Raw genomic sequence first — 120079 nt, 5'->3', positions numbered from 1 at the left:
CTTAAGTGATTACATGATGTTGTGCCGCCCCCTCTCATTGAGTTATCTTTACACTGCTTTTGTCTCCTCTAATTGGAGCTGATGAGGTGCTAATTGGTTGCTTTTTTAAAAAAGCACTACTTAAGCCGGGGCAGACAGAGTGAGACAGCGTGAGTGGAGTTAATGAGGGTTTGCAACAACAACAACAAAAAAATAAAATAAAAAAAAATCAAGAAGTATGGGGTGTTTTTAGGCTTGGGGGTAAGTTTTACATAAATGGCTTTGGGCAGTTGAATTTTGTAAAGGATAGGACACAACCTGCAATAAATGTGAACAAATAGCCAGCCACCCTTTAAATGCCACAAACATGCAGTAAGCTCATTATTATCTTGATAGGCTTACATAAAAGCACCCTCCAAAGCAAACCACTCAAAGCAGATAGACCCCTCTCATCTACCTGAATTAGGGCTGTTGCCACTTCCACTCAGTTAGGCCTCCTTCATTTTCCTGTATGCCACCATGGCTTTGGTAGATGCTGCTGTTGTGTTACACATCTGTTGTAAACCTTAGCTGCCTTTGTGTTCTTGAACACACATGTAGTCTGTATTTATTTATTTAGACTGTAAAATCCTGGGGGTAGGGACTGTTGTCTATGTGTTTTGTACAGAGCCTAGCACAGGCCCCAATTCTGATGGGGACCTCTGGGAGCTACCACGGTACAAATTATAATAGAGAACCACCAGTGTGTTTGGAGCTGTATTAATGTATAAAATTCACAGTATCTTCCCCAAGAACCATATAATCTTAAAGGTGAAGCCCACAGCATTTACATCTGGGAGTCTCTACTAGTTCTCTGGGACCGCTTGTCAGGGGAGGCTGGGTGCTCAGAGGCAAGACAATTAAAACACACAGACATGTCTGATTTGAATTGGAATTGCTATCTTGGAGAAATCATTGTTAGAAGATGTGAGTTTTAAGAAGGTATTTTTACCTGGTAATAAAGAGAGAGAGAACCTTCAGCCAACATGACTAGTGCTCCGCCACATGAGTAAGCGTCACTGGGGCTATTTGCATGAGCTATTTGCTGCAAGACTGGGCCCAAAATATGCATAGGTCATAATTGTTTGTGGGGGTTTTGCTTATAAGTGAGATATTGGTGGGAAGACTGGAAGCATGTCAGTGAGAAGTAAACGTAAACATTTGGAGGATTTTATGATTGCATACTCACAACTTTTTCCCTTTAGAGAATAGGATGCTCTTAGTATCAGAGGGGTAGCCGTGTTAGTCTGGATCTGTAAAAGCAGCAAAGAATCCTGTGGCACCAACAGACGTTTTGCAGCATGAGCTTTCGTGGGTGAATACCCACTTCATCGGATGCTCTTAGTTATTCTAAGTCTGCAACTGACATAAAAAAATATTGAGCAGGCATGTTATCAGTGAATCCGTGTCATTTGCTTGCTATGAAATATATTCATGATCACAGAAAAACCAACAACCAGAGCTGTTGAAATTTTTTGAATGAAAAGATTTTAATCAAAAAGTGGTTTGTGTGCCTTTCTTTTTTAAAATATTTTTTATCTTTTTAAAAAATCTGATATTTTGTATTGAAATTTTATCATTTTAATATTTTTCATCTTTACAAAGCCATTTTTGAAATGACTTGGATTAAATTTGGATCAAATTTTGGATTAAAAGATTCATTAATCATGTTGATAACATTTTCAATAAAAATTTGGATTAAAAAAAAATCCCTGAAAATTGTTTGAAAAAAAACTAAAAAAAAAAAATCTTTATCCCTGTGAAAAGAACCAATTTTGAAATTTTTGGTGGATATTTTATTTTTAACTACCTATATGCAAAATATTATTATCAGTATTATTATACAAGTACAAGGTATCTTAAAAAAATTAATATATCTTGCATTAGAGCAAAAGATTAGTGGGTCGTCTGGGTTCTAGTACTACTGTGTTCTTGGGAAATTCATTTAGAACCTGATCCAAAATGAGGTGTCTTTCTATGGATTCCAATTAACTTTGGATCGGGCTTTTGCTCTTTTTCTCTCTGCTTTATTAATCCAGCCTGCAAAATGGATATAAACAATACTTACTGCACTTCAGAGATGTGTCTTGAAGTTTAACTAATGTTTCTAAAGTGCTCTGAACTCCCCAGATGGAAAGCGTCAGAGCATATGCTTAAAGCTTAGCCATAGACCAATATTTATGAAGAATTTTCAAAGAAAGTTCACAAAAGTGTCATTGCAAAAGTTTGTGCTAAATGAAATCATCAGCAGTGTTTAGTATTGTTTTTACACTGAGCATACATACTATGAAAGAAATTTCTGCTAGTTGCAGGGAGTGTTGCATATTACAATCAAATGACCTTTTGCAAGTTGCATGGAAATAGATGTTTGAGAGGGTAAGTGTCTTCATGTTGTTATAGAACCTCCAGGTGATGCTCTAATTCCTTTAAAGCGTCTCTTTTAAGTATTCCCACATTAGACAAAAATGACACAAAATTTAAAAACTATAAATATAAAGTACATCTAATGAACATATTGAGTCAACTGAGCATCCATTTTTAAAACAATTCCAAAATATTTCATTTATGCTGAAGTGAAACTAACATTAAAGACTCATTTTTTTGACTTTCATGTAAGTGCACTTGGCAAAATCAATTAGTCTGCAAGCAGTCGAACACTGGCTAAATGTTTATCCCAGGTAATTTGTGACCTCTATTCATATTCTAAATTGGGAGTTAGTTTCCTATAGATGCTTTTGAATCTTGTACTGGGCACTTGCTTTTCTTTCCATTGTCATGAAAATTAAGGATTTCCTACTAGCTCAGAAAAAGAAACCTCCTGATGAACAAGTTACAATTAACTCCTCTAAATGTGGGTTTATTTGGTTGCTGCAGTTACAGGGTAACTAGCAAACACTGTACGAAATCCATTACTTGGTACAGCCACAAAACATACACAGCTGAGAAACCTGCTGTCTGCCTCTTGCTCTAATACCTGTCCAAATCTAAGCTCATTGCACTTTTATGTGTTATGCAGCTACACATTTTAAAGTGCTTTCCAGACATGTTTGTTCTGTAGATCACAGTTGCAGTGATCTCTGTTCTCCTCATTGTTTTTGGCTAATCTGCTTGGGTTCTCCCAAGATCCTTCTGTTTTCCTTTGTTTCCCATAGCAATAATAGTGTCTGGTTACTGCAAGTCAATGAATCATGGGGTGTAAAATCACACACTGTACAGCACTGGGCTGCCGCTGTACTTTTCCCACATCTGAGCTGTAATCTTTAGACCTGTGCTGTACTCCCCAGTTTACCTCAGTCAGTGTCAGTACATGTGCTTCATATCCCCTAAGGGCTAATGACCGTGGTGGATTATGTGCCACTTTAGCCTGGAATGAGCGTCATTTTCTGAAGGGGAATGTTGATCTTGTGGTTAAGGCACAGGGATGGGGAGGAAGGCAGGAGATCTGGGTTCTGCCGTGAATTTGCTGGGTGACCTTGGCCAAGCTGCTTCATCTCTCTGGGCCACAGTATCATTAGCTGTAAATTGGGGATACTGATACATGCCCTACTTCGCCGAGTGTTTGTACAGTGCATGGAGGTCCTGGAATGAAAGTCACCATATAAAGGCAAAGTGCTATTTATTAGTAGGACTGCACTTGCCACGACAAGAGCATTTTTCAGTTCCCACAATCACAGCAGTTTCAGGTACCCTCTCTCTATGGACCTGACTCAAACAAAGTCCATTGAAATCCATGGGAGTCTTTTGAATCGGGCCCTGTGTAAATGATTGGGCCCTGTCCCACCGAAGCATATGTGAGATGTATTAGCAGGTGAAAACTTGTGCATACAAGTCATTTATTAACCATCAGCGAGGTCCTCAGGGGAAGACAGCAACCTTGGAAAGATGGAGGTGAACACACATCTCTGTTCCTTTCCTCTTCTGTCTTCTTTCTTTCCCCCTCCTGCTGCTCCATCCACTGAAGTACGACACTGGCACTTCCTCATGTTGATCACTGTGGAAGTGCTAGCTCAGCACAAATTCACTTGGGCTAATGTTAAATAATTAAGCCTTCTCGAAGGGCAGTAAAGCCTATTTACAAAGCTCATGTACAAGGGAAAGGTACAAGGGATGATGTAAAGAGAAAGTGACAAAGGAGTATTGTAACACAAGCCAGGCAATTATTGAAAGAGAAAATCTCTGTTGCCAAAGAAAATAATTCAAAGGTATTGGGGGAGGCTTAGAAAACATAGTGAGTGCAAGAAAGATTATTTTCTAATGAAAGGCTGGCAGGTTCCTTGTACCTTCCTCCTGGCTCCCCCTTTTGTGCAGTTGTACAAAACTGAGGTCACTATTGGAGCTAGGAGGAATGAACTTTGAACGTAAAGATGTAGTTGGTTATAATCAGGGTGCGTACCGTGTCCTGGGATCCAGGAATGGTTATTGAACGTAAAATCTAAATCATGGCAGACATGGTGCCTTCTGCCAAGTCCTCTGGCCTTATTTTTCCCTTTTAAAAAAAGTTTTGAATAGAATAAGTTGAATGATGGCACATAAGCAGACAATGGAAAACACAAAAGAAATGATACAACATTCATAAAAATCATGCAGCAAAGAGCATAAAGGGCCTGATAGTTCAGACCCCAGCCTCTCTCCATCTCTCTGTGCACAGAAATCTGCGTGTACATATTAGTGCCCCAAACAGGCATAACCAGTGGTAGAATTTTCCCATATTACAACACATTGCCTGCTTTTGAGAATTTTAGTGTCAGGAAAGTGCTCACACAGAGGCTAGCTTGAGACTCCAATGATAATTGGGCCTAAGCTGTGTCTGGCTTGCTGTGCTCGTCATTGTAACTATCCAAGAGGCAAGGTTGGCAAGGTAATATCTTTAACTGGACCGACTTCTGTTGGTGAGAGAGACATGCTTCTGAGCCACACAGAGCTCTTCAGCTCCATGTGACTCAAAAGCTTGTCTCTCTCACCAACAAAAGTTGGTCCAATAAAAGATATTACCTCACCCACCTTGTCTCTCAAATATCCAGGGACTGACACAGCTAAAACAACAATGTAACTATCAGTAATTAGTAAAGATCTCAACAATGTCATTGGTGAGGATTTTAATATTCTCTGGGGAGTGTATTAGCATAGGCATAACTCAGAATTCTTACTTCCTCGCGGGTGGATGTGGCATCTCAAATACACAATACAGTATATGCTACTCCATAGGTTTCATTTTTTGTGGCTGGAAACAAGCTGTGCTAGCTCTGATAAGGATGCCCCAGAGCATGATCCTGTGAGATGCTAAGTGCTGTCTTGCAAAAAGAGCACCAGCAATTGAGAGCTGAGCACCTTGGAAAAGGCACTCCGCATCTTGCTGGATTGAACAGGCTCTAAGAAAGGATCAAATGACCCAGTGTCTGATACTGACATGAAGATGACCTTGGCTAATAAAGGTTAAAAGATTATAATGTAGCTGTGGAATTTGAACATGGCTTTTTTAGCTTTAATGGGCTAACTAATCTATCTATCATCTAGGTAATAATATATTTTATATCTTATGAAATAAACAAAACTACACTGAAATAGCTGATAATTCATTTTACCTTCTTATGCATAAACAAATCAGAAATGAAAGGATAAACTATCTGAAGAATATTATTGATATATGTGGAATAACATCTGCCATTTTCCTCAAGGACAAGTGCTTTTGCTCTTTCCCTTGGTGTCCAAGTGTCAAATTACGACACCAAACTTCTAAATCTTATGTTCTAGCAAATACTTTTCAATATGCCATATTCTGTGTCTGACCTCAGTGAATGGAAACTGGGTGAAATTAACTTACTAGTATTTGGCCTTGTAAAATGCGAGGGCCAGATCCTCAATCTGTGTAAATTATTGTCGCTCATCTGAAGTCCCTGGAGTTAAAACAATTGACACCAGCTGAAGATCTGGCTCCAAAATTACACCTATTTTACAGAAAGTTAATATTTGTAATGTGATTTGAAAATGGAAAAAACCCAACCATGGAACTTAATAATTATAAATATGTTTCTTATTTCTCAAACTCCCACATTAGCAAAGGCACGTTTCATGATATTCAAAAGTCAGCACTGTTTATAATAGTCAGGAACAAGCCATAATAGAGGGTCAGTCAGACTTCACTGGCTACACCTCTGGTAATTTAAAATGGTTATAAGTTAAGCTTTAGGAAGTTTTCTGTTCAAAGCAGAATGGTTTCTCATTGTGATGGTTTGTCAAGTTAAAAAGCATACTTCTCACAGGTTATCTGTACTGCAGGGGAGATGACAATTACTCTGAAAAAGATCTACCAAATCTCTCAGTTCTTTTCACTAGTCACAAATGAACCTGTTTTATTTGTGGCAAAAGAATCTTGGCTCTAGGGTCAGTTTTTGAAATAATTGAAGTACAGTTAGTCTTTGCATAAAGCATCAGCCACAGCTTTTCGGTAATGCAGATTGAATAACAATGTCAGCAGGACACACAACCATTGACTCTGCTCTAAGGTGAAAGGGATTGTCTTTCTTTAATTCTTCAAACACTCTGTTTTCCCTGCTATGTTTGTAGGTGTGTCGTGGAGTGATGAATTCTCACAGCTAAAAAAATTAGTCTGTGCAAAAAGACAGCTATTGCTTTGTAATCTGGTACAATAATCTCGCTACACCCACACCTACTCCCATATATCCCTCACCCATACATTAAAGTAACATTACAGCAAGGTTGAGTAAGACTGAGGAAACTCACAAAAAGCGAAACTGGAAGGAATGTATGCTTGAATGACTTCAGTTATACTGAGCTGTCCAGCTATTTGGCAGCTGCCATGACAACATCTTGCAGCAAAGTCAGAGGATGACTTTTTGGATCAAATTTTGAAAACAAAACAAGGGGGGCCTGACCTGCACCCAGTTTGCATGTTCAAATGGTAATTACACCTGCACATACACAATTTGCCTGTGAGCACACACATTTCACAGGTGCAGTGTAGGTGCCTGCTTGTTTGTTGTTGTTTTTTAAATAAGTCTTCATATTTATTGTATTAAACCCTTTGTTGGGTAAGAGAGACCTCACATAACATGTATCTATTGTAGGTACTTTTGTAGCCCCCATGACCATAGTATCTGAGCGCCTGGGAGTCTTTGATGCATTTATTTTCACAGCACCCCTGTAAGGTAGGGAAGTTCTGTTTTCATCATTTTACATATGGGGAGCTGAGGCACAGAGACAAAGTGTTACAGTGGAGACTCTGATGAAGCAGGAAATTGAACATAGGTCACTTGAGTCCCAGGCTAGCATGCTAACCACTAGACTATCCCTTCTGTAAGAACCCCAAAGAGACAACAGTCATCCTATGTTACTCCTTCATGTTTCCCTGTCATGCAAACAATACAAGGACAAATTCTGCAGCCTTCTCTGTAGCCATGAAGGGCCCAGCCCAACATAACTGGCAAGGGGAGGGCAGGATTTGGGACCCATGCAGACCTCTGTCCTGCAGTCTCCCTGTGCCCCCGTCTGCAGGGTGGGTTGGATGGTGGGCTAAGAGCAAGCTGTGGGGAGGGGAGATAGCTGGGCTGGCAGCTCCATAACTAGGCCATGCATCAGCTTTTTCATCTCCTGGCTGAGGACCACAGTGGTAGTGGGGATCTATTGCAATCCTGACATTGCATCAACAGCCTTTTTGTAGCTCTGCTGCTGTTTCTTGGTAAATTTGGAGGCAGGATTCCTTCCCTCCTATGTGCATCCCAGAACTTCTCAGTGCGCAACCTGGCCAAGGACTTCCAGGGTTTAGCCCAGCCAGACAATAGAATACGCTCAAGGTGAAATATTTGCTGAGATAGGAACAAGACTAATGTAACCCCCTAAAGTGGCCTGGGACATAATCTCACCATTTGCTTTCTCTCTAATCCTTTAGGTTTTGGAGGAAGCCACAGCCTCAGGTCACCCTCTGGCATGGGAGACCAGAAGAGCAAGTATTTGGGCAGAGGGGCTAAAAGGCAGCAGCTGCTCTGCCTGAAGAGAGTGTCTCATCTCCTCTCCAACTGTGTCAGGAAATACACCCTTCTCTCCTCCCAGCTAGCAAATTCTGTGTTCCCCGCTGACGTTAGGATTACTACAGACACAGGTAAGACCATACACACAAGCACTGGAGAAGCTTTTTTTTTTTTTTAAACAAATTTAAAATACAGTAGCTATTCATTTAAACATGTTCAGTTTAAAGCCTTTTCTTCTCCCCCTCTCGCTCCTACACGTTTCCTTCCTGGACTCTGGCATCCAGATTCCAGTCTAATTTACATTAATGTAAATCAGGGGGTGACTGGATTTACTGGGAGCAGAATCTGGGCCCCAATGGACATTTCCTCCTTGTTTCTCTCTTCCCAGGATCCTAATTGGTACCTAGTTCCTTATGTGCATTCCCTATTCCTCCCCAGTTTCCACTCGGGTATGCTTATTGGATCAAGCTTTGAACTAGTTGTTAACATCAGTCCAATGCTGAGAGGACAACTTGCTTCATGTGTCCTCTCAGGGGAAGTGGGTTCAGCTTAGCATTCTGTGTGGTTTGATGTTTTGGAACATGCAGTACAATACAGTACACACCTTGGGGTTCTATGAAGCTCATTGGCAAGATTCTGCTGCTACATTCTTCTCCATTTTCTTTGTTTTTCCTTCCTCACCTTTGCTTAACCATTCCTTCTCTCCTCACCCAGTGTATCCTCCTCTTCCATCTTCACTCTTGCTCCCTCTTTCTCTCACAGACCCAATTGTTCATTCTCCCCGCCTCCTTCTTGGCTAGGAAGTCCCCAACAGGCCATTCCCAGTTTGGGAGAGGAAAATTCACTGCAGCAGAAGGTGGAGAGTGCAGATTCAGTGACTTTCACCAGCAGCAAGATAGAGCCAAGGAGTGGAGGGGTCAAATTCCTGCTGGCATCCAAAGCGGGTTCTCTTGTCCACAGATGAACACCTGAAGTGGATAGGAGGCAGCTGTCTGGCCAGCCATGAGCCTGCAAGGAAGTAACCCCACAGCCCAGAAGAAAGACTAACCTGCCAACAAATGCTCTGTTGTCCAGTGTGTGTCTAGTTCTACTTGTAGACCTACAACAGGAAATTGGCAAGCCTGAAATTTCCCTCTTGGCAGATCATTCCCTCTCCCACCCACTAGGCCCCACAGGTTTCTCTCTGCATTCAAGAAAAAAGTAGCAAAATAATTGATGTTACTCCAACTGGAAGTGAATTTGCAGAATGACAGGACTCAAGAACTGTGTTCTTTGCAGCTTGACTGGATGTGGCCCCTTTTCCTATTCCTCCTGTAGTCTATTCAGTGTCACCTTGATGGCTGCAGTGCCTGTGGCTGCCACACCCATGGCCCAGAGCCCTGGAAATTTGGAGGAATTATATATGAGGGCTTGAGAAATATCCTGAATGCCTAGTATGCAGTGCTATTATGTATCTCCAACTTCCCCCAGAGTAGAAGGATTTCTTATTGTTTTGGTACTTTTATTTCCTGGTTTCATTAATTAGTACTTCCAGGTTCACTTTAATCACAATCCATGTTGAAGAAGATCACTGTGTTGTTTGAAGCAAGACCATTGGAAAGCAGCAGCATTGTATCGTTAGTATTTTCATCTTCCTCTGAGCATTAGTCACTGGCCATTTCCTGGGACAATATAGACTAATGGCCTGATCCCATGTAGCAGATCCCATTAGAGAGGGGAGCTCCTACAGTGAATCACAGGAAATCTGCACTATGGATTTCTGCACTGCTCCTTCCATTATCCGGTGTTGTGGTGCTGGCAGTTGTGCTGTACCACGGAAGAGATAAAGCATCTGAAAGAGAGTGTGTAGCAGCTGAGACAGGACCTGGCAAAAGGAAGAAAATGAATGTCATTGAGAGAATGGAAAGAAAGTGAAAGAGAGCTTGGGATGGAAGGGGTGGGGGAAGGGTTTGCAAGCAAAACAAAAGAGGAGTATCAGTTGTGGAAGGCAAGGAAGGGAGAAAGCAAGCTGTTAGGTAGATCAGGGTACACATCTGGCAACTGAGAATGAGAAGGAATCCTTGGTAACTGAAAAGGAAAGAGACTGTAGCAATGAGAGAGAAGAAAATCTGGTGGGTCAAATGAGGGAGTGGTGTGGATCACATGAGTTCCTCCAAGGGAGTAACTCATGCTTCTCATGGGTGCATTTTAGAAGTCAAAGTTCAAAGCCTAGGATGCTTCCATGTTTTTCATGGTTCACTTCCAGGTCATTTACTTTAAACGAGTCTAAACTCTCCAACCTCTAACGTTCAAAGGTTTCAGATGTTTTCAAATCAGTTCAGCTCATCCCTGCTTGAAGTAAACAAGAACAGGTCAGTTGCTCATTTTAATAAAATTTGACTTGAATATGGTTGTCCAAAGCTGCAAAAGATAGTGAAATCTCTTACAAAATAGCAGTCCTTTAGCTCTAAATGTATTATAATCAGCCAAAAAAGAAAAAAGGAGAGAAAGAAATAAGGAAATGTAATTGATGGTGAGTATCGCTGTGACCTACAGGTCCCAATAAGATGCAGTGTCTGCTCTGCTCACATTTTAAAAATATTATTTTAGATGTTGAACAAAATGACTAGATTTGTTGACCTATTATTTTAGAAAGAGTATAGATGATCTGGTGTACTTTCTAAATAATAATTATTAATGGCTAGGCAATCTCTATGACTTTGTCCCTGCTTTGTGAGTAATAATTAGTATGTTGTGTTTCCCATCAGAATTTAGGTATTATATCACTCCTGCATTGATAGCTGAAAAGGCTACATCTTGCCTTCATTTCACAGTCAGGCTGGTTTGTTAACTGTGGCCAGCTGTTATAGGAAGGCGTGTAAACAAGGAAATAAGTTTATCTTCCTCTCCATAAAGACTTTTGCACAGTAAAGGGCTTTTGCTTCCTTTTCTATGGAAACATTAGGCATTGGTAGAGTTTTCTTAAGGAAAATGTTGAGAAGAAAAAGACTGAAGTTGATTGGGAAGTCAAGTGTTTGTTTACTGAATATTACTGACTGTACAGTACTTGTGTGAAAGCTATAAAGAATGTCCATAATGATGTTTGCTAGTTTGCCACTGCTTAATACTTGAAGTACTCGGATTAATCCCGTTGTTAAGTTGTTATCCTTGGTAAAATTTTGGCAGATACACCTCCCAAATCAAATGTTGAATTAAGACGTACCAGGAATCGCAATAAATTAAATGCCTCCATTGACTGTTCAGGCAGTATTGCGGTTTTGAAATTGTATAAATAGACAAATAAACCTAATGAGTAATTACTTTGCAGCCTGGAGTCTAACAGTTAAGCAGTCAACAGTTTGATTATATTTGTTCAACCTCTAGATAAATTCGTCTTACAGAACCTCAAAACAATTTGGCACAATTTCTAGATTTGCTTAGTGGATGTCTGTGGCAGACTAATACTCAACCCAAACAATTCACACTGCATGGATGTGTCACAGCACCATTTTTTGACAACAAAATAATTTCATTGTACTATCGGAACCAGAATGCATTATTTTGAGAAACTTGGCCTTAGTCCAATTTTGATGAGCTACTTGAATCCATTGTACAATGACTCCTGGTTTTCCAAGCTTCTGTATTGATTCATTTATTTCTTTTAAATGTACTTTTAATCCTTTTGCAATCAGAATGCTAGAGTTAAGATTTCTCCTTGCCTATAAATCTGTGCAGCATTGGGGAACTTCTGAACTGACCGGTTGTTTGTAACCTCTTGTACATCCTGTAGCTTATTGTGAAATCTACTTAAGCATGAGGCAAAATTAGTTACTTACAGTGACATTTTTATCCTGTTCATTGTGAAATGTGAAGAATAAAACTAAATGAAGACTATGTTACAGACACAGAGTGGCACGTATTGCCAGCTGCACTTTTGTTTTTTGCATGTCCTTTTTATATATTAAAGTAAATATATTGAGGGGAAAGTGTATTTATTTATACAGTGCAGTATGTGTACCAAGTAACGGGGCCTGCCTCAGTATGCCATAGTCCCCCAAATGAATGCAGATATACTAGAAGCTGCAAAACTATGCACATGTTCAGGGGGCTGCATGGAGAAACCATTGTGGAGTCAGATGGCATCCAAAAATCAATTGCCCTATATGAGACATCCCTAATCAGTCACATTTTCAAACAATTTGGCCCAAACTAAGTTAAATGTTTCCTAGTTTAACAACTGTTAAAACACATTCTAGGGCACTGATTTCATTTGCGTATTGCAAATGGTAGGAAATTCATTTTTAAAAATACCTGCAGAGTTTTTCCTTTCAACAGATCACAGGAGAGAACCTGTGATACAGAATGGTTAAGAAAACATTAAAAACCTAATAGATCATTCATACTCTCCATGTTCCGTAATTTGTAAAATTACTATTGTGCTGTTTTATGAGACAATAATCTCATTTGCAACTGGATAAACTGAAAGAGCAAACTGTTTATCTCAACAAGAGAACAGGATTATTACAGAGAAAAATAGAATGTATCTTCTAATATTGCTATTAAACTGCAAATGAAAACAATGGGAAGAAAGAAACAATAGTTCTGAATGCTTATTGAGAACAATTAGAATAGTAATAGGAAATGTTTGCTTAAAAATGTTATATTTTAAAAATCACAACTTTCCTTCCTATTGGTACTAATACTGCTTTACAGGACCAGCGCTTCCATTTAGGCGACCTAGGCGGTCGCCTAGGGCACCAGGATTTGGGAGGGTGGCATTTTGCCGCCCTTGGCGGCAATTTGGCGGCGGGGGGGTCCTTCCGTGCTCCAGGTCTTCAGCGGCAATTCTGCGGCAGGTCCTTCACTCGCTCCGGGACCCGCCGCCGAAGTGCCCCGAAGACCGGGAGCGCGGAAGGACCCCCCCCCCCGCCGCAGAATTGCCACCAACAACCGGGAGCGTGGAAGGACCCCCACCTAGGGCGCCAAAAACCCTGGCGCTGCTCCTGCCGCTTTAGATTAATAAGTCTGGAAGAATTTTAAAAATGAAACTTACTTTTTATAATGGATGCTCTTTGTTTATTTTTTTATTTTTGTGTCAGTTTGGGCAATGAAAATAGATTGTCACTTTCATTTTGTTTAGTTAGCTTAATTTTAAGATTCACATGCACTAACACAATGCTGCAATGCTTGAATTACAAACACTACAGGTGGCTAATTAATTACTTTTTTAAAAGCCTGCTCCATCAGAATTTTAAAAATATTTCATGGAAACCAGAGCTGATCAGAAACCAAAATTTCTGTTCCGCAGGCAATTCTGGAAAAAAAAAGTGGTTCTGAATCAGAACAAAAAGCTGGAATTTCCTGTGCAACAAAAATTCTGAAAAAATTCAGTTTGGAGCCACTGAATTTTTTAATTTCAGTAATGTTAAAATGTTTCATTTTGATAAGGCTAAACGTGTTTTGTTTCAATGTCAGTTTTGTTTAGACTTTTACAATATATTTATTCAAAGATTAAATATAATATAGTATTAAAATTAATTATTGATATATGTCCAAACAAAATGAATTTTAATGATAAAGTTGAAGTGAAACATATGGACATTAGCAAAATGGAACAAGAAAGTCAAAATTAACATTTTCCCACTGAAAGTTTAGTCTAAATTGAAGCATCCTCACAAAACATTTTGGCTCAGACAAAACTACATTTTTTAACAGAAAACTGTTCCACTGAAAAATTTTCAACCAGCTCCAATGGAAACCTTTTGCAGATATACAACTTATTTAGCATATGGGCATAGATGCTGGTGCTGTGGTTGCTGCTGCACTCCTTCCCCCTCCTCCCCACAGCTTGAAGTGGTTTCCATCATATAGAGGGTTTACAGTTGGTTCAATGGCTCTCAGCACCCTCACTGCAACAGTGTACTACTTTAAGCAGTGATACTCAGACTGAGTCTCATGAGCTTTAATGTGTCTTCTGCGGCTCTTTGCAGCACAGGATATTAAAACACTGTGATTTAATTATTAGCCAGTCAGGATGCTTTTACTATGCTATTAACCAATTGTAGTTGATAATATACTATTACTTAGTCAGTCATTTTGCTGTGAGGAAACAAAATTATATATATAATAAACGGTAAATGAAACAATGAATTCACACTACTGTGACTCTTTTGTGTAATGTTGATCACTAATTTGGCTCCTGAACCACTGATGTCTGAGTATCACCGACTAAAAGGTAAAGTAGTTCTGCTTTAGCAGCTTTGTAGAGGGGCCTACGCTTTGGGGCATTGAAACAGCAAAGGCCACCTCTATTCATCAGTACAAATAAGCATGTGCTTAACTTTGAGTATAGGCTTCAAGTCCCATTGAGGTCAAACATATGCTTTAGTGCTTTGCTGAACATGGATGGATGTAAAATTAAGTATGTGCTTAAGTGCTTTGCTGAATCAGGGTCTTAGTGCTGAAGGGCCTGCGTTTGATCCGTGCTGATAACTGGTGTTTGTATGTGTGGCACCAAGGTTTTATAAAAGCTTGTTTTTGCAAAATCAACATTTTGGGGGTGAGATTTTTATCTGATTGTGTCTATATAATTAGAATCAGGATGATGTGTGATGGGTACGCTAGCCAGGAATGTGCCATATCTCAGTGGCCTATTGACATGTAAAGTACAACGTTGAAGGTTACCCTTCACACATGGGGCATTGCAGGCATGATTGAAACATTCAGAGGTACTCATGAGGCATGGCACATGATTTCATAAGCAGGGATCTGCAGAGGCAATTCCATGGTGGAACAAGTGCCCACTAAGTCTGAAAAACTCAACACAAATTAATAAATAATATTTCCTCTTGAAAGCTGGCCTCTCTCACCAACAAAAGTTGGTCCAATAAAATATATTAACTCACTCACCTTTCCTCTCTAACATCCTGGGACCAACATGGCTACATACAATACAACACTGCATACAATATTTCTGAGCTGCTATCAGGTTTGTGCATGAAAACACAGGATTTTGTGGCCAGATTTTAACAAGTTGGTCCCAAACGTTGAATAATGAAGGAATTCTTACCACCGGCTCTGCAAAATGCACCAGCTCATTGGCATCTCGGGGTTACATACAGCCCCTGGAATAAGCAGACATGACTTCTATCTAAATCAACGGGAGTGATGCCTCCGTTTGTTAGCACTGAATTTGGCTCATGATGTGGATCTGTCCACCTTGTGAGGGGGTAGTATGAAAGGGTTTAAATAGAAGCAGAAATATGGGATGCAGTGAAGATGTTCCCACTAAACCATGTGAACATAGTCTTCTGTTCACCAAGGCAGCCTGATTATAAAAGAATAATTGGATTAGTAGCAAGCATTTAGAATGGTCATAAGTGTCCACCTGGTAATATAACTCAAATTACAATCTCTTATGAGTAGTCTCCTCTGCATTAGATTCCATTTTTTTAAAATATTATCATTGTTTTAATGTTTTGATTGAATTTTGGTTAACCTTTACCCTGTGCCCTTTGAGCTTCTTGTACCCATCAGCCTTGTCCAGAATGTTTAGCTGTACGCTTGCCTCGTGAGATTTTTTTGTAAGATTAGTCCTGGAGGCCTAGAACTCTGTCAGATAATGCTACCTCCTTAATACGTAGAAGCTGTGTGTCCTGCTCCCAGTGTCATAAACCCATCAGGCTGATATCGCTCCAACAAAGTCCCACAGGTAGTCACCGCTGTCGAGACTAACCCTAGGAAGAAATGAATGTCTAGCATTCAGTGCCAATGAAAACAACGTCAGCTTACGCAAACACTGACAGTTTCATACTGAGACGGCAATGAAATCCATGAATGACAACTGAAGTGATTTGAACTCAAAAATATGAAGCTGGTCAAGCGTCACTGTTTTCGATTTCGCTTGACCTTACCCAGCAGAACGTTCCCACTGACTGCAACCTTTGTCTCCCCTATTTTCTGTGCTAACCAGCTTTGTAAGCATTTGTTTTCTATTACTGAATCATTAAATGGTAATATAATTGTGATTTCCATTTCCCTGGCCCTAGCATGTTTTGCAGCCAGTAACCATTCCCAGTTCATTAACTGACTGACCTCGGCATTAACACCCCCTCCACTGGGGTTGCCTTGGAAACAAAGCTTCCTGTGCGTAATCCAAGATTATCTAGCTCTTTATCCTACATGTGACCCTTAATTACTTGCTAAATTAGAATGGTTTTTTGAAAATCACAAGAGGAGGTTAATATGTTCTTCCAGAGCTGGTCAAGCTAAGATGACACTAAATTCACAGGGAATTCAAATTACATGATCCCTGAAGGCGTCTCTTTCAGAAGAAAGAAGAACTCTCCCAATGGGAGGCAGTGTGCCATGATAATGCTTCTGTCACTCACTTTCCTTGTCCTGCTTCCCTAGCTACAGCTTAATCTGGTCTGAGCAATTTACTAAGTAAATATGGGGTAGATTAATTACGGTGTGAGATCCAGTATCCATTTGTCTTCTATAATTAACATTGTAATTGAAATTAAGCAGTATACTTCATTTATTGATTTCTGGACTAGAAAGAGCAACTGAGTAGGACCAGAACTGACCACTGCCTGGAAAGTAAGAAAAGTTGTGAAATGTTCTTTTCCTGTCTAAAATTGTAGTGGATTTTGAGATCCTCTTGGGCCGCAGCTACAGGGGGAAAATCCTAACATTAAATTATTGCTGGACATCACCTATTGGGGCATAGAGTGGGTTGTAGAAGGGTGTTGCTTAGGACTTTTGAAAATCTGGCAAACACCTTCCTTCCACCCATATGCAGGGGTGCTGGAACGATTTGTATAGTGGGGATCCTGGTAGCCACTGAACCAAACTGTAAACCCTGTATATGCTGGAAACCACTTCACGGCAGCACTCCTAGTTCCAGTACCTAAGCCCATATGCTAAATAAGATTCATAAGAATCAGTTCATTTATGATTCAGAAGCATCTTAGCTACAGTTGTGTGTATCTAAGTATGCTTGTTAGTATGGCGTTCTAGCATGATTTCTTTCACTGACGTGGATAGAGCTTTTTGTTTGTATGAGAACTGTGTTATCAAACTGTGCTATAGATTACCTAGGAGGAGAGTCAAGGGTGCATGGGTTGGATTACATGGTTCTCATGAAAAAATAACACTGTACATACCAGTCAGGGAACCTGTGCTAGAAGCAAGATCTCAACAGGGAGAAAGGATAGGCTTGTGGAGAACACCCTGGCTTAGGTATCACCACAGACTAGTTCTACCACAGACTGCCAGGGTGACCTGGGCAAATCACTTAATCTCTTTGCCTCAGTTCCCTATGTGTAACACGGGGTGATACTGCTTTCCTATCTCAGGGAGTAGTTACAAAGGGTTTGTTTATCCCAACACATAATTCACAGCAAGCGGGGGTGTAAATCTACCTCACACTAGCCTGTTGTGCACTGGGTTTCAATGTGGACCCTGTTGCCACGCACTAAAAATTTGCTATTATGCTTTAATCTATTCCTGTTTCAAAGTGGGGTACATGAAAGAGCACTTGGGAAATTTTAGTGTGCGGCAGCAGGGTCCACATGGACACTTAGTGTGCAGCAGGCTAGGCCACAAACATTATTTGTGTAGACATGCCCCAAAATAAATGCACTAATGGTTGTGAGGTTCTCAGTGATTATACAGATGGGGGATAGAAGGACATATATGAGCCTAGATGGGCTAGGGATCATCACTGAGTACTCTCAGCTAATGTTCATCATTTAAGTTACTCATATCTGTTTTTCTTCTTGTGCCTTTTTTTTTTTTTGGTCATTTCACTTTTTAGTACATTTCCAGTTGGTGTTCTGTTTATTACCCCTTATCTTCTCTACTATCTTGAACATGAACAACATAATGTTCCCAGAAATAAATCATTTTATGTTTCCACCCACTCCCCAGGTGTGGATTCCTCAAAGGGCTCTCATTGGGGTTGCGGCTGGGGAATAGTGCCATGTAGGTGGCAGTTTATATTCCTTGCTCATGTAGATCTCTGGGGTATACCATCTATGGCCATTAAAAACTATTTGAATACTTCTAGATAGACTAGATTAGATTAAATAGGGATGTAATTGTAATTAATTGTAAATTGTAATGAACTGGTTAATTGTTGCTCCTCATTCTAACATGTGTCCCATTGAGACACCAACTTCAGTCCTCTTACCAGCGATAGCAGATGTCCAGGTTTTTGCAGGTCTGCTTCTCAGTAGAGTTGAAATAAGTGATGTAAGTGAAGTCTGGGTCTATTCTGTAACTTCTTGTATTTACACACATACATTAATCCTGAAACAGTGATGGTCAAACTGCATACAACACCATCTCTTCTTTCAGAAAACTCAGACCAACACCAGTATCCAATTCCCAATGAGCAACTCTGCTTTAAGAATTTACTCCAACCAGAGACTATATTCACCAGCTGATTGCTCAGTTTCCTCCCCGAGAACCACTGTCTCTATGCAGAACTTTGCATAACAAAAACTAACAATACAGCATGTCTCCCCAAGACTGAATATTTGCTTGAACTTGGAAGACTATGAATAGACTAAGCACCACTTGGTGACGCCTGCCATAACATAATATTTACATGTACCACTACCTACGACCCCAAAGCACCTATAGTTTCTTGTTGCAACCTAGTCAAATTCCTGGGGCTTGGTAAGAAACTTCAAGGAAACCTCTGAGCTGCATCACTGAGATCTGATTCAACAACAACACAGGTACAGTGCTACATCATCCCCTGAGGCTACTCCATACATCATTATATCAGAGCAATGGAGAAGGCCAGAGGCAAAGCTGACATTCTGTCGAAGGCTACATCAAGCCAGAAAAAGCTCCATCAGGACTACCCTAATTTTTAAGTGATCAGCCTACTCTAGCCAACAGTCAAAGTCCAAATGCCAAAAACAAAGCTAACATTTAACAAATTTTAGTCTATAGGTTTTCAAAAAGTTCAGGCTTCCCAGCAGAGCTAACAGAGATGATGTCAGACACCTCTAGACTCATTGTTTTGGGAGACTTCTGCACCCATGTTGGCATTGCTCAGAGTCATCATGTCTAGATTAACAACCATAGGGTTCTCTTAGGCAGTCACAGGCTCTATCCACACAGTGTGCCATTCACTAGACCTTATCTTCTGTCTGAATGTGGATGTAGATAACACATGAAGCATATCCTATCATACATGGACCACCACATTCTCCTTGCTGATGTCAAAGATCTACCTGATAAGAAGGTATAACAAGACACTATTGCAATAGAAGGCTATATCACAGTTGTCTACCCCAGAAAACCTCTGGATCCAGAAAGTTCCCAGAACTTCCTTAGGAAAATTGCTACATACCCAGAAAGATGTTACAATCACATACTATTCATTGCAATCAACATGTAGCATGTAAATCACTCTTCCCCACCAACATCACCCACACAATACTTTAGGGTTCTCTGACAATTTGTGTCAGAGGGAACACAAAGGTAGTTGACTCTAACACTGTGAGCAAAAAAACACCATGACACAGAGGCTATGAGCTAAGGAATTCCTTCAGACCTTTACCAAGACCATGGAAATGGAGAGACCCTTCTTCTCGTCAGCCATAAGTCCTGGAAAGTCTTAGGTGGCAAAACTAGGCTGGATGACCAGTCGGCTTCAAGAGTCAGCACAGACTGCTGTGAAAAATGATCAACCTTCTCAAAATGATCTGTGTGGAATCCCGAATTGGATAGTAACCCATGGACTAGACAACGCTCCAAACTTCATTACAGGCTTTGGCCTTTTCATTCAACAGAAAATGCTGGATGTGCTAAAGGATGTTTGAGCCACCACCTGAGATACTTGCCAAGGCCCCTTCTGGCTGTTGAAGGACAGTGAACATTGCGACTCTCTACTAATATAGACAATATTGTAAGCTCTTAGGGGCAAGGCCTCTCTTTTTTTTTCTGTGTTTGTACAGCACCTAGCACAATGGGGTCCTGGACCATGACTGAAATACTAGGCACTACTGTAATGCAAATAATAATATAATAACAATAATAATTAATAATAAGTTGTCAACATAGAAAGAACTTCACAACCATATGGCTGGGATTCAAGAAATCAAAACCCAGTCCCACCAACTCGTCCAACTACCAGTGAGTGTTCAAACCCCACCTTTTCAGAGAAAATTAATTGAGAATAAGTTACCACAACCAGTCAGCTGTCAGAATGAGGGAGAGAAGAATAAGATTAGAAAGAATTTCCTAAAAATACTACTTTTTCCTGATAAGAGGCAAGAAAACTCAGGTCTATTTGTAGATTGCTCACCTGGATTTAAATAAGACACTCAGATACCATGGTGATGTTAGGGGAGTATATAGATAATTAGCTGAGGAAGCATAACCCACTGGTCAGTGGGTATTGCAGGTTCCTCCCTGTGCTTGCTGCATAGAGAACATGAGTCTCTTAGTGCCCCAGCTAGAGAATCTTCATGAAGTAGCAGCCCATGGTTCGGTATTCAGTGTATCATCCAAATGGTGGCCACCACAGAAGCACATCTTCAGGTCCACAATACTAGGAACATTCTCAGCGCCATCCTGTCAGCTAAAGCTCAGTGAACACAACTGTGTGTTAAAGTACTCTGGTTCAGTTGTGCCATGGTTTTATAATGTACAGTTAGCTAGAGCAGGTGAGAAAATAACATTTTCCACAGAAAACTCTGGGAAAAAATAGTTTTATGTTAAAAATAAGCAAAATCTTTTTAATGAAACGAAGTTTCCTGAGAATTTTTTTTAAAAGTCATTTTCTGTCCAAAAAACTGTTTCAATGGGATTTTTGATTAGTTCTAATTATAACTATTTATTGTACAACATTCTTTTTAGCACTAACATAAGGACTTTGAAGATTATTGTTTATATGAATATTTTTGCAAGGAATATTGATTATTCTTTATTTAATTTATTAATTAATTCTTTCTGAGCACACTCTCAGAAGAAATTTGGCCTTCTGTTGGTCAGCTGACTCTGCAATAATTAGGTCCCTGCGATTGTTGGGGTTATACAAGCTTGTACCACACCACTCTGCCAAAGAGCCTCAGCCCCAGTAGGTGAGAGACTATGGGTACGTCTTCACTACCCGCCGTATCGGCGAGTAGCAATCGATTTCTTGGGGATCGATATATCGCGTCTCATCTAGACGTGATATATTGATCCCCGAATGAGCTCCTGTCGACTCTGGAACTCCACCAACCCGAACGGCGGTAGCGGAGTCGACATGGGGAGCCGTGGACATCGATCCTGCGCCGTGAGGATGGTAGGTAATTCGATCTAAGATACTTCGACTTCAGCTACGTTATTCACGTAGCTGAAGTTGCGTATCTTAGATCGATTTCCCCCTGTAGTGTAGACCAGCCCTATGTTAGTACTTATGTTTATTTGGTCCTTGGCCACTCTGCTGAGACATCCAGACCATATGATGGTGTTTTCTGAGTGCACATCTCTTCTCCAGGAACTGGACTGATAAAGCCCAGCTCTTTTCTTGGATGGCAACAACTGTCAGTCCCTACTGACCCCAGCTGAATGCAGGGCAATGAACCAGTTCTGCAGCCCCTACCGTCAACCATTCTGTCCTCTTCCCCTTAAATATATTTGGAAACAAATTTAATTATCTGGACAAAGTGAAAGAGTTCTGACAAATGAGCAACATTATTATGTATACAGTACAATGAAGACACTCACTTATGCATAACACCTTCAAGGGATGTTTCCATTTCTTGGTGCTAATTTGCATAGCGGGGGATTGGATGGGTGGTCTTCATTTCAGGATGGTCTAATTTTTTGTCAGGGGAGAGGGCATTTTTTCAAACTTGTGCATGTCTTTGAAAAAATTCAAAAAGCAGCTCGTGACTGACTGGGAAATGGCAAACATTCCTAACAATGAGCTTAGTTTTAAATAGAGAATCTCCTTACTGTGGCAGCTTCCAATATTTTTCTACATTTGGAAGGTGGGGGTTTAAAGGTGTGAATTCCCATTTTTTAAATTAGTTTTAAAAAAAATCCTTGTGCATGATAGTTCATGGGGGTAGCTGCTTAATGGCCATAGTAAAATCTTTGGATGACAATTGGGTTCTTTTAAACCACCTAGAAACACGCACAGTCTCTCAGAATGCTTTATATATTTTATATGTTTTAGCATATTTGGAGGGGTTAAAGTACTCTCTTATTTCTAGGAATGAGTGAGCTACCTGGAATTTAGGGCTTTTCAAGCCTCTTGAACCCTCTTTCACAAATTCTGGGTCTCACAAGGGCTTGCATCACTTTTTAGAAACAGATGGAGTGGATTTCAACCCCTCCCTTTGGCCCAATAAGGAAACAGAGATCCCTGTGGGGTGGAGAGATTTCAGGGTGGGGGAGTGAAATTGCTCAAATCCTGCCTCTTGTTCCTCCACCTCCCTAATCTTCCTTCTCTTACTCTTAATGTGTTTTGGGGGGCCAGCAACCTACCCTCTCCCCTTTTTCTAAAGGAGTAGCAGGCTGTCCCCTCTCCTATATTTGTTGTTTCAGGAAGAAAACTTGCTGCCTTCACAGGCCAAGGAGTAGTTAAGCTCTGGAGTAGGTCTCCAAGGGAGATTGTGGAATCCTCATCATTAGAAGTTTTAAGAAGAGGTTGGACAAACACCTGTCAGAGATGGTCTAGGTTTACTTGATCCTGCCTCAGTGCAGAGGGCTGGACCAGATGACCTCTCAAGGTCCCTTCCAGCCCTATATTTCTATGATTTTATGCCACATTTAGTTGAAGGAGGAACAAGGAAACAAACCTCCTGATACAGCTGTACTGTCTCTTTAAGTGTTATGGGGCTGGGAGAAAAAAAACCTTGAGGTGTAAGTCCCATTCTGGCTCAGAGGTCACCCTTATTCAAGCCTTGCTCAGAGGCTGCTGGCAGGTGAGGCATGGGAAGGCCTTTTGCTCTCAGAAAAGTCTCCCTTTGGTTGAGCGCCAATAGAACTCTTTGCCAGTCCCTCTCAATTCAGAAGATGGGGGAAAGTCAGAGGCATGTAGAGGAAGCAACAGGAGTAATGTGTCTTCTCTCTGTGTGTCCCTTTGTATAGGGGAGAGAAGAAAGAGAATTTTATGGTCATTAAAAAACAAATTCAAACTGCTGGGCTCCTAGGTTGTAGCAACTTCAAGTTGAAGGTCCTCAGCATCTCTGAAAGTCAGACCCCAGGGAGACCTATTTTGGAACCACAAAAACTGGAGCACCAAGAATTAGTGGATGGTTCTGGAACATGTTGCCTTTGCTTCTTTTTTAAATTGACATTGGAATTCTGAGCGTCAGTTTGAAAACAAATCCAAAATACCCTCAAACACTTTTGTATTTTGAATATTGAATAAGGTATAATCAAGAATTCGCTCACCTCACCTATGCTCCCCCAAATACTACACTAATTCAATTTTAAACAAACACCTTGTTCCCTCCTTTTGCCATGTCCTTGTCCCATAGTACAAGAATAACAATACTTTGTACAATAATGCTTTGCACTTCTACTGTATTTTTCATCCTAGGATCTCAATATACTCTGCAAATAAATTAATTTCACAGCTAGTCAGTGAGATAAGTAATGGATACATAGGAATCACTTATTCCACCACAGTTGTGTAGCTGTCTCTGGGTAGCAAGATGAAAGCTTTTTAATAGCTTATAGCAACACTAAACAAAATAGTTTAGGTCAAGAAATGAAGAATAACACAGTAAATTGAAACTAGAGGGGTAGGCAGTGTGTAATAACCTTAGTTGGAATTTGGCTAGGATGGCATGGTTAGCAACATGAGTCTTACAAAAAGTGCTATGGATCTTTAATGAGCACAAACCTTTAATGAGACCCTCTACCAGCATAGTGCCTCTAGACCAGGGGTCTCAAACTCAAATGACCCCGAGGGCCGCATGAGGACTAGTGCATTGGCCCGAGGGCCGCATCACTGACACGCCCCCTTGCTGCCCCTGGCCCCACCCCCAATCCACCCCTTCCATGAGGCCCCGCCCCTGCCCGGGGTCTTCGGCGGCGGGGGGCCCCTTCCGTTCCGGGACCCGCCGCCTAAGTGCCCCAAAGACCCCCCCCCGCCGCAGGTCTTCAGGGCACTTTGGCGGCGGGTCCGGGAACGGAAGGGGCCCCCCGCTGCCGAAGACCGGGCTGCGCTTCGGCGGGTCCCTCTTTTCCCCACCCCGGCCGGGCCCGCTTCCCACCCCGGCCCCGGCGGGTCTCGCTTCCCTCCCCCACCCCCCGGCCCGGCCCGGCAGGTCTCGCTTCCCTTCCCCGGCCCGGCCCGGCGGTCTCGCTTCCCTCCCGGCCCGGCCCGGCCCGGGCCCCGGTGGGTCCCGCTTCCCTTCCCCAGCCCGGCCCGGCAGGTCCCGCTTCCCTCCCCACCCCGGCCCGGCCCGGCCCGGCGGGTCTCACTTCCTTCCCGGCCCGGCGGGTCTCGCTTCCTTCCCCGGCCTGGCCCGGCGGTCCGCTTCCCTTCCCCGGCCCGGCCCGGCGGGTCCCGCTTCCCACCCAGGCCCGGCCCGGCGGCTCCCGCTCCCTTACCCGAGCACGTCTCGGCGAGGCCTGAGCCGCCCGATCCGAGCCGCGTGAGGGGCGGGCTGTGAGCTCCACGCCGAGCGCAGCGCTCAGCCCAGAGCTCCCAGCCCCGCCCCCTCCCCACGCGGCTCGGATCGGGGCGGGGCTCAGGCGCTCGGACGGAGACTCGGCGCTCTATGCGCCGAGGCTCCAGGAGAGGGGCGGAGGCAGGAGCCTCCGCTTTTCTCTTGGGGGCCCCTGCGGAGCCCGGGGCAAATTGCCCCCTTTGCCCCCCCCTCTGGGCGGCCCTGGGGAGCTCCGCGGGCCGCAGGGAAGAGCTCCGCGGGACCCCTGCTCTAGACTATATTTGGCTATATTTCAGGGCATAACTGTATCATGTACAGGGCCATGGAGAACTATTACCCTACATAAAGCATTGCTTAACTATCTAGTTGCATGTTGTGTGTGTGCTTCTCTTCTTCTGAAGCATCAGGTTATTGGCTACTGCAGAATCCTGGAGTAGATTGTCTAATGTTCTGATCCGGCATGGCATCTCTTTTTGTTGTGGTTTCATCCTGTGCTTTGGGTATCCACATGACTTTAAGGCAAATATACTAGTGTGGGTCCTGGTCCATGGTAATGCCTTGACTGCTTCCTTTAAATCAATGGCACAATTCCCATTGACTTCATTGGAAACATGATCAGTCCCACTGTAATTTTTTATGCTGCTGCTGCTAAATATTATTGTTGGAAAGGTATTAGGAGCTTTCCAATCAAAAGTAAGTAGGTTAATCCTGCAATTAATGTTAAGAGTTAAGGTTTGCCAGCTTTTAATCACAAGAGCTATTTTTCCTTTGAATGTTAAGGTGCCTGCTAATGATCTAACAATTGCAATGAAAGGATCTGCAACCAGTAGCTGTAACTGCATTGCACTATCAAATCTAGGAAGAGGGCATGTAAATAATCACCATTCAATTAAACAAAAACTTTGCTATACAAATAAGAGTGACCTGCAGAATTATATGAGAAAGGTACAATGAGCATATGGAGTAATGGTAACAGGACTGTTCATACAGGACCAGCTTCCAATCTCAGTTACTCTGATGCCAATTCATTAAAGTCACTCCAGCATTACACTGGTGTGATGGAGATCAGAATTTGGCCCAAACACCCTTCTTTTTTTTCAGTCAGCACAGAGCAGTCGGTCTGCACCAGTCCCACTTCCCAACATTAGCACTATGCCAGAAATGCTGTGCACGGCATTCCTTAACTCCTTGGCCACTTACCTTTTTCTTGTATCAGCCACTTGCCCCTTTCTGCTAGCACGTGCCGGTGCTTGGTTGTGGGCTGCTTGCCTATCACTTCTTTCTGTCTGGGTTCCCTTCCATCCTTAATTGATTGTTACTTTTTTGATTAACAGTTTGATGGACAGGAGAGTAGAGAAGTGGCGCAACTCTTACTTAGGCTATGTCTATACTGCATACCTCACAGTGGCAAGCTGTGCCACTACAGCTTTGTCACTGTAAGGTCTCCCATGTAACTGTTCTTTGCCAGCAGGAGAGAGCTCTCCTGCCGGCAAAATAAAACCACCCCCAATGAGTGACAATAGGTTTGTGGGTGGGAGAGCGTCTCCTGACAACAAAGCACTGTCCACACCTGCGGTTTTCGTCAGTAAAACTTTTGTCAGTCGGGGTGTGTTTTTTAACACCCTGACCAACAAAAATGCAGAGTAGACACAGTCTTAGATTTCCTGTGCAGGCCAGAGTGTTTGTATAGGTTGGTTCTCTTTGCAAATGTTAGATACTCATAGCTGATGGATGGTGTTTGGAGAAATAATATTTAACAATGTATGAGAATTAGAAAAATAATGTCTAAGTGAATGCTTCACCTACTGACATCCGAGGCTACTTGTCTTATCTCTAGAATGAAATGCAGTCAACATTCACCCTTCAGATTTTTCTACATTAACTCTGAATTCTCACCACCTCCCACGCTCTTAGAGAATACCTGAAGCATGGTGAATTAAGACAAGGGGACTACACGATATGAGCCACTTCTAAATGGGCTTTCATGCTTTTATACCTTCCATCCCCTTAGGAAAACTGAGCTAAGCACTCTACTACTCGTATAGGACCTAAGTTATGGGGAGTCATTCCACTGACTTCTATGGGCTTTGGCTCAGGCACGTAGTGCCTAGTCCTGTAGGCCACTCATCACCTTATAGGGACGATTCAGCATCTCATGAAGTCAGGCCTATAATGAAGAGTGGAGTGTCCCATTTGCAGGTTATCCCTCCTCAGATGATATGGTGATGACAAGTAGCTGCTCTGGATAGCTGAGGCTGACTGTCTATTATAACACATTTTCACCCATTTCATAAATCCTTTCCAGTTCCAAATTTCTGTAGAACTGCATACAAGTTTTCCCATGAAATGGTACGGGAAGCTTTCTTAGTGGAATTGGCAAAGAGCTGCAAAGGGCCTGACAAATTGTATTTTAGGCTACTTTCTGTTGCCTGTCAGCAGACAGCCCTTGATTAAACCTACTTGATCAGGATTAAACAATGCCTGAAGGAAAGTCTATGATTTATTTTCTGGTATCTCACTCAGCAATCTGAGTGAGGCAGGTCAAGGATGGGGGTTTGGGGGAAGGAGGGGAATGAGCGGGCTGAGGGTTGAGCCCCACCCCGGTGCTTGCAGAGTAGGGGAAGCTGCTGCTGCTGTGCAACCTGCTTCTCCTAGCCTACAGCACCTTCAGCCTCCTTGCCTGCCTCATCTGCAGTGCCAGTGGGCTGTGCCTGTGTAGGGTAAGGCAGGGGCACCTCCCAACTCTAGTACTGTACAGTATGTTTGTAAACACACAGCACGTGCACACTACTCCCTCCCCCCCCAGCGTAGTATTAAATTGCTTGTTTAAAATTGTTTACAATGTATATAATGCCTTTTGTTTAGCAAAAAAAAATAATTCCCTCGAACCTAACCCCCCCATTTACATTAATTCTTATGGGGAAATTGGATTCGCTTAACATCGTTTCACTTAAAGTCGCATTTTTCAGGAACAAAACTACAACGTTAAGTGAGGAGTTACTGTATTAGAAAATTTTAAACCTTTTTCCTTTCCAGACAACATAGGTCTTGTCTGAGGCATCATTCCTAGAACAATTAGGCTACTGTAAGACTTGGGTAATTTTTTGAAGGCACACAAAGTTCCATTTTCAAAAGCACAGAAATCACCTAGTACCCTAAGTTCTGGTTGACTTTTAGTGGGATTTGGGGTACTACATGATTTAGACACTTTTGAAAATTTTATACTTTTTGACTAGGGGCAGAGTTTAAATTTAATTTTCTGCTGTAAAATTCACACAAAGAATGCAATCAGATCTCTGTCTCGTTCATTTAATTGCCTGTTTCCCGTGTGTGTGGTACATGGTTTTGGGAACCCTGTTCTTCTGTTTATGAAGCAGTGTCCCACTTCACATAAAACATACCAAGGACATAGGTCTGTAATTTTTTGTCATCCCCACAGCCCTTAATACAAAGTAACTGCAATGTGTGTGCATGTTCTGTCTGCAAAGTCTGCAGATATTTGCACTTACAAACTAAAATCCACTTCCTGCAAGCTGTCATGTGAGCAAAAGTTGGCTGTTTGAGTGTTCTTGGCTGCTTGAAAGTGAATACAAAAAAGGCAAGATAAGGGCAAGAGCAAATTCATTTTTACATTTAAGTAAATGTAAATGTTTCCCCAGCTCTATTGGGCAATATATAGAGAGGCAAAATGATCTAGCTGTGCCAAGACAAGGAATGGCAGAATCTGTCCCCAACTCATTCAGTGGCCTGTAACCACTCCTCCTTTAGTTTCACTCTCTGGATAATAATATTTACTTTCCTCACAGAGGTGTTATGATGATTAACCAGCTAATGTTTATAGAGTGTTTTGAAAGTGTTAAGTGCTAAGTGTTGTTATTAATCTTGAAATTAAACTGCTGAGAGATTTTTTTTGACTGGGTACAGGGTTCGACGTTTCTGTTTATGAGGTAAAAGCAGATACTCGGCTCAGTGAACTCTGAGATGTTTATAACAAACTGACCTTGGGGTTTTTTTAGCTCAGGATATAGTTATTGCCAAATTGACAGGAGTTATAATTATTATATTGACATTTTAAACTAAATATTCCAATTTACAATTAAAGAGAATGGGGGAAAACCCTACAAAGAATAAAATGCGCTGACAAACAGCTGAAAGGTAAAACTTTTTTTACATAAGTTAAAAAGCCCTTTTGGCCACTTCTCTTCCGTGTCATATCATTTATTCTTTCTTATGCTTAAAATTCCCTTCTCCACCCCCTTGTTCTCCCTAGAGAGCCCCAATCCAGGAGAGCACCTAAGCACATGTTAACAAGGACTATTCATGTGCTTAACATCACACACGGCTCCTCTTCCCAGAATAAATATAAGACAGTTGTGTTTACACTGCACTCCAAAACTGCATGGCAATGAAGGGGCTGAGAGTCAAACAGTGTAAACACAAATATGACAGGTATTCTGGCCTCCCGGTGTCCCAGAGCCCAAATGTCTACATTGCAATTTTATAGCCTTGCAGCCCAAGCCCCATGAGCCCAAGTCAGCTGACATGGGCCAGTCACAGGTGATTTACTGAAGTGTAGACATATCCACAGAGTGACAACCCTGGAATTGTATTATAGCTGAAATTAGGCTGTAATACAGAGCAACACACAATATTTTAAAAGGGAGAGACGTGTTTCTGTGAGTGAAGTTGTATGTTGGTTCAGTCACAAGTTTAAAATAAACAAATAAACAAACTGACATTTTCTGGTAAAATTGGCTGCACCTGGAAGTCACCATAATGAGACAGACAAAACAACCAACACAGGTGGACTGCAAAAAAAAAAAAGACACAAGCACATTGGAAGAATGAAGGTAGGCAAACAGAACACCACACACCATAGTGGAAAGCTTTGCTTTCTGCATACCTCACATTCAGTCCCTCCCCTCCCCCCCCACGTTTTTGTCTTTATGGGCCTGATCCTTCTAGGTGCTCATGGGCCTCATTTCCTATTGACTCTAGCACTCAGCATCTTTTACCATCAGTCCATAAACATTAACTAACCCACAACCAAATTCACCTCTAGGGAAACTCTATTGACTTCCATGGTGTTACATAAAGAATGATTTTGGCCAAGTTTGTTGCAAGAAAGTCTGTTATGAAAGCATGCTGGATGTCAGACCATTTTAAGTATACAATGGGCCAGTGTAGGCCCCTATAGATGGAGATTACATTAGTCAGGGAGGAGCTACCCTCTCTGAACAGAAGTATGAAGGCCAAGGGAAGGCATAATGCCTGCACAGTCATTGGGGGGAAGCATGGTCCCCAGAGGCACCTGATATATCTGTTAATATGATACAGACCTCCAGATGCTGTCTGCTGTGTAGAAGCCACAGGGCCATAGACAATCCCACACGTTGCCCTGCCACATCTCAATTTGCTGCTTTCCCCACTCCCCGCCCCCCCATATTCCCCATAATAAACAGCCAATATTTGAAAGCTAACACCAAGAAAGGCACTTTCTGAAAACAGGGATTTTCCTCTTCCAGGTAGGTAAAAATGTTGCCCGTCATTTCAAAATGGAACAGTGCATGCCATAGGCCCTGGCATTCTGTGAGATGCCTTTCTACATTAAAGCTAAGAGGTGCTTCCAGCAAGGGGGTGCACCTGTACTGTGGGGCATGGCAGCTTGCAGCACCATGCATTCTTGTGCATTTAGACCGAGGGGAAGGAGTGACACTGGCCGCAATCTACTGTCCCTTCCTTCTCCCCATGGGGGACTCCCCTCCCCCGCAAGACTCTCCTCTCTCCATAGGAAGCTCTTTCCCCTCCCTTTGGACCTTCTCCACCCCACCTATCTATGATGTCCCTTTCTGTCTCCCCTCTGACTGTTGTGATAACTGGGCCTACACATTTCCCCTTAATTGTGAGCTCAACTGTAAAAACTGAGTGACAGTATATAAAAGGTCACAATAGCATATAACAACAAGTGTTGATGGGAAAAGGTACAAAAGGGAGTCAGAAAGCCTGAATTAGTCCAAACCAAAAGACCTCCTGACGTAACTCAATGACTGTGTTAAGATCATGACTGGTGAACAAGAAAAGGAGGGAACCAGAAATCAGTGAATTAAAATTGGTGTGTCAGAGACTAGGCCTAATTGGTGGACAAAATAATGAGAGGATAGGCTATTCTAACCAGCACTCTTTTTTGCGGGTCCTTAAAGAAACTTTGGGGGAAAAATTGACTACTGGCATGAGTTTCATCATCATGATTGCTACCCCACCATTTCCTGGAACCTTGGACCTTCTACATCCTAATTCTGACAGATGTCCTGAGCAGACCAGGCCAGAAAGAGGGAGACAGATGACATCACCACCTTCATCCATTGCAACTGACTGCTGAACACCAGGTGAGACTTTATCTCTTCCCCCAACCCCATATGTCCTTTTCTTTCTCTACCTTACTTCTTCTCTTTCCTCTCTCTCTCTCTCTTTTTTCCTTCTGTCTAATAAGAGTGTGCCTTAGCCAGTCAAGACTGTATATTTTGCAACACTGCTTTAAGGCTGTGACACAAAATAGACAACTAAAAGAAATTCCCTAAACAGCTCCCAGCTGGTACAAGTCTGCCAGGTCTAGGAGTGCCTGATAAGACTGTGTTGCTGGGCCTGTGTTTGTCCAGCAGTGAGGTTGCAAGTGAGAGTCAACGTCAGAGATGGAAGCTGCATTTTTTTATCTTTGCTGTTCTTTTCTTTCTCTCTTCTTTTGTATGCGTTTTGTCTTGTTATGGCTTTTAGGTTGCCTTTATCAAAATAGCAGCTGCCCAGCTCAACTAACTTTTTCCCTCTCCCCCCAAAAGGCCAGTTATTACCATCTTTAATACCACCTACAAGACCATCAAACGGGGGGAGGCTCCTTCTAAAGCCTCTTTACAGGGAAAGGGCACAAGGGATATTGTTCAGATTTAAGCCTCATTTAATGCTTTAAATGTTTTTTCTTTCTTTTCTGCATCTTTCATGAAAAGTTGAAAGGATTTTTCACGGGGTGTTTGCCCTGGAACTGAGCAGGCAAACCCCGCACCTCGTTGAACGCGGTTTGGTGCCGGACAGCCCACATACTCCATCTAAACTTATATAACAGGACCGCCTCTCCATGGGCCCCCCCGCCCCGCATGGGACTCCACCTCCCACCCGACTCCGCCCCCTCCCGAGGATCCCGCCGCCTCCCGTTGTGGCGCCCCCGCCTCTGTGCCGCCCACTCCCGGCCGGGGGGGAGGGGGGATACAGCGAAGAGAGGAGAGGCGGGGCGGGGAGTCCTGGGGGGCGGGGACAGGGACGGAAAGGCCCCGCCCCCGAGCGGCGCTGACATGTAGCCACGCGCCCGACTTTGCCCCTTTGGCCGGCAGTCCCCGCCCCCTGCCCCCGCAGCCAATCAGGCAGCGCCCTGTTGGCCGTGCCTGGCTCCCCGTGGCAGAGTCCAAGATGGCGGTCTCCATGCAGCGGGGCTGCCCGGTTGGGGGGAACGGCCTTTGGGCCGCGTTGCTTTGCCTAGGCTGCCGCCTGCTCCTCCCCGCCGGGGCCAGCAGCCTGGGGGCCGCGGGAGATGCCGCCGCCCAGCCGCACCGCCGCTTCGAGTACAAGTACAGCTTCAAGGGGCCGCACCTGGTGCAGGCGGACGGGTCGGTGCCGTTCTGGGTCCACACGGGCAGTAAGTACCCGCCGTTCCGCGGCCAGCCGTGACCTATGACCCCCGCGACCCCGGGAGCGACTCCCTCCAGTGGGGGAGGGGGGCGCCTGCCTCCTTGGCCCCGCCCTCCGCCCCCCAGTACGGCCCCCTCCGGCCCCGGGGGGCGCCTGGCTCCATGGACATATCCCCGCTCCGCTCGTATTGGTCCCCTATGACCCTGGGGGGCGCCTGGCTCTATGGGCATGATTCCCGGACTACTGGGATACCGCACACAAACGTAGATGCAGCTTGAGGCTCTATAGTCAGAGTTATCCACAGTACCTAAGCTCGCTCCCACCAACAGAGACCCCGGTGCAGAGCGTTGGGGGAGGGGGTGTTTCTATAATCCTAAACCCCCCAAATCATCCCCCCTGTGCTGTGTCTGGTAACACAACTGGCTTTGGGGATCACAGTAAAAGTTGAGGCATTCAGGGTGACTATTAACAAAAAAAAAAGTTTTTCATCACTGTACTAAGGCTGCAGCTCTGTGTCATTACAACCAGGTATGTAATGTATTTGTAGCCTTGTTGGTCCCAGGATATTAGCGAGACAAGGTGGGTGAGGTAATATCTTTTATTGGCCCAACTTCTGTTGGTGAGAGAGACAAGCTTTCAAGCCACCCAGAGATGGTCTTCAGATCTTTGAAAGGTACTCTGAGCATCGCAGCTAAATGCAAGGTGGAACAGATTGTGTAGCATATGTAATTAACACACATTTTGAGGGAGCTTAAATTCATAACTGTACTACGATGCTTGGAATATATTTCCCTGATCTGAAGAAGAGCTCTGGTGGCTCAGAAGCTTGTCTCTCACCAACAGAAGTTGGGCCAATAAAAGATATTACCTCACCCACCTTGTCGCTCTGATAAATATGGTGTCATTTGTGGTAGGGCGAATGTCAAGTCACTCTAAAAAAAATTTTTTTGGGAGAAAGACTGATGCACATGTAGCCAAATTCTTGGAACTAGTCAAGTGACACTATGGCATCTGGTCTGTATAGCTATAAACAAATTAGGGTAGCTGGCAACTTTGGTCATGTCCTTGGCATATGCTTTCATCACATTTATTGCATAAAAGAAACTTGGTGCTGATGGAATATCTTTCCATGATCTCCAAGCACTGTATTATTGTTAATGAATTAAGCCTCACAATGCACCTTTTAGACAGGCAAGTAGAATCTTGCATCACAATTGTGTCTGGTGGCACCTTAAAGACTAACAGATTTATTTGGGCATAAGCTAACAAATCCATTAGTCTTTAAGGTGCCACCAGACTCCTTGTTGTTCTTGTGGATACAGACTAACACGGCTACCCCCTGATACTTGGCATCATAATTGTGGTATAGATAGATTTGGCCTTTACCTCACTATCTGTAATTAGATACCTAAATAAGTGGTTTGACTCTTAAAAGGTGTGCTGAAAATGAAGCTACTAGTTCAGGTTCCTCAGCCAGTTATTTTGAATTGACTTGCTCAAGGTCATGCAGGCAGTCAATAGCAAGCCTGATAATAAAGCCAAGAGTAAATAATCACTTGATAACGCTTCCATTTGCTGTTTATCTTCTACAGTAAATGTATGTGTATATCGGCTCTTTGGCTACAAAGCAGGATTGGGAGTTTCAGGTTGTTTTTGGCCTCTTGTATGGATTTGGACAAATCACTTAACCTCTCTATGCCTTAGCTGTAAAATTAGGACAACATGAATCTGAGGGAGATGTTAAGAGGCTTTGTTAATATTCATAAAGCAATCTGAGATTTTTGAATGTTAAGTATTATATGAATATAAAGTGCATATTGAAATATGAAAACCAAATCTTCATTATGGTTTAAACAAGATAATATAATAGGCAACAATTTCCTTTAAAATCCATGTGCCTCCTTTCAAATATTATGCTTCAGTCTGCACTTTTTATTTTGTTTTTATTAGTAACATTACTTAATTGTCAAAACAGGTTTACTTACTATGTAACATGAAGCCCTTTCTTGATATCAGGAAAGTGTCCTTTTGTACTGACTGTTCTGTCACTGATACAGAAGCACTTGAAACAAATCGTGGTTACTTTACAAAAGAATGGCCATACTGGATCAGACCAGTGATCCATGTGGCCCAGTATACTGTCTCTGTCAATAGCCAGTACCAGATGCTTCAGAAGGAATGAACGGAACGGGGCATTTTCCAGTGATCTATCCCCTGTTGTCCAGTCCCAGTTTCTGGTAGTTGGAGGTTTAGGGGCACCCAGAGCATGGGGTTGCGTCCCTGACCATCTTGGCTAGTAGCCATTCATGCACCTATCCTCCTTGAGCTTATTCAATTCTTTTTTGAACTCAGTTCTACTTTTGGCCTTCGCGACATCCTGAAGCAACAAGTTCCACAAGTTATCTATGCTTGTGTGATGTTCCTTTTGTTTGTTTTAAACCTGCTGCCTATTAATTTAATCAGATGACCCCTGGTTCTTGTGTTACATGAAGGAGTAAATAACACTTCCTTATTCATTTTCTCCGTATCATTCATGATTTTATAGACCTCTATTGTCCCCTGAGTAGTCTCTTTTCCAAATTGAACAATCTTTTAATCTCTCATACTGTGGAAGCTGTTCCATCCCCCAGTCATTTTCATTGTCCTTTTCTGCATCTTTCCAATTCTAATACATCTTTTTTTGAAAAGAAGCGACCAGAACAGCATTCAAGGTGGGGGTTACTGTGGATTTATATACAGGCATTATGATATTTTCTGTTTTATTATCTAGCCCTTTCCTAATGGCGCCTAACATTGTTAGCTTTTTTTGACTGCTGCTGCATATTGAGCAGATGTTTTCATTGCATTATCCATGGTGACTGCCAAGATCTCTCTTGAGTGGTAACAGCTAATTTAGGCCCATCATTTCATGTGTATAGTTGGGATTATATGCTCAGTGTTGATAAGTGCAAAGTAATGCACATTGGAACTTTGTCTGCTGTTTTGTAGCCCAGTCTCCCAGTTTTGTGAGATCCCTTTGTAACTCCTCGTAGTCACCTTTTATGTTCCATTCTATGCATCAGATGAAGTGGGTTGTAGCCCACGAAAGCTTAATACATTTGTTAGTCTCTAAGGTGCCACAAGTACTCCTGCTCTTTTTGAGTAATTTTATATCTTCTCCAAACTGTGCTTCCTTACTGTTCATGCCTTTTTCCAGATCATTTATGAATATATTGATCCTTGGGGATCCTGATATTTTCCTCTCTCCATTCTGAAAATTGACCATTCATTTCTACCCTTTGTTTCTTGTCTTTTAACCAGTTACTGATCAATGAGAGGACCTTCCCTCTTATCTCATGATTGTATACTTTACTTTGGTGTGGGACCTTGTCAAAGGCATTCTGAAAGTCCAGGTATACTATATACACATGCATCCGACGAAGTGGGTATTCACCCACGAAAGCTCATGCTCCAATACGTCTGTTAGTCTATAAGGTGCCACAGGACTCTTTGTTGCTTTTACAGATCCAGACTAAGGGCTTGGCTACACTGGAGATTTGCAGTGCTGGTGGTGGCTTTACAGCGCTGCAACTCACTCACGGTCCACACTGGCAAGGCACATACAGCGCTGTATCTCCCTGGCTACAGCCCTGGCTGTACTCCACCTCTGCCTGGGGAATAACAGCACTGGAGTGCCAGTGTAAACAGTGATTAATCTTACTACGCTGTAACTGACCTCCAGAATTTTCCCATAATGCTTTTAACTAAAGAACTCTTTGTTTTGTTATGATGCCTCTCTTTGTTTTGTTGTGAACTCGGGCTCCCGGAGCTGCTTATCTAAAAAAACAAACACAGCTACTGTTTGCTGTGAATGAGGCAGGCAGGGGGATGAATGTCCACAGCTAGTGTTTGCTTGAGGAGAGAAACAGCACGGCGGGGGTGGGGGGGAGGGGGAAGGGAGTCGGTCGGAGCAGCTGCTTATCTGGTCTGAAGGCTATTTGCATTTAAGAGTGGATGAGGGGTCGGGGAAGTGGTCGGAATTTGCAAGGCAGGGAGCTGACAGTGTTGGCTCCAAAAATCCACTCTCTCTCTCTCTCTCTCTCTCTCCCCCACGCTCCCTGTCACAGTCCACCCCACCCCCCTCTTTTGAAAAGCACGTTGCAGCCACTTGAACGCTGGGATAGCTGCCCATAATGCACCACTCCCAACACCGCTGCGAATGTGGCCACACTGCAGTGCTGGTAGCTGTCAGTGTGGCCACACTCCAGCGCTTTCCCTACACAGCTGTATGAAGACAGCTTTAACTCCCAGTGCTGCACAGCTGCAAGTGTAGCCAAGCCCTAACACAGCTTCCCCTCTGATGCTATATACACTGGATCACCTTTATCCATGTGCTTATTGCCACTGTCAAAGAATTATAATAGATTGGCATAATTTCCCTTTCCAAAATCATGTTGACTCTTCCCCCAACAAATTGTGTTCATCTATGCTCCTGATAATTCTGTGATTTACTAACTACACAGTAGTTTCAACCAGTTTGCCTGGTACAGAGTTTAGGCTTACTGGCCTGTAATTGCCAGGATTTTCTTTGGAGCCTTTTTTTAAAAACAGCTGTTAATTGGCTACCCTGTACTGTTAATTGGCTACCCTGTAGCTGGTACAATGGTTGATTTAAGCATTAGATTAACTACTACAGTTAGTTCTGCAGTTTCATATTTGAGTTGGTTCAGAACTCTTGGGTGAATACCATCTGATCCTGGTGAGTTATTACTGTATAATTTTATCAATTTGTTTGAAAACCTCCTCTATTGAGACCTCAATCTTGAACAGTTCCTCAGAGTTGTCGTGTAAAAAGAATGGTTCGGGTATGGGGAATCTCGCCCATATCCTGTGCAGTGCAGGCTGATGCAAAGAATTAATATAGCTTTGTCTTCCCAGAGTGCTCCTTTAGCACCTCAGTCATCTAGTGGCCACACTGACTGTTTGGCAGCCTTCCTGCTTCTGGTGTACGTATAAGGTGTTTTAGTTTTTGTGTCCTTAGCTAGTTGCTCTTCAAACTCTTTCTTGGCTTGCCTTATAATGTTTCACTTGCCAGAGTTTAGGCTTCTTTGTATTTTTCTCAGTAGGTCTTAATTTCCAATTTTTAAAGGATGTCTTTTGGTCTCTAACCACTTTTTACTCTGCTGTCTAGCCACAGTGGCATCTTTTTGGTCCTCTTACAGTTTGGTTGGTTGTACAGTAGGACCCTGTTTATCCAACCTAATTGGGACCGGCGCGAGATCGGATAAGCTGGAGAATGGGGAAAGTCTGAGGCTGCACCCGCAATCTAGCTACCGCAGGAGTGATCGCCTTCTTCTGGACCTGTATGTGCTAGTTCTTTGGTTAATATGGAGAGACGGATAATGGAGTGTCAGATGAATGAAGTTTTACTGTATACATTTAGTTTGAGCCTCTATTCTGGTGTTTTTAAACAGTCTCCATGCTGTTTGCAGGCATTTCACCCTTGTGAGTGTTCCTTTTAATTTCTGTTCAATGCCTACTTCCTCATTTTTGTGTAGCTCCCCTTTTTGAAGTTCAGTTCTATTATGGCTCTTTTCCCCCTGTAAGGATATTAAATTTTATGGTCACTACTACTGAGCGGTTCCGCTATATTCACCTCCTGGACCACATCCTTTGTTCCACTTGGGACTAAGGCCATGTCTACACTAGCACTTATGTTGCAAAACTTTTGTCACTGAAGGGTATGAAAACACCCACCCCCCAAAGCGATATAAGTTTTGCCAGCATAAGCACTTGTGTCAACAGGAGATGCTTTCCCGCCAATATAGATACTGCCGCTCATTGAGCTGGGTGTATTACATTGAGGGGAGAGCTCTCTCCTCTCAGCATAAGGTGGCTACATGAGTGCCCTTACAGTGGCACAGCTGTATCAGTACAATTATGCTACTGTAAGCTTTCAAATGTAGACATGGCCTTAATCAAGAATTGCCTTTCCCCTTGTGAGTTCCAGGACAAACTTCTCCAAGAAGCAGTCATTTAATGTGTCTGCAGATTTTATTTCTGCATCTCTTCCAGTTGGAAATCAAATTGTTTAGTGACATGTCGAAACTATACTTTAACAAAGTAGATAGAAGTTTTGGCTTGAACAGTAGATTTATTGTACACTGTTTAGTTAATTTCGACATTTTCAGTGATGGTTTAAAGACTTGACTGTGCTTCCAGGAGGCAGAGTGCTGCTCCAACCATTAGCAGATTACTATAAAATGTACTGCTTGCATCCGAAGAAGTGGGTGTTCACCCACGAAAGCTCATGCTACAAAACATCTGTTAGTCTATAAGGTGCCACAGGATTCTTTGCTGCTTCTATAAAATGTACAAACAGTCTTTAGCTAGTAAGCAAGTATCATTCTGAGTTAGTGTATAGAAACTATATAGAATTTCTGTGATGGAGTTAAATATAGGATATCTGGTTAACTCATGGGAATGTTTGCTTATTGCAAGCATCCATGGATAGATGCAGATGTTAGCTTGTCTTTCTTGAAGTGTATCTTCATTACATTTTATAAAGGATACTCAGATTATCTGTTACTGTGGCTTGCTAAGTTTTCTTTAGAACTACAAAGAGAAACTATTTAAACTACCTGTAGAGTAACTCCTCACTTAACGTTGTAATTATGTTCCTGAAAAATACAACTTTAAGCGAAACAGTGTTAAGCAAATCCAATTTCCCCATAAGAATTAATGTAAATAGGGGGGGTTAGGTTCCAGGGAAAAAATTTTCACCAGACAAAAAACTATATATTATATAGATATATGCACACAATATACGTTTTAAACAAAGAATTTAATACTGTTCACAGCTATGATGATTGTGAAGCTTGGTTGAGGTGGTGAAGTTAGAGGGTGGAAGATGGAGGGATATTTCCCAGGGAATGCCTTACTGCTAAATGATGAACTAACACTCAGCTGAGCGCCCAAGGGTTAACATGTTGTTAATGTAGCCTCTCATCAAGGCAGCACGAACAGGAGGGAGGGGAGACAGCATAGCAGACAGACAGACACCCACCTGGTGTGTGGGAGAGATGCACACTACCCCTTTAAATAAGCTGACCCACTCTTAAGTGCATTGTCTTTTTAAGTGGATCAGAAAGTTGAGATAGCCGCTGCTGCCCCAGGCTCTCTCTGTCTCTCTCCATCCGTGTCCCCTCCCTGCTCTATATGGAGAAGGGGTAAGCGGGGTGCAGGGGGGAGAGGGACACCCTGACATTACTCCCCCCCCCCTCCTCTCCTGCACAGCAAGCAGGAGTCTCTGGGAGCAGCTCCAAGGCAGAGGGCATGAGCAGCAGCACATGGCAGTGGGGGAAGGGACAGCTGACCCACCGATTGATAGCGTGCTGGGTGGCTGCAGCACAGGGAACTTAGGGGAGCAGAGAGCTGATGGGGGGCTGCTGGTCCACCCTGGTTACAATCCCCCACCAGCTAGCTGCAATGGGCTGCCCTTCCTGCAATTAGTAGACAAAGCAGGCAGCTGCCAAACAACGTTAGAAGGGAGCATTGCACAACTTTAAATGAGCATGTTCCCTAATTGATCAGCAACATAACAGCAAAACGTTAACTGGGATGACTTTAAGTGAGGAGTTACTGTATTACCGTAGCACCTGAAGGGCCCAACTGAGCTCAGGTTCCCATTGTGTGAAATACAGTACTGTGTAAACATAGAAAGAGAGAGCCTCTGCTCCAAAGCGTTGCACTCTAAATAGGCAAGACAGCCAAAAGGTCTGAAAACAGAAATAGTTTTATACCCGTTTTATAGATGGACACAGAAAAATTAATTGACTCACCCAGGAAGGCTGTGGCAGAAGGAGAAAACTGAATCTTGATCTCCTGAATTCAACTCCAGTTCCTTAACCATAAGACCAACCTTCCCCACAGGTTGTCCGTTGCTATCCCAGATGAACTTGGAGTGAGGCACTGTAAAACAAAATTTTGAATTATGAGATAATAAACAATGAAATGTTAAATTTAAGCATGTTACTACTTTACTTGCCCCATAACTGTTCAAATGTTAAGTTCTTAAAAACACAATCTGAAAACAGTTGGCCCTTCAATTAGAGGGACCATCTATCTGCAAAATTATAAGGTAAAGTGTGCTTAGCAAATCCTTATAATTGCAGAATGTGCTCTTCATGTTCTCTCATATGTTCACTGTTGATTTTTTTTTCTTTTTTCTTTTTCAGATGCCATACCTAGTGCAGATCAGATTCGAATAACTCCATCTTTAAAAAGCCAGAGAGGATCAGTGTGGACAAAAACCAAGTCTATATTTGAATACTGGGAGGTTGAGGTGACATTTCGAGTGACAGGGAGAGGCCGGATTGGAGCTGATGGACTAGTAAATGAACTTGATTTTAATTTTGAAAACAAATTTGTTTTATAAATGTAAATCTTTATTTATGACTTTATTTAATTTCTGTGCACAGGCAATCTGGTTTACTGAAGGTCAAGGCTTAGAAGGTCCGGTTTTTGGGGCAGCTGATACTTGGAATGGTGTTGGCATTTTCTTTGACTCTTTTGACAATGATGGAAAGGTTAGTTGGAAGCAAACTCTTATAATAAAGGTTCCAGAATGGTTTCACTTTTACCATTTTATGTTCACACATGCTTATACTTTTTGTGAAAAATGAGCTGTTTTATATCGGGGTTTTTTGGTTTTCAGCTAGATGGAGGTTTTTTAAAGAAGAGAAAATGAAGCTTACAACTTTTCTGTTGTGCAGTTTCCTAAAAGACTCCTTTTTGATCAGGTTATGTTTATTTATTTAAAAAAAAAAGCTGAAGCTTGAAAGATTAATCTTGCTGTAGTTTAGGATCAATGAGGACCAGTTCCTTTGCTAGATTTGAAGAGAAAATGGTTTTGATAGTTATACACTTTTAAACCCCTTGTACTTTATTAGGTCCTAATGTTTATGCATTAGGAGAGGGATACTGGCATATGTATGCAGATCAGGAAATACACGTTTTTGAAGCTTCTTTATTTTTGATTCTTCTGCATCCACCTGCCCTGTACTCTACCTACCATATATACTCGTTCATTAGCCCATTCGTTTATAAGCCAACCCCACAAGATGGCTAGGTAAAAATAGCAAAAACTGTATGACCCTTTCATAAACTAACCCTATATTTCAGGGGTTGGCAAACTTTGCCTCCTGGCCTGTCAGGGTAAGCCGCTAGTGGGTCGGGATGTTTTGTTTACTTGGAGCGTCTGCAGGCATGGAGCCCCTCAGCTCCCTGTGGCCCTGGTTCTCCATTCCCAGGCAATGGGAGCTGCGGGAAGTGGCGCAGGCAGTTTTAGTTCTGTCTCCCTAGCTGGAGAAATGGGTAGTGAGGTGTTATCTAAATTCCTTGCCCCTGTCTACTCTTCGGTACCTTTCCACTATCTGGAAAGTGGTTTCTTAAGTCCTAAGTGCTTACTACTTTTATAGACACTGTTATGGTACTACCAAGAAGTATACCTGTGCTCCTGGTATTTTCTGGGTTTAAAAAAAAAAGTAACAGTGGGAAACTAAATGTGTATAAAAATTATATTGGGGCAAAGGCCTCATTAAGGTTGACTAGTTAAAATGAGTAATGGAATACAGTAGCTAATGTTCCAACAGCAGTGTTAACTTTGCATGTGTATCCCTGTGTCTTTTCTCATCTAAATATTAAGGCATTTTTGACATCCTAAAATATACAGAATTTGCAGTGTGACAGAGTTGCTTTAGAGATCCAAACTTTTGTATCATTTGTTGAAGATTTTTTGTAATAATGTCAAACTATGTAAACTTAATTCCTTTTTTGGGGAGAGGCCGGGGGGGGGGGTAATTCTAATAAGAAGGTCATTCTTATGGATTCTGATAGTCAAACTTTACACCGTAGACAGACTAGAATAAATTCTTCAGTTTTGAAATACTGTAAAGATAGTTCTGACATATGCTAACCATACCTATTTAGACTTCTGTGCTTTGTATTATGACATTGGTGAGATTTTATGTTGTGCCTCTAAAGGGTATAGCACAGAACTCCCAGCCCAGGGACAAGGGGTAAAGATGCCTTTAAGTCACCATTATGTTCCCTCAGTTTTGGGAAGGTCTAGGAACCAGAGTGGACCCTGGAATCTAATTTAATAATCCTGGAGGACTGAGTTGTGGCATCCTGTCACTGCTTATGGACAGCAGTGCTGCTCAGAATCGCCACAGCATTATGTCTCGGAATGTATTCTACACTGAGTTTTTGAGAGGGTCCTCAAAAGACAACCTGTGGCTGACTTTCTCAGTTCCTGTGCCAGAGGAGTCCTCTCTCTGGCTGGATCCAAGTCTATTTGATTGTCTTTACATAGCTTTCGCTCCTTAACTCTGCATATGTGGAGTGGAGCTGAGGTAAGAATTGAACCAACCCAAAGTCTCATGAATCATGCCCTCAAAGTCATGAAATTGATTTAAAAATAACAAGGTTTTTTAAAATTCTCTATCTCGGTCTTCTGCTTTTTGAGCCTTAAGTTTCACTTGTGTCTTGTTTTCCATATTTTCTTTGCAACCATGGTGGCAAGAATCTTCTTTCTTTTTTTAAATGACAACTAAGATACTCATGATTTCAGGAGCTGGAGCGTTGGAAAAAACACCAAATATCACAAGACTTGTGATAATATTGTGGGATAATATTGAAACTCCAGCATCTGATGTTAAGATCTTTTTAAGGAGCAAAAACTGTCTTTTTATACTCTTTGATTTTGATTTTTTTTTTTAGGTCTTTTCAAGGCGTTATATTGCCTTTCACTATTTGTCTACATCTTATTTTCAGACATGACCTTTTACAGAAATCAGCTTGCTAGTTAAGTGTTAGCGCAGAATGCTTCAAGTTAGGAGCTCATGTAATCTCTTCTAAAATACTTAAAATATTAATTGAGTGTTCATTGGCATTTGTAAACTTAGTCTGAACTATGTGCAAATATTTAAAAAACTCATTAGTTTCAGTTGAATAGTGCCACTTTTAAACTTAAATGAACAATTAAATGGTACTAATAAAGTACTTTAACTGAACTAAAACATTTAGGCCTTGTCTACACTGCACACCTTACAACAGCCCAGCTGCGCTGCTGCAGCCACACCGTTGTAAGGTGCGCACTGTAGCTGCTGTGACAAAGTTCCTCCTCTGCCTTGGTGGGTCCTGTGCTTATTGGCAGATTTTGCTAGCCTCAGAGATCTTCCTGTGTTGGATCAGGAGTTGGAAGGTTTTTGGGGGAACCCAGGCTCGCCCTCTACCCCGAGTTCCAGCCCATGGCCCTGTGGTGCAGCTGGAACAGGTACACGACAGCTACAATTCCCTGGGCTACTTCCCCATGGCCTCCTCCCAACACCTTCTTTGTCCTCCCCACAGGACCTTCTTCCTGATGTCTGTTAACGCTTGTACTTCTCAGTCCTCCAGTAGCACGTCCTCTCACTCCCTGCTCCTTACGCACACCTCACTAACTGCAGTGAGAGCCTTTTTATACCAGGTGTCCTGATTAGCCTTCCTGCCTTAATTAGTTGTAGAAAGTTCCTGAGTGTTCTGGAACAGTCCCTGTTACCTTACCCAGGGAAAAGGGACCTGCTTAACCTGGAGCTAACGTAGCTACCTTCAACCACTCTCTTGTAGCCATCTGACCTTACCCTGTCACACACCGCTCTTTGTCGCTGGGAGAGAGCTCTCTCAGTGACAAAATAAAACCACCCCAAATGAGCGGCAGTAGCTTAGTTGACAGGAGAGCGGCTTACATCTGCCTTCCCATGTTGGCAGCAGAACGTTACCCTCCAAAGTCTTCATCTCACCCATCCTTTTTGTAGGCTTTAGTTTGAATCCAGAGTCTATAGGTCTTGCTGTGTCACGCTGCCTCTGGGTTTGGTGTGATTGATTACCCATCAATTGCAGACATGAGTTTCAGCCTGGCTTTGATTTTCCTTCTATTGTACCTTTGTTTTCTTTTTAGGGTGGACTCTTCTTACTTTGTTAGGGCTGTTGTCTGCATCTTCAGCCTTTGGTGTTTGAACTCTATTTCATCAAGACAGGCTGCTGTTGCAGGTTGATTTCATCATACATACATACATACCTTATTTACACATCTAAACTAAACTAATAAGATTACAGCAGGGTTTTGCAAAAATGAAGGTTGCAGCAGGATTTTACAAAATGGAGTGAGTGTTTTAAAATGGAGTTTGAGTTACAATATGGCCAAGTGTAAGGAATGACAGAGTGAACAGAAGCTACAATGTAGACAAATATAATGAATGGCAAACAGTGAGCAGAAGTTACAATGTTGAAACAGTGCAAGTTTCAGTGATTTAAGCAGCGTACAAGGGCAGCTGGCGAAAGGCTGGCTCTTAACAAGCATCTTAATTGTCAATTAGCCAGTTATTGGGGTAACTGGTTTATGAATGAATGTTGTTTCATTCAAACAACTTTACTTATGAAGTTACATTAATAAAGTGAACAATTAAAAACAATTTCATTAATCAGTTCTACAGTTTTAATCCATTTGTGTACCATATTCGTTTTATATTATTCTAGTTTTTGAACCAAAATGTCATGTTGTACCAAGTTAAATGCCTTACAGAAATCTGAGTATATTATGTCAACACTATGACCTTATCAACCAAACTTACACTCTCATCGAAAAAGATGAGTTACTTTAACAGAACCTATTTTCCATAAACCCATGTTAATTGGCATTAATTACAATACCCTAATTTAATTATTAATCAAGTCTTTTATCAGCCACTCCATTATGTTGCCCAGGATTGATATCAGGCCTACAGGCCTATAATTACTCAGGTCATCCCATTACCGTTTAAAAAATTGGCAGATATAGCTTTCTCCCAGTCTTCTGGAATTTTTCCAGTGCTCCAAGACGTATTGCAAATCAACATTAATGATCCAGCGAGCTTCTCAGCCAGCTCTTTTAAAGCTCTTGGATGCTTATCATCTGAACCTGCTACTTTAAAAATGTCTAACTTAGTAGCTTTTGTTTAACATCCTCCAAAGATGCTAGTGGAATGGAAGGTCAGTCCTTCACCTACTGCTCCTGTTATAGTGTTTAGGCGTGAAATGCTGTATCTTTATTGGATTTTATCATCTTTCAACTAATACCTTCAGTTTTTATTCTTGCAATTTGATAATTTAAAAATAAATAGTAAACATGAAAATAGTATGCCCATAACTGAACTCCCATACTTTTTTTCCATCACCAGATCTTTTATAGAACAAAATATATGTCTCCATAGCCTACTACTATGCTGTTGGAAGGCTGCTAATGATATTGTATATTGAATCTGTTTCTAATTCGTAAAATTACTTCATTTAAAATTTTTAAACCCTGTTTGTTCATGTGGTTTGTCTTTCAGAAAAACAATCCATCAATAATTGTTGTAGGCAACAATGGAAAACTCTTTTATGACCATCAGAAGTAAGTCTATTAATTTTATTTGAATGTGATAGACCTGTGGTATTGATTGCTGAAATGTTTGGAGGCTTTTTAAACAAGGTTGAAGACACTTAATTTTTATTGGTAAGAGAATGTCAAATAGTTTTTGTTGTGTTCCATGTAGGTGCACATGCCAGACAGCGTGTGTGTGTTATAATATAACTGCATTGACTGAAATCACCTAGAAGCATACACTTTTTCTACAGATTGTCTTCTTCCATGGGGGTTTGAATCTGAGTAGAACTATAAAATGCTTTTTTTGTTATTGGAGAATCAGTATAATTTAATAGCTTTGATTTTTTTTTTAAAGCCTCTGTTGTGAATTTAGCAGAAGCTGCACAGGAGTGCCAAAATTTGTTTTAAAATAGCATGGTGAATGTTGTGGTAATATAATACCAAGTGTACTGGGACAAGGTGGCTCAGATAAACTGGTGAGGTACAGAATTTTTCATCTGTAGCTCATCCAGTTATGCCACAAATGCTCAGTGATCACAAGTAGCTACCAGTTGACAACCGACATACCTCTGTGAAATGAATTGGTGGTCTCATTCAGATTCCTGATGGACAAATGTCTACATCACATTTGACACCCTTGTTAGCTGTCTGCGTAGAGAGTCTCCGGGAGTGGTCCCTCTGGGGCAGTACTGAAGCACATTGGAAAGGTAGCATTGGGAAGCTTGTACTGCCTCTGCCCATGTTTGTGTCCTGTGCTAAAGGACCTCACTTCACTCCCAGTGCTGTCAATCCTAAACCTTTTGTAAATGCAAAACTTAATTTAACTATCCAGAGGGCTTTTGTTCTTGCATGTCATTTGTAATTCACTAAAATAATGAAATTTTCATGCCTTTTTTTCTAGCTAGTACATAGTAAAGATGTAGTTCAGTAAGCAGATTCTCTTCTTTCATAGTGATGGTTCCACACAAGCATTGGCATCTTGTCAGAGAGATTTTCGTAACAAGCCCTATCCTGTCCGAGCAAAGATTACATATTACCAAAAAACACTAACTGTAAGTACTCTGGTAGTCTTGAGATAACACAGTACATGATTCAACTTCTGGAGCTTTTAAGTATGAAATTTTCTTGGCTTTTTTTTTTTTTAAATGAGTTCAAGTGAACTGTAAAACTTATGAAAATGAGGGACTGATAGAAATCAGATAAAAGTATAGTGTTGACAGCCACTCTGCAAGCTTCCCTAACTCTGCTATGCACCTGCAACATTCTTGCTTCTACATTCCAAGGCTGCTTTTGGCAAGTATGCCCAGTTTTGTGGTGTTTTTATGATGTAAGGAAATGTCCAAGAAACTTTTTTAAGTTTGTGATGGAATGAACCCACTCCAGATGGAGAAATGGCACTAGGATGAGGCAGCTATGAAATAAATGTGTGTTCTATTTTTAACCTTAATTCTGGGCTTCCATAAAATGTGCCCAATTACCAAGTTCTAGAGTAGTTACATGAGCTAATTAATATGTTCAACTCTTTTGTTCAACTCCAAAAAGCAAACACCAGGAAGCCTCAGAAAAGATGCATCTTTCCTGGAGCCCTAAACTGAGTGGGCCCTGACACTTGCTAGTACATTAGCTCTCAGGGCTGTTAGCCCAAGCACCTCGGTGCATTTTGTGGTGAAGGAGGCGGTCTCTAAGCTAACATCCAAATCCTTGGCTGTACATTGAAGGCAACCCTTTGAGTGGCACCAAAAAGCATACAGGAAATTATTACATTTGTCAGAACTTGTGTAATACTCTTGCATGCTGGATAATAGAACTACTTCTGTTACCCCAGTGATGCTTAGACTGAGGCTCAGAAGCTGCAAGTGGCTCTTTGCAGCATGATATCAAAACACTGTGTGATTGGTTAATAATTTAGAATAGTTAATAATCAGGATGCTTTTACTATGCTATTACCCAATTGTAGTTGATAAAATAATAATACTTGGTAAGTCATTTTGCTGTGAGAATAACACATAAATTAACATATATAATTTCCCCCTGTCATACTGTTTAAATATGAATATATAGTACTATGGTAAATGAAGCCATGAATTCTCCCCATTGTGGCTCTTTTGGGTAATGTTGATCGCTAATTTGGCTCCTGAACCACTGACCTCTGAATATCACTGAACTGGGGAGCTACCTTTGAATTAGAATTTTAGTTTTTTTCTTCCATTGCTACACTTTGGAAAATTAAGTTCTAACTGCTTTCTTTCACTGTTGGTGTCCTTTGGTATAAAAGATCTGTATTTCATACCATGTATGTCTAATGTATAATCTTTTATAGATTTATAGAATAAAGTAGTAATGCATTTGTTGCATACTCCCTAACTAGAACTTTAATAGCTAAAATTCTGAGGGGTTTTACTAATGCCTTATTTCTAGAGCCTCTTTCTAACTTACCTAATGCACTTTTTACTTTGCTTTATGCACGTTCCGTGCTAATTAAACTGGCATGTTTTGAGCATCAAATTCAAATTTGTAGGTGTAATCTAGGTGTCTTTCTTTCTAGGTAATGATTAACAATGGCTTTACTCCAGATAAAGAAGACTATGAATTTTGTGCTAAAGTGGAAAATATGGTACTACCATCCCAAGGGTACTTTGGAATATCTGCAGCCACAGGGGGGCTTGCAGGTAATATTTTTCACTGTATTTAAGTTTGAGGTTCATGTTGATGAGCTGTGACGTATAGGGCTTCAGTAAATCATTACTTGGCAACTGATATTTTAAGATAGAATGAGGCTAGTTGTAAATGACGGGATGTCGAAGGGGGTTGGTATGGAATGATGGTGACTAGCTGAAAGTAAGAGTCTAGGCTGTGCTGGCCATGATAGCTGTTTGGCCTGTGTGAACTGACTTGCTGATCACTCTCTAGTGTCTATTAAACAACTAGCTAAGCTGCAAAGCCATCACCCTAATTAGCAGTACTTGGAACCCTTGTTGGTGATCCTTATCTGTAGGGACAGTGGACTGCATATTAGCAGGATAGTCTGAAAAAGCATGCACAACTGCTGTCTGTGCTGCATATGTTTTATGGATGTGAAATCAAGAAGCCAGCACTGCCCAATGCCTGAGTAATTGGTCCTTGTGTAAGGATCAGTTCTGGGTTTGTATGAGTAATGGAGTGAATGTTGTCAACCAGTGGACGGCACAGTTACTATTGCAGTCTTCCTTTACTGTGGTTTCTGGCCCCATAATATAGATACAGTGGTCATGACCTCCCCCCAAACCACCTTTTATGCTTTGGCCTATTTGTGGCTAGAGCAGAGACTCCTTTAACTGTATGGAGAAAGACAACACCCTGTGCACCTGCTCTGCCTGTGCCACCTCCACTCCTTGCTCCCTGTGCAGTCCCACTGCCCGCTCTCTGCATCTGGGTGAATTTTAGAGGACGTCAGTCTCCAACAGTATTAACTGAACACCATTCATGAGTACTAAGCTCACGGGGGGGGAAAAATCTTTAGGGGATATATGAAAGGAATTGTTGAAAAGATAAACTTTTTTAAAAACAAACGCCATCTATTTGTTTAGGTTTGAGATTTGCAACTTGGTAGTTTCATCCCAAATAAAACAAAGGAGTATTAGAACACTTTAAAGCCAGACTGACTGTACTTCCCAACTTCTTTCTTTGTGTGTGTGTGTGTGTGTGTGTGTGTGTGTGTACACACATAAATAAGTGTTTTGTTTTTATTATATATGTGTATGTTTTGTTTTTTGCGCGGTTGGGTGGGCAGGCAGGGGACAGACAGGTGGAAGGGAAATTATCTAATACACTAGTGTGTCCTTGTAACTTTTTAAAGTACTATATTAGAAGACTTTCTCGCTTTTGTCTTTGGTATGCCATTCCTCTGGGCTACAAATCCAAGTGACCAACTAATGAGAACTGAGATGGCATACCACAAAACCCCAACAGTCAAAAGAAGGCTAAAATTTTATTGTAGTAAATCAGAAACATCAATAATAAATGTATAATGCGTTAGAAAAAAATATTTCATAACTAATATTGGTAATTTAAATACTAGTATATTCAGACTAATTTGATGTATTTGCTTTTTATCCAGATGACCATGATGTACTGTCTTTCCTAACTTTCCAGTTGACTGAGCCTGGGAAAGAAGCAGTAAGCATCTTTATGCACTAGAATATATAAATTTTACAGATGTGCGTATGTTCAGCATGTGGCTGGGAGTCTATTAAAATGTCAGCATTGAAGCACCTTATTTCATGTTTTTCTTTTCTCTTTCAAAATGTTGATGTGGGTATACAATCTATCATCTTGGGAAAATGAAACTAATACAATATAACGTCTGAATAGTAAAATGTGGAAAAATCTTAAACTAGACACTTTGAAAGGGCACTGAATTAAATTGCATAGTTTAAAAAACAAAATATACCTGTTTTGACATATTTATATTAATAGTGAAAATTTTAAAAATTTACTTTTCACTATTTCTCTTTCCTGGAAAATGCTTGGCCAGTTTCACTTTCTACTTTGCATGGCTCTTGTTTAGTGCTGTAGTATTTGTTCACAATGTCTGTCTGTCTCTCACAGTAGAAAGTTCTGATGTTTCTAAGTGCAAAAAAAATTTCCACAAATACAGTAGGAAAAATTAAAATGGTAGGAATCATAATAGGGATGTGTAGTGTCTTATAATATCAACTTTACACTCTGAAGTATGTGTTTCCATAAGTGTAGATCTTATAGCAAGTAGCATGAGTGTTGAAGCATGTTTGATTGCCTCCGAATGTGAACAAATCTTGACAAGAGAGCCCCTGGGAGATGAGATTTGTTGGAAAGAGGACTGAAAATGTTGAGGATTTCTAGTAAATATATAAATACCTTGTTTTTAAAAATTGTTTTAAAGCCTATTCCAGAAGCAGAAATTCCTGAGAAGGATAAAGAGAAATATCAAGAGGAGTTTGAGCATTTTCAGCAAGAACTGGATAAAAAGAAGGAAGAATTTCAGAAGGATCATCCTGACATGCAAGGGCAGCCAGGCAAGTTAAATAAACAAATTATTAATTGTCAGGGGAAACACATTATTAAACCTGAAGATGATGATATCCATGCTCACGATTACATTAGCTGTGCTAGTGTATTTAGAACTGGGGCCCAGTCCCATAAATCCTGAGCTCCCCCAACTCCCTTTATGTCAATTATTTTATCCAGAAGTTCTTTGGACTTCTCTATGCCAAGGGATTGCTGAAATATTAACAGACATGTATGATGTTCCTTTGTAACTGAAGGAGTGAATAGAAGTCTGTGTGCCTGTGGGGTGATGGGTGGACAGGTGGCTTTTTAATGGGCTGGGAAAAAAGTTTGACAGTTTCTTGTAAATTTATTGAGAAAACTAATCTCTTCTGCTGATCTGAAAGTAAGGAGCCAGGCAAATGTTTTCTGTGGATCCTCTTTCTGTCTGTGATGTGTTGGTTGTTAAGGCCCTAATTCAACAGTCTATCCTTGTTCAGTAAAGCCTTTGAGCATATGTTTAACTTCAAGCAGATATTTGAGTCCCATTAATTTCAACTCTGCAGAAATAACTAGCATTGAAATATTAAAAATACCAGTAACTCTTGTTAATTCAGGGTTAGATTTGAAAGTTATGGCCTAAGTGTATTATATACCATACCTCTAAGAAATAGTACTCCCAAATTATTAACATAATGGTATTTAAAATATATGTACCTATCAGTAGGCTCCAAAACCCATATTTAGGATCTTACACCTGTAGCGCCCAGTGACTTAAATGAGAATTGTGAGTGAGCTGGTCTTAAATTCAGGTCATTTATATTTAGATGCCTAAATATGGATTTAGGGACCCAGTTTAGAAAATTTTAGCTATACCAGGTCTCCTGCTAGGATCATCTGTTTTGTCCAGTCATATGACCACCCTGCCCTCCACTTTGCATTCCTCCACTGACTCCCCCTTGCCAACTGTATCACGCTCAAGCTTCTTGTCTTCACTTTATAACCCTCTACCATTTTAGCCCCACCTTGCCTTTCAAATCAGATTTTTTTTTTTTATTGCGCAGTTGACTTCAGCTTTTTCTTGGCTACTGAATGCTGGTTTTGATCGACTGCTTTTCTCCCATTCCCACATTGCCTGAGAAGAACTCCTGTCAAAATTTGGAAAGAGACCTCTTTATCTCAAAATTCTCCTTAAAATGTACTTTTACGATTATTCCTTCAAATTGCTCCTGATTGACAATGGTTAGGCTGGTGACTACCGAGACCACTATGACTACTAATTTACGTGAACTTGTCTGTCTATATTATGACCTTGTCTTTCTTGCACGTTGTCTGAATCACAGCTTGAGCTTTCTGAAGCAGGGACTGCCTTTGGTTTGGGGTTTGGTTTGTGTGTTTTGGTTTTTTTTATTGTGACTAATACAGAAGAGGCTCTAATCCTAGGCTGGGGTTTTGAGGTGCTGCAGGTATTAATATAAATACAAAAATGAGTGTACTCATAACCTCTGGGTGTTTTTTGGGTCTGAGGTGAACTAAAACTCTATGGCATATGATTATGCGTGCACATATTTGACTGTCTGAAAATGCAGAATTATAATGTCACTTTTTTGTTTTGTTTTAGCGGATGATTTCTATGAAACTGTAAGTGATCGTGAATTGAGACAAATCTTTGAAGGGCAGAATCGAATTCATCTTGAAATCAAGCAGCTTAATAGGCAGTTGGACATGATTCTTGATGAGCAGAGGAGGTATGTCTCTGCAGTAACAGAAGAGATTACCAAAAGAGGAGCTGGTATTCCAGGCCAACAAGGACAGGTGAACTCAAAATGTGTATCATTGTTAATATGTTGACATGAATTCAAACATAATCAGTTTACTACTTTTTTACATGCATAGCTCTGTACTCTGGCATTGACCATTTTGGGGGGGTTGTTTTTTCAGGTCTCCCAACAAGAGCTTGACACTATTGTGAAAACTCAAGAGGAGGTCCTCAGACAAGTGAATGAAATGAAGTAAGCGTGTGTCCTTAGTATCTTGTTGAAGACCTGATTCAGATTTCTCTTGCATTGGTTTTACAAAGGTCTAACTCCATTTTGTACTTCATTGTAATTCTTCCTGATTTAAACCAGTTTAGGACAGGTCAAACTCAAATCTGAAAAATTTCTACATGAGTGTAGAGGGACATTCATGTACAGACAGTAGTTAAGTGAGCCTCTTTAAATTTCTCTTACATAGGTACATGAAGGATTAAGATTTCAGACGTTACTCTGACAATATGAGGTTAAAGGGACATCATCAGCTGGCAGGCTAGTCAATTTTTAAGAGGTTTCAGGTTACTGCACTTGCCTCTGAGTCCACGTGTCAATTTTTCTGTTTTTACAATCTCATTTTCCTGGGTTTTTTGTTCTTAAAAGAGTAAACTTCTTCCCTATTTCATTGTGGAAAAGGAGCCGCACAAACTGGGAAACTGACTGTGGAGGGGAAACAGTGAAAGTGACTTTTGAGGAGTGTTATAGAAAATATTTTCATAGCATTTGTGCTTCCCAGGCAAATTACCTTGGCCATAGCAAGATCCTTTGTGGACTTATGAATCATCTCATTTCTTTGATTATACAAAGCTCTTCTTCCCTGCATATAAAATGCACACAGTAAACAAACTGAAAGACATTCTCTTTTCTCTAATCTTTCTGTCACCACCTAAAATGGCTGTGTTTGTACCATAATAGCTTAAAATCCAAACTAATTTTGTTTATTGAAAAGTAGACAACTTTTTAATTTGGCTGATATTTCTCAGTCTTATAGCCTCTTGAATTTGGCTCTGGACATAGTAAAAATAGATTTTTTGTTTGTTTGTTCATGTTATTAATATTGTATCACTTTTGGTTACTGCTCTCCCCATGACATAACACTATCTATATGGGGGATTAGTTTGGTATAACTGCATCGCTCATGGATGTGGATTTTTCACGAGCAACGTAGAGGTGTATAGTGTCGACCAGATCTTGGGGGGACACATGCTCCATCACGGCTAATCGCCATTGATGGTCTTATCCTTCCTGAGCTTATCTAATCCTTTTTTTGAACTCAGGTTTGTACTTCATCATGAGAAGATATTTTAGCAATGTAACTATCTCAAAAGACTGTAACATTAGTGCAGTGACTTTCAACCTGTGGTCCACGGACCCCTAGGGGTATGCAGACTGTTTAAGATTTCCAAAGGGGTCCACACCTGTATTTGAAATTTGTTAGGGGCCCACAAATGAAAAAAGATTGAAAACCACTGCATTAGTGAATTCTGGCTTCTGAAAAAAGTGTTTTCTGCCAGGCATAGGTGTTTTTCATGCCAGGAGCAAACACATGAAATTAAATATTTCCAGTATCTGTGTTAGTGTCAAACAAGTTTATGTTAAGGAAGTTAGCTTTCCAGGGACATCGACTAGCACTGTTCAAAAGTTCATACATTTTAATATTTTTTGTATGTAAAAGTTCAGAAGTTACCATTCAGATAAAAGTATTTTTTCTTCAGTATGTACATCAAAAATTATTATGATTAGATCGGTTGGATGTATCTAAGTGTATCTAATCTTTATTGCTCTGGTTTACCATTCCTCTTGCTTAAAGATATCTAGCTGGATGTTATACCTACTAACTTTATTAGTTGGGGATTGGTCCTGTTTTGAGCAAGGGATTGGACTAGATGACCTCCGGAGATCCCTTCCAACCCTGATATTCTACGGTTCTGTGATTCTAACTTCATGGTCTTTTTTGCCATATAACTTCATTTGATCACTTGTTTTGAGTGAAGCAGCTCTGCTTGAATTACTTTTAGGGTGTGTGTGTGTGTGTGTGTGTGTGAAAGAGAGAAACATGTTTTAGATGAAGTGAAGAAGCATAGCTCCTTACCACAGTGGTAGTTGAGATGATCCCTTTCCTAGTCACTATGTTGTCTAAATGGCTCCACGTTGATCTGTAGCCTGTCTTTTAGTTTGCATCCCACAGAATTTTTTTTTTACGGTTGTTTGCATTTTTAGTCACATAGACTACTCAAATCTCTGTAAGTCTTGTATCATTGACCTTTGTTGTTTAGACACTCCCCAAACCTCTATATTTAAAACAAATATTTAGTATCCCAGTGAGGGGCCCAGTCCTGCTCCTGCTGAAGTCAGTTTCCCATTGAATTTAGTGGAATGAGAGTTCAAGGACCAGACTTGAAAAAGTACTGAGCGCAAGGTTCCCTCTAATTTTTTCCATCCATGTGCAGAATGAATGTTGTTATATGCACCAGTATGCGTGGCAGGGGTGGGGCCGAGACGTTCGGTGTGTGGGAGGGGGCTCAGGGCTGGGGCAGAGGTTTGGGGTATTGGGGGGGGGGGGAAAGAGCGGCTCTGGCTGGAGGTGTGGACTCTGGGATGGGGCCGGGGATGAGGGGTTTGGGGTATGTGCCGCAGGGCTGTGGCAGGGAGGAGGACTCCCCTCCCCAGCCCTCTCGCCGCTGCAGCAGTCCCCGGACCAGGGCCACGGGAGAGGCGCCTCAAACTCCCCCTATTCTCCCCCCCACACACATACCTCTCACCTCTCCAGGCCCCTGTGGCTACATGGCTCTCCTCATCAGGTGCGCAGTCTTTGATAGGCTCCTGTGTGGCCGCACAGGCGTGCGCATTAGAGGGAACACAGACTGAGCACTCTCAGCTGGGGCTGGATTTTCAAAATAGTCCAGTGCCTCTTGTGAGTCAGAGCTTCTGGGTGTTGAGCACTTCTGGGAAAATTTGTCTTAACTCTTGAAAACCTGGCTCCAGTTCTATGCACTGGGGCCTTCTGAAAAATTCCGACCTAATCTACAAAGAAATCCTATACAAGAAAACTAAACTGTGTACTGTGTTTATAATGCAAAAAGTTAAGAAAATATCAACCGTAATTACCTCTAATCATAGTGTTCTCGTACAATATCTGATGCCAAGCTGCACATTAAATACAGAAATGTTAACTGTAACTTCAGATTTCCTGAGTTCTTCATGTGTCATGTCATTGTAAGAAACATGTTAATACAATCTCCTGGATTTTTGGCGGGAGAAACATTTAACAATCTCGCAGTCAGAAAATCATTTGCCTTTCAGTAACCGCACTTCAAAATAGATACATTGTGCATCTTAGCATGTATGTGTTTGTATTCATTTAACTTGTTCAGATATTTATCGTTTTAGAAATGAATGTGGCAAGTCATTGTAAAAAATGGATCTATCAATTAATACACCAAAGTGTCTTTTGTGTAGCACAATTAATGACATTGGAGGTAGAGCAGGGCAAAAATATTTTGGCAAATAGTTTATTTTCTGAAAAATACGGTTTTGATCAACTCAAAACTATTTGCCTTGAGTTTGACTAATAGTTTCGACCGAACCCAAAAAATCAAAACCCAAAAATTTCAAAACAAAATATCAAAAGCAAAGGAGGACAAGATCCAGAAAATGGCGGAGGAGGACAACCACCTTCTTTATAACCTTTATCCCAGTTGGTAAGGTACTCACCTGGGTTTTGGGAGGCCGAGGTTCTATTTCTTCCCCTCCGCCTGATGTGGCAAAGGGATTTAAAACTTGGTTTCCCTCACCGGGGTGGGGGCAGTCATCCTAGCCATTGGGCTATGGGATATTCTGATATGGATCTTTCTCAGTCTGTTCTGTTGAAGATATTCTTTTTTTTTTTAAAACGCTCATTGGGGTAGGGACTTGAACTTAGGGCACTCACCTAGGATGTAGGAGACTTAACTCCTGCGCTATAATCATTCTGTCTTTCTCTGGTCCAGTGACTGTTCAATGTAGGGCTTTGGAGTGGAGCCCGGAGCTGGAGCGCGGGGCAGTGGAGCTGCAGGATTTTGCCTGGAGCTGGAGCAGAGCCGGAGCACAGCTCCAAAGCCCTGGTTCAGTGTCATGAATGATGAATTGCTACTGTGAATTACAGTTGTCTCTGTGCCAGGAAAAGAGAGTGAGAATTACTCGATAGCCTGTTAGGGCACTTACCTAGGATGTGAGGGACCCAAGTTCAAATCCCTACTCCAATGACTATTTATAAAGAGTGGAACAGTTCAACAGGCGAGATTGAGAGACACCCAAATAATACATGTTTAAAAATATCTGCTCACAGTTGTATATTGACACACAGCTACTCTTATTTGAACCTTTTGTAAACATAAATTATCACTTTGTTCTTTGGTAGTGGCTTGTAGCTTAAGTATTAATAAAACTATTTAATATTGGGAATTTTCTGAAAGGCATGTTTGTACATTTTATTCAAAATTTTTCACAGTTGTATAATTTAATTCCTTTAACTTTGTATTCACAAAAGTTAAAACATTAATTATCTTTTGTAAAAATTTTGCAGACAACTTTATGCTATAATTATAAACAATTGTATTTTGCCAGTATTAATAGTTCAAGGGAAACATCTTGTAATTCATCTAAGTAGGTCAGGTTTTTTGTAGAACGAAGATTAGAGTACTTCCATTTTCACTCTTGTTCTTCCAGGAAAGCTTTTATTTTAATATTCTTGACCAATCCTTATGCCAAGCAAGTAAATTAGATTTTCTTGTTAACATTGGTAGTCTGCCCTTTCAGTGACTACTTATTAGGTACGCATTTGCGTAACATCTTTATATTTTCTGCTTAGATTAAAGAAATGTCTTATGTTATAGATAAGGAAATAACAAAAATGAACAGCCCACTGCTGCTTTATTGGTCATCCCTAGAGGAAAAGGACTTATTGTCAAAGTAATTTTCATGTCAAGATTTGCAGATTTCTTAATCATCTGATTACAGAAGAATCCTTACTAGTGTAGACTATAGAAACAAACAGCATGTTGTCTTTGAAGGAACAACATAATTTAAATTTGACATGGCCCACATTTATTTAGAGAACTTAATATTTTCTTTTAATAACAAAAATGGATCATAGTTAATTTACTTTTTTTAATATTACCCCATCATGTATTCTTAGTGCTAGAAGTCAGTGGTTGATTCAGAGACTTAGAACACCTGCTCCCATAAAGTCATTCCATATATAATGGACATAAATTATTACAAAAATCAATGTACTGTATTTGTACAGATTTCATTATAACAAGCGTTTATTAGGTGGAGGTCACTATAGCTGTTGAATATAGCTTGCATGGCTTAGATTACAAGCAAAATTATTTCTCAAATATATGCAGTCTGTTCCAGAAAAAAGACTTGTAAAAGTAATTCAAACAAAGGCCTGCTTTCACAAATTGACTTCTGATATAGTGATGATAAAAAGAAAACTGGGGGTGGGGGGCGCAGAGGAAATATTGGATGAAAAGTTCACTACTCTTACTTAGCATGTATACAGTTTGTCACATTCAAAGTTTTATTTAGGCTTGGAAGGATTAGATTTTTTTGTAGGTAAATGTCTGTAAATGACAATTTTATACACACACACCCCACATCCTCCTCCCCCCTACACACACAAACTAGTGAAAAAATATTTCCATCAATGATGATCGAAATTTCCATATAGGCTAAGTGAGAACTGCTGCTTGAGAACTTATTACAGTTTGATTTAAGCATATTTGTATATTTTGACATGTGGTGATTTGTGTTTTAATAGCTATAAAGCTTCAACTGTTCGAATCTCAATATCTGCTGTCATTAAATAATTGTCAACCCTTTTGCCTGATCATAATTTCCCTCAACTGTGAAAATTTAAATAGATTAAAAATAAAAATGCTTAAAAATAAACACTGATATTATCTCTCAATTATTTAAAAAAAATCGAATTCTGCCAAGCCTAGTTATTTTTCTGATTGTTGAAGAGGAAAAATAAAGAAAGATTGAGAGTTGTTTGTAGGGCCACTTTGGCTAGTGTTGTTAGCAGTGGCTGGCAGAAGGAAAATGGCTTCAAAGGGTAAATCCCTTTTTCTCATAGTACATTTTGAATTGTGTTCAGAATGGGAACTTATTTTTGGCAAATACCAAAAGTCATGCAGTAACTTATGACTGACAATATTTTGCTTATTGTGAAGTAAATCTCCTGGAATTATCCGTTCTAAATTTGAAATTTAACCAGGAAGAGCAGACTGTAACTATTCTTAAAACTCACTTTTTCTTTAATAGCTTTTAAACAGAGTACTGTGGAGAGGGATACTTTTTATGTTAAGTTATTATTTTATCTTTTTGTGAGAGACCTGAAATGAAAAGGGGATTCCTGGGTTTTGTCATTTAAGAAGACTGGTGGAGAAGAAAAGTAGAATTCTTGAAAAGCTGTACCAAGGAGAAATATACCTAATAATGAATGAAAGTCTACCATGTTGTATTGGTTGATTTTTTTTTTTTTCCCTGAGCCTCATAAAGAAACTAAGGATAGTAACCAAATTCAAGAAACAGATGAAAATCTAATTGTCAGCTCATGAAAAGAAGAATATTTCCATATTAGTAACTGAAAGAAACAAATAGATTTTTAGGCTAGTCATATCTAAATATTATACCAGTATGGTTAGTAATTAAATAACTTGAGTGCTTCTTATTAACTCAGTACTGGTTATGTCTGGGGTAAAACTGAGATGAGTGTTAGCCCAGGATATACAGTACTGATCAAATTAAGAATCCTCCCCACCAAATGATCTAAATACACTTTACTGCAATCACAATGAAGGGAGAAACCTCTAGTGAGCTGTGGTTTAACAATACATATACTACTACAATCAAAACCACTCACAGAATCTGCAGTGATAAACAGTATATTTGTGGTGTAGTGCTTGTAGATATGTATGGGGCATTGTCCTGTTACCTTTTGGATACTTATGCTTTTTACATTTTCCCCTTACAGAATTCCAAAAATAAAAGGACTGATCTTGAAATTATAGTTTAACGATGTGACTGGTAATTAATGCAAAAGTTAGGGGATGTTTAAAGTTTTAATTTGTATTATAACTATTAATTATAATTACTTAAATTAACCATTACATTTATAGATGATCGAACACTAGCAGCAAAACTTGATCTTTGCTTTCACCTCTAGCTCTTACAAGAAACATAATCCTATTTTGAATTTTAAAGAATGTATAAAAATGGTTTAACAGTCTTTCTAGTGTGTGGAATTATACGCATTGGTAACTGCAGTACAACAATGGTAAACATCCAAGCCAGATGACTTGAGTTTTTTTAGATAGAAGTTGAGTCACAGACCATTGGATGAAGAGTTAAGGCTTTACATTCAGATAGTTGTCAAGCTGTCTTGTCTGAACAAAATGTAAAGTTTAAAGTAAATTAAATCCAAGATATAAATTTTGATTATTCTGTTAATAATGAAGGGATTAACATTCACATGATAAATGTTTTAGCTGTAGACTTTAATCCTCTTTGCAACTGAAAAGAAGCATCACAATAGGGGAAAAATTATATGAACATATTGATAGAGGAGCATGTATGTTTTCTTCATTGATTAGTTTATATTAGTTATGGAGTTTCAACTTTTTGTGGATTTAATTTGATTTGTTGTAACAAAATGAATTCATGTGAACACAGTATTAAGTATTACAGTAGTGTATATAGGGAAATGAGTTTCTCATGTAAAAGGTAATCATGGAACATGAATGGCCCTAAATCTTTTCTTATCCCTAAAGCCTCTTCTTTATTTCTTACATGACTGCATTATTTTTATTTATTTATTTTGGGGGAAACAGCTTTTAGTTTCCTTAAAAGATAGCATTATACCATGTTTATCCTAAAGCCTTGGTCAGATCCACAGATTCAAAACATTTCTTTGAGACTTCATCAAAAAATAAGCCAAAGCAGATGCTTAGCAAAAGAATATTCACCATAGAGCTGATTTTACTTTTACTATAGCTTTGGGACATGTTGCACTCTACAAAATTAAGATTCTTCTGCTCAATGCAAGTTTAAAAATAGGTATTTTGAAAAACAAAGTGCTGCACAGATATTTATGGAAGCTATAAAAAAAAAGTGTCCTACCTTTTGTTTGTAAGATGTTAAATTGAAACTAATCTTAATAGGTTATAAATATAGCATGTATGCAAGGGGGGATTTTTCAGGAACTGCCCTATGCTGAAACAAGTCGTCTTTTTGTTTTCAGAAATTCCATGGGTGACACTCTGAGGTTGGTCAGTGGAGTTCAGCACCCTGGCTCTGCCGGAGGACTCTATGAAACAACTCAGCACTTCAATGACATCAAAGAGCATCTCCATATAGTAAAGAGGGACATCGAGCATTTAGTACAGCGAAATATGGTAATTTGTGTACTACTAGTGTAAAGAATGGCTGCGGAAATTCAGCATATGGCTGTTAGTGAAATGTTGGGAAAAGCCAGCATGTAATTTACTGAACAATTAATCTTTCATTAAGCTGCTCTACTGAAACTGTTTTGCCTTAACTGCATGATCCGTGTTTTGATAAGATAGGCATAAAAAGCATGATATTTTTAACTGCCTTAACTTAAAATCAGATTTATAATGTGCATGCAAATCTTGTATTAATGTAAATGGCCAGTTAAATGCACAACTGCCCATTTGAGCGTGCACAGTTCTCAGTGTTTGCTGTTGTGGTAAATGCACACTCAAACACAAACATTGTTCAGAATCTGATCAAAAATAAATGTTGTGTGACCACTTAGAAGATAATTCCTCAGACTACACTAGAATTTTTATTTTTTTCAAATTGCATGAAGAGGACCTACAGCAATTGTCATAGCTAATACTTAATAATTAGAAAACCCTTTTTATTATAAAGGTACCTGTATGTGCATGGGGGGCACATACACTATTTTTATCATATTTGCAAAGCAAGGGCTGCCATCGTTTAAAAACCCCAGCTGTAAGAAGCTATGTGGGAATTGCCGTCAAATACTGCATGTTAGTTGCTTTAATATTGTTGTTTGAATATTTATGTATACAGTAGCCTAGAACTTGTTACCTGTGGAATCACTCAGACTTGGTGGGGTGCGTGTGTGTTGGGTTTTTTATTTTGTTTTGAATGATGCAATGTTTTCTTTGTAAGCTGGGAACATTGATTCAAATGACTTCCTATTTGTCCATCTAATGTATTTAGCAGAGCTCCATCCATAATAGGCCTGTTCTGTCTTTGGCAACAGGCCTGAGATGCATTCGGAGTATGAATACATCTCAAATAGTTTTTGGCCATGCCATATTTCACTTCTGTATTTACAAAGCAAAAACGCTTGGAATTTCTGGAAAACTGAAAGAAAAGGTTGCACCTTTTGTCCCACAACCTGATGTGTTCCCCTAACAGTGGCACATGATTTTTCTTTTCACCAGTTTCTAAGACCATAAGTAACTGGCTTCAGCATGTGCTTCAGTAATAACATCATCTGCAGACTTCCCAGCTGCCTCTGTTGCTGCAAGGAAAGTCCAAGCATGCTGATGTGCTTTAACATGGAGAGTGTCTATTTTGCATAGAGCTCAGGCATTTGGAACTTCCCAACTACGATCCAGATTAGATAATTCAAGGCCCCTTCACCACTGTTGCGCTCAAATGGCTTACAAGGCCTGCAAGAAATTATTTTTTAATTATTATGTCTGGGGTGTTTAACTAAACATGTATCCTTGTACTCCCAGCCTCCAAGTAACTTCAATCTGTTCAGCTCTCGTACACAAAAATAAAAATTAAAACAAAGTTACATCTTGAGTCTCCTACCCACACACTCCTTCACTTTCCCCTGTTCTTTCTGTAAACACGTATGTGCAACTTTCTTTTGAAAATGTTGTTTTTTAAAATAGCAGTCTTAAAAATTCAATTGGCATCTTTCTGCATTATCTTAACAAATTTTTGCTTTCTAGCCATCAAATGAGAAACCAAAGTGTCCAGAATTACCACCATTTCCATCATGCCTATCTACAACTCACTTCTTCATTTTTGTAGCAGTTCAAACAGTGTTATTCATCGGTTATATCATGTATAGGTAAGTTACTCTTTAAAAGATTGATAAATATCTTTATTTAGGAGTTCTAATTTTAAGTACAGTTAAAGTGACATGATCATATTAATCATTGTTTTCAAAACAAACTTGTATTATTGTTAGATTTTTAAAATATTTTATTATTATATATTTGCACACACTATCGATTTGTCCAGGCTGACAGATTAAAATAGCATAGTCAGCTTTTCTCTTTGATGTATATATCCCTTAGCACAGTGCTACATTGTTAAACTCAAACATGGCAGAGGAATCTTTTTAACTATTTCAGTTAAACTTTCTCAAAATACGCTAATTAAAACTTTTTTTATGTATTGGGCTTGGTTTTCTAAAATGTTTGGTTTGTTTTGTTTTTGGCAGGGGAAGTTGGGTTTTTATTTTTTGTTTTATTTTTTATAAAACCTAAATTTTGGGTTGAATATTCTGTTAACCAATCTGATTAATGTCCCTGATCGTGCCATGCTTGCAATGTAATTGAAGCTTTATTGGAAAAAAAAATATTGCTTATATGAGTAGCCTTCTCACGTAATGAAATGTACTAAGTTCTTTGTGCATTATCGCCTGCTTTTTTTTCTTTTTTCCTTTTTAGGAGTCAGCAAGAAGCAGCAGCTAAAAAGTTCTTTTGATGATCTGTTCCTTTTGTGTGTATATGCCTGCAGTATGTATGCACAGAATATTACATAAGTCTGTAAATGAGGGAAATTCTAGTGTTTAAAATGCTTCAATATTGTAAATTATTAAATTTTTGCTAAACAAAATAAGTTCTTGTTTAAAACGTTAATACTGTGGTTAAAAACGGCCCTTAGAGCAATGGAGCAAGTACAAAGGAAACCTGTGGATCTTCTTTACTTTTTTTTTTTTAACGTTTCTGGTAGATACTGGGATTTGACCATGGTATTCCTATTGTTTTATCAATATGTTTCCAAGGTAGAGAATTGGGGCATAGAGGGCCAGTCGCTGTTGCTGAGTATTTCATGTCCAATGATTTGTGCAGAAAAATATATTTAAGCATCCTGACATGCGAGATTTCTTTTAAATAAAAAAATTGCATTCCTCTAATTTTGGGGAAAAAAGCATTGTTATAAATATTTTATTTGTCATTTGGATTTCAGTTTGGCGATGATTTAGTGGCTTGTAGATCTAAATTTCACAAGAGTTTGTAGAAATAACTTGGTAATTTGTGAACCCTGAAAGCCAAAGGCCTTTAATAACAGTCTGACTAGTAGCTGCTGGAGTGTAGAACAAAGGCTCTCTCTATGCAGAACAAGCAAACAAAGGCTTGTCTCTTATGAGACAATGGGAGAAAACAATACATTCTAATAGAGTGGAGGTCCTTTAAGCAGTTGTGTGGGGATTGTTAGGGTTATAGTAGTTTCATGACTGACCGTAATTCTGTAAAATAGTTAATGGAACCTCTCTGACAAAGAGATAATATTGCTGATATTTCTTAAACTCCAGTTGAGATGAGGGCATATTTAGATTGACAAATGCTTTTATTTTTATAAGCTGTTTCATGAATCTAATAGAAATATCACAGTGGAGACTCCGGTTAATATTTTACATAGTAAGTGTTTGAAAACTAGAAGTTTTGTGTACACGTTTCCCACTTCCTCACAAGCCGTTGCCTCAGACGTGTTTTGCTGTTAGTCCAGCAACTCTTACTGAACCAGTATTGTGTAAGTTAACTAAGTGTTCAGTCTGATGGATTTGAAGATTGTTTAACATTGCTTATCATGTGAACATTTGCTTCAGGGACAAAATGGAACAGATGCTCAAATTAGTAATAAGAAAAGGATTCACTCTACTTTGTTTACATATCCATAGTAATCTGTTCTTGAGTAGCTCTCCTACAGAGTTAAAGTATTTCTAAGTTTCTGCAAGGCACATGATGAAAACTGAACATTGGGACTGTTCTTTTTTAATAACAGAATGTGTTTGTCTCAATACCTGCAGAAATTGTCTAGAATTTAATGTATGTAACTTTGACTCCTTTGGAAGAGGCAACGCATGCTGTCAAGTTCAGTGTCATGAAAAACTATTGGTTAGTATTGTGCCTGAGAATTTGGAGAAATAATAAATCTATGCAATATATTTTTGTTATTTTAAAAATTAAACTATCATATAAACGTAGATGTCTATGCTATACCAATAAAGTGTGATTAGATCCATTCCACACCTATTTGTATAGCTGAAGTATGTGATACACTAAGTAAACTTATCAAACTATACCATTTATAAATTATGGGAAGGCTTTGTTTACTGTAGTGATAGGAGAAACTACTGCCCCACACTCATCTACATAGATAAAGACAAGTCAGTGGCAGAACCCTTACTATAGCCTAGAGTAACACAAGGCAGCAATTAATCTGCTCTCTTCTCTCACACCAGTAAGTATTTACAGATGCCTTGGACTAAACTAAATTAATGAAGAAAATGCCAGTGTTTTATCAGAATGTTGTATTGTAGTTCATTATCTTTACAACAATGCACAGTATTATTTCTTTCACCTCTGGTGCTGGAACATGGTCAAACAAACAAAACCCCCACTTTCATGATAGATAAATAGTTTGTATGTTCTCCTGAAAGAATAGATCTCATACGGTCCTACATTTGGTAAAATGATGTACAGTTCTTAAAGATATCTTCCAATTAATACAATCTTGTTTCTCCATTTTGTGAATCTCTCAACTATGACTTATTCAATTTGAAAATTAAAATGTTGAAGCAACCAGTGGTATTGTATCTTGTGTTGGGAAGAGGAAAACACTGGGGGAAACTTTTGCAGTTTCTGAATTAGCTCACTATCAAAAATTATATCTACACTATCATGTTAAATTAAAATGCATTTATGCTGCGGAGGGACCTGATCCCACAGGAAACAGTAGCAGTTTGCCATTGACTTCTGTGGAAACAGAAGGCCCAAAATGTGCACCTTTCAAAAGGTGATCACATCTAATTCTAGCAATGAAACAACAATTCATGGGTTATCCTTGCTACTTGCTGGAGGGATGGAAAGTATAAAACATCTTGGTAATTACTTGACTTTACTCTCATTCCTACCATGACTTTAAACTGTGGCTTTTTCGTCAGACTATCTTGTTAGCTAAAATACTGTTTCATTAGTGCCACTAAGTGTTGCAATGTTGTGTACAAACACACTTGCTTTTTTCAAACAGGAATTGAATCTTAGAGAGATGAAAAAACTTGGAATCTAATTTTAACAGTTTGAGGAGCAAATTAGCCTGGTCTGAGTCTTAAAATTGAGTGTAGCATGATAAATGGCACATGGAAATGGAAAGAGAATCTCAACCCAAGACATCTGAGCCCTTTAAGCAAAATGCAAAATCATGGTTATTTAAATTGACTGTTTCCTATTTGAGAGACTTTGACTTGTATTGATGTATAATTACTGTAACACTGAAAAGGTTGTCCATCTGTTGTTTTGGAAGAGAAGAACATAACCTTATTTGAATAAAGATACATATTTTAGTAAATGTTTTCCCTCTGAATTTGGTACAGTAACTCCTCACTTAACGTTGTAGTTAAGTTCCTGGAAAATGCTACTTTAAGCAAAACTATGTTAAGTGAATCCAATTTCCCCATAAGAATTAATGTAAATTGTGGGGGAGGGGTTAGGTTCTAGGGAAATTTTTTTCGCCAGGCAAAAGACATTACACACACACACACACACACACACACACACACACACACACACACACACACACACAGTATATATTTTAAACAAACAATTTAATATTGTACACAGCTATGATGATTGTGTAGGTTGGTTGAGTTGGTGGAGTCAGAGGTGGGATATTTCCCAGGGAATGCCTTGTTGCTAAATGATGAACTAGCACTCGGCTGAGCTCTCAAGGGTTAACACATTGTTAATGTAGCCTCACACTCTACAAGGCAGCAGGAATGGAGGAAGAAGACAATAGAGGCATGGCAGTGGCTGCAAACATTCCCTGCAGAAACTGAACCCAGGCAGATGAACCCACACTGTCTGCTGGAGCGCACCACTCCCTCTGCTTTCCAAAGTGCTGGGGATGGGAGGGTGTGTGTGTGTGTTTGTAGGGGGAGGGGGAGCATCTCTACACATACCTTTGGAGCGATCGATCCAGCGGGGTTGATTATCACGTCTAGTGAAGACGTGATAAATCGACTGCTGAGCACTCTCCTGTCATCTCCAGTACTCCACCGGAGCGAGAAGCGTAGGTGGAGTCAACGGGGGAGTGGCAGCAGTCAACCTACCGCAGTGAAGACACCATGGTAAGTAGATCTAAGTACATCAACTTCAGCTACGCTATTTTCATAGCTTAAGTTGTGTAACTTAGACCAACTTAGCTCGCCCCCCACTCAGTGTAGACCAGGCCTCTGTGTGAGAGAAAGAGAGACATGCATTGCCCCTCTAAGTAGGCCAACCCCACTCTTAAGTACACTGCCTTCTTAAGTAGATCAACAAGTTGAGACAGCAGCTGCTGCCAGCAAGCTCCCTCTGTCCTGAGCTCTGTCCTGTCCCATCTGTGGAGATGGGGTACAGGAGTGTGGGGAGAGGGACACCCTGACATCAGCACCCCTCTTCCCCCACTCCCACCCCCTGCACAGCAAGCAGGAGGCTCCCAGGAGCAGCTCCACGGCGGAGGGCAGGAGCAGCACATGGCAGTGGGGTGCAGGACACCTGAATGGCCAGGCAATTGATAGCCTGTTGGGTGGCTGTGGCACAGGAACTTATGGGGGCTGCCGGCCCACCCTGGTTCCAGGCCCACCCCAAGCTAGATCCAATGGGCCGCTCTTCCTGCAAGCGGTGGACAAAGCAGGCAGCTGCCAAACAACGTTATAAGGGAGCATTGCGGAGCTTTAAACAAGCATGTTCTCTAATTGATCAGCGACATAACAATGGGATGAGGTTAAGTGAGGAGTTACTATATAGCAGTCAATGAAGTCACTTCAAAAAATGTTCATTCTATTCCTCATGGTGTCACATTCCATAACTTTGGAAAATTTCCTGGGCAGGCGAACTGTAAAAATTCTCTAACTGCTGTTGCTGCTTGGCAGAGATTGGATGCTTTCTGGGATTAGGGGCTCAGTGTTTTTAATTTACAGTGAAATGCTGATCATGAGTGTATCGAGCCCTTAGTGCCCATTGGCCTGGGGACTGAGATTCCACCGATTTTTGTCTCTTGGTTTAATAATACAAAATGCTTACAATGAGGATTAACTACACTAATTCTAGTATCAATTCATTCTGTGGAAAGGAACGAATATCCTTTTTATCATGTTCTGTTAGCTATAGCTACAAATCTTAGCGTTTGACTAATCTCAATCTACTTCAGATCTGCCATTGATTACAGTAGTAGAGTTACACAGAAATTTAGGATTGAATATGGCCTTTCTGTATCAGCTAAACATTCAGTTCCCGATTTCTGCTTTCACTTAAACCAGTGTAACTCCACTGCCATGACAGTATAAGTGAGATAGGAGTTACTTGTCTGTCTCATTTAAGATATGCAGTAAGAAGAACGATGAAGGGTGGTGATAGGGTGCAGAATGGTATTACTGCCTGTTAGGTAGAATAAATAAGATTAACGACTATGTTTAATTCACACACAGTTGTGCATCTAAGTTGACAATTTTGGCCCGATAAGTGTTTTCATTGAGCTTCATAACAAACATCTTTTAAAGAGAAGCTGGAATAGTTCACACCTCTCTGCTGTTTCATTCTGTCAAAGACAAAGACCTCTTCTACACTAGAAAGTTGTACTACTTCCTCTTTACATGTATAGTTAGATGGCTATGGATAAAATGGTACAAACCTCCCTAGTGTGGATGTAGTTATTGGTCTAAATGTGCTTTATACCAATATAGCTATTCCTGTATGGGAAGGGGGATAGCTACCAGTAGGAGGCTTTTATATATATATATATATATATATATATATATATATATATATATATATATATATAAAATATACTGGTATAGCAGTGTCCAATCTTGTACTGGGACTGGTATGACTATTGGTTTAAAAAAAATCCAACCCCTAACAGATATATTAGTACCACTTCGAGAATAGACTGCTCCAAAGTTTACATTGGTTTGCAACAGGGCTGTCAAGTGATTAAAAAAATGTTAAACAATAATATAATACCATTTATTTAAATATTTTTGATGTTTTCTACATTTTCAAATGTATTTCAGTTATAACAGAGAATAAAAAGTGTACAGAGCTCACTTTATATTTTTTATTACAAATATTTGCACTGTCATAAAGGAAATAGTATTCATCTAATACAAGTACTGTAGTGCAATCTCCTTATCATGAAAGTTGAACTTACAAATGTAGAATTATGTACAAAGAAATGCATTCAAAAATAAAACATTATAAAACTTTAGCGCTTACAAGTCCAATCAGTCCTATTTCTTGTCTCTGCCAATCGTTCAGACAAACAAATTTGTTTACATTGGCAGGAGATAATGCTGCCCGCTTCTTGTTCAGTGTCACCTGAAAGTGAGAACAGGTGTTCTCATGGCACTGTTGTAGACAGAGTCACAAGATATTTCTGTGCCAGATGCACTAAAGATTCATATGTTCCTTCATGCTTCAACCACCATTCCAGAGCACATGCTTCTATGCTGATGACAGGTTCTACTCGATAACAATCCAAAGCAGTTCAGACCGACACATGTTCATTTTCATCATCTGAGTCAGATGCCACCTGCAGAAGGTTGATTTTCTTTTTTGGTGGTTTGTGTTCTGTAGTTTCCACATTGGAGTGTTGCTCTTTTAAGACTTCTGAAAGCATGCTCCACACATCATCCCTCTCAGATTTTGGAAGGCAAAAATGTTAGAGCTAATACTACTTAATCTTCCAGTGCATCAAAGCTTTTAAGGATGGATGGAAACTATATATACCACAACTACATATACCAAACCACAAGATTGTAAACCACTTTAGATAGTAGGTGATCAGGTTGTTTCCTCATTTGAAAGAATCTTATTACCACTTCCTGAAAATGCTTCCCTTTGACAATTAGCATAATTCTTCTTATCCAGAGCTTTCTTAAACCACGCCTATGGCTTGCTGTCTCTCTGCTAGATGTTTGGTAAGGTAAGGCACCACCTGGGTCTTAAAGGACTTGAGACAATTGTCGTCCAACATGTTGATGATTGTTAGCTTGCTTTGTGTAAACATGAAACAAAGACTGGTAATTTTGCACCCTGTTCAACTCCACAGCCAAGGACCTTGAAGAGGAAAGGCAGTATCCTGTTACCTCTCTCTAGGATGTGACTGGAATGATAAGAAACAGTGATTCTCCATCTATTCTAACTCCTGCTGGCCTTAACAACTGGCCAGTCATAGTTGGTAATATTGAAGACTATTGAAAGATCTAGCAGTGTTAGCAAGGGCAGCTGTCCTGATTGGCTAGTGTCCATAACTTCAGGATGCCAATTCTCCATGCTCTTTCCCAAATAGTAGGGAGTGGTTGCATCCCACATTTGATGCCCTGACAGCCTAGAGAGAGTATGTTGCTCTTACTACAGTAGAGCATATTCAAGTGCTGGTGTTGAAAAACATCTAGGACTTTGAACAAGCTATAGCATAAGGAGTTTTGCGTTACAGCTATAGAAAAAGCCAAGAGATCCTTCTCCAGTGCTCTCGTGACCACATTGCAGAGCCAGCAGAGGACAAAATTGGGAAGGCCAAAGGAGAGCAAGGTTTCTGAGAAGGGTGAATGCTAACTTATGTCAAGTAGGTCCCAAAATATTTCTCTTCCCTTACCTTGAAAATATTAATTCCTTTAAAGTCTGAGAGTGAAGATTACAGAGGTTTAAAATGTTGCAATAGAATTGATGTTCTGTGTGCAGTGGAATGTAAGAACTTAACGGGTGACATGATTACAGTCTGTAAGTATCTCTGTGGGGAACAAATTTGATAACAGGCTCTTGAATGTAGCAGAGAGAAGTATAACCTGATCCAATGGCTGGAAGTTGAGAGAGAGAAACTGGAAATAAGGTAACTTTTTTTTAATGGTGAGAGTAATTGACCATGAGTACAATTTACTAATGGTCATGGTGGATTCTTCATCACTGACTATTTTGAAATCAAGAGTGGATGTTTATTCTTAAAGCTATGGTGTAGGAATTATTTGGGGGAAACTTCTTTGGCAGGTGTTTTACAGAAGGTCAGACTAATCATCACAATGGTCCCTTATGGCCTTGGACACTCTGAATCTGTTTGTTTTCTTGCTGCACCACTTAGTTTTTTGTTCCTGTTTCACACTCATCTCCACTCATTAAATGGAGTATCTGTGTCTGGATGTAGTGCTATGTTAGCTTGCTGTGGGTGAAGCCTACATCTGGATCAAATACACCTCCCATTTTAACACACAAGTAAGTCTTTAAGATTATAAGAGAAGGTTTCAGAAGTTTCACTCCTTGGTATTATACTGTACTTTGTTTTAGAATATATTTTCTGTTTACTCTGAGTTCTGTTTCCACTTGTAAGAGTGATGAGGAATCTAACTCTTCTAAAATTCAAGTGTAATTAAGTATTTAACTCTTCACCTGTTCCTCACCTCTTGGCAACAGAGAGCTACAGGGGGATTTCTTCACATCTGATGTATATTAGCTATGGTGTTTTCCAGTTCTGGTTAAGTATGAAGGTTTCTTTAAGACAAGATAGGCTGTTTGTTCGTGCCTGAATTTAGGTCTGTCAAGTGCTTAGACTAAAATTAGGGAGTAGGGATTGTGACACACTAGTATGGGAAGACAAGGGGGTAAAGTAAACTTCCATGTTTATGTTCCTTAAGTTTCCTTATCCTGCCAACTGCTTTGTATATACTGCCAGAATTAAAGTTAAGAATATGTCCCTTGAATCATTTTCACTATATGTTTGCTCCACTTCTGTGGAACCTAAACTTGGGCAAGCAGCATTAACTTCTCACTGACTTAACCCATGAAAAGGCCTGGTGATCACCCTTTATTGTTACAATCGCTTGAGCATAAGGGCTCTTAAGTTTTTGAGTTATGAGCATTAATTACCCCTAAACATTTTTATGGTCCGTCCAGTCCTGCAAAGGTCATGCCTCTCCAGACCCCAGGGGGCTTATGGAGGGGTCCTCAGGAAGTCACCCTTCTATCAGTCTTCCTCATTTCTTGTGCTGAGACCCCTTTATGGGCCTGGAACGGGGGTGAGGATATTGCTCTGTGTGCCAACCCCTGCTTCCCTCTCTTTGGTCTCATCTGACTATGGTGATTAAATTGCCAAAATGCCCTCTCTCAACCTCGGTTTGCATAGCTGTCCTTTGCCTCTGCTTTGCTGCTTGCTCTATGCAGGGCTTTGGGGGCATTGTTAGCAGAAATTGCTGACAAGGTGATGTGTGAGGGATATGGGTGTTAGAGGCACCTAGGAAGCAGAATTTGGAGGGAGCTAGAATAGGGCTTTGTTGAACCAAAGACCTCTGCTGGTTTGGTGTTTCCTCCCTGTATCAGATACCAATGAATCGGGGTAACTTTCTAACAGGCTTCAGAAGTGGCTTGTTGCCTTTATACGTGGAAACTAAGGGAAGATGGTACTTCACAGTATTTAGCAAAAAGGCAGTTGGGGAGCAATGCTGTAGGACACCATGGTGGGTGTTGAAGAAGGAGACTAGAGAACCTTACATTTCCCATTCCTCACTCCTCCCCATGCAGCATGCACTTCTGTTCTCCACAGCCCAGCTGCGGAAGCAATGTTTTATGTTTCTGAAAGCCAGTCTTGTCAGGTGCTTGAGCGGTGATGGTCAGCATGCGTATAATCTGGAGAGAAATAGCTGGGCAGAAATTTTCAGCTGTAGAAAAATGTTAGGAACGAATACAATCAGAGAGAGTCTCTTACTTCCGTCCTCATGCCCATCTGCTAAATGGCATTGTGCCCGTTCATGCATTTTGACTGGTTTATTACAGCACAGGCTCCAGGGACTTAGACAAGCAGCCTGCATAAAACTAAATGACTTTGTGTGTCCCACAGGAAGCTCCTCCTCCACACTGAACTGGCTAGTGTTACATGTCTCTTCTATATTTTGACGTTTACTTTTATTGCTTTAGGGATCAGTATGGCTCTTTCTTGTTCTCTTGCAAATCCAAGGTGTCTTTCTCTCCAGGCATCCCTTCCCCAATTTAATATATTGTTACCGCTTAATGTCTGAGCTGCAGCTGCATCACTACTACAAAACAGCATGACATTAACGGCAAAAAGACACTAAGTTTTGAAGCACCTCTGTTCTGCTATAGGGGTAATCAAAGGCTATATAACAGAAACCCTCCTCCCTGGCTAGGCTAGGAACATTATTCCTGTAGACCTCCCATCCTTTTTCTTGTCTAGTGAAGGCTCAAATCAAGAACTGGAAGTTGAAGCTAAACATATTCAGACTTGAAATAAAGTGAAAAATTCTTACAGGGTAATTGATCATTAGAACAGCTTACTTAGGGATGTAGTGGATTGAAATCAAAACTGGATATCTTTCTAAAAGATATGCTCTAGCTCAATGAAATTATGGGCTTGATGCAGGGAATACTGGATGAAATTCTGTGGCCTGTGTTATGCAGGAGGTCAGACTAGATGATCATAATGGTCACTTCTGGCCTTAAAAATCTATGAATCTTCTACCTGGCTGCAAGTGTGGTCACCAGCTAAGCCATGGCTAAACAGAGTAAAAAAGGCAGAGACCAAAAGACATCCTTTAAAAATTGGAAGTCAAATCTTACTGAGGAAAATAGAAGGGAGCATAAACTCTGGCAAGTCAAGTGTAAAAGTACACCGCAACCTCGATATACCACCACCCAATATAACACAAATTTGGATATAACGCGGTAAAGCAGTGCTCGGGGGGAGGGGGCGGGGCTGGGCACTCTGGTGGATCAAAGCAAGTTCAATATAACATGGTTTCACCTATAACGCGGTAAGATTTTTTGGCTCCTAAGGACAGCGTCAGATCGAGGTACAGGTGTATAATTAGGCAGGCCAAAAAAAGAATTTGAAGAGCAACTAGCAAAAGACACAAAACTAACAGGAAAAAAATTAAGTACGTTAGGCGCAGGAAGCCTGCCAAACAATCATTGGAACCCCTGGATGATTGAGGTGCTAAAGGAGCACTCAAGTAAGACAAGGCCATTGTGGAAAAGCTAAATTAATTCTTTGCATCGGTCTTCACTGCAGAGGATGTGGGGAGATTCCCACACCTGAGCCATTCTTTTTAGGGGACAAATCTGCGGAACTGTCCCAGATTGAGGTGTCAAAAGAGAAGGTATTGGAGCACATTGATATATCAAGTATGAGTGGTACATCCACTCCTGTACCAGATGACTGAGGGATAGCTAATGTGATGCCATTTTTAAAAAAAGGCTCCAGAGGCGATCCTGGCAATTACAGGCCAGTAAGCGTAACTTCAGTACCAGGCAAATTGGTTGAAACTATAGTAAAGAACAGAATTATCAGACGCACAGATGAACACAATTTGTTGAGGAAGAGTCAACACAGCTTTTGTAAAGGAAAATCATGTCTCACCCATTGATTAGAATTCCTTAAAGCAGTCGACAAATGTGTGGACAAGGATGATCCAATGAACATAGTGTACTTGGACTTTCAGAAAGCCTTTGGCAAGGTCCCTCCTTCAAAGGCTCTGAAATCATGGGATAAGAGGGAAGGTCCTCTCATGGATCAGTAACTGGTTAAAAGGAAAGAATAGGAATAAATGGTCAATTTTCAGAATGGAGAGGGGTAAATGGTGGTGTCCCCCAAGGATCTAGTATGGGTGCCAGTGTTGTCAATATATTCATAAGTAGTCTTGGTAAATGGTGATATGGCAAAATTTGGAGAAGATAGAAAATTACTCAAGATAATTAAGTCCAAAACTGACTGACTGTGAAGAGTTACAAAGTTTCTCATGAAACTGGGTGACTGAGCAAGAAAATGGATTTATCAACATTAAATTTCATCTGCCAAAGTAATGCACATTGAAAAACATCCCAACTATACATTAAAAAATGATGAGGTCTAAATTAGCTGTTGCCACTCAAGAAAGATCTTGGAGTCATTGTAGCTAGCGCTGAAAATATCTGCTCAGTGTGCAGCAGAAGGCCAAAAAGTTTAGGAATCATCAGGAAAGGGATAGATAATAAGACAGTAGATACAACTCCACCCTGATATAACGCTGTCCTCGGGAGCCAAAAAATCTTACCACGTTATAGGTGAAAACGTGTTATATCGAACTTTGCTTTGATCCTCTGGAGAGCGCAGTCCTGCCCCTCCGGAGCACTGCTTTACCGCATTATATCCGAATTCATGTTATATCGGGTCGTGTTATATCGCAGTAGAGGTGTATAATACCACTATATAAATCCATGCTATGCCCACATCTTGAATGCTGCATGCAATTCTGGTCACCCTATCTCAAAAAAGATACGTTAGAAATGGGAAGGGGCAACAAAAATGTTTTAAGGGTATGGAATAGCTTCTCTATATGGGGAGATTAAAAAGACTGGAACTGGTCAGCTTTGAAAAGAAATGATTGAGGGGGGGAATATGACCGAGGTCTGTAAAACCGTGAATGGTGTGGAGAAAGTGAATAAGGAAGTATTATTTAATCCTACACATAACACAAGAACCAGGGGTCACCCAATGAAATCAATAGGCAGCAGGTTTAAAATAAACAAAAGGAAACCTTTCTTCACACAGTGCACAGTCAACCTGTGGAACTCATTGCCAGGGGATATTGTGAAGGCCAAAAGTATAACTGGGTTCAGAAAAGAATTAGATAAGTTCATGGAAGGTAGGTGCATCAATAGCTATTAGCTGAGATGGTCAGGGTTGCAATCCCATGCTCTGGATGTCCCTAAACCTCTGACTGCCAGAGGCTGGGGCTGGACAACAGGGGATAGAATCATAGAATACTAGGGTTGGAAGAGACCTCAGGAGGTCATCTAGTCCAACCCCCTGCTCAAAGCAGGACCAATCCCCAGGCAGATTTTTGCCCCAGATCCCTAAATGGCCCCCTCAAGGATTAAACTCTCAACCCTGGGTTTAGCAGGCTAATGCGCAAACCACTGAGCTATACCTCCCCCACCACCCCAAAGTCTTTTCCCTGACTGGAAAACAAACCGAGGCCGTGGCAGTGAAAGTGCCAAATCCTAACCACTAGACCACCAGAGATAGATCACTTGATAATTACTTTGTTCTGATCATTCCTTCTGAAGCTTCTGGCATTGGCCACTGTCGGAAGATAGGATACTGGGCTGGCTGGACCATTGGTCTGACCCAGTATAGTCATACTTCTGTTCTGAACACAGAACTAGAAGACTGTCCCTGCCCTGAAGAGCTGACAGTCTCAAAATGCTTTATTGTACTGACTAGTAAGAAGTGTCTATGGATGCATGGTGGTCCATCAATCCAACTGCTGGCCTGTTGGATTTAGCTGGGATGCAGGAACTCTAATTTCTAATCCTGCCTCTGCCACTAACTCACTGAATGGCCTGGGGAAAGCCACTTAAAACTATGTTGGTGACATTGAGAGTTACTTTGTATCCTGCCCATCCCTTATCTTTCCCCACCTATAAAGTGTGGATGGTAACTATGCAATGTGATGAGGACTGTGAATGTGGACCATACAGAGCTATGAGATGGCTAAATGCTGTAAGTGTTACATTTTTGTTAGATGCCTCTTGAGAGGATATGTTATGTTCAACAGCAGCTCCTTTAGGCCATTGAGGAGTGATACTACCGAGCGCAGAAGGACAGTGACCAAAAAGAGGTGTGAAACAGAAAAAATGGGAGGAAGTCTGTATCTTTAGGGTTTTAAATATAGATGTGGCAGCGAAGTCACTGGTGGGAAGGAAACATCCATCACATGGCTCATAGTCTCAAGTGGTCTTCATACATAATTGGATTGCTATCACTATGCACCAGAGCCAGCAAATGCTTCTTCCCTAAGAGGAAGATGGGCTGCGGAGTGTTGCCAGCCTGCTTCTGAGAGGTCATCTCCTGTCTTGACCCTCATGATACACTCTTATGTACATTAATAAACAGAGGACAGGTCTTACTTGATCCTAACAAAGAGAAAGGGAGTGCTTTCTAGGGCTGCTGTTCCAGAAGCTGCGTGGTGAGATTTTTCTTGTACCAATACATCTGAATTTGCTCTGTCACAGTAAGCTACTCCAAGCAAAACTAGAGAACTCCAGGTTCTTAGCTTCAGAGTACGTCAGCTAACTGCATGAAGAATAAAATGCCCTATTCAGGTTAAGATGCACCAGTCATCGTGGTATTTGAGTACCTGCAGAGCTGCCAGACCAGAGAAAACTTGTGCAAGGGATTCTGAACACCAACTCCGTTGCAGCAATCTGGGCACTTTGCAGGGGTGGGACAAAGATCTTCTAGCCAGATGTTCTGCAAAGTGTACAGAACCATAAGCCTATGAACCCACTTATGCAGGACCTAGTAAAAGTGATATTTCTGCTGTGCCCTGCTGAAACATGCCACCTGCTGTAGATTGGGGATGAAGACCATTCCTCAGCTCCATGTGCATTTGTCTGGACTGTGCACTCTGCCAGGATTTTACCCTTTAACAGCAGCCATGATCCATTTTGGAAGCAACTTCCCTTCTGTGATGGGCATTGTGATACCTATCTATAGAATCTGTAAAGGTGCTATATAAATGTAAGACATTAATTACTATTTTTGCTTATTGCTACTCTCTTCTGTGTAATGTGGGCTCATAGTAATTTAGAGATTTGCAACTGTATCAGTGCAAATTCTTAAGTCCGTTGTCAAAGCAAAAGTGATGTTTCCTATCTTGCTTGTATCTGTACCCTGGCCAATGAACAGAGCAGGTTGGTTCTCCCGCCCCCGTTTGCAAACTGTGTGACTAGATAATGAGTTTTATTCATTATTTGGCAAACAGTTTGTGCATCAGTTTCACATCAGTTTCAGTCTGTGGCGTCCTCCTGAGCTGCAACTGGTCCAAATTTTCTATTCAAACTGTGATTGGTCACTTAATTTGCATGTTCTTGTTTCTTGGTCCCTGATTGGATGACTGAAACTTTGGAAAGTACTTGGGAGCCAGTTTTGCGAGGGGCTGAATAAGCCAGCCAAGTAGAAGGCAATTCCTACTCCCAAAAAATTCAGTTATGCAGGACGTTAAAGGGGAGCATAATGTTTACAAAATGATTTCAGGCTTTAAAAAGCAAGTTTTGTAAATCTTTTCAGTAGATCAAATGTATTTTGTTTGATTTTAAATTCTCCTAAGTAATATTTATCTGTTTTCAAAAGGAAAGTTAAAGTCTGTTGATTAATCACAGATAATCCAGGATAACTGGACATCCTGCACTTTTTTTTTTAGTAGCAGGGAGTGCTTTAATTAGAAAGGCACTAATGTAGATTAGGGCATTAACTGAACTGAACTCCTCCCATATCACCAATGAAATGACGACTGCATTGGGAGAGCCATTTTGATAATCAGAGCTCAAAACTATTTCATTAAACAGTACCCAATAATCCTCGGTGTGATTGTTAAAATACCCCCACAGTGTGCAAGACATTTGAGACACACAAATAATTTCCTGTCCCCAAAGAGTTTGCAATCTTAAGTGCCAGCTCCTGAAAACCCTTATGTGAGTATACCCAACTCACACAACTAATTCCACTGACGTCAATGGGCTCATTCATGTGAGTAAGGGTGTGCAAGGCCAGCCCTAAGAAGACAATTTTCAGACAAAGGATAGCAATGCTGTAATCTAGCTGAACAAAATGCATTTCTTCTTACCTGGCTAAGAACCTTCAGCACTAAATATTCCATCCAGTGCCAATCAAAGTGATGGTATATATATAGAGACAGTATAGTGCCATAAGCAAATCAGAATGGTGGAGAAAAATGGGAAGAAATCGTTTTTTGTTTTTTTTAAAAAGGGAAGAAATTATGATCACACTAAGGATTCGTTCATCTGTCACAGAAACCAACCATTTAAAAGGCTTGAAAAAGCAGATGAAGAAAACCCCTATCGTATTGTACTTTCTGTCCCATGGGATAAAAATATTAATGGATAAAAGGATTGTTTTTGCTTAATGAAGAATCCTAGTTTTCAAATCTCATTGGACTGTGTACATCCAACAGGATTTGCTGCTCAGTAGCCTGAATTTTACAATTCTGCTGTGATCATGGAATCAACCAAGTCTTATTTTAATTCAGATACTGTGTGTTCTGATGAAGGCTCTTTGGTCTCCATGTAATTGAGAGTTTCAAGACTAAAGAAATCAAAATGCTATTGTGAACTATGTGAATTTTTCTGTATTTATAATTAGCTTAAGGTATTAATATTAAAAGTAGGGAGCTGCATCTAATGACTTTTTGGAGTAATCTGAACCATCTGCCTCTCGATACTAAGGAGTTCACCACTTTAATCCAGATTATGGCTGACGAACTGTTTTTGGCATCCACTTCTCACTAGCATTGTGCCCTTGAAGAGCTGCTGAGGCTGTAGAAATTCCCTTGCTGACAAACATATTGTTGTCTTTCGGGAGCCTTTTTTGGTTTGGTTTTGTTTTTAAATTTTCTTGGGAAGAAAATGGCTTTCTTAATGAAAAGCATGTTGAGCAACCAGGTAAAGAACTTAGGACTTGGTGGTGGAGGTGAGGAAAGCAAAGAAGAAAGTGGTCCTTCCGACCCAGCTGCAGCAGCAGGAATGACTAGAGAGGAATATGAGGAATATCAAAAGCAAATTGTTGAGGAGAAGTGAGTACACATTCCCTTATTATCAATGTGTGACTAATTCATGAGAATAACCTCAGAAAAAGTCAGTACATTGTCTCCTTACCCCACATTCCTATTTTTAAGCATAGGGAACATTGCCTTGCTGAATAGCCTCTCCAAAATGAAAACTCATCTAGCTGCAAATTGTAAGATGTTTTGTATCGTGGTTTCATCCTTCACCCTCATTTCCAATCCTCCCCACCTCCCCACACACTCACCTACACATCTTGTGCTGGTGTTGCTTTCTGCTTCCATATGGGCAAGAGAATTTATTTCACGTTTATTTATTTCTGTAGGTTTAATGGTGTAAATGCTGGTTGCAATCTAAGAATGCAGTGGTTAATGCTGAAAATCACATGATCTACCCTCTTAAAACACTAAATCTGATATGCTTAAAATATTTAATCTCCCCCATTTATCATTGCAAAAATTGAGGACAGGGTAAGAACGAAGAATGTAAAGCTGGTAATGCTTATTTGAAGGATGCTTGACTAATTTCAAAACTATAAGTTTAAACCATTTTTTCAGTTGTCCAAACTCTATTAAATGAAGCAGGGAGGTTTTACTCTCTGTTTACAGCTCAGGGATTTTATTTGGCTGATTGCAATCCGTAACCACATTCTGACAAGTAAAATGCGGAGGCACTGTTTACATAGCAGATATAAAGTAAAATAATGGGTTTCAAGCAGGTAGGAGTTTAAACCCCACATAATTATAAAGAAAGACAATTGAATTCTAAATCTCCACTGCATCTAGTTCACTAATGATCAATTACATAATGGTTGTCTAAATCCTACGTTTAAGATGATTATAGGTGAAAGGTTAATGACTTATAGAATTTAAGAGGTATCCAGGTCTGTATTTAGCAGCAGCAACTTCAGTCATAAAATTCTGAATAAATGTAACCTGTTTGTAAACACACTTCACAACGTTACTTTCTTTTGTGGTACATTACAGAGGAGGAGGAGATTATTTTTTCTTTTCAATCAGCCTGCAAAAAGATGCTGTGCTGGAATAGATAAGCAAAGCAAGAAATCTGGAGAGGAGAAAAGATTCGGAAGAGAAGAGCATGTTATTTCAATCATGTTTTGAAGTCTGCTGTGTTTGTTAAATATGAAGCTGTGCTATAAGTCAATAACTGAATAGTCCTTCCAGCACAGGCAGGAATATAGGGGAACTGTAATGAAATGGTTGTGTTTTTTCTCAGAAAACTGAATGATGGAACTGGGCACTGCACTGGTTCTGTAATTGAATGTCAGTTCATCCTGGAAACATGATCACAGATGCAACATCTGGTTTTAGTGACCTCCTAATTTTACTCAGTTTTACAGCTGCACAGTCTGAGGATCAAAGAGGTTGAGTGACTTGCCCAAGGTCACCCAGTGAGTCAGAGGCTCAGACTGGATTAGAATCCCTGATGTGACCCCCTTCTCTCCATTATTTTTGTTTAACCTCTAACCAACACTGCTTAGGTTAAAAATGTAAAAATGCATCAATCACCATTCATCAGGAAGGCATGTAAACGAGCAAATGAGAGACTTGTTAAAAGCGAAGGGGTCCTCTAATGAGTCACATAGTCCATTCTTCTGCATCATAAGAAGGTTGATTTTACTATTCATGATAGATGGGCATCAATTCTAGCCTTGATTTTCTAGAACTTCATCTCTGAAGTCACACTTTGACCCCATCTTCTTTATAAAGATTTGAAGATAGTCATTTGCCACTTATTTATTGCTATCTACAAGTATGTGATGGATGTAAACATGCAGAAAGAGAATCTCTTATTATTGTACACAGGCAGGCTACTAGCGTATTGGGATGACATTAGGTGAGAAAATGTATGCTGAATATCAGAAAAAGTTCCTGAGTCAGATCTATTTGACTGTGGAATAGCTTTTCAAGTGGATGCTTAAAACTAGCGTACATGAAACTCTAGAATATGTTCTACAGAAAATAATGTTGCACCAGCAAGAGGGTGAACTACATGACCTAATATATATGTCACAGTTGTTATGAATCTACAACAGCCCATTAATCTCTAGTGGACAGGAATAGGAAACTGCATGGCAGGCAATTGCACATTATGTATGCAGGTTTTTAACTTTAAAGGAAGTTTTTCTGCTAAATCCACATATATTCTTTTGAAGCTTATGGTTAAGATTTGATCAAACTATTTTTGGCATATGTACAAAAAACAAACATTTTATGAAAAAAAATTCATGAAAATTAAGAAGTTTGGAGAATGTTGGAGGGTGGAGGGGGATATTACTCAACCAGCTGTAGTACTATCAACTTTACAGCTGAAAATATAAACAATCTAACCAGAAATTACAGTGAATTTTTTTGAAATCAAAGTCAAATTTTACCTTGATTCAGTAAAATGGCCATTCATAAATTTGTCAGTGACGAATGTCTGTTTACCCCTTATTTGGCTTCAGTCTTGGAAGGTATTTGATAGAAATGACCAAATCCTGGAGTTTTAATTAAGGACTGTTGCATTTGGCCCAAAGGTAGCATCCCTATAAAATATTGCTTGGAAGGAATAGTCATGTGAGGGGTAAACAGATCTATGACCACTTTTTTTTTTTTTGCGCTCCCATTAAATTTGTGGTGATATAGCTGCCTCCCTTCAACAGGCACATTATTACTGAATGGAGGATACGATTCTCCTCGCAGATTATCAGGGAAAGATTTGAACATTCAGATTCTGTTGTACAGAGCTCTCCATTGACCTCAGGGATAAATCAATGCAAGATCCAGCCAAGTAGAGAGAACAAAACTGGAGGAGAGACCAAAACATCACTTATGTCATTAGACTTGTCCTTCATTTCTTACAGAGATTAATAACCTACTCGACTAAGCACAGGCCTGGTAATCAGGGACTCCTGACTTCTAGTGCAACCTCTAACCATGACTCCATTTGTGGTTTTGGACCATAACTTAACTTTGTGTCTCAAGTTTCCCTGTAAAATGGGCATAATACTAGCCTACCTCCCATAGGTGCCGTGAAGCTGATTAGTAAATGTCTGGAAAGAGCTCTACATATGTTCCATGTTTTTTGTTTAGTCTGATACAGACTATGCTGAGTTAAAGCATAAAATTGGATGAGAATGACTTCAGCCTGTAGTTTTCTGTAGCTGAGTAATTAGTTCCGTGACAATGACAAGCTGTCACATGATAGGTTTCTGGTTACACACCTATTATTTTGATTTTCAGGATGGAGAGAGATGCAGCATTTGCACAAAAAAAGGCAGAAAGAGCCTGTCTGAGGGTTCATCTGAGAGAAAAGTACAGGCTTCCTAAGGTAAGATGAAGTCACAATCATGACCTAGTTCACAGGCCAATTTTAAAACAGTTGCAGTCAGACCTGCTGTCTGGCTGGGGAGATTTCCATACCCATGTCATCTTCCAACAAATGTGCACACTGAGACTATCAAGTCTCTTGGCCAAAGAGATTCCTATGCTATGCTACACTACACTACACGTCACATAACACAAACATGGAGGAAGGCTGGCTCTAGGTTCTCAAAAGCAGCTAGTGATTTTCAGTGCCTCCATTTTAGGTGCCCAACCTGAGATGCTTTAAAGCAGGGGTTCTCAAACTGTGGGTCGGGACCCCTTAGGGGGTCACGAGGTTATTACGTGGGGGGTCGTGAGCTGTCAGCCTCCACCCCAAACCCCGCTTTGTCTCCAGCTTTTATAATGGTGTTAAATATATTAAAAAGTGTTTTTAATGTATAAGGGGGAGTCGCACTCAGAGGCTTGCTGTGTGAAAGGGGTCACCAGTACAAAAGTCTGAGAACCCCTGCTTTAAAGGGACTTGATGAAGATTTATCTGAGCACCCTTTAAAAATCAAGTTTGGCACTCAAAATTGCTAGTCACCCTTGAAAACCCTGTCTCGTTAAGGCGTGGGGATTGGGCTTCAGAAATCAGTTTTATTCCAGGAAGAGATGGCTGAAAATGTTCTATCAGTATGGTTTTTCAAGAAAATTGGGGTTTGATCAAACGAAATTTTTGACAAAATGTGTCTGCTTTAGAGAACTTGGATGTTTTTGTCAAAAACCTTTTGTTTTTTCCAAGGAAAAGTCAAAATTATCCATGGGGGAGGGGAGGGGGCATTTTCTGACCCACTCTAATTCCTAGCTCTTCCACAGCCTGCCTCTTGCTTTGGGACCCAGTATAGTATCACTTACTCTCTCTGTGCCCAAGTTTCTCCACTTTACCTCGCAGGATTATTGTGAGGCTTCATTGATTGATATTTATATGAGCTACTTCAGATGGGCAGCCCTGTAGGAGTGAAAAATATTTTAATGATAAAATAGTGTTACTGAAATAATTTTTAAAAATACTATTGTGGTTTCTTACTCCAGTTGTCCCACCTACAATAATGGGGGTGAACGGCCCTTTGCAATATTACCGGGTATCACCACAATTAAATATTTGGGGTAGAATTTTCAAACACACCTAGGTGATTTAGGAGCCTAAGTTCCTCTTTTTTTAAAAAAAAATTATTTATTTTTGTGACACAAACACTGTGGAGGCTAAATTCCACTGATTTTTTTCAATGAGACTTCAGCTCATAAGTGTGTTGGTCATTTCTGAAAATGGGATATAGGCTCTTTTGAAAATGTTACCCTTGGTTCTTGGTATGTATGATTAAGCAGAAAAGGGGAGCATAACTTGTGGGTGAGACTTGTGTGGCTTTAGGTTCCTGTTACTCTCAGTGAGAGAATTTTGGAAGGTCTGTAAGCAGAGTGCTTTGGCAGCAAAAGAAAAGAAGAAAAGAGAAGTTGGAGCTGAATTGGCATTTGGAGCCTTTTTTAAATTTAAGGCTTTATATAGAGGCTGTATAACAAGCATTGCAGTTAAATTACATGATTTAGCTAAGACTTAATTATTAGGTTTTAATAGCCGTACTTATACTATAAATATGGGGGAATGAGCATGTTTCTAGCTTTGTTCTGTACTGCACTGAACAGAGGGCCAATGCTCAGCAAAAACACACAATAACATTGAAAACTAGGGCTTTCAGCATTTGGATGGCATTACAAACTCCCACTTCAGTGTTTTAGGTTCAACCCCCCGGAACCTTTTGAATGCTGAGTTTCATTTATTTTGTCGTTTTTATAAGGTCAGAAGTTTGTTGCAATGGGTAGTCCCTCCTTCTCCCATCCCTGTCCCTAATGCCACTAATCAAATATTAACTGAGAAACCAAAAGGTAACGCCAAAAGAAGTAAAAGCTGTCAAGCAACAAAGACATCTGGAACATTGCTAACAGCCTGGGCAAGCAGTGTTGGCTTCAGGAGCATTTTAGATAGCATGGTTAACCCTTAAGACAGTAGCATTTCCCAGACTGGTATCCAAATGAATATGTAGAAAGATGTATATGAATGAAAAATCATAGTAGAAAATTGATTCTCTCAAATTGGATACTCCAGCCTTCTCTCCTCTCTGCCTCTCTCTGCTCTCTGGCCACCTCCACCAGCCCTGATCCCATCTACCCATGTGATTCATCTCCACCCATCAACACAACTCTTTTTTTCTTTCTTCTTTCTTCTTAGTCTTTTTAGTTTCATATAGTTTTATTTTTGGATGGTTTCAGCCTGTAAAGTAAAAATTCTTTATTTATTCCTATATTTTTTCTGAGAGAAGACAAGAGAGATCACTGTGGAATAAATAAGTCCAAGCCACACTGCCACACAGGTTGAGAGGTGGGGGGGGGGGGGGGCTTACTGAACTCTGAGCTAGTTTCAATTTTTTCTGATACTATTTTTATTTTTTTTTTTCTTCTTGGTGGACTTGTCTGGAGAGCTCTTAGGAAGCATCTAAAAGATTGCTTTGGTTAACTTAATTTGCCAATCTCTAATTGCTTTATTCCCTTTGCTTTATCCCTTTAAAGACTCCTCATCCTCATCGGTGATTTATGTATTGTTTGATTCCTATTTCCCCCTCTCTCCTCCTAAGGCTATGATGATTACAACAATAAATTAACTCAGCCTTCCCTCAGCCTCAGAGGGGAGAGCCAGCAGATCCCCAGACCCCAGCGCGCGCTGGCGGCATTTTTTGGAGCGGCATTGCCAGGAGCGCCGGCCTCGCGCCGCCATCATGCCGGAGGGGAGGTTCCACGGCGGACCGGACAGCGCGGGCATGATGACTGTGGAGGGTGCGCGGCTCGTGGGCTCGGGTGGTGGTGGACAGGCGCGTCTGCAAGAGGTCCCCCCCCCCGCGACCGGACCGCAGCGCACCCCCTGCGGCATGCCGCCGTGCTTGGGGCAGCCAAATTCCTAGAGCCGCCCCTGCTAATAGCTCTGTGAATAGCTACACTAGACTGGGCATGGATGTAATGCTTAGTTTCTTCACCTTAAGCCCTTTTATACTGGACATTTCTGTGTACTGTGTGAGCAACTGACTCCTTAAAGTTTAAAAGCCAGCTTTACATCTTCATTTCCTCATGCAAAGGTCTGAGTTTACATTACAACACAGATCTGCTCTTCCAAGACTGCCTTGTAATAAAGGTATTTTTCTGACCACAGTTTAACCAGACCAGGAACCAACTCTGTTTCTTATACAGAATCAAACATCTGCTGCATCAATCAGTACTACAATGGTAAAATCTTTACACTTTTTGCCTAGTGCAAAAAGATAAATGGTTTTCTGGCATATTCCATATAAAGTAAGTACAGGGACAGTGGGTGGTATAGCAATATTAATTACAATTGTCTTTGTAATTTTAATGTCAGACCCTTTGAAATGAATGTATTAATCCTCATGACACTTACCATAATTGAGTCACTGTTACCTCCTGCTCCCCACATCTGTTTGTTGTATCCACCCGTTGTCTCTCATTTTATACTTTTTTCCCCACCTGGAGGGCCTTCCGGGATCAGATCCGTTAATTGTGCCTCATTATATTTGTATATGCCTTTGTACTTAGCACATTTAGAATAGAATGAGATGAAGCAAGTTCAAAAATGCTGTTGATATAGGACTCAGTCCAGCAGTTTTTGATCATGTGTTTCCAGTGGGGCTATTTGTGTAATTTAAGGCTGCATGATCAGGCCCCTAATAGAAAGGGCACTGGGAAGCTATGTAAATGGGGCTCCATGCAGGTGCATTGGGGTCTAGTAGTCCATATTAATTGTGAGCCTAACTGTGGGAAAGTGGATAGAAGGTTAAAAATGGTTAAATTGCCTGTAACAGGCAGAGTTGGTCATCTGTTGCCTTTTCCCATCAGCATTTATTATTATAGATGATTGGACCATTTTATAAACTTCCGTCCACATTCCCACAATTAGGCTCACAATTCGGGCAGGCCTGTGAGGCGCCAATAAGATCACTTCACAGCATTTTAAAGAGTCGTAGAGAGATTCTCTTTCCATGCTGGATAAAATAGCCAGTGTGAACAAATACAACATACAAGGGGTTTTGGTCCTCAACTATACCAAATTTCTGAGATTTTAGATAGATTAATACTCTCAGATTTTAAGGTCAGAAGGGACCATCATGATCATCTAATCTGGCCTTCTGCACATTGCAGGCCACAGAATCTCACTCATCCACTCCTGTAATAGACCCCTAACCTCTAGCTGAGTTACTGAAGTCCTCAAATCATGATTTAAAGACTTCAAGTTGCAGAGAATCCACCATTTATATTAGTTTAAACCTGCAGGCAACTTGTACCCCATGCTGCAGAGGAAGGCAAAAAACCCTCAGGGTCTCAGCCAATCTGACCCAGGGGAAAATTCCTTCCTGACCCCAAATATAGCTTTGTTAGGGGCATATTCCTTTGTCAAGAGTTCCTCTGGATGGCATCAACTGGCACCTTCTTGGAACAGGGGGCATTGTCTTGAGTTCTCCGCTTGGTGTCCTCCTCTGGATCCCTTGTTTGATCCTGTGATCTGTACCCCTATCCCTGTTTTTCATTCTCTGTCTCTTGTAATCAGTTGAGTTTCTGGCTCTGTGGCCCTTCTCTCACCTGAGAGGGTGGGCTTTCTTTTGTTTTGATGGACTCTACCCTTGACCCAGGATTCAAACAGGCTGAATCAAGATACATTTTATCGAACATATGACTGTTGATTCAAGGCCTTATAAGTAAAGTTCTAGTAACTAGTGCAGTGTATGTAAATGTCAGGTTATTGTAGCAGTAAATGCATAGCATTTTCCTGCAGTCTTCTTTTACTGGGTAAAGGCATTTATCTGGGATGATGGCCTATTAAATATTGAGAAGTCTCCATGCAACTTTGTTCTCTATATTAACTAAGCAGCAATAATGAAATTAGCAATCAACAGGGAGTTCAACACATTCAAAATGCCCTCAACTAACAAATTATTAATCTGCCAAGGTACTTCATTCATAATTGCTCAGGGTTACTATCACAGAGGTTATGTAACAGCAGGGAATAAAGAGTCAACCATGGGCCCATCGGCAACCACCTTATTAAGGCCCAACTTAAAGAAAAGTTAAGGAAAAAATCTTCCCATGAGCTGTCAGCTCTTGTAATTTTAACTTTGCCAAAGCACGGATTTGGGAATGGATTTTTCTGGGAAGAAAAAATAAGTCTATGGCATCTTCTTTCCTGTGCAAAAAGAATGTGCTAACTACTGAAATGGGTAAGGAAAATGTAGGATGTCAGCAATAAATCTAACGCAGTTGAGCCCCTCTTATATTAACCCCTCTTATCCGAATGCTTCTGTTATCCTAATTTAGATTACGTTCTGTGAGCATCGCTTACCTGGAAAAACTTCCACTTTTATTGACACTTCCATTTACCAGAATAAATTCCATTACCTCAGTTTTATTTGGATAAATGGGGTTTTTACTGTAATAGCATAACCATTGCTGAAGGGTACCAACAGAGATGGTCAGAAAACCCAGGAAAATAATGTCACATTTAGTACTTTTTTGTTTGTTTGTTTTTTGGTTTCCATGATTTTGAACAGATTAATTTTTTGGTTTTCATGGATTTTCCACAATATTTTTACCAACATTTTATATAAATGTCTTATTTAAGAAAAACAGTGTATTCTTTGTGGTGAAAAAAAGTGGGGGCGTCCATTTTCTATAATGTCTTAAAAACAATTTTGATAAAATTTGTCTAAAATATAGATTAGAATCATGGCAAGTTTCACCAAAAAAACAGAAGAAAACATCTGTCAATTTTTTTCCTCAAAACTATTTGTAAAAAGGCCATTATTTCATTCAAATCTTTTTGTGTGGAAAAATTTCCATCAGCTCTAGCTAGCAGTATGAGACTTCTTGCCATGAGTTTTGTTCTTTCTTATTTGAGAACAATAAGAAAGATTTAACCTGATCAAAGTTGATAAAAATACTGAAGTCACTTGGTGTCCCTTCTTTGCTTTGATCTGGAAGGTGATGGAAAAAAATAAACATACTGGAAGAGTTTGACAAGGAGTTTTTTAGCAGATTTTTGTTGGGGGCATTTTTTGTTGCCCAAACTTATCTGATTTAAAAACAATTTTGAAATTTAGTGAGAATCATGGCAAGGGAGTTAAATATAAATGTCTGTCTTGTTTATGTATTGTTCGGGTTTCCCTAATATATCAATGAGGTATAACAAGAAGTTTCTTGTTCTGGCAGAGGTGTATTTTGATGTGCTTCCTAAAATGGCTCTGTGGTTCCTTGGCTAAAATGCCAAACGTTGTCATTATTGTTGTTGTCATTAATTATTTGAATTGTGGTAGCACCTTGGAGACCCCATTATTGTCCAAGATCCTATTGCATGGAGCTGGTTGGAAATTTTTTGACAATATTTTCATCAAAACTTGCCAATTCATCAAAATTGAAACTTTGTGAAACAGGGACAAATATCCAGACTTGAAAAGAGCCAATTTTTTTTATTGTAAAAAATAATAATTTGGTTTTGACATTTTTGACACAACTTTTCATTTCAATGTTTAAGCAAACTAGCTTGAAAAAAAAGTTTTTAAAAATCTAAATCTAAACAAGCAGTTCAAAATTATTGAAACAAAATGTTTCAATTAATCCAAAACAAAAAAAGTATTCATTAATATTTTTTTGATTTGGGTATTTTGTCCTGATTCAAAACAGGAAAAATTTAAGTCTTAAAAATATTCATAGGACAGAAAAACTATTTCCAACACAACTCTACTATTGTGTTTGGTCCTGTCCATACACCAAACAAAAAGACAGTCCCTATCCAAAAGAGCTTCCGATCTAAAAATTTTAGCCACCTTATAACCCTTTCTAAAGTGGCATTCAACTCTTCAGTGTATCAGGTACTTCCTTTATCATCATATACATAAACTACTGTTTGCCTGTTTTCTGTGAAGGTAAGGCACAAGGTAAGCAGTAGCCTATCACTTTCCCTGGTCGGTAAAATTGGGAATAAGAGACCTGCACAGGTCTTGTGAGTTTTTGCATGAATGTTTGTCTTTATAACTAAAAGTCAGGAAGCAGAACTTGTAGTAAAAAATTTTCACCAACTAAAGTTTTCCCATTAAGAATGCTGTAGTAATGTTCATTGTGCAACAAAATAAAGGCCTTTTTCATGGAGATTCTTCACCCACTGTTAAGAGGTCTCCAGTTTCATGCTACAGGACTATGACTGAGACCCAAAGTGCTGTTCAAACATGGTGACGTTGTTCAAACCAATCTTTCATTGGTCCGAAAAATAGACCACAACTGGTAGCTGTCTGACTCCCTCTAACAACTCTCTGGGGTATTCCACGCTGACATAAATCACAGGAGTCGACCAGCAAAACTAAACGTATCATGCAGATTTCTTAAAACAATTCCAGTTCCACTGCATGTCATGAGTGTTGATTGCTTTAGGAGGCCCATCACCCACCTCTGTACTTTTAACCACTGTTACTTGCAATTGTAAGAGAACCTTCCGCAATAATCTGGCTTAATGTGAGTAGGTAAACTGTCTTGTTTAAGAAATTTACTGTTGCCACTTCTCAGTCTCCCTGAAGAATATTATAACATTCATTAAACCACCACACAGCCACAAATTCATCAAGGCTTTTGTTGGATCTTGTATCCTTAAGCTGTCTTCATTTGCTTTCTTTCCCAGGGGGAGGCACTTTTTGGTAGCTCTTTTGTGTGCCACTGTCTCCACCCTGACTCTGTATTTGATGGCACTAATGAGGCTGGAGGGAGTTGGATTCTATAGTGGGGAAAAAAAATCAAAATAATTCCCTAGGGCATTCATGAGCACAAAGCATTTTAAGAAAGTTGCAATCTGTGGGCTCGACACAGTTACCCAGTGCTGCGTGTGGGATTTTGGAGAGTCCTGCATCATTCATAGATCTCCAGTGGTCTGCTAGAAAAATAAATAAAACCCTACTGGTGTACCATCACACTGTCTCAGAGAAACAGCACCCCGACTATGAAATAGCCTCTTTGAGAGCCTTCCCAAGGCAAAAATATTGTAAGGAAGTTTACATACACTTTGCACAGCCAGCTTCAGCTAATATTTTAACGTCACTCAAAAACTCTTCTGTTTTTTGCATGAAAACTTGAGACTGATGGTGTATGAATTAAATGGAGAATTTAAAAACATGTTCCCTGACCTATAACTGAACTATATTTTACACATCTACCTCCTACAAAAAAGGTAACTTAGTTACTGCCACTTCTGCCCAATGGTTTAAAGAATTCCCTTCCAAAACATCAAAAATGTTTGGTTTTTTTTAAAGAAACAAAACAAAAAAAGCTGGGAACCTAACCACAGAGTAGTTAAAACTGATCTGTCAGAAAACAAAACCACATCGCTTCAGAAAATGATTATAAACACACACATGTATTATTTAAAAAGCAAATATAAATCTGTGTATTGTATGTAGTGCAGTTAGTCTATTACTAACCTTTAGCCATTAAAGGCCCTCTGGTGACCTTTTCATAACATTACATCACTCTTTCTTTAAAGCATAACCAACTGTTGGTACTTACAACTCACGAGCTTTAAAAGCAAATAGCCCTGTTTAAAAATATATATATATATATCAAACTTGCAGCTTCATAAAATTATGCCACCTTTCTTTATATGACTTGGCAAACCTTGTTCATTACCAGATGTAAAACCAATTTTTTTTTTAGTGATCCAATCTATCATTTAAAATATATGCCCTTCTCCATAACTGAAAACTTGCTGACTGACTTTAATTGCTCAGTGACGTCAATGAAAACTGCTGCTGTCAAATGTGGTAGGATTATTTTTAAATGACATTGTGTAAAAATGAAATTGGCCTTCTTTGTTTGTCACCTACTCCCTTTCAGCTCTTCGGTATTGAATGATACATCTGTGAACTATTAGAAAGCCCTTTATATTAGCCCTTAGACTAGGATATTCAAAGGATCCTAAACCTAAAATCACAGCCTAAGACTCTGAAAGTTCTCTCACTTGTGGCTTTTCATTGGATTTCTCCATTGTAATAACACCACTAACACTTCTTAAGTCTTAGATTCATAGTTTCCAAGGTCAGAAGAGACCATTGTAATCATCTAGTCTGACCTCTTATATCACACACGCCATAGAACTTCCCAAAACTAATTACGAGAGCAGATCTAGAAAAATATCTAATCTTGATTTTAAAATGTCCAGGATGTAAAATCCACCATGACCATTGGTTAATTGTTCCAATGGTTAATTATGCTCTCTGTTAAAAATGTGTGCCTCATTTCTAGTCTGAATTTGTCTAGCTTCAACTTCCAGACATTGGACTGTTATACCTTTCTCTGCTGGACTGAGGAGCCCATTATCAAATATTTGTTCCCCATGTAAGTACTTGTAATCTGTGACCAAGTCACACGTTAACTTCTTTTTGTTAAAATAGATTGAGCTCCTTTGAGGAATCTCACTATAAGGCAGATTTTCTAATCTTTTAATAATTTTTGTGGCTCTTCTCTGAACCCTCTACAATTTATCAGCATCCTTCTTGAATTGTGGACACCAGAACTAGACACAGTACTCCAGCAATGGTTGTACCAGTGCCAAATTCAAGGTAAGATAACATCTTTACTACTCAAGATTCCCATTTTTGCTTCCAAGGATCGCATTAGTCCTTTTGGCCAAAATGTCACAGTGGGAGCTCATCTTCAGCTGATTATCCACTGCCACCCCCAATTTTTTTTCAGAGTTGCTGTTTCTTAGGATAGAGTCCCTCATCCTGTAAGTATGACCTACATTATTTGCTCCCAGATGTACACATTTAGTCATATTTAAAACACACATTGTTTGCGGGAACCCAGCTTACCAAGCTATGCAGACTGCTCTCTGTCAGTGATCTGTCATCTTGATTATTTACCACTCCCCCAATTTTTTTGTTATCTGCAAACTTTATCAGAGATTATTTTATATTTTCTTCCAGGCCAGTGATAAAAATGTCCAATAATGTAGGACCAAGAACCGATCGCCATGGGACCCCACTAGAAACACATCACTATTACCTTTATCAACCAAATTTATAATCTCATCAAAAAAGGAATCTAGTTAGTTTGAAATGATCTGTTTTCCCTAAGACCATGTTGACAGGCATTAATTATATTACCCTCCTTTAGTTCTTTATTAATTGAGTCCCATATTAGCTGCTCCATTATCTTGCCTGGGATCAATGTCAGATTGACATGCCCATAATTACCTAGGTCATCCCATTTACCTTTTTAAAATATTGGCGCAACATTAGCTTTCTTCCAGCCCTCTGTAACTTTCCCAGTGCTTCAAGAATTATTGAAAATCAGCATTAATGGCCCAACAACCTAACTTGCATCCAAGAGTTTTAAAAGAGCTGGCTGTCTGGACCTTCTGATTTAAAAATGTCTAACTGCTGTTTAATATCCTCCAGAGATATTAGTGGAATGCAGAGTGTTATCAGATTATATGACTGCATAATCTGTTTCCTCCTCCGCCCCCACCCTCCAAATACAGAACAGAAATATTTATGGAATGTTTCTGCCTTTCCTGCTTTATTATTGATCATTCTACATTTCCATCTAGTAATGGTTCAATACCACTGTTAGGAGTCTTTTTGTTGGTAATATTCTTTAAAAACTCCTTTTTATTGTCCTTAGCTCTGTTTGCCGTAGATTTCTCCTTGTGTCCCTGTATTTCCTTTATCAATTTTCCACAGTTCCTTAGCTTCTGATTTATATTCATTACTATCAGCTTCACTTTTCTTCCTTTTGTTGTACATTATTTTCTTATAGCTGCCTTCATTTCCCCTCTAAACCAGGTCACTTTTTTTAACCAGCACACCCTTATTCCTCGATTATGGAATTGTGTCTTTTGGGGCATCTAGTAAAATGTTCTTAAACAATTACCAATTAGTCACATTTTTCTGATTAATTCCTGCTACTGACTGACTTACCTCATAATTGTTTTCAAGTTGCAGAGATTTTTGCGTAACATATGGTTATACGTTTCCAACTTACGCAAAATTCAAGTTACACAAGGCTTTCCAGAACAGAACAATTGCGTAAGTTGGGGGGCGTCTGTAGGTTATAACCATTGATTTTAATATTCCAAAAGTGTGAATCATCCCACTAGGTTTCAGTAATACCAACTAGATCAAATTTATGCTAAAAAATGAACAAATAGAGTTCTTGTTTGTTACCAGGCTCCTAGCACTGGTGTAGTTAAAGAATTTTTTTTATGTCCCTGCAGCCCCCGGGGGATAGGGGAGGGGGACAACAGAGGGTCTCTGCACACTGCCCCTGCCTGCAAGCACCGCCCCCACAGTTCCCATACCATTGCCCACCCCCCGGGACATGCTGGTTGCTTCCACGAGCAACACAGGGCCAGGGCAGGCAGGGAGCCTGCCTTAGCTCCGCTGTGCCACCAACCAGAAGCCACCTGAGATAAGCACTGCCCAGCCAGAGCCCACCTCCTTCGCCCCCTCCTGCACCCAAACTCCCTCTCAGAGACTGCACCCCCTTGCCCCAGCCCTCAACCCCCTCCCACACCCAAACTCCCTCCCAGAGACTGCACCCCAATCCCCTGCACCCAGACTCCCTCCCAGAGCTTGCACCATGCACCCTCTCCTGTCCCCCAACCCATGTCCCAGGCTCAGCCCAGAGCCACCTCCCACACTCCAAACCCTTCGGCCCCAGCCCAGAGCCTGCACCCTCTCCCGAACCCTTGCCCCAGCCCAGTGACAATCAGTGAGGGTGGCGGGGGCAGGAGGGGGAATGAAGTGAGCAGGGCAGGGCCTCGGAGAAGGGTTGGGGGCAGGGATGGGGCTTCAGAGAAGGGGCGAGGCAGAGCTATGGGGCAAGGGTGTTTGAGTTTGTGTGATTAGACTGCTGGCAACCCTAGTAATACTTAGGCCCTGATGCTGCAGTAATCTCTAAACAGGTGGTCTCTTCTCCCCATACACACCCCTCTGTCCAAAATCCCAGTGAGCCCAATGGATGTCCCCAGTGCTCATTGTAGGATTCTGGCCTCATTTTTCATTTAGTCCTTTCTGATCAAACTTCCAATGACAATAATGGGAGTTCTGCCCAAGTAAGGGCAGAAGCTCTGAGTCAGCAAAACAGTTAAGCACGTGCGTTGCTGAATTGGGGCCTAACTGGATAAGTGTTGCAAGATTCACCATTTTGGATCTGTGCGTCTACATGATCTATTATTTTCTTGGTTGTAACCCAACTTTCCTCCCTCTGATCATAGAAAAAATATATAAATTATACATTGGAAAAAACAAAGAATTAGATTCAAATTATCTCCCCCCACAAAAGCATACCTCTTCATTATCCTTCTAAAGCACTGCATAATACTTTCAAAGAGGTAATACGGCAGCCCAAAATGCATTAACCAGGTGGAAACATTGGCCTGAATCTAAATAACAAGCTATTGAACTGAAAGGCATAAATTTTTAATAATATAAAAAAGTATCCTAAGGTGTAAATAAAATAATGAACGTCAAGAGTAAAAAGGACCCCCACATCAGTGCACAACCTAAAGCTCCATGCTATTTGGACCAGATTTATAGGAGAAAACAGTTCCTTAATGAACCTTAATCCTATTAACAGAATTGTCAGCTTAGGTTTGTCACTGAAAAGATGTTTTCATCCATGAGAGGTATGATTTGTTGACAACTTTTGCCTCTCCACAGTAGTCAGCATATCACCTATTTCAAGGTAAGATCTGTCTCTACTGCATGTTTTTAATACTATCAACTGGATTCAGCTTAATAATTGATTTTTTTACCCAACACTGGGCTTGGTCTCAGTTGAGTATTTCTTACCCACACACATGGTCCCACTGAAGTCTCAAGTTTGTAGGATTAGGCCTCAAAAAGGTGGTGAAAATAGGAGATACCTCATGAGTTGCATTTAAAAAGCTCATCATTTGAGGAAAGTTCCTGTTACCCTAACTTAGGTTATGACCTCCAAAATTGTGTACTAAATAGCATCTCTTTTCAAACATCATCATCATGGGACTGTTAGGCTAATTTGAGCAATTGATATAAATATACAGCTAACCGGAGATATTTGATCAGCCAAGGTAATTCCAAAACCAACCACAAAATGCCAGTAACAAAAGGAATTTATTTTAAAGATGATCAACAATGAAAACAAAATTAGGTCTACTATTTTTTTTTATAATATATTCAGAGAGTCTTTAAAAAAAAAGAGGTTGAATGAGAAGTTGCTGCTTGTTACTTACATTAGAAAGTCAGGCCTGTGTCTCTTGGTTTTCTTCGAAGACTTCATGGATGACTGGAGAGCTGTGAGGATTATGCTGTTAGAGAAAGCAAGCAAGGTGAAACCTTGATAATGTGTGAGGGGAAGCAATTCTTATTCAGACTGTTTAAAATGTTGTCTGACACCTATGTAACTCAATGGACTGAATAAGATTTTGAAGAAAAGCTCTTTGGGTTAAAAAAAAAAATCTATAGCTTCCCACTTCAATTGAAGGATGAGAAAGTTCCAGATTTATATGTCTGGCTCCTCTAAGAAAGACTTTCAGCAAAATAGAGAAGACGGGACTTGGCATTCCTAATATTTATAAGGTAAAATAACAAAAGTAAAGCACCAGGCATAATGAGACCCCAGTCCTGATTGGGGGTTCTGGGCGCTAAGATATAAATATTTAATAATAATGATGAGGCACTTTGGGACTGCATGCACAGAGGAGCCAAGAAACTTGGAGGTGATTATCCCTCTCTGCACAGGAAAAGAAAGCATAACGGTGAGGGAACTAATCAGTAGTCAGCAAAGAATCCTCTGTGAGACGGGGGAAGAGCACAGCTCTCTGCTTTAAACATTGCATTGGGGGACCTGATTCATCAGTACCTCACTTCAGTGTTGTGCTGGTGTAACCGTGGAAGAACAGTGTGGATTCAATACCTTGGCCAGTAAGCTTTGTTACACTGTACATATGTTGCTGTGTGCTGCCTACTGCGATTTGTCTAGAAAAATAGATTGAAAATTCAAAGACATTGATGAAACTAACATTTTAAATTTTAAATTATACCAAATCTGATTCTAAAAAATATTTTTGCATCTCTGAATTTGACATCTGAGCAGCACCTGAGATGTCAAGTCTCAATGTTATGGTCCAGTATTTGATTTATAGCTGCTAGTTAGACAGAGATGGTATTGCATTATTATTTTTAATTAAGGCACAGCCAGGGAGAGAATCCAACATACTGCGTCCTGTGCTAGATCAAGAGATATGCATAGTTTTGCTTCTGTTGGACTTCTGTATCAGATAGGGTTTGTTTTTAAATGTAGGCCTAGACTGTGTTCTGCTTTACACCAGTGTAAATCAAACTAACCCTCTTATTTTTTTGTCATAGTAGTGCCTAGTGGCTCAGTTGAGATCCCATTGCACTGAGCTGCACTATATGTACAGACATATAGTAAGAGACCATCTCTGCCCTGCAAAGTTCTCAGTCCCAATAGATGAGAGAGAGAGTGGGAAAGGATAATGGAGATGAGACAACCTGCCCAAGATTAGTGGCAGAGATGGGAATGTAGCCCGGGTGTCCTAAATCCCAATCCAGTGCCTTATTCACTGGCATCTCTAGCACTACCAACCACAAAAGTCCTCATGAAGTCTGGATTTACACTGTTGTAACTGGCATCAAAATCTGGTTTGGAGTCATCATCATCCCTTATCCACTGGTGCCCTGTTCTTCTTTTCTCCCCAGGAGTATAATCTACCCTCTGAAAAGTAAACTGGTTTGTTTTCACCTTGGACAGTGCTTTTCCTTGGCTCCCACCTGTGTTGTGTTATTGAATGCGCAGTAATAAGACCATGGAGTGGAATTTTTAGCTCTGATTTTTTGTGTTTATCTCTTGCACATTTAAAGCCCAGACTGGCATACTCAAATCAGTAACTGTACATCTCACTACTCATTGTGCCCAGGTCGTTTGGAAGTGGCTAGAAAATCTTTCTTGTTGCCTTACCCCTCCTCCCCAAAAAAATGGGGTGGGCGGCGGGGAGATGACATCTCTCTAGCTGTACATGAATGGCTTATAGCTTCTTTAAAAAGAAGGTCTGAGGTGGCAGTGAGGAACCAGGTGGAAAAATTGTAGGAAAAATTAGGAGATCTGGGCAAAATGTCAGAATGAAATGGTCAAGGGAGAGGGAAAGAATTGTGGGACTTTGTCAGTTTCTTGAATTTTTGTCATGAATATTTTTAGAAGTGAAACGTAAATCGCCCCCCCTCCCCCAGATTTTATGTAAGACTTTGCAAAATATCATTCTAAGCACCATCTGGACTGCAGCTGAAATGTACTGTATAATCTAATCTCCGCACTTTCACTGTCCATTGACGTTGCTTTGGCAGATTCCTGGTTGCTGGATATGAAGAGTCTCTCAGTCATTGCCACTTGAAGGAAAAGGTTTACAGATATCATTAAGCATCATCCATATAACAGGCTCATTATAAAATGATGCACTTACATTCTCTTTTTTTTTTTAAGTTAAAAAAGGAATACACTTTCCTCTTACAATGCATGAAGAACCAAAGAAACATGTCATGAATTACATGCAGCCTCATAATCCCTAAAAACCTTTTTGTTTTTTGGAGCCAGACTATCACTGACTCAATTTAATAACTGCACTAGTCTCAAAATAAGGGATTTGCTAGACGTTATGCTGCATGCTAGATAATCTCATTCTGCCTCATAGATATTGTCAAAGCACAAAGGGAAACTTTCCTGAAGCGGAGAATTTGGAGCACTGAGTTTTCAGAGAACTGTCTGTACAAAACACATACTGGACTCCCGTGCAAGGCCAAATCCTCTCTTCAGGCCCTGGCCTAGCACAACAGATGTAGCTCTGCTGTAGAAAGAGGAGTAAGATTTGGGGATTCCATGCAGGCTCCACACACCAGTTGTGCGCCATGGAGCTCTGCAGGGGTGGAAGGTGAGATCTTTCTCCATTGCAAAGGGAGTTTGTGGAGAGAAGGGCTAGTGGATCTATAAATCTGCCAGGCATTCTTCTCCACAAAAAGGTGGGAGTGCACTGTGCACAGTGTAACTGCAACCCTGAGACTACAGCAGTGCCATAGTGCCTGTGGGTGCAGAATTGCTTCCCCTCGGCAATCCCAGCACACAACCATGGCCCTAATGAAGTCAGATTTTGAATGCAACTTTCATTGTAGGTGCAGATTCACTCTAATTGGAATTGCCATCTGCCCATTGCACAGCACTGAAACAACCCTGAATTCTGCTCAGTGTCACCGTATCCAAGCACTGCTGTATGTTAGGCACAGGCAAATCACATGACAGAATGATAAACCTAAATGTAGTCTGTTGCTTAATGATATTGAGGAGATCGTTTGGCTCCCCTATGGATTAGTCTGTGATCTTTCATCCCTTTGGCTTTGATTTTAAATAGAATTGATCAGCCTGAATGGTTAGACTAGATGATTGCTAATTACACTGATGTATAAGGTTCATAATCAGGGCTCTGGCTTAGAGCAGATGCTGCTTTAAAGGAAGTAGGCTAAAGCAAAACGGTGGCTAATGTCCTCTATACTCTCAGAAGTGCAAGTCCTGAAGTGAGTGTTGAAAAGCACTTGCAGAGTCATGTAGAAAGTAGTGTGTGATTCATCAGTAGACCACAAGCCTTCAAGTAACATTATGCTTTCCCCTAGTTAAAATATTGAAGTCCATGCTTTCCTCACCAGTGAAAACAATGTTTCCACCTATCTATCTTAGGATTTTATACTGGCACCTATTCATAGTGTCTGAGCACCTTCCATGTAAAATCATGAAAAAGAATTTGCTGGCAAGGATTGGTGGGTTTTGGTATGAATGTATTACAAAGGATATTTTCATTTTTTTTTCAGCAGGCTCTAAAATGAATTTGCTATTAAGGCCAAGACTTTCAAAACAGGATGCTAAAGTTGGCCACCTAATTCTGTATATAGGCAACTGAAGGATAGAACTGATTTTTTTAAGTGTTGGGCACCAGCTAGCTCCCACTGAAAAAATTGGTCTGATTTTCTAATAGAACAAATCCCTTATTATTTCTATCAGGCTTTTGCAAATCAGTAGAATCCAGATATCTAAACTAAATTTCCATTAAACAATCAAAGTAGGAAAACTGGAGCTCTGAGAAGCTGCCTTGAAAGGAAGGCTGAGGTTTATATTCTTAATTTACCATTAGTAGTCTATTCCCTACTGGAATTCTAAGCAAGATTAACAGCCACTGGGCCAAATACAGATTTGGTGTAAGCAGTTGCAATTCCCCTGACTTCACTAGAATTGTACTTGCTTGCATCACTTCTAAATTTGGCCCACTATAGTCAGAGACTAGTTGAATCCAAAAAATTGCCTCCTGAAACCAGACTTCAAACACTTCAACAGTCCAGGATCTTCAGTCCTGGGATTTTGGTTCAACCCCACCATTGACTGGGTAGAGGTGGGCTAAGTGTACTGTATATACATGTGCATGTATGGGTTTAATATACAGTAATTCATTATGGAGTAGTATTAATGTATTTATTGCTACAGTTCTGAAGGTTGGGAAATCTATGGCTGCCTAGTTAATGGGAATTTGCCTAATTTTTAAGGTAACTTTTGTCATCTGAAGTCTGCCTTCATCCACCTATACTACTGGTTGGGAAGAACCTCAAGAAGAGAAACTCCTTTTGTAGCAAAAGTTTCCCTATTAACACATTGTTAACTCTATAAAGAATATTTGTTATAATATTGTTGCTGTCTTCAACAGATCTAGTGGTAGCAAATCATATTCCTATTGCTTCTTGCAAGCAGCCGCGAGATGGCATGTTGATTTTATTTGCATCATATTAACTCTGGTATTGCCCAGGCTATTTTAACAGCATATGAAAAAAATCAGATTTGAGGTAAACAAAGCTATCAAATATATTGTCACACGGAAAACTGTAACAGTAAATAATGATTAAGCAATTGGGTAAGCCAATCTGACCTCCCTTGCTATAGAACTGAGACTGAATGTCCACTGCACGTGTGCATTCTTTCATTCATTTTTACACTGATTCATTCATACAGTCATTCAGATACCGGAACCCCCTCACTCTTTGAAACACCTCTGCTGACAGCATTACTGCTTATGCAGATTGGGCCTTAGCCTCTGTCATGCTTCATTTTGGAGATATAATGAGGCATTAATGCTTATCTTTGATGTGTGAACTGTGTCAAAATATCCTGCTCTTCTGAATGCTGAACCCATCAGAATTCACCATAAAATTTGAACAAAATGGCCATTGTTTGAAAAATTGACATAGTCCCATTGGCAGGGCTTTTCAGCAGGCAAGCAGGAAACAAGCGTGTATAGTATTCGCTGCATTTCGTTCCCTTTAATTGCTTAACTAGTTCCTTCCCTTGTCTCTCGTTTGCATTCTCAGCCTTATGCCCAACTTCCACCCTCTCTTTTGTTTAAGTCCTCCCATTACCCCACTTAACGATGCTGCAACCAGTGCTCTGATTATGCACAATACAGTCCCTCACTTTCAGCTTGTCATAGACCAGGGGCGGGCAAACTTTTTGGTGTGAAGGCTGCATCAGGTTCCAGAAATTGTATGGAGGGCCAGTTAGGGGCAAACAGGCAGGTGTGGGCCTGCTGCTGCCCCCTATCCAACCCCCCCTGCTCTGTCCTCTGACCACCCCCGGATCCCCTGCCCCTAACTGCCCCCCGCCGCCCCTTCCATCCCCTCCTCCTTCCTGACTGCTCCCCCAGGACCCCTGCCCCATCCAACCACCCCTTCTTCCTACCCACCTGTAACTTCGCCCACTGCCCCATCCAGCCCCCCCCTTTTCTTCATGATGGCCCCCCCAGGACCCCTGCCCCATCCAACCACCCCTTCTCCCTGACAGCCCCTGGAACCTCTGCCCCCATTCAACCCCCCTGTTCCCTGCCTTGTGACTGTCTCAACCCCTATCCACAGTCCCGGCCCCTGCCCACCCCCGAACTCCCCTGCCCTCTATCCAGCCCTCCTGCCCCCTTACCACGCTGCCTGGAGCACCGGTGGCTGACGACACGGCTGCAGCATGACAGGCAGCCGCACTGCCCAGCTGGAGCCAGCCACGCGCCGCGCAGCACAGAGCACTGGGTCAGGCCAGACTCTGCAGCTGTGCTGCCCCAGGAGCTTGCTGCCCAGAGCACTGCGCCGGCGGGGGAGTGAGCTGAGGCTGCCGGGGGGGGGGACAGCAGGGGAGGGGCCGGGAGCTAGTCTCCCAGCCAGGAGCTCAGGGGCCGGGGAAAATGGTCCCATGGGCCGGATGTGGCCCGCAGGCAGAAGTTTGCCCACCTCTGTCATAGACAGATGCTGACTGGAGACCTAAATATAGTTTGTTTTGTATATTTGGTTTAAGGAAGATGGAGAAGAATTTGTCCAATTATTTTATCCTGTATAGGATCTATTACCACCCTCATCACTGTAGTATGCGAGCGCCTTCTCATGCTGATGTGCTTTTTTGAGGAGCCTTTGGTAGAAGAAGTTTGTTCTTAAGGCTTGTTTACCCATGGATTAGTTCCTGATTAACTCCATGTGTGGACATTCTTATTCTAGCATAAGAGTACCGTGTTCCTGTTTAGCAAACACTGAAACTCTTAGATAATCTCTAAGATTCCTTGTGTTATGAGAAGGAGTAAATAAAATTTCCTTATTTACTTTCTTCACATCAGTCATGATTTTATAGACCTCTATCATATCCCCCCCCTTAGTCGTCTCTTTTCTAAGCTGAAAAGTCCAAGTCTTATTAGTCTCTCCTCGTACGGAAGCCATTCCATACCCCTAATAATTTTTGTTGCCCTTTTCTGAACCTTTTCCAATTCCAATATATCTTTTTTGAGATGGGGTGCCCTCCTCTGCATGCAGTATTCAAGATGTGAGCATACCATGGATTTGTACAGAGGCAATATGGTATTTTCTGTCTTATTATCTATCCCTTTTTTTAATGATGCCCAACATTCTGTTCGCTTTTTTGACTGACGCTACACATTGAGTGGATGTTTCCAGAGAACTATCCACAATGACTCCAACATCTCTTTCTTGAGTGGTAACAGCTAATTTAGATTCCATCATTTTATATGTATAGTTGGGATTATGCTTTCCAATGTGCATTACTTTGCATTTATCAACATTGAATTTAATCTGCCACTTTGTTGCCTAGTCACCCAGTTTTGAGAGATCTTTTGTAGCTCTTCGTAGTCTGCCTGGAAGGATCTGAGTAGTTTTGTATCATCTGCAAATTTTGCCAGTTCACCGTTTACCCCTTTTTCCAGAACATTTATGAATATGTTGAACAGTACTGGTCCCAGTACAGACCCCGAGGGACACCATTATTTACCTCTCTCCATTCTGAAAACGGACCATTTATTCCTACCCTTTGTTTCCTGTCTTTTTAACCAGTCACCGATCCATGAGAGGACCTTCCCTCTTATCCCATGACAGCTTACTTTGCTTAACAGCCTTTGGTGAGGGACCTTGTCAAAAGCTTTTTGAAAATCTAAGTACACTATATCCACTGGATCCCCTTGTCCACATGCTTGTTGACCCCCTCAAAGAATTCCAGTAGATTGGTGAGGCATGATTTCCCTTTACAGAAACCATGTTGGCTCTTCCCCGATAAATTATGTTAATCTATGTGTCTGACAATTGTGTTCTTTATTATAGTTTCAACCACTTTTCCTGGTACTGAAGTCAGGCTTACTGGCCTGTAATTACCGAGGTCATCTTTTTAAGGAGCCCTTTTTAAAAATTGGCATCACATTACCTCCAGTCATTTGGTACAGAAGCCGATTTAAATGATAGGTTACAAACTACAGTTAGTAATTCTGAAATTTCACATTTGAGTTCCTTCAGAACTCTTGGGTGAATGCCATCTGGTCCTGGTGACTTATTACTGTTTAGTTTATCAGTTTGTTCCAAAACCTTCTCTAATGACACCTCAGTCTGGGACAGTTCCTCAGATTTGTCACCTAAAAAGAATGGCTCGGGTTTGGGAATCTCCCTCACATCCTCAACTGTGAAGACTGATGCAAAGAATTAATTTAGTTTCTCCACAATGGCCTTATCGTCCTTGAGTGCTCCTTTAGCATCTCGATTGTCCAGTGGCTTCTGATGTACTTTAAAAAATGTTGCTATTACTTTTTGAGTCTTTGGCTAGCTGTTCTTCAAATTCTTTTTTGGTCTTCCTAATCATACTTTTACACTTCATTTGCCAGAGTTTATGCTCTTTCCATTTTCCGCACTAGGATATAACTTCCACTTTTTTAAGGATGCCTTTTTGCCTCTCAGTGCTTCTTTTACTTTGTTGTTGAGCCACCGTGGCTCTTTTTTGGTTCTCTTACTATGTTTTTTAATTTGGGGTATATATTTAAGTTGAGCCTCTCTTATGGTATCTTTAAAAAGTTTCCATGCAGCTTGCAGGAATTTTACTTTTGATGCTGTACCTTTTAATTTCTGTTTAACTAACTACCTCATTTTTGTGAAGTTCCCTTTCCGAAATTAAATGCTACAGTGTTGGGCTACTGTGGTGTTTTCCCTGCCACAGGGATGTTAAATTTAATTATATTATGGTCACTATTACTAAGCAGTCCAGCTATATTCAACTCTTGGACCTGATCCTGTGCTCTACTTAGGACTAAATCAAAATTGCCTCTCCTCTGGTGGGTTCCAGGACTAGCTGCTCCAAGAAGCAGTCACTTAAGGTGTCAAGAAACTTTCTCTGCATCCCATCCTGAGGTGACATGTACCCAGTCAATCTGGGGATAGTTGAAATCCCCCATTATTATTATTATTATTGAGTTTTTTATTTTTATAGCCTCTCTAATCTCCCTGAGCATATCACCATCCAGGTCAGGTGGTCAGTAATATATCCCTACTGCTATATTCTTATTATTAGAGCATAGAATTATTATCCATAGAGATTCCATGATACAGTTTGGTTCATTCAAGGTTTTTTTACTTCATTTGATTCTATGCTTTCTTTCACATATAGTGCCTCTCCCCCACCAGCATGACCTCTTCTGTCCTCCGGATATATTTTTTACTCTCGTATTACTGTGTCCCACTGATATTCCTCATTCCACCAAGTTTCTGTGATGACTATTATATCAATATCCTCATTTAAGACGAGGCACTCTAGTTCACCCATTTTATTATTTAGACTTCTAGCCTTGGCATATAAGTGTTAGGATATAGATATTCAGGCCTGTCTGCGAAGGCCTATACTTTAAGAATTTAGGTGTATTCTTATCACTTTACAACCTTTGCAAAAGGTATTTGTAACTTTTCACTTACTTCTTTAAATCACTTACTCCTATATTAAGGTAGTGTCTTTTGTCTCTAACAACTCAGCCACCAAGTACAATTATTGCCACGCAGCTGCCTTAACCTGTGCTGTCTTTACCTTGAGACTGTTCAAAAGGCAGTAAAACATTTGTCTCCATCAATTCAATTTGTCACTCCCAAAATTCCAGTGGAATACGGCAGACCTCCATCATACTTTGTCCCAAACAAAACAATACAAAACAAAACACCAAAACATTTCACATGAGTATCCAAAGTGTACCCTCCATTAAAACTTGGGAAAAACAAAAGTGTGGAAAGGCAGGGGTGGAGGAGGGGAAGAGGTGGAAAGAAACCAATTAAGCCTGTCAGGTCAGTTTAAAGTACAGGCTACCAGCAGCAAATTAAGTAAACTGAGAGAAAGAAGAAGGAAAAGAAAAGGATATAGTTGGCTCTGAACCAAGACTAGGCTCCCCGGGATGAAACACTTGGGAACCCTCACCCCCAGGTTCTCATCCTGGCTCTGGGAGAAGAGTGGGGGTGTTACCTGCTCCTGCAAACCCTGCCATTTTTCACTTGGAAACTTTTTTTCCCCCACTCTCCCAGGACCAAGTCCCAGCTCCTGTCTCTAAAGGTGGTCTGTTAACTCTGCTTCTGAATCTAAACCCTGTTGTGCCAAATCATCTTTAACCACCCTAACTAATTTACAACCCTTCAGCAGCCCCTGCTGAAACAGCACCAAACCTGAAAGATGACTGGCAGCTTCCCATAATGCTGCCCTTACTTCAAACCTCTCACAAGTGGACTGAAGTGCCTCCTTTCCCTGGAAGGCATCCAGTCCCCATGGGCAGGGACCTTCTTTCACTACCCATATACCAAAGGAGGGTGGGCTCCTCAGCCACCCCCCATCCCTCTGGGTCCCCTAACACTTCCTCGATTTCCTTTTTTAATCTCATCCCAGGCTGACCCCCGCACCTAGTATGGGCCCTGGTTCTTCCTTATCCATTTATCCAAAAAAATCCTTTACCCAGGCTTGCCAGAACCCACAACTACCATCACGAGCGTTCACTATACCCCCTCCAAGCAGCTGCGTGGACTGTTGGGGAGGGGGACTTACAGGCTGCCACTCACCTATCCGATGCGATGCATCCGAGTCACGGCACCAAGATGTTACAGAGTTTATTCCTTCACCCTCTTACTTCCCTGGTCCTTCTCGCATGAACAGAGAGCAACAATACCCGAAGTCTAAAGGCGCAAACAATTGGATGTTTATTGGGGTGAACTTCTAGCAAGAATGATTCCAGTTTCCTTCCTCAGTGTCCCCCTTCCTAGCTCTGACACCACAGACCCGTCCCTGCTCCCATTCCCCCCTTAGCAAAACATGATTCCAATTCCCCCACCCCCATTCCCTGTTCCCAATCCCCCCTTACTTCCTGATTGACTGAAGACTATATAGTAAAACTTGAGTTCTGCTTAGCTATACCTTAACCAATCGTTTTACTGAAATTTAACTAACCAATCCTAACATACTGTAACATGGTTATTTAACCAAATTATATCCCACCACCCGGGCCAGCTCTAGGCACCAGCAAACCAAGCACATGCTTGTGGCGGCACATTTTCAGGGGCGGCTTTCCGGCCATCTTTTTGTTTTTGTTTTGTTTCTATAACTAGCTAAGTGATGATAATACACCTAAATTCTTAAAGTATAGGCCTTTGCAGACAGGCCTGAATAGCTATATCCTAACAATAAGCACTTAAAAAACTTGTCACTTTTTAGCCGTCTGCCATTACATGATGTAACTGAATGAGACTTTTTTTCATTGGACTGTTTTTCATCAGCTCCTACCTGTATTTTATCATCTTCCATCCTCTCATTCTTATTAGGACACAGGGAATCTCCATTTATAGATACTCCCCTAAGGGATGCCTCTGTCTAAACCACATGCTCCTCCGCACCTGTCAGCTTTCCCTTAGAAAAGTGATTGCATGGGAACTGCAGATATTGTTTACAGCTTGGAAAGAAACAGATCAGAAAAAGTGACTTACTGAGTTTCTAATTTGGGGGTAGGGATGCGGCAGCCCAGCATAATGTTACCATGGCCAAATTCTAAAAGGGCAACCCCCATCCTCAGCACAACCACCACCACCACTCCTCTGATCGGAGGCCTTTTCCGACGGTCCGAGGAAATACAAATATATTTTTTCCAGCTTTCACTTGCACTGTGCAAACTGGCACGTTGGCTTTGTTTTCAGGATCTAATCGATACTTCCTAAGCGTTGCGACAAAAAAATGACAGCACAATTTCTCTAAAGCTAATGACTTCTGGACCACCCGCACAATAGACTTCTTAGCCTAGAAAATATTTAAAAATATAGCTTCATGTCATCTGTAGGTCACAGCTGAAAGAATAAGCTTCCAAAAGTGAGTTATACTGCAGGTTAGCTATGGGAGTTGATTTTGATGATGATGTTGATATAGATAGATCACACATACAGGGTACCAACTTATCACCTCCATTAATAGTGATGGCCAAGATTTTCAAAAGTGTCAAATGATTGAGTGTCTCAATTTTTGATCGTTACTTGAAACACTTTTCAGGGACCTATTTTCAGAGGGCATGTGTTCACCATTTTCTGAAAATCAGGCTTCTTTATGGTTTCCTAGGCTAGACACCAACATTTACTTCTTGTGTCTAAAAATCTTGACTGAAGTACCCATGGGTTGCTTCTATTCCCACTGAATGGAATGACTCCTACTGACTTTGATAGGCGATAGATCAGGACGTATATTAGCAAAGGCAGCGTGCTGTCGTAACGGAATGTACTATGTTTGTTTTTCCTCACAGAGTGAAATGGATGAGAACCAGATACAAATGGCTGGTGATGATGTGGATTTACCAGAAGACCTCCAAAAAATGGTGGCAGAGGATCAAGTAGAAGAAGAAGACAAGGAGTCTATCCTTGGACAGTTACAGAACATTCAGAATATGGATATAGACACTATTAAAGAAAAAGCTCAAGCCACTTTCACTGAAATAAAGCAAGCAGCTGAAGAGAAATGTTGTGTCATGTGAAAGAGAAACCAAGGCTTGAGAGTTTTTGTGAACCATATGAATTTAATACTGTATCATGGGGGTTGCTGCATGGTACAAGCAAAATTGATGGAATGCCATATAGTTACAAAGCAATATGTGTATATATGTGTGTGTGAGAGAGAGAGACTTCTAAACCTCCAGATTTAAATCAATGTAAGCAATGTACCTGCTTAAATAGCACTAATCTAGAGCTGGTCAGCATTTTTCAAACAAATTTTTTCCATGGAAAAATGGCATTTTCAAAAACAACATTTCTCATGAAAAATTGTCAAATTATTTTTTGCAAAAAGTGCTGCCTTTTTTCCAAAAAAATTTATTGAAAACATCAAAAAGCTTATAAGAACGGTTTTCAATTTTTTTAAACCAGAAATCAGGTCTTTGGTAAATGAAAAATGTCTATAACCACTCGGATATTGTTTTCAGAAAAAATAAATCATGAAAAAAAATGTTAAAAATGAAAATTGGCTCCGTTTCAAACTCTTCAAAACAAAAATAATATTGAAATTGACACATTTTGCAAAACTAGATTTCCCTTTTTTGACCACCTCTATGCTAAACATTTTAAAAAAAATCGTGAAATTTATAACAATGCATCTTAGGACAAATGCTTTATGGATTTAGAACTTGCAGGAGATGCTGCACAATCACACAGCTCGGAGTGAATATAGTGATTTTTGTGGTAAATCAAAGATAGGTGGCTAGCACTAGAGCCAGGAATAATGAACAATGCAAACTTCCTCCAATTACTTTAACTGCTTCTCAGTCCTGAACTACAACACAAACTTACTATTACAATAGAGGGTCTCTCCTGGATTGCCATTTGTGCCAAATGCTGTGGGTTTCTGATGTTGACAAATATCCAGCATAGGCTAAACTGAGATTATTAAATGAAATTAATTTGGTTCTTATTCTACAGATGAAAGATGCAAAGTATTATCATTATCAGCTCCCAGACCTCCAGAAGTGACAGGTAAGTATTTTAACTCATGGTGTCACCTTATACTACTGCAATCATCTTTGTTGGGCATTTTATACTGTATACATGTGGTGTGTTAGCAATTAATCTGATTGAAGTCTGGGATTTGCACAACTTGAATAGTAACTTTGTTTCTTTTTCAGCTGTTGATTTTTTTCTCTCTACTATTTCTCATGCTTTCCTGTAACTAAGTTATAGTTATTAGCCACTGTAGAATATATTTTACTTCTCATGAAATGTGCTACTTATAAATCCCAGAACAAAGAACCAGTGAGATCAGGAAAGAAGAACCAGTGCAATTGTTAGACGCGAGTATTTATTTTACCTGCAGTTTTGCAGATATTTACAGTGGGCTAAATCCTAAATTCCTTACTCAAGACAAGTTTCTGAGCAGCTACACCAGTGTCAATTCTGAATAATTCCACTGACTTGCTTCTGATTACACTAATGTAATAGCAGAATCCAGCCCTTAGGTTTTAGTCTTGACTCAAGCAAAGCATTCATCAATGTCAACCAGAGACTTGCCTGAGTAAAGCCGAAGTAAATGCCAAGAGCCTGATTTCACCTGACTACAGGACCGAATTCCAAAGTCCTTGTTCAGCATTTTTTTTCTAAAAGAGCCTATAATAAGAGACATTAAATTAGGGACTATGAGATAACTCATTGCTAGCTAGTGCAAAGCATAGTCTTGTGGTTAAGGCAGTGAACTGGGACTCAAGATCAGATTCAGTGCCTGGTTCTGTCACAGACTTCCTGTGTGCCCTTAGGCAAATCATGTACCCTTTCTGTGCTGGAGTTCTCCACCTGTAACATAGGGATAACAACACTTCTCTGTCATAAGAATACACTTCTTAAGGGTCAATACTACTGTGACGTGGGCTGTGTAATTCCTTGGACAGATAGACTAGGATGAAATTGACAAATATTCTACGATGTGTGTACCTGGATTAATGCAATTTGAGAGGTTTATATGTGTGTGTGTCTCTCTCTCTCTGCCCCCTCCCCCTTAAGTAAAGGATTAATTTAGGATGATCAAATGCATTAAAATATGGTCGCTTTTTCATTGTGAACACACAAGCCAAACCTCATCTCACTTATCTTCCTTGAAATGGCCAAAGGCAGCTTTAAAGTGGACTTCGGATATGAGATCCATTAAGAGTTCAACATCCCCACCCCCAGTCCTCCAGTTTTTAATTACTTCTTCCCAACAGCTTCCACCTTTAATATTGGACTACTGGGTTTATTTGAGTTAGAACTGGCCTCTGTGGGATCAGCCCCCTGAATCCCCTAGGGGAGGAGTGCCTTGTATCTTTCAGTATCTAAAACATGCTCAGTGAAGGAGCTTTGCTGAGAAGCTCCAAAGGAATTCCTGTTTGACTGTCTTCAGAAAGGTGGTGTGGTTGCTTTGAAATGGGACCGTCAGAGGGTGGGTATAGTGTGGAAGTAGCTGGGCATTCTCGGAGTCAAAAGGTGGGTACAGAGAAACACCTGCCTCTCTATTATTGAACATTTAAAGGGATTCTGTCAACTTAAACCAGGTCTGGTAAACACGTTTCTTTTCCTATGTTACTAATCATACCCTAGGTACTAAATGTGAAAGATCCTTTAAAATCTAGTGTACCTGTCTTTGCTGATGCTCTCTTTACCTGTTGCATATCCCTTGGCTTGGCACTGAATATCAAAGAAGCCAGTTTCACTTTCAGGATTTGGTGCAGCACTGATTGGATTGCAATGTTTTTATTGATTTAAACACGGTGGTTTTAATTAGAATTTAAAAGCACTGAAGAGACATTTATATTGATCCCAAGCATTAGTTTTATAAAGTTTTGCTTTCACAAAATGTATATTTTGCTCAGTTTAAGAGGGCAACATCCCCTTGGAATATAAAGTTCTTCCCCCTTTATTCCAGCCCCCTACTTGAATAAATGTAATAAAAATGTACTTCACCAGCTTTATCAACAACAGCGCATAACATTTTATTGAACCAGAAAACATTCATGTGAATGGCTGCTGACAGTTTACTCATCCCATGTATGTAAGAAAGAGGAATTAAAAGACCTCAGTAGGGGGTTGATCCTGCACCATTCAGGTCAATGGGAGTTTTCCATTCATTTGAGTAGGATCAATTTCTAAGGATGGGTTAATTCCCTAAATTTAATATATTCGCTCGCCTCCCAGACCACTCCATTTTGTTAGCAGTGTCAAGGCTTTGGCTTAGGTGTTGTATCAGTGCTTGCATTTAGCCCGCAAGCTTTCCAATATGGTGCTCAAGAAGCAATACCTTAGGTGCTTTATCACAGGAAAAAATAGACTGGATAAGTTCATCCAAAACTTCTACAAGTTTATCATCCCAGCTATAATACGGTCCCCCATCCACAGTGCAGCTCCAGTTGCACAAAGGGATTGAGAGCACTATATGGCTTCAAATGTTCATTACTGTATATATCATATCAAGGGCCATTTTTGTATTCATTTGGGGGAGTATATTCAAATATTATCTGTGTATCTTTTATTTATTTTCTGCAACAACATTTTCTAACCCTTTGTAATTTTAAACTGGTTACCTTTTTCTGTGGAGTGGGAAAATGTAGGTGATCTTATTTCAAATGTGTTTGTTTCCCAGCACTTGCTTCAGAAAATATGCTCTGATTAGTTAAGGTTATTTAGAGAGTTTAGCAAAAAATTACAGCAATGTTTACGTATTTAATACATCAGTCCTGGATGCTGCGCAGTTAGGAAAGATTTGAAGGTCAGGGATGGGTTTATGAGGGACGAAAGAGACTCAGGATATTGTGTGCAGTCTATTTTTGTTAGCATTATGTACATAATATTGTTTCCATGGTTTCTTTGAAGGTAGATAGTAGCAGGAGAAATGTACACAGCTGTAGCCCCACTTCCAGACCCTCCCATCAAAGTAATCGTAGTTCAAGCCACTGACTATACTACTCCTTTCACATCAACTGGCCCTAGCGCTGTGTTTTTCTGTGTCTCAATCCCTCACCAAACAGAGAGAAAACCCCTTTAAGGTTGAAGTTATCAGTCACAAACTCCCAGGCAGGTGTCAATCAAGTACAAACACACACCAAGGTGCCATCAATCTGATATTGCCTGGCTTCTCAGAAGGGGCACTTTATTTTAATTTAATATACGTGAAAGGAACTTCTGCCTTTAAGAATTATGTAAGTTCCCCATAAATCTTAGGTCCTGAGTTTTTAAAGGTGACCCCTGCTTTTTAGGTCATTTTTGCTTTTCTATGATGTTTAATGAAGGTCTAAAATGTTTTTTTTAGGAGTAAATAAATAAAAGGTCACTGGGAGGAAGACTTTCCCTACTTGCTTTTTTCCATTAAAAATTCAAGTCCTCTCTAGCATGAGGACATTTTGTGAGCCCAAGGATTGAAAGTTGGGCAACTACAGATGGATTGAGAGACACCTGCAACTGACTATAGAGCTTGACATGGGTGCAGGGCTGTGCCTGCACATATTTAATTGCAGGATATGGACCTGAGAGGAGGGGAGATTTGAATCAAGGTGTTGGCCATGTCTACATACAAAAGTTGTAGTGTTTTAACCATACTGATATAATTAAAGTGGTACAGTGCACCTGGAGTGGATGCAGTTATACCTGTATATCTTATTCCTATATGAGCGGGGCGGGGGAAGATATATCTGTAAAAGGCATCTTTATACCTTATAACTGAGTCTACACAAGGGGTTGTCTCAGTATAACTACACTGGTAAAAAAACCACATCCCTAGCCAGCATGGTACAAAAATGGTGTGTAGACCTTGACTCCTAGAGTTTGAACACCCTCTAACTTCAATGACTTCAGTTAACGTTTCTGGGGAAAGAAAGCATTTGCTAAAGATTCAGTACCCTCCTTCAATTATGGTGGGAGATCGAACAATAGAAACCTGCTGCATCCCCCAACAAGTCCTCCAACAAGACCAGGTGAATCAGACCTATCATTCCTAATACTGGTAAGGTAAGAAAACAGTTAGAAAGTAGAAGAAGAAAACCTTTCCTCCCCTCTTTGTCAAGAATCACAAATGGTACAAGCCCAAAGTTTTAAAAGCCCTTTGCAGGTGACTTTTAGGACAAGCACTGAGAAGGCTACAGTGCATTTAAAGACTTCTCTTAGAAAAAAGGAGGGCATTTTCAACACAATGTTTCAATGAATTTATTATTTTTTGTATCGTAACTGCTTTGGCAACACAGGTAACACATCCCATGGAAATGGGCTACAATCTTGACCCAGGCAACAGTTGCATTTATTATCAATGGGGGTTCAGCCCAGGTCAGACATACAAGTCTGGTTTCAAAATATGGCAAAGGTGATGTGTAAGTAAAGAGAAGGGAAAAAAATGTATATTTATTACAGGTAATTTATAAACCATGCTTCCCAAAACATGTGCAATCAGCATTATAAAACCATTAGAAAAATCAGCTGTGGACTCTGATATATTATAGTAACCAGATGATTACAGATACACACTGTATGACACCTGGTGTATCCATTAGAAATATGAAAAGATTAAAACGGGAATGTTCAAAGCCTCTCAAAATATATACTCCTCCTTCTGATGGGAAGTTGACCATGCTTAACCCTGTACAGGTAATCACGCTGTTGGTAGCAAGCTTGTCTCTGAGTCAAGTGTTGCAGGTTCAAGTACAGTACAGGAACTTTGGCTCACACCCACTGTAGGAGGCACTATAGTGCTAGATGTGTCATCCCTCATCTAGCATGTTTAAACTGACTGTCCCTGGGGCCTCAAGGTGGAAGTTAAAAATCCAGCAGTATGCAGAAAAGAAGAAGGGAAAACCTCTGGCTGTGTGTGACGGGGTGGACTAGGCCCATAGGCCCCCTGCTGGAGGCCTCAGGGTCCTGCCATACTCGTCCCAGGTAAGAAGCCATGGAAAGGTCCTCCAAGCAGACTAGAGTAGCAGCGGGCAATAAGGGCCCAGGAGGGCCCTATAAAAAGGAGCTACAGTGCTGGAGACAGGCAGTTCCTTGCTGGAGCTACAAGAGTGCAGAGGGACTCCTGGCTGGCAAAGGTAAGACCAACACAATGGACAGCTCAGTGCTAGCAGGGACCAGGGAAGCAAGGAAGAACTCCTGGCTGGCTACTGGGTGTGAGCTTAGAAGAGCCCTGAGCTAAGGGTAAGGCATTGGTGAAGGCTGGGGCCATGGGAAAGTGGCCCAGGGAACTGAAGATAGTTTTACTAAAGGGACATGATGGTGCGTGGCTGCTGTTTTGAGAATTCCTGGGCTGGACCAGAGTAGTGGGTAAGCTTACCCCCTCCACACACACCCCCACAGGCCACTGGGGAAGGGCCTCCAATTGGACATCAGTAAACCCCCAGAAGGGGACTGAACTGTCAGGAGGCCCAGGTGAAGACTGAGGCCAAAACAGGCTAAGAGAGCAAAACCATTGCCTCCAGGGAGGAAGCCCTGGGGGTCCAGCCCAACGGCAGGGCTGGGACTGGTTGAAAGACCACGGACACACCCAACCAGAGGGGGCGCTCATGAGAGGCAGGTGCCAACCCTGTTACAGTGTGCTCAACATTTCCTCTCTCTCAATTTCTTGAAAACAGATGCTAATGTCTATGGCTGTGGGTCAGCTATTGCTAAGCTCATAATAGCTACTCCATTTGCCTTTGTATTTGCTGCAATACCAGTAACTAGGGGCCTTGTTCTTTGAGGGGCTTAGAATCCTCAACTTCTGCTGCAGCTGAGACCTGTGTTTAGCAATGTTCAACCTTTCAAACATGGAGACTAAATACACTAATTAGTTCTCAAGCTATCCAACACCCTAATCCTCCCTGCAACTGATTCTCCCTCCCACCGAGGGAACTGGTTCACTCCCAGCCTCTGACTCAGCCCCACCCTCACCACTTAGCAATCCAATCTGACCCCTCATATGAGTTATTTTCTTCTTCTTAAGTGCTGCCCTGTTACCATCTGCTCCAGCTTCCCACCAGTTCCTTCTCTTTGGAGAGGCACCCATCATCCAACCGCCTCCCAAATGCCAATTCCTGACCTAGTGGTCCAACCTGGGCAATGGCCAGGTAAGTCACATGGAAAGCACGTGCTGGAGATAGAAGTAAAGCTGATCAGAAAAATGGACAAGCCAATTTCATGTTGAAATCTCAGAGCTGTTTCCATTGTGCAGAGTTTGAAGCAGAACCATTTTTTGGTTTTGAATATTTTCTAGGGCTGTCAATTAATTGCAGTTAACACACGCAATTAACTCAAAATAATCTCAGTTAATTGCAGTTTTAATCGCACTGTTAAACAACAGAATACCAATTGAAATTTATTAAATATTTTTGGATGTCCTTCTACATTTCCAAATACATTGATTTCAATTAGAACACAGAATACAAAGTGTACAGTGCTCATTGTAGTGCTTTTGATTACAAATATTTGCACTGTAAAAATGACAATAATATTTTTCAATTCATCTCATACAAGTACTTTAGTGCAATCTCTATCATGAAAGTGCAATTTACAAAGGTAGATTTTTTTTGTTACATAACTGCTCTCCAAAACAAAACAATATAAAACTTTAGAGCCTACAAGTCCAGTCAGTCCTACTTCTTGTTCAGCCAATCACTAAGAGAAACAAGTTTGTTTACATGTATGGGAGATAATGCTGCCCACTTCTTATTTACATCACCTGAAAGTGAGAACAGGCATTCGCATGGCACTTTTGTAGCCGGCATTGCAAGGTACAGTATTTATGTGCCAGATATAATAAACATTCATATGCCTCTTCATGCTTCAACCATCATTCCAGAGGACATGCTTCCATGCTGATGATGCTTGTTTTAAAAAAAATGCATTAGTTAAATGTGACTGAACTCCTTGGAGGAGAATTGTACGTCTCCTGCTCCATGGTTTTACTCTCATTCTGTAATATATTTAGTGTTATGGTTGTCTCGGATGACGACCCAGCACATGTTGTTTGATTTAAGAACATTTTCACTGCAGATTTGACAAAGCAAAAAGAAGGTTCCAATATCAAATTTCTAAAGATAGCTACAGCACTGACCCAAGATTTAAGAATCTGAAGTGTCTTCCAAAATCTGAGAGGGATGAGGTATGGAAAATGGTTTCAGAAATCATAAAAGAGAAACTTTTTGATGCAGAAACTACAGAACCAGAATCACCAAAAAAGAAAATCAACTTTCTGCTGGTGGCATCTGACTCAGATGATGAAAATGAACATGCGTCAGTCCGCACTGCTTTGGATCATTGTCGAGCAGAACCCGTCATCAGTATGGATGCATGTCCTCTGGAATGGTGGTTGAAGCATGAAGGGACATATGAATCTTTAACACATCTGGTAGGTAAATATCTTGAGATGCCAGCTACAACATTGCCATGAGAATGCCTGTTCTCACTTTCAGGTGACCTTGTAAACAAGAAGTGGGAAGCATTATCTCCTGCAAATATTAAAAAAACTTGTTTGTCTGAGTGTCTGACCAAAAAGTAGGACTGAGTGGACTTGAAGGCCCTAAAATTTTATATTTTAATTTTGAATGCAGGGTGGGTTTTTTGTACATTTATAAGTTAAACTTTCATGAGAGAGATTGCACTACTGTATTTTTATGAGATGAATTGAAAAATACTATTTTTTGCAATGCAAATATTTGTAATCAAAAATATAAAGTGAGCACTGTATACTTTGTATTCTGTGTTGTAATTGAAATAGATATTTGAAAATGTAGAAAACATCCAAAAATATTTAAATAAATGGTATTCTATTGTTTAAAAAAAATTTCAATTAATCATGCTAATAATCACTTAACAGCCCTAATATTTTTTTGAAAAACAAATGTTATAAAAGTTGAAGAAAAAATGTCCATCTTTTTGCCACTGAGCATGACAAAATGACTGATGCACCCAGGGGGTTGGATTCTTCCCCTCCTTTTCCTTTTCCTTTTGCCACTCTGTCACTTTTCAAATCTTCATCAACTTTGGAATAGTTAGATTGACACACAGAAAAAGTGGGAGTGCACGAAAATCCTAGACAGCATTAGTGCTATTGTCCTCAGTGTCAAGGAAAAGAAAAGAAAGGGGGAGAAGAGACCAAAAACTGGGGGCAAAAATAGATATTTTGGCTTTATCCTAAAAAAGGGACAAAATGGGAAAAAAGATTGAGATGAAAAATTTCAGCCAGCTCCTTGAGACTTATTCCAGACAAGAGTTCCAGTACACTCTGGCTCCTCAGTGCCTGAAACACTTTCAGATGTCTGAACAAGCAACCCGTACCAGAACTGACTACAAAACTTTAGATGCAGACAGTATCCAGATATTAAGGTAAGCCGTGAAAGGAAGACCAAAGGGGTAAGACCAAAAGTCCATCTAGCCCAGTAGTGTCCACCGACAGTGGGCAATGCCAGGTGCCCCCCTGAGAGGTGAACCCCTAACAGGCAATGATCAATCTCTCTCTCCACCCCCATCTCTCCCATCTAGAGACACAGCTAGGACAACACCATTCTTCCATCCTGGCTTAGCCAGCCATTTATTATTAGCCACCATGAATTTATCCAGTCCTTTTTAAACATTATTTAGTCCTCCTCACAACCTCCTCCTCAAAGAGTTTGAAGTTGACTTGAAGAAGCAAATGAAGAAGAACTTGTTTTTTTTTTTTTTATTAATTTCATTTGGTGACCTGCCTATTAATTTCATTGTATTATTGTAATATTAATAATAAATTAACTTCTTTCTTCACTCCACTTCTCACTTTTGATTTCATTACTCTCATCATTCTCCCTATTCCCCTTTTCCTCTTCTCTCTCCTAAGTCTTTCTCTCTTTCTCCTTCCCCTCTAAACCCTCTCTCTCCCCTCCCCTTTTTTTCTAATCATTTTCTTCTGCTTTTCTTAACTTTTTCTAGTATTTTTTTTTTGAGGAGAGAGAATCTGTACATGTGTACAGAGAGTATTCGAGATGTATACATGGATTTATAAATATAATCATATTCTTATCTTTCTCTCTTTATCTTTCCTTTAATTATTCCTTCCATCCTGTTTGCTTTTTTCATCCTCACACACACTGAGAACATGATCAGAGAGAGAACACGATAACTATTTCTCAAAGATTTTTTCTGACTTTAGTAGCCCCATCATCCCCCCATCATGTTGTATATAGTTTTTTATTTTTTTTTTAATGTGCATTTACTTACATTTTACATTAATTAAATTTCATTTTTTTTTTTGTGTTTTCATTACTTGATTTTTTCTTTTCTTCTTTCTTCTCTCTGCTTTTTTCTTAACTATCTATCTTAGTTTAGTTAGTGTCATCTGTCTGCTGCAAACTGTTGCACCCTACCTCCTCCTCCAGATCATTTATGATGAAAAATAATTGAATTGGATTGAGACCTTTGGGGAACACCACTAGTACCCCCCTCTCTCCATTCTGAGAAAATTAATTTATACCCCACCCTTTGTCCCCCTGTCCTTTAACAGTTCTCAATCCCATGAAACCCCCTTCCCTTTATCATGACAGCTTTAATTTACGTAAGAGCCTTGGGTGAGGACCTTGTCTCTGGAAATCTACACACTATGTCTACATCCCCCCCTTGTCCACATGTTTGTTGACTCTTCAAAGAACTCTAATAGATTAGTAAGACACGATTTCGAAACCATGTTGACTATTGCTCAAGAAGTTTGTTTTTTTGTGTATGAATTTTTTTTTTCTCTTTACTTTTGTTTCAATTTATGCCGGCCGGCGTTAGACTTACTTCGTCCTTACCTGGCCAGGATCACCCCCCCTTTTTTTTTTTTTTAAATATTTACATTAGCTTAAACCAGTCATTGGGGTGAAGAAGATTTAAAGGAGGACAGGTTACAACCTTTAATAGTTTCCGCAACTTCATTTGATTTTTTTTCAGAACTCTTGGGTGAATGCCATCTGGTCCTGGTGACTTGTTAATGTTATCTTCCTCCAATCTGGCCAGTTTATTAATAGTAAAAAAGGCTTTGAAATTCCTTATAAGAACATAAGAATGGCCATACTGAGTCTGACCAATGGTCCATCAGGCCCAGTTTCCTGTGTTCTAACGGTGGGCAGTGCCAGGTGCTTCAGAGGGAATAAACAGAAAAGGCCAATTATTGAGTGATCGATCCTCTGTCCAGTCCCAGCTTTTGGCAGTCTGGCATTTAGGAAATCCCCAGAGCATGGGGTTGCGTCCCTGAGCATTGATGGACCTATCCTCCTTGTGCATGAATGGTGCTGTATGTAGAACCAAAGGAGAATCTGGCGTTACCTGCTGTGTAATTACATTCCTCGGTTCAACTGTTTGAACCTGATCCTACAGCCCTTACTCTGATGAGTGCAGGCTTCAGCAACAGGCCTTCACTTGGGTTTCTTTATATTCTCGTGTATTGAGTACATTCTTTGTGGTTTAACTTAATATCACAAAAGTTATATTTATCAAAGAAAACTGACTGCTCTTGGGTTTTAGAGGACTGACAATGTTCTTGTTATGATTAATGGAAGTATAAAGTGTGTTTTTTAAAGAGTAGAACTAGTTGGATGATGGCATCAATTTTATGTGTAGAGATTTGACAAATTAAATCTTTCTGCTTCCCGAGGATACGGTTTGTTCTGATTGCTCCGAGGGGAGAAAGGGAGAACTGTACAACGGTGCTGGAAGCATTTCATCATTAAAATAAAATAAACCTACATTTTATTTTAAAGTCAGGTTAAAAGTGAAAGTAATCGAAACATAAGGGACCTGATTCTCACGTACATAGTGGTATAATGGGACCTCAATTTATATTCACGTAAGGCCCCTTTATGCAACCAGAATGGG

The 120079-nt window shown here is 40.5% G+C and overlaps 2 protein-coding genes across 4 annotated transcripts; both read left to right on the top strand.

The window, feature by feature from the left end:
- Positions 1–31887: 31887 nt before the first annotated feature.
- On the top strand, positions 31888–82757 carry LMAN1 (lectin, mannose binding 1). Of its 3 annotated transcripts, none has more exons than XM_039544527.1 (14): positions 31888–32303; positions 40513–40667; positions 40756–40863; positions 45688–45749; positions 46675–46774; positions 48268–48391; positions 49819–49877; positions 50623–50755; positions 52348–52541; positions 52668–52738; positions 60828–60981; positions 62548–62669; positions 63274–63342; positions 82680–82757. In XM_039544527.1, exons 1-13 carry the CDS (start codon positions 32078–32080, stop codon positions 63308–63310), a joined length of 1545 nt encoding a protein of 514 aa, XP_039400461.1. In that variant the 5' UTR covers positions 31888–32077; the 3' UTR covers positions 63311–63342; positions 82680–82757. The 3 variants fall into 3 exon arrangements, with proteins under 3 accessions (XP_039400461.1, XP_039400463.1, XP_039400460.1); XM_039544529.1 differs by lacking the exon at positions 82680–82757 and adding an exon at positions 70307–70325; XM_039544526.1 differs by lacking the exon at positions 82680–82757 and having other exon boundaries at positions 63274–66178.
- Positions 64665–108477, top strand: CPLX4 (complexin 4). Its single transcript, XM_039544530.1, has 5 exons — positions 64665–64725; positions 70307–70435; positions 79162–79445; positions 82680–82767; positions 108031–108477. The coding sequence occupies exons 3-5, from the start codon at positions 79279–79281 to the stop codon at positions 108256–108258; spliced, it is 483 nt and encodes a 160-aa protein (XP_039400464.1). The 5' UTR covers positions 64665–64725; positions 70307–70435; positions 79162–79278; the 3' UTR covers positions 108259–108477.
- The last annotated feature ends 11602 nt before the right edge of the window (positions 108478–120079 follow it).

Source organism: Mauremys reevesii, linkage group 6 (genome assembly GCF_016161935.1).
Source record: "Mauremys reevesii isolate NIE-2019 linkage group 6, ASM1616193v1, whole genome shotgun sequence".
NCBI lineage: Eukaryota > Metazoa > Chordata > Testudines > Geoemydidae > Mauremys > Mauremys reevesii.
The sequence above is the reverse complement of the archived record's forward strand: the minus strand, read 5'-3'. Positions and strand labels throughout refer to the sequence as shown.

Excerpts from the sequence above, each read along its gene's own strand:
- LMAN1 (XM_039544527.1), top strand. The coding sequence starts at position 32,078 with ATGGCGGTCTCCATGCAGCGGGGCTGCCCGGTTGGGGGGAACGGCCTT. Across the intron at positions 52,542-52,667 it reads TTCCAGGCCAACAAGGACAG|GTCTCCCAACAAGAGCTTGA; the intron begins GTGAACTCAAAA and ends TTGTTTTTTCAG. Across the intron at positions 60,982-62,547 it reads ATTTAGTACAGCGAAATATG|CCATCAAATGAGAAACCAAA; the intron begins GTAATTTGTGTA and ends TTTGCTTTCTAG.
- CPLX4 (XM_039544530.1), top strand. The coding sequence starts at position 79,279 with ATGGCTTTCTTAATGAAAAGCATGTTGAGCAACCAGGTAAAGAACTTA. Across the intron at positions 79,446-82,679 it reads AAGCAAATTGTTGAGGAGAA|GATGGAGAGAGATGCAGCAT; the intron begins GTGAGTACACAT and ends TTTGATTTTCAG. Across the intron at positions 82,768-108,030 it reads AAAAGTACAGGCTTCCTAAG|AGTGAAATGGATGAGAACCA; the intron begins GTAAGATGAAGT and ends TTTTCCTCACAG.